Raw genomic sequence first — 144,179 nt, 5'->3', positions numbered from 1 at the left:
TTTACAAGTACAAGATGGTTGCAACACATTTACATACATACAGTATGATACAATGTGCACATTTTTCTCTAGTTCCTAAGGTTTTGGCAGTTATTTACTCCACCTGTTCGTCATACACTGATGAGAACGAGGCGGTGGTGAGGAGAGCCCTGGAGCAAGCCCAGGCCCGCTCCGAGCAGGAGGGGGAGCCAAGGCAAGCAACCTTCAGGTCAGCCTCAGTCTCCGCAGAACCTCAGTGCCCCGCTGCATGCTCTGCATCTGTCTCTGTCCTTGTCTTTCTTGCTTTGTTTACCTCGCTGTCTGTCAGCCTGCTGGGTTGTTTGTCGGTCTCCCTTCAGAGGGGCTTCTGTCAAAGGCTCAGCACACCTTAGGCAGAGACTGAAGGGGATTCGGTGAAAATATAATCAAAGTTGCCATTTTATGTCTCTAAATGCTGTGAAAAGGGCAGATAAAAAGGTTTACAGACAGCTTGCCCTCTCATACACACACTTTATTTTTTTTTTCAATTGTTTGTGTGTGTGTTTGTGTGGTTAAAAGACTTCCTGAAGTTAACAATTCCTCTATACTTGAATATACCAAGACTGGCGCCTCTCTGCAGTGAGCTGCCTTGGTGTGCTGGCAATGCCTCAGGCTAGCATAAATAAAACACAAGCATTATTACTGGTATGGATCTCAGTGGCACGCAAAAGTATATGCATTTACTCACCTACATAATGTGGCTTGTGTTTTGAGCTTCTGCCTCTATGTTTATTTTTGCATACTATGTTTTTATGTTTGTGTGTTTCATCTAGGCTTAGTCCCTCCCCGTTCAGCAATCCTGAGCAAGCCAAGGGTCCAGAGCAAACGGAGCCCTTCTTCATACTAGAGCCCTCAGCACAGAGCAACGGTTGCTTTCTGGCTGTTCTGTGCAGAGAGGTAAAGATCACTCACGCAGAGCAAAGCAGTGGTTAACACAGATTAATTGACAAACAAAGTTGCATTTATTATTGATCACAGCACTAGACTTATCTACCACAGGAAGTCTAGGGTCAATTTAGCAACTTAATATTTTATTAAGTTTAACCAGAAGAAAGTATCAGTGACTGAAAAGCAACCACCATGGCTTAATGTCAAATGTGCTATTTTCTATTGTGCAGACTTTCTAGGCGTGGCCTCCACTGGAGGTTTAGTACTTGCTTCAACTTTTATATTGAAATGCCAAGCTCTCTGACAAGTGGTCTCGGCCTATATCATAATTTTATTTCTTCAAAAGTCTCTGCAGAACCTCCTTCTGGTGGACTGAGCAGGGACTAATTTAGCTCATTTAGCATCTGGCACTGGCACCATGTCTCATCTAAAATGACAGGAAGTACTAACAGTTGTCATGGTCCTGAGCATGGTTCTTCACAGTATCATACCAGAGGGATATGTGGCTGACTGTGCAGTGTTTAATGTGCTGCAAAGAGAAAATATGTCTTGACATATGTTTCTTATACACATGCATACATACAATTATACACACACTCTTCACAAAAACGCTGTAAAACTTACCAGAGTGAGTTTTTGGTTAAGATTGGGTTGCAGGGAAAAAAAACAGCCGGAACAAAAGATGTAGGCGGGGCTTAGCTCAGTCTCTGAGAAGGAAAAAGAGACAATGAAGCAACCAAAATTAAACATGTACTTTGTGTCAGACCCAAGGGGCTGTTTGAGAGACCCAACTCACAAGAAGGTTTAAATCACATTCTTAAGGCCAATAAACAATACATTCACATTCTAAGGTCAAACAACTGCATGAAAGAAAAGGCACAACACATGGCTCTCTCGGGAACCATATTAGATGTGTATATATATATATATATATATATATTATACAAACATATTGTTCAGCATAAAAACGATAAAGGAAGCTCACACACATCTGAAATCGCAAAAGACCGTCTTGGGCTATAAAAGGTCATTCATTCCAATTAGATGAATAGATAATTAAACATTTTAACCCAATTGGTTTGCAGTGGAAAGTGGAGGTAAACTGGGAACCCATTGGAGATCAATAGACAGTGAGCATGACAGGCTGTGGCAGGTGCTTGGTCAAACCCTGAAGGCAGAAAAAAAGCAGAGAAGACGTGAGAAATGAGACTGCTGGGTCACAGGTTCAGGCGTCTAATCAGCAACCAAAAAAGAAAGTTTAAAGTGTCTGTGGAGAAAGTGGTGGGGTGAGTGTGAATGAATGTGAATTTGTGGTCATTAAGTAAGACTGCTACAGCAGGTAAGCCCAGCTGTCATTGGCTACGGTTGTAATTTGTTGGTAAAGGTGCATCAGCGTGTCTTTTACATTCTCTGTGACCGGGTTTCCCCACACCCTCATAATCTCCACCACAGCCACGTTTACGACATACTCCTCACATTATGAAATCTTCTTTACGCTTATGATGCCGGTGCGGAGGTTATTAAGCCATTTTACCCCCACCGGGTGTGACGGAGCTCTCTCTCACCGTAGCTCCTGCTCCTCTCTGATCATCCATCATGTTTTATACCTCCACAGATAGGAATGAAAAGATAATCAAACTGCTGTAATGGTGCCTCAAACAGGATTTTTTTTTCTTCCTAGCTTCAATAAACTCAGCTAATCAAAAGTTATTGTGGCACTCTGAAAAGCGCCGTAAAAATAGCAATTATATAAGTGTTTGAATGCTGTCTGGCTTACATCGAACGTGATAGCAGCCCCTGTAAAGTTCATTTATGAGCCCTCCACACTGAAACAGCTGGGGACAATAAAGACAGTCAAGTGATGTCCTTCTGACCTCATTTCTAGAGGAAGCAGAGCACATTACAGGTGGACTTCCCTCTAAATACCCCAACCTCTGAAGAAGGAATTTAAGCTATATTTAGAGTGGATTCAGAACCCTACACTTTTCACTTTCTCTTTGTTACTGTTTAAGGTGTGAATTTCTTAAGTTTAGCACAAGTATTGAAGAACAATGGGTTCAGCGTTAGGGTATGATGCGGCTGCTTAGTTTGCCAAAGTGTTTAAGGAAGATTAACAGGGTATGGCACAGTTTCTTAGTGAAGATGGAGAAGAAGTGAGATTTACAGAGGTGAGGGGGAAGAAAGAAAGACGAGGGAGAGTGCCTGTTGAATAATTCAGCGCCCCCTGTCTGTATGAGTTAGCGTCAATGAAGTTCAGGGCGTCCACCAAAGACTGCATTACAGCGCAGCTTCTGAAGCATGTTTACCTGTGTGCACAGAGTGTCAACACTTGCAGGTACGGGCACACTCCACGTTTGCCCATGCACACTTTACAGTACATATGCACACACACCTGTGTGAAGAATTACAGATAACGTGCACAAACAGGTATGCATTTGCATTTAAGAGCATGCAAACACTTAAAAACAGAATACACACTTAAAGGCACACAAGCTGGATGTCCCAGTAGTGCACACAGTGCTTGTGAATAATTCAGGCGTTAAAGGGGAGCAGTCGGCTGCTGTGTGGGCTGCTGCTGAGACAGCAGGTGACCCTGCAGCCAGCAGCAAGGACATGGTGGCCCTCTCCTTCTCTCCTAGCCTCGTTTCCTTTACTAACATTACGTATGGCGTACAGCACATAGATTATGACTTGTATTTTGTGTGAGGTCAAACATGTATTTTAGTATACATGATTTAATGTCAGTGTGCTATGGGCTGTTCCTTATTGCTTTAACAATGGATATTAGGTTCGGTACTTTTTAGGGTTGATAAAGTGCTGCATCAGCATAATGTGTTTGACGTCTCATTTAATATAGTCACAAATTTTAGATAATAACCAATGAGTGTGTGATCTGTTAGTTCCTAGGCTCATCTGCTACCTGGAGGCCTGTCTGTAAAGACAATATTTGTGGATGTCAGAGAAACTAAGAGATACTCCTTTGTCTCTTTTCAACAGCCGGAGCCAGTCGTCAAAGAGGCACCACACGAAGTGCTTCTCAGGGCAAATGCCAAAGGCTTACTGGACAGGATCGGCTCCAACCAGCTGCCCAGAAAAGAGCCGCATGGACAAACCAACAGGATGACGAAAACGAACCATGTTCGCAACTCTCAGCCCAACCTGTCCGTCAGCGTTCAATCCAAAAACCAAGAGACCAAGAGCAGCAGCAGTGATACTTTGTGTGGACATCAGGAATTTACTAACAGGCGGCAGTCATCACAAGGTAGGCATGATTGCTTCACCTCCATATCTTAAGTCAGTATGTGTTCCTCATCCAATGCTTTCTGTAAACATCCGGTCCTCTCCCTCTGACCTCTCTCTCTTTGTTTGTGTCCTTAAGGAAGAGCCAAAGCACTGCGCTTGCAGGCCTCAAAGAACACTACATCCAGCCCCTTCTCTTCCTCCAAACAAGAAAGCTCCAGCTGCCCCTCCTTGTCCAAACCACTAAACAGCACACCCAAGAAAAGCTTCACCCCTGTATTTAAAACTACAACTTCCTGCACCACTCTGCATCCTGCCCCTCCTCCTGCTGCTGCCTCCCCTCTGGCCCCAGTCGTCCGTCCCCGTAAAGCTCCTCAGGAGGTGCTGAAGCCTGTCGTGCTCGTCTTTCCTCCTGTTCACTTCCCCAGCTTCTTCCCACCTCAGCACAGCCGAACGGGAAGCATCCCCAGCTTTAGCTACAGCAAGTGGAGGAGCCCAACTCAGACTTCACCCCTCTCCCGCTCCGGTGGAAATACTCCCAAGGATACAATGGTTAAATTCCGGCCTCTGTTTTGAGCTAAAAACACCCACATGAATATAAAAGATGTATTAAGTTTGACTCAAATAAGTCAGCAGCATCTCGATCTATTAGCAGAATGTATACAGTGTTATTGAAGTGCCAAACTACATAGAGCCTGTGATAATGTAAGTCACCCTTTAGGCTTCTAGAGCCATTATTACAATGTCGTTGTGTGCCACAGAGAACAACCTTGCCACAGTCAGAGTCTAATCAAACTGCATATATTCATAGGGCTGGGCCAATGTCGTTTCAGTGTCACTACATGATGAATAGCAATTACATGGGGTTCCACTGACCTGAAAAATGAAAGCGCATATTAAAGAAGCTCACACTTCTTCTTTTGGTAATGCATTTATTGACACATCAGGTTACATTTACATGGTGAAGAGATAAGTGAAGAACACAACTGAAATGGTTTACAGCATCTCTCTCGTTTGCTTCGTGTGTGCGTCTCTTTCGTTCAGATCGGACTGCGTTCAGAGAGTTCATGTCGAGTGCAGGTGCTGGCCCCGAGCCACAGGAGCAGTGTCAAGGTTTTGATAGCAGTGACAGCAAACTTTTACTGCTGTATGTGCGTATTTGTGTGTTTGTGTGTATATATCGTTTGTGAGTGGGAGCAGTCTTTCTGGATTTACTGAGGAAGAGAACATGTAATTAACCCTTTATGTCTGGCACGAATTTTGACTTTTACATGCTGCTGGAGCAAGGCACACACTGCTGTGCACCCCCTGCTCATACAGCCCCGAGAGAGCTTCACATCTGCCAAAGTCAGAGCCTGGATCTGGACTTTCTTGCTACCACATGTATGCAAAAAGATTCCTGAGGAAATTGTAAAGTTTGAACGTAGGCAATGTGACATTCATGAGCTTTGAAGCTCAGTTTTTTTAATCATGTATGCAAAACAACAACAATCTTTAATTGAAATACATTAAAAACAGTAACCGCTCTTTTGCTGATTTCATCCGATCAAGGAATGGAAAGTAAAAATGGTTGAGTCCTTAATTGTAATTCTGTAAAGGTGCAGAGACTAACCTTTTTTTTATTCAGGTATTGGTTGGAAACGGGCCAGATTGTTAGTGCCAGTGTAAATCCAGTCACGGTTAAGTGGAGATGACTTGTGCTGAGAGCATCTATTTCTTGTGTGTTCACCTCTCTTATTACCGACACCCTTATCAACTCATCAAAGAAACATATCCCATCAAGAAAAACATGCAAAATCAAAGCCCACATCCATCTCATTTCCCGTCACCGACACCTCATCTGTCCCTCGTATCTACAAGTCTTGTGCCCTAAATTCTCTCTTCCTACGTACAATCATTTACATCCACTTCATTATTACAATCACATCGTTCCTCTGAGGAGATTTGGTCTGTTCCGAGTCTGTCACACGTTAAAGGAATCAAATCAATTTTACATCATTTGGTGGGATGACAGGATTTGCCCGTCTGGTGTTGGTTTCTTCTCTTCCTCACCTGTCAAAATCCTATGACAGCAAGATGACACTTACTTTCTGTCCTTGAAGGCTCCCGTAGCTTGGCGTCAGGGAGCTCTTACTGATTACTGCTTTTACAGAAGGGGACAGAGCAGGAAATAAAATTGAGTAACCAGTCTGTTACTAGAAGTCTGATCCTTTAAAGTAATCCATCCAGCCCAGAAATCCACATTCAATACAGACCAATGAAGCAAGCAGGTGGTTTCCACTTGGACACAGCAGCGCTCAGAGGTCAAAGTTCAAACAGTGACACCAGCTCTTTCATTCCTCCTCGTCTCTTGAAGCACGTTTCTTGTTATTTTTTTTATCATCAAGCGTACTGGATGATCGCTCCTCTTCCCTTCCTCTGCGGTGGTGTTTGTTAACATATATGTACATCGTTGGTTACCATGGCTGGTACTGATAACGTGTTGTTGTGGCGATAGTGCGTGAGTGGCGTCCAGGCGATGGCCCGAGTGGTGCTGTGATCACTGGTGCCGGTCATTGCTGGGGGAGTTCTGACGGCCCTTTCTTGGTTTTCAGAGTGTCTATGAGAGACTGAACGCCACGTTTCACGCTGGTGGTCACCCGGCGGGTCACCGAGTCCGCTGAGGGCGAAGAGGAGGAGCCGGCGCGTTGGGAGGGCGGCCGTGCCACCAGACACTTCTGATACCGCAGCTGAAGAACAAAAGATCAGGGTTAGATGTGTTTTTATTATTCAGGTTTAATGGAAGAAAACAAAGGATGTGATACAGTTTGCGGCTCATTCATTAAAGTAATTTTTACACGTATTTGCTTTGCTGCTGAGAAGATTGATACCACACACTCATATATAGACGTAATATCAAGCTACTAACAGCAGCTATTTAGCTTAGCATAGTTTAGCTTAGCATATAGACTGGAAACAGAATTATTCTAGCTCAGTCAGAATGTAACAACAGCTCAGTTGACAAATAAAACCAAATGTAACTACAATGTTAAATTTTTACACTTAAGGCTTTCAGTCTTTATGCTAAGCTAGGCTTATTAGCTTCATATTAAATGTACAGACCAGAACAGTGTCAACTACCATTGGCAACAAAACAAAAGTGTGTTTTCCAAAATGTCTTTTAAGTTACAACAAACAAATAAAACACAATCTGATCTTTTTATTACAAATGACACAAATATGAACTTACCACACATGCTGCCTGCACAGCCTCAGACACACTGCCTGCATTGGGGTCGCACCAGAAAATGTGACACTGGAAATGCTGGCTCCCAGTGTCCATTATGAAGGCAAATGTGTGCACATCCCGCCCCACGCCCATGAAGGACAAGAAGCGGACACGACACTCCACCAACACCTCCTCTTCCTCCTCCTGCACAGAAAACCAAGGGGAGGATCAGACATGTGCTAAACTCTGCTCTGTTAGATCTTCCTCTCTAAATGAAAAGCACATTCCCATCATTTATTTATCTGTTACTCCTCAGGACGGAAACACAAAGTCCCTTGCCTTTTCTTTGATGACAGCCAGAGTGGTGTCAGCTATACTCAGTATGACAGGAGTCCAGTCCTCTTTGCCTGTGGAGGTCAGCAGGCTCTCTATGGCCCCATTTATGATGTCCATACCTGAGGACAAAACACAGGAGTGTCTGAGCAGTGAGACAGCGTGTGACAGAAATGATTACAGGATGCAGAATGTATCATGATGTGTGTACAGGTTTCAGCATTAGTTTGGGTTTACCTATGGGACGAGACACAGACGTCATGCCCAGATACAGAACATGAAACTTCTGCACCAGCTCAGTCTTTGGCATGGGAAACTCTGCAGAGAGAAACACACACGCACACACATTAGCTCACAAACACACACGCACAGATTGCCTGCAGGGGATTTTATCACAACAACATCTGATGCAAAGTTTCAAAAGAGAAGTCTACACATGATAATTGGCTTAAAGTAGAGGGATAAACAAACACTGTTGAATATTTGAATATTTTAGGATGCTGTGACATGATTAGGGCATGAAACATATTTTCACATACAGAGCATGCAGGGTTTTCTTCTGCATGAAAACCCAGCTGTGCCTGTTTACGCAACGGCCTGTAGGGAGGAACGACTAGCTGACGCGGTTAATTGTTATGATCACAGGTGTTAGTCACCGGCATTTCAGACGTTGACAGCTATTAACACACCACGCAATTAACTACAGAGGCTAGAGATGAGTTCTGAGAGGGTAAATTTCAAATGGTTTAGTGTTTAATTATACAGTTTAAAGCGTGTTCGAAAAAAGACAAAATAATATGAATTATCTATACTTAAAAGGGCACAAATGAAGAATCCCCCTCATGAATTATTTACTGTGTGCTGCTGGTTCAAGTGCACTCCTGGGAACTTTGTTCTCATTTCTTGTGTCTCAGAACTGTCGACCCTCTAATACATAAAAAAAGCCTGAAAATACTTTGATTTGAATGAAACGTTGAATAATGAAATGCATCACCCAGTTTAATTCCAAATTGCCTCTGTAAAAGTAGCAACTCTTGTCTATTGCGGCTGCCATTGTTGTTATTACTCCTCCTTGTTTTCAGTATAAATTTCCAGAGCATTCGTCCCCCATATTGGCCCTGTTGGGCTACTTGTTCGTCCCCGCATGGTGATCAGTGGTAGATTACTTTTAAACAGAAGAAATGTGTTTCATGTCACAATTTGGTGGATTTAAAGGTCTTGATCATAGACTGTATAAAAAGATCGACGACATGACAGCTCCCTAAAAGTGAAGCCAAAACATTCCGAGCGCCCCCTGCTGACTGGCTGCAGTATAGGTCATAAAGCCCGCCTCCTCCATGTTAACAGATGGGACATGAGTCAAACTATAAAATCTAAATACACATCAAATAAATGTTTCTCAAACATGGTTTCTGTCATCATAGTTAGTTCTTATCATGCTGATTTACAACCAAGTGTTCATTTTTCTTACAAGTTACTTGTTATTTGATGCTGTCAAAAGGATGATTGACAGCTCTGTTCAGTTCCGGATTAGCAGAGTAGAGGAGGATTGGCGAGAGGAAACATAACTAAAACAATCACTACAGTCATTAAAGTTTCCATATCTGTGAATGTCTGCTTCAGACCAACACAAAGAAGCTGTTCTGTGCGGGATCCTTGCTGCTTTTTTCAGTAAGTAAATTAAGTGCCTAAATCCAGAAATGGAAGTGGCCACGGCGGCTCCACCCATCGATCTCTAGTGCACAGCTCTGGCTCCAAATAACGCAACCAGCGCAAGATGGCAGCGCCTATCACAGGGGCTATTTTGGCTTTAAGTTTGACTAATGAGAGTTGATGGAGACGCGTTGTCCATCTTTATATACAGTCATTGGTCTTGACCCAGGCAAGGCTCTATTACAGCTGTAACCCCGCCCACTGTGTGATGTCCTTCAGAACACCTGCACATCTCTCCAGCAAGGTGGGAAGTTAAACCACCGTATGTTAGCAAACACAAGTTTTTTCAGTGGGTGTTAAGTTAAACTATTAGATAAAAAGATAAAGCAGCCCACAGACTTCCTCATTTGAAGTTCAATGCTCATTTTGCACTTTACAAACCCTAATTACTGAATTCCAAAGATTAACAATTCATCATGAGCTCATCTCCATGTGATCGGTATGGACTCAATGAGGGAAATCAATCAGGGATAATGGCTTTTGCCTGGACTCACCTCATCAATGTGCTCCATTAAAACGTCCCTAATATCTCACACATTTAGTGTTGGCTGCTAAATCTCCGAAACAGTGGTTGTGTGAATTACGACTTTGGGTTTTTTTTTTTTTCATTCATTAATTACATATTTAAAGCAGAGCTCAGACAGGCCGTATCCGATGTGCACAGCAGGGCCATTATCCTGCTGCTGGCACTCATCCCAAATCATTTGGTGCTAATCTCCTAAAATGTGTCCCAACACAGGATTGTGCAGCCCCATGTACACTGAAGAGATATAATCCAGACTACAACAGAGACTCTTTTCCACCCAACAACACCTCTCACTGACTGTTCAAATACTACGAGTTCAAGCCTGTTACGGCTCTGAAAGATGTGAAAGATGTTTCACCAATCGACTCTTTGATCCCGGGGTTGGGATGGGGGCTGTGGAGCACCAGGCCTCGCCTCAAAGAAACACTAATTGGGTTTTAATGAGGTCGACTGCCTCTGTAAGTGAAGCACCAATATAGTTCTTTTATATTCTGATGTCGGAGCGTCTTTCCCCCTACGCTCAGCAGATACACACACCAGCTGAGGTTACAGCGGAGGATGAATTGTGCTGGCGCCTTTTCTCTTTCTTCGTTATAATTACTTGGGACTGAGAGGAACAAGCGGTGGGATTTAGCGGAATGGGAAGTGGTGCGCAGAATTGGCGCTGGGAGGATAAAGCTCAGAGATTGTGGAGCGAGGAGTTGTTCTGGAGTCAGCGTTATCTGAGTGTGAGTGAACCAAACACGGCTATCTTTTCTATTAGAGAATGTTCACAGTCACTCCTGGGGCGATAAGGTCATTTAAAAAAATAAAACATACACATGGTTTCAGATGAGCAACGCTGTAATGTGAGACAAGAAATCGCAGCGGGGAAGACGGCACGCTGCTGACACATCCAATTCTCTCATGAGGAAACTACAAAAGAACAAGAATCAAAGAAAATGAAGTGTGTGTGTGAGTGTGTGTACCTTGTAGGGGTACATCGGAGCCGGTCTGGGAGGAGCTGCCAGCTGCAGCCTTGGCACTTTTCCTTTCAGCCATAATCTAGACGAGAACAGATGAAAAAATGAAGGGGAGGGGAGAATAAAACACAAGCAGGATTGGACCAAATAAGAGAAGAAAGGAGGAAGAAATAGAAGACAAGACGGGTGAGAGAAGAAGAGGTAAAGCGAGGTAAAGACACAACAAGTCACAGAAGCGTGCTTCTTTGCAGCCTTATTCAAGTGTAACTCTGCTGCAGAGTCTCACAGTCTGCATGGCCCCTGCACCGAGCTGCTGCACCCTTCCTGCTACAGATACTTGATTAATTGTAGGTGTCATTAATCAAAGTCTGAGGTGAGTCTGCATCTCCGCTCACAGGGGAACATGCGACGTATGCGCGCACACACACACACACACACTCTCACTCACACAAAGGAAGCCCGATCAGCACTCTGCGCAGCTGCAAGACTCGGGTCGCCAAGTTTCTCTGCTGCAGAGAAAAGAAAAAAATACTACTATGTTTAACACAGGTGGTGTGAAGAGTCATGGTCACACACACACACATACACACTCTCCTCCAGTTAGAGGTAGGGGATGTGAAATTAAGAGAAAAACCTTCCTCTCTAAATGGGTCAACGTCCCTCTGAGGGAGAAGATCTGTAGTTTCAGGTAGTTCATCCTTTACAAGGTCACTGCTGACCTGAGGACAAACTGCTTTCTCTTGGTGTACAGAAGCCTGCGCGCGCATGTGTGTGTGTGTGTGTGGCTGTAAATGTCCAGGGTCTTCATATTTTATATATATATCACCGTGATGCTGCAGTGTACATTGGCTGGTGGTAAAATATTTTTTTCATAGCATTGGTTTTCCTGACTGACGTTGACCACTGCACTTTTCATACATATTGAAAAGTGACACAAAAAAATCCCATAAAAAAATCCGACAAACTTCTCTCCTGATTCATAAAACAATATCTGCCCAAAATATCTCCACAATATCTGCACCACCATTAAAAAGAAGCATCTATTATTCAGTAAAGTTTGGTGTCTTTCAGGAAAATTATAAAAGATGTTCTTGGAAGAAACACATCTACTGTATTTTATAAATTCCTCCACAGTCTTCTGGGAATAAGACAACGAGCAGCGACAATTCACCAGGGACCAACTATAGGAGAAATGCAGGCCAGCACACCTACATTTATTTATACAGAGGCCGTGCTGTGCATATATGTATAATGTTTCATTAATGTTACTTTGAGATGATCTTTCATGTCGCTATATGAGGGAAACAAAGAGCCAATAGATTGATGGTAGTGGTCAACCTTCTAAATCCCAGGAGAGAATAAGGAGCAGGCAGGAGACAGGAGAATGAAGGACTGAGATTTGTTTCTGTTTGCAGTCAAAATGTCAAGAATGAAGTCTAACATGTAACATTTTTTAGCCAGGTTTAAGGTTCCTAGATTGAACCATGGTGCAGACGAAGTGGGCCTTCTGTATGGAGTTTGCATGTTCTCCCCGTGCATGCGTGGGTTCCTCCCACAGTCCAAAGACATGCTTTTTAGGTTAATTGGTGACTCTTAGATGCCCGTAGGTGTGAGTGTGAGCGTGAAAGGTTGTCTGTCTGTGTGTGTCAGCCCTGTGATTGACTGGCGAGTACCCCGCCTCTCGCCCAATGACAGCTGGGATCGGCTCCAGCCCTCCTACGACCCTGAACAGGATAAGCAGTATAAATGATGGATGGATGGAGATTGATGGAATCTTCCTATAGATTAATTATTACACTTACTTTGCTTGTGATAGGAAAAAATACACCTGTAACTATGGTAACTGTACACAAAAATATGGAGGTATCACAGTACAACTTTAAAATGACTGATGCACGACAATTAAGAGACAAATATTTCAATACTGTAGACCGGACTGAAATGTCTTCCATGTTTACTAAAACCAGAACAGAACTGAAAAAATACATCACTGATTGAAACTTATAAACACGGACAGCAAAGGAATACAACTTTAAGACCAACCAAAATTAAGTCCAGACTCATGTTTGGCCACAGTTTGGTCCTAACAAGTTACGTGATATGAGAGAATGCAGAACTTAGAGCTAGAATCTTAAATGACTCCAAACTGAACGGTGTCACAATGAGACTGTAAGGAGCAATGCTCAGGCAGAATCAGGTCATTTACCCTCAGAGTAAGAAGCAGAGTGAATCTATGCTGAGCTTGGACAACATAACCCTCAAAGCCCCGGGAGACAACAGCTACACAATGTCAGGTAAACAAGTGTAACATTCTCTCCTGCACGTCTGTTCTCCACCTCATTTTAAATTGAAAAGGGGTGTTTTCAAACTGTCTGAATTTGAAAAAGTCTGAGCTTGTGGCCATCAAGATGCACAAAAAGAGCGAGGATAACATTGTTCTGAAAGAAGCGGTTCTGCTGGAAGCTGTCAGGGCTTTAGACCCTGAGAGGAAAGGAGAAAATTGTAGTTTGAGAAGTGCAGGAGGAATCCCTGTGTGCAGATAATACTAAACACCCAGCCTTAATGAATTCATGGCTGCCGGGCTCCAAGAGTGCGTTTTTCTGTCCCAATTACCATCGCTTTGCTCCCGGACCATTTAACCTTTAGCAAGCAATTGAATTAGAAGTCAAACGAATTTGCCAAATGCTGAAAATTCAACAGTTCCTTATTTTAGTAAGACTTTATTGGCTGCTAATTTTATTCTTACAAATCAATGAAGTCAGTTTATTGTTCCTCTGTGTTTAAATTTATTTCATTTTCATTCAAGCAGAGTGCAAAGACATGAAGCGGAGAGGACAGTTGCTCCTGCTGTCACCTGTGAGTCCTGGAGGTGCATTAGGCTTTCTTGCCATTGAAAGAGTTAAAACACCTCCTCTCTCTCTCTCTCTCTCTCTCTCTCTCTCTCTCTCTCTCTCACACACACACACACACACACACTGGAAACTGTTTTTAAGAAATACTGCATGAGCTCTGTAACCTGAATCTTATCTCCTCCGACTATAAAAGCTCCTAAAACATCCTCTATCTCTCTCCTCGGCTCCCCAGAAAAAGATAAGAGAAACCTTGTCAGGGCACTGCCTCTGTGTTTTTCTGCTGGTTTTTATACAACATGCATGTAGGAGTAGCATCCAAGATTCAACCTTGAAAAGTAGCTCAGGAAAAAACTGCATCAGCCCTTAAACATTTTCTCTCTCTCTTCTCTTCTTCTGATTAAAGCCTGATAGCTCGTTTCAGAGCGGCAGATCAGCTCATCCATGCGGAGGCAGGGGACCGTAATGACACCCACCTTGGAGCAGATTTCGTGGAGACTTGTTGCGATGGCTGCGGCGGGGGTATCACATCGGAACACGTGGCACTTCAGCACCCGCGTGTTTTTGTCTCTCGCCACGTAGGCAAAGTCCCTGAAAGAGAGAAAGAAGGTAACAGTTATCGCACATATCAACAAACAGGTTTCAGCTTCATGCATCTCTGCAGCAGACGTACCATTCTAAAATTGGCTGTGTTTGCTATCTTTCTCTGAACACATTTCCCAGCTGCTCTCGCTTATAGCATGAGGGAAGTGTGTTAGAATATTTTTGGGTCATTGCATTAAATAGGTCCATCACAATGTCCCATCTCTTTGTTGATTAGCAGTTTTTTTTTGCGCCTTAATGCCATTTACTCCATCTATAACACTTTTTAGTTCCATATATCGTATGAGGGCGAGTCCTGATTTATCCACTTAATTTTAATACACAGGATAGTCGCTTGTTTGCCAACAAAAACTGATAATTTTCCTCTCATTGCATCCGGATATTTCTCCTCAGAGAGCCACTTTCGGACATTTTTGCATATTAAGATTAAACAATATTTTAAGGGCTTCAAACACCTCGTCCCAACGGACAACAAGCTTAGGGCCAATATGTGGATGTGATTGCAAATTTGTTTATTACATTCCTTTCAGCACTTCTTTCCACTTTTTATTGGGTTCAATTTTGGCATCATCATAACAGCGAAATATCTTACTTATTACTTTCAACTGCTCCCAGTGATTTTACCCTCCCTCCCCTTGTAGAGATGTTTATCTGAGCTGCTTTTGCATCTTTTCTTCGTTAATCTGTTTGTGTTGTCAGGAGGTGACTCTCTGCCAACATCAAAAAAAGAGTCTGTCCTTGGAGCTGTCGTCTCCCCTGTAACAAAAACTTTCCCACCCCCTCCCAGCTCTGGCCCTGTTTGCGCTGTCAGCTGTTCAGAAGGAAAAAAAAAACATTGATTGGGAGATTTTTCATGCACAAATTAAAAACAGAAAAGACAACAAACTTAATATTACCCTATTTTGCATCATGAAATATTTACCTCTTCTCTTTTTGGAGCTATGCTCTAATTAGCTCACTCATTTATGCTTCATTATTTGTGTCCCTTACAGGCTGCCATACACTGATCTGATGCTGCTGCAGCTCCTTTAACATGTGACACAGTGCTGAGCCATAAACACCTTTCTCAGTCTGCACTCAATCCTGAACTGAAAATAGTGCTTGCCAAATTTGGCTACAATGACACACACAAACACACGCACACACACACACACACACGCACACACACATACATGCACAAAGGAAGGCAGATGTGTGTCAAGATGCCTGAGGAAACAATGTGCCAAAGGCTTCACAGTGGTGCCACACAGCAGAGAGAAATGAGAGTGAGAGAGGGAGCTCCACCGAAAAGGAAACTTTCTGCAGAGAGTGGGAGAGAGATGAAATGCATCTCCATGTGGGAGACACCGCACACACACATACACACACACACACACAAGATGAAAGAGAGTCATTTCTTCCTCATTAACAGGTAAAAGAAGCAGTACAACAAAAGGCAGGAGGGCGTGTTTCCAGCAGGACTGAAATGATTGAACAAATGAGTAAAGAGATAAAGAGTCCAAGAGGGAAGTGAGGACATGCAGGGAAGACGACTGGCAGTGTCACGAGATGCAGATGAAAAGGTTCATGCACACACACAAACACACTCTGCACGCTCCCAAATAACCACAGACACAAACAGAAATATGGCAAACACAGCCGGCGTTTATCACAGCGGGCTCTTTGTGTTTATGAGTCCATTATCCGGCCCGTCTCCTCTGCTTAATTGTGTGCTCACACACTTTGGGTCGATAATGCTCTCCGCCTGTGGCCAGAGAGGAAAGTGCAATGATTCCTGTGTGTGTGTGTGTGTGTGTGTTTGTTCAGGGACATTTGAGCAGTGTGTCACCAAAGCAGCATGAGTGGCCTTGCTTCGCATCCTACAAATGCTTCTTTTATGACTTCTGCACCCTCTCTGGGGGATCAAAACGCCATAAAACAGCATGCAACTCTAAATAGGAAATAGCCTGTGGCCGGCCGGCCTGCCTCGCTGATGATTTAACACCAGTGATTTAGTCCTTCAGTTACTTCTGCTGCACTCCTGCAAAGAGCAACAGTGACTCTGGGCGAAGCAAAGCCACTGATTTGGTGCCCGGTGTGACGGATGTGATTGCACAAGAGGGGGGCGGGCTGAAGGTGGTGGTGGGAGTCTTGACACAACGATTACTGGAAACAATGGAGAAGCACGATCACACTTGAGCACGCCGCGAAGGGCAATTACCTTTCTCTGTGTCCCGGGAAGCAGGAGGAAAGAGAGAGGGTAAGGTGGGGAAATGAGGAAAGGATGGAGGAAAAGGAAGAAATGAGTTAAAGAAAGAAAGTTTAGAGACAAAGTGGGAGAGGGAGGAGAAGGCGGGATAGAAGAAGCAAAGGGGGGAAAAACAAGATCATTGTTAATACACACAAACTGAGTCAGAAACAGATCTTTCACCTCAATCTCGGTCTTCCTGTGAGGTGTGTGTGCGCGTGCGATCTCGATGTGTGCACAGGAGCTCCGTTCTGTGTACTTTTCATTTCACTGGCTTAGTATTCTGCTACATTATGACACAGCACACACACACCTTGTTACTGCAGCTCTCCACCCCCCCCCCCCCCGCTCCCCCATTTCCCTCCACCGTTACCTCCTCTCAATCTCTCTTTCATCCTCCTCCTTGCTTTCTCTCTTTAATCTTCCCGTTCTTCTACTTACTCTGTTTTTTTCCAATCCGGGACAAACCCCACCAAAAAAAGCTGCGACACAGAAGGATTCATATCGACAGTGTAACTTATCACAGCCGCCCTCTGTCACAGTGTGTGTGACGCTGTGTTATCAGGACGACTACAAAGGAGGCTCGGGCTGAATAAAGAACAGAGGGCTGATTCAAACATCCAGCGCCTTTGATTCTTTCATGATCCACTTAGTAACAAGCAGCGAGAGTGTGTGCGTGTGTGTGTGTGTGTGTAGCAGCTGGCAGATTATTTCAAACAGGAATCTTCAGAGTCAGAGCTGCTGCTTCAACTTGCCCTCCAGTCGCCCACGTGCACACACTAACACTCTAATATGGAGAAAATCAACACTCACCACATGTAAATTGGTGGCACGTTTTGTATTAAAATGCCTCTTCTTCCTTCTGTTTGAGTTTCATTCATGATTTCCTTTTGTTACTTCACATCCTGCTCCATTTACGATTCAATTCAGTTTTTCTGTTTGCTGGAATTGGATTTTTTTTGTGTGTCAAAACTCTGAATGTGCCCAAAAGCTGCTGCCCTCATTTAGCTCGACACTACACCCCATTCTTCTCTCGCTACGACTAATTTTCAAGCCGACCTCAGACTGAGAGTGTTGGAAATGTTTTATTTCGGATGGTAGAGCAACATCACATGCTGTTCAAAGCCAGAACAGACTCCCACCTCCCCAGAAACTTCACTCTGCTCAGAATCACGATGACCTTATCTGACTTTGCACAAGACTGAGACTCAGCGAGCTCGTCTGGAATGCATCTATTTCTCTCCGATTAGGGCTTTTAAAAACCCAGACACACCTGAACACTGAACATTTCAAATTCAGGGAAATCAGATTTAATCATACAATAACTGACAACCTTAGTCACTTTTCTGTAGTGTGTACTGTAAGTGTATAGAAACGAGACTAACTGAAGTGTAATGCTTGCATTTATATGGCACTTTACAAGGTTGTTCTACAACAACATTCACCTATCCACTCACACAGGAGGTGAAGACAAAAGGACCTGTCATCAGTGCGCAATAAGCATCTGGGTCACGCCAACTATGAGTTTAGCTGTAGTACAACACAATAAACCACAGTTAGTCCCAACCAAGTACTCTGGTTCCATGAGTGGCGATATAGAGAACAACATCACTGAGACTTTTCACTCCGTGTATCACTCCACCTCAGCCAGGTGATCCGCGGCCTCTTGCCTACGACCGAATCACAGTCGTGCTTATATTCAGTACAACATCACTCCCTCTCATATTGCAGTATTCAGAACATCTGGCTGAGGCGGAGTGATACACAGAGCGAAAAGTCCCAGTGATGTTGTACTATATCAGCACTCATGGAAAGACTCATGTCCAATGAGATTACTTGGTCGGAACTAACTGTTGCTAATACTTTTATTTAACGTGACAACAGACAATGTATGTCTACATTATTCAAACTGGCACCTCTGAATCACACAGCAGACTTCACTGGTTGATGATAAATTAATATTTTGTGATGATAAATTAAAACATAAATGTACATGATAAAAACAGCTGATCTGTGGTAACCTGTAGACAAAGAGTGCAGGAGAATGTTTGTGTTGCTTGGCAACAACAGTCCAGTTTCAGTTAAGCGGTGGAACTAGTTGAGTTGGTGGAGAAAAAAACAATCTGTTGTTTATTGTTACTGTTTACTACTATTTGCCGCTTGTATAACTGTTGTATTAGAGTTATATCACAAGGAGGTTGTGATGTACTGAATATCAGCACGGCTGTGACTATCTACGACCTATTCGCAGCCGTAATGGTATTCAGTGCAACATCACTCCCACTCATGTGACATTGCTTAAGTGTAGTTGATGGAAAGTTGTGAGATAAGATCATTTTGTCCCAGACAGGGGGAATGTGCAGTGCTACAGCAGCTTAAGGTTTCGCACAGCAGTAAAAAGCAGGATATGATAAATAAGTAAACAAGCTAAAAATAAGTAAACAGACTATAACTGGAGCTAAAACCGGATGGAGCGAGAGAGGGGACAGAATGAAAATTTAACCAGCTTATAACCATGACTGTGTGTCTGGGATGTGTCTGTCCAAAACCAGGGATGTTTCAAGGATTTTTGGAAATTCTTTCGTCATAACTAAAGTTGGAAAGTATTCATTCATTTAACTCTTCAAATGTGTATATTCCTCATTGTGCTCTGGTGTCCAGTATGTAATTCTGGTGGGTAATGCCATATTGCTTTTATTCTTTTTTCTTTTGCCTTCAAAAGAGCTTCAGCCTTAAGAAACCCCACCAATGTAATGTTGTTATTATGTCTTTATTACACAGCTGTGTTAAATACTTGATCCTGATTGGTTGATCACAGCATTCCGAGGTCTGTTATTTCTCAATAACAGACTGTTGCTGGGTAGAAGAGATCGTTGCTAGGGTTTAAGCTCTAATCACACAGATTGTGTGGAGGACTAACTGTAATCATATCAATCCGCTGAAAGAAGTCAAGTAAATTTTATGTTGGTCTTTTTATAGAGGAAAAAAAGAAAAGAGACAAAAACAGCGGAAAGCAAGCAATAAAGGTTAAATGATGCAAAAACTGAAGGCTACGACAGAGAGATCGAGACGGTACATGAAGTAAACACTAAACTAAACACAGCATGGGATACGGCGGTGTTTAAAGACGGTGAATGGACGGTTCAACTTGTCTTACTTCACCATCAGTGGAAATGTTTCCATTTAATGTGATTATAAACAGCTGGGTTAGCTTGTTTTAATGTGAGTTACCATTAACCGTTGCTATGGACGCAGCTCTCACTGTGAGTGTTACAGACTATTTTTAAACAGAAAATACGGAAAAGTAACCATTTTTACATGTATAAAATAATTTCCAAATCAATATATTGTGTCAAATAATTGATTTCTTAAGTAAATAGCCCTGTAATAAGCTGGATCATGTAAAGTGAGCAGGTTGTTATCGCGGCAGGGTGAGCAGGACCCCTGAAGGCGTTCCTCCGAACTATACATTATCCCTCAATGTACACTTTGCATATATAAGGTCATTTCCAGAAATATGAAATAAACATGAAATATATGCCCTGCTTGTCTACACCAACCATCCATCCAACCATCCATCCATCCATGGATGGATGAATCAAACAAACTTGATGCAGACCTTTACCCAGGAGACCAATTTTAGCCTCTCAAGAGGCCAATGTTGACATATTAACGTTACATGCATACAGAATGTGCTTCCCTACTTTACATAGTATGTGTCTTAACAGCTTAACATGTCTTAACATGCAGCTGACGTACTCATTTTAACCTGAACCGTGATCTTTTCCAAAACAAGATACTTTTATGCTTTAATCTCACCAAACTGCAACACTAACCACATGTTCCAGGTGTTTGTATATATGTTGTACAGGAGTCTTTGCAATCCTGCCGATTATGTCATTTAGGTTTGAGGTTTGTTGATGCATGTTTGCTTTAATGCAATCTTGTGTAGTTTGTCAAACAAATTGGGAAAAGAACAATTATAGTTTATTCATCATTGATTTTGCATTTTAATGTGTGGCCAGTGATCTGTACGAAAGCAACCTTAGAGAAAGTGTGGACACAATAAGCATTATTTTACTGTGGAGGCAGAGAGGGAGGAGAAAGAGGAGTGAGAGTTTGAGGCTTACTGTGACTTGGAGCTACATTTATCCCTGACCTCAGGTAACAGAGGGGGTTACACGAGGTAGAAACAGACAGGCAGTGAATCAGCCAACATCTTCAGATGAATGACACGTGAACCTCTGAGATGTAGGAAGAGTTTTTTGGCAGGAAAGTGAGGAGACATAGATAAAAATGTCGAGAGAGAGAGAGAAAGAGGAGTGATGGAGGCAGGAAGCCAAGGAGCCAGAATCAAAAGATGGGAGTGAAGCAGAGAGGAATGGGAACGAGGAGCGAGCCTCACTGGGGGTTGGATGGCGGAGGGAGAGGTGGAGAGAGGGAAGGAGAGGTAAAAAGAGGAATAAGATGAAAGAAAGCACCAAAGCAGAGAGACGAGTTAGACTCCCACACTCATGTTGTTCTCTTTCTCTCTCTCCGTGTGTGTGCTCCACATATTTCCAGAGCTGAATAAAGGCTCACTGACTCACTACTACCCATCTCTCTTTGATCCTGATGGCTGTGAGGCCCGGCAGGAGACGCTGCGTGCGACTCGCAGATTAAATTAGGTCACGGCTGAGGATGTATAGTGAACCGGGTCTGAGAGAGAACCGTCAGTGACATCAGACACCTGCTGTAGTAAGAGTAGTAACATTAGCATATGTACGGCTGAATGAAAATCCCACCCTCGCTTACTGAACATGGTTTCAGTTTGTGATCTGAATGCATGATTTTTTAGATCCCCTATACCTGCAATGATTCTCCCATTCATTAAATCACTATACAAGTCTGTCAATAAGCTGTAGAAACATCACATCCTGATAACAAATGTAAAGAGAAAGGAACAATCTATAATGCAGAACGCTGCAGACCATGATGCTGAGGCTGGAGATTGGTATTTCAGCCGTCCTTATACTGGTTTTCTGCATGAAATAAGACTATTGATTGTTAGTGTAGATGAAGGAAAGCTGCAAACATAAGCAGATTTTTCTGACTCATAATTGAGAAATGATTCGTCAGAGTTGATGCAGACTGCAGATGTAATCAGTTGGAGGAAGGGATGGTTTAAAAGCGGTTAGTTGAGCGTTTCAGATTACACAAGGGTAATAAATAATGCTTTATTATTTTACCTACGTAGGTTATACATGGTGCTTTTTTGTACATACTGCGAGTACTTGAACTTACACAAACTTTACTATGTGTGGTGTTAAACCAGTAGAAAACACAGAAAATGGCTTCATAACCATAAACAGTCTCTCACCTAATGATTTATCAACACCATCACAATGTCTTGCATGTTAGCAAAGGTGAGATAGTGTGACAAGGGGGAGGTCAGGCTGGACTGATGGGTGAAACAATTACAGGACACAGGTGGCTGTCTCTGCCCTGTGAGATGGCAAAGGTCAACGGTAACTAGTTCAGATATGCTCTTATTTACGTTACATATGTGATGTAATGCAACCAGGGGTCAACCTCTGCGACTAAAAAACAAAGCCAATGTGGAGGTGTCAAAAACTGCAGGCCACTTGAGGCGTGACTCAATCCCAACACAGCAAAAATCTAATGTATAGCTAAGTTACCCTTTCATGCAACAGAAGCATTTTTTTTTTATAAGACTCTATATCAAGGTTTAAATTATGCATAATCATAATGCGGCCCCTGAGAGTGACAGGTGCCTGCTGATATCTGCTTGGTGTGAGCTAATTGAGTCTCTGAACTTCACAATCTTTAATGGAAATATTTTTAAAAAAGTCAAAGAAGTCATTGCTCAAGTTTTTTGTAAGTGGAATTGTGTTGTTGATTTATCTACAAGCACTAGACAGCAGGTATGCTGCACTTGCCATACCTGTCTTAGTAGCTTGTCTAGTGTTTGTCATTCATTGATTAACTGGCTGTAGTTATTAGTTTTGTGCCCAAACCGATCATTTAAAAATGTAACTCACATGCTTATTGTTAGCACAACAGTGGAGGTCACCTATGACGTTAAAGGTCATCTGACTATTGAGACCATAAGGAAGAAGGTCACCTGAGGACGGTGACCTGACTGTGTCCTATATTGCATGGGCAAAACTGCTGAAATGCAACACAACAAATGACACGCAACAGCTCAGAATGTTTAGACAAAACGTAATAAAGCAAAGTTTGCAAAGTTTCACCGTTCATTCTTACAAAGCCAAAAATAGACACATCGTTGACCCTCGTTGTCTGACATCCTGCGATCAGCTGTGTTTAGGAAGGAGTTCGTTTTTCTTTCACTTGCTTCCAAAGAAATGCAAAACTAAGACAGATCCAGATCTTCATGACAACAGGCGCACTACTTTTGTCCAAAAGGGCCATAACTTTTAGACCCGATAACGTGGGGCAATTACCGCTCTTGAAGATGTTTATTGTTTTGTATGATTTTTGTGTATGAATTATTTCAATAAACATAACAATGTGCAAATGTAATGCTCAGAAACGTAGATGAAACTCTATTTTCACTTATAATTATACAATATTTAACACCAAGTTCAGTGATAAAACACTGTATGTAGATTTACTCCTTCAGGTGTTAAAGTGATGTGATAAAACTTGAGAACCGCTGCAGTAAAAGAGGTTTTTTAAGAGGCAGTGAAAACAACACTAACGTAACTGCTCCCTGGCCGGCTCCTCCGTGCTTTCTCTGCTCGGTAGCTTCCAGTATCACTCAGCAGAGACTCGTGTCCTCTCCTAAACCATCTGTCACGCACACGCACACATACACGGAGCACCGTGGCATCACACACACTTCACACAGACTTCAATTATCAAACAGCTTTACAGAGTGTCTGGGTAGTGCTGGGCGCTATGCTAATGCTCTTACATATGCTAATAGCACAGCCAGATGCTGATTAGAAATGTCTGAGGAGGAAGCTCCTGTGACTCTCCTGTCAGCACAAAGTAGACAAGGAGGCAGCGAGGCCAAGGTGTGTGTGTGTGTGTGTGAATTATGTTACACTTATTGACTGAAACTAAACAGGTAACTGTGTGATTGCTGACAGGGTTGTGCCTTTGGCTTCAGTCCAAGCTGGATGTTGATGTGATCCAGTTTCACAGAGAGATTCAACATTAAAAAGGAAACAACAGCTGGTTGGTGATTTGGAGGAAAGCCCTTTCATCACACTGTAAAGAGAATAACAAAACACCTGGTAGGTATTTTTAGACTAAGCAGCTTTCTCCTTCCAAATTCTTCTTCTTTAAAAAGCAGTGTTTGTGCACCATTGTGAGACTCTTTGTTTAATAAGCTCCCTTAATGCGGCGTAATATCATCTCCACTAAAGCGAAGCAGTAACTTAAAGTAGAATAACATAATCAGCACATAGCAAACTCATAACATTAGCAGCTACGGTAATATTCATCTAAATTATAAGATGCAGTAAATCCAGCTCTCAGTGTAAGTGCTGAAAAATGAAACAGTCCTGTCGTCACAGTTTTTATCCCCGAACTCTGTCGATGCTTTTCTGTAATTCACTTTTTCTGCTGGGAAACTTCATTTGTCCACACTCGATAAACGTTGCCAAACACTGCTGTGAGCGAACCGCTTTTAAAAATGGGACCCCTGGGTGCTGATAATTGTGTTTGCAGGAAACCGCGAATGTAGCTCATGATTAAAGTTAATTGTAGTTTATAGTAATGGAATGTAGAATATGGTGATAAAAGAAAACAGTAAAAGCAGAAAGAAGAGATGCAGAGTGCACACTTACAGAGCCATTAGAGGCTGCGCGGGTCTGCTGACAGGTATCGACTGTGTTTTACACTGCGGCGCTATTGATGATACGTTAGTGTCCACTGTCTGTATTTACAGAGCTGTCTGTAGAGCTCACATGTCCAATATGTTCATTAGAGACGCACCAATACTGGGTTTCTGCGAGTGGGTTTTTAGTGATATTCGATAATCATAAAATCTGATTCTGATACATGGATGAATATTTGCTGAAGGGTTCCTTATATTTGATTTTAAAGCCTTAGATTCCAAAGCCAGAAACGTTTCACCCTCTCAAGGTCACACATGAGCTTCAAATAGGCCCGTATTAAACTTTACCAGAATAACTAAAGACTTGTTTGATCCGAGATAATGTCGAATATTTCTGATTTAACTAAAATAATGAAGTTGAGCAGTAATCCAACTGATCTGTGACATGTGTGAGGTTTGTGGAGATATTGTCTACAAAACTATTTTTATCGGGTCACTTATCTTTCTCATTTCATCTGGGGTCAAAGGTCAACTATAAATTGTGTATTTCCTACAAAAGAATCAGAACCAACAAACAGCACAGTCATCCATTCGTTGATTGATTACAGCCTCTTCTGCCATGAAGAAAATGAGACACAACCAAACTTTATGCTCACCAATCGATTGGTTTGCCAAAACCACTCTGACTTTTTAAACCGCTTTGATGTGCAACTGTTCTGAAGCCTCCAGTTTGGCATTTGGGACATCACAGTCTTGGTTTTGTGGAGCCAGAGGTGACCAAATTTGGACGAGAGGGAGGGCTAGATTGCCACTCCTCTAGGCTGATTGACAGGTTGAGGTGGTAAGTAGACACAACCTAAACTATTGTAACATTACTTCCTGCCTACTTCTGTAAACAACCGCTGTAATATTGTTATTCTATTAGACACATCTCTTGGGTATTAACATATACACTTTATATTTTCACTTATATTTGAGTTGTTTTTTGCATTTCTCTCATTTGTACTGTTTTTTTTTTAGCTATCTGGCACTGTCATTTCCTTTGGGATTATCTTCTCTTATCTTAGTATAACCTGCTTTATAATTTTAGCATTGTCACTGGGGTAATAAATTATAGAAGACGTAGGTTCATTTTCTCATTGACTTCTCAACAATCAAAATTTTTTTTGCAACCAGCTAAGTTCACCCCTGCTTGCTATGAGAAAGAGTGCAGGTTAAAGTCACTTTTTTCTACATCCACTTCTTGGAGGGATCCAGGAGGGATTACCAGCCAGCACGGTGGCTCAGTGAGCTTAAAAGGACCGGAGATATTGATCCGTTGATTGGCAGTAAGATCCACCAATTTATTCAAATCCCTGAAAAGACATACAGTGCAAATCGTCATTTTTATATTAGAGCTTGTGTATTGATCCAAAAACCAGAAGCATGGTGTTTGTTAATGAGCTTAGCTGACTGGTTCCTGTTTCATGCAAAGCCCAAGTATCATCCTCCTGGCTCCAGCTCTGAATCAGAGTAATCTTCAATCTTCTCATGTAATTCCTGGCAGGAGACCAAACTTCCCAAAGCATGCTTCCTTAAATGTTTAACTATTCCTTTAAACAGTGGGGCGGCATAGTGACACAAAAGTGTCTGTGTAGGATTTTGGAGTTAATTTGGATCTCTCTCCTCCGTGCACAGCGGCCCTGCAGTACTTAAAGTCTGTGTGACAACTGAGCGAGGTAAAGCCCTCTGCGACCTGCTGAATTAGTCATGGCCCCCAGCCATTAGGTCTAATGTTGAATGTCTGTGCGTAATTACCTCTCTTCAGCGTAAACGTGTTTACAGCACCAAGATGAGCAGCAAAATGAGCATTCGGGGCCAGAGGGCAGAGCCAAGATGGAGGAGGAGGAGGCCGTCTTTGCACCACATGACACACACTCCCTGTCTCTCTACGCACTCATAGACGAATACAAACACACACATCCTATCACCATATTGCCTAAGGCTGCGAAGAAGTAGGACAAAATCAAGTGGAAATAAAACTAAAACTGTTGTCTGCTGTGTATTAACCAGCACACAACGCTGCCTGTGTGATGTGAGCAGACAGGTGACGTTGTTTACAGCAGAACCTCAGTTTGATTCACCTTCAGCACCTCTGTGTGTCTCTAAGAAAACACACACACGCTCACAGAGTCGATGGTAAAAATGGTGTTTAACTAAAGCAAACCCAGTTTATGTTCACGCAGCTTTGTGACCCAATTCCAAGCGTTCAGAGAGGGAGGGGCAACGGGTGCAGGAATGCACACACACAGCAGCCGTGTGTCAACACTCAGCGCTTTTCATTACATATTTAAGAGCAATGATAGGTGGATGGGTGGGCGAGATGGAGAGACAGGGAGCGTGTGTGTGTGTGTGATGACGGGGGAGAAAGAGGGGTTCTTGGTGGGCGAGAGAGGGAGAAAGATGATGTCCTGCTGTTCCCTCTGCTCTTGATCATTTATACATCACACTGTGTGTGTGTGTGTGTGGAACAGGGGGTTCATGTGTGTGTGACTTCGTACACAAGCGCCAATGTCGACTGAGACAAAGCTTCAGTGAGATGTCACTTCAGCATGACGCCCCCATTCATGTATCTTACTTATGTGTGTGTGTGAGTGTGTGTGTGTGAGATAAAGAGAGTGTGTGGGAGAGATCAGGGATTTGGTGTCGAGTTAACATGGAGTTATGCAGAGCTCTGCTCACAGTGCAGTTGGGATCATACTGTATGCATGTAACCTAATTAGCTGCATGTGCTATAAATCATTATGTTTCAGGCTCTCAGTAATTAGCACTCTCTCCCTCATTCTACCTACCTCTTGAAGTTGGAGGGGAGAGTTTCACATGATATTAAGATCTTTGAGTGCTTGGCTGTGAAAACACCTAATTAAGATTAGGCACAACCAACTGCCTTTAGGTAACCTTGTGCATCCAACACAAGTCTGCTTTTTGGACCGCTCATCAAACGGTGAAACGCCCTAATAAGTCTATTTGAATTCCAGGTTGTAACGCTGTCAGAAGTGGAAAAGTTCAAGGGGGAAGACTTCTTATGCAGGATACTTTGTGTGAAAGTAGATTAATCATTGTTCAGGTTTGGACTGTTGGTCCCATTGCCCTTGGTCCTTTCTTTCACTCCATAGATCCGAAGATTGGACCTCCTTCAACGATTTTCATTGTCTTCACAGTGAACTTCTAAACGGCGGGGTTTAAGTATCATGTAAGCAAGCAGACTCATAAGCCATGGTCCTCCATGTCGCTCACTCTTTCAGATGAGCTTTATTTTGTCCAACCTTTCCGACAAGTCCTTTCTCATTCCTTTTATCTCAGCCAGAACCTCAACTAGCAGGTTGCTAGCTACACCTGCTGCCTCGTTAGCTGCGGCAGAGCTAGCTTCTTAGCAGATTTACTCGGACCTTTGTTTCTGTTGCGCCTACTTTGTTTTTTTTTGTATCAAGACAGACAGAAAAGGCTTATATTCAATTCCTTAACCACTATCAAGAACTTGTTTAATGTGGGTTTACAGTCCACAAGGTCGGCAGCACAGTTGTTAACCTGCCATCGGGTAGGGAGGCAGAACTGGAAGCTGTTCTGGAGCTTTTGATCAGATCACATGATGTGTTAATCAGGTGGGGAGTTTGCCCAGTTGTCAAGGTGATAAAAGTATACTTTTTTTTTTGCCTTAACCGACAGAGAGGACCGTGTTGGAAACAGGGTAAGAGAGAGCGACAAAGGGCTGAGGGTGGGAGCTGAATCTGGGCACCGAGGACGATAGCCTCTGCAGAATGTCGCCAATTACTGCTGAGCCAAACCGGCGCCATAAAAGTATAAATTTGACAGTTAACTTAAATAGTATCTACATGTTAACTAACTCAGATCAATGCACAGACTAAAAACTTTAAAGCATTACGTGCCTTTGCTGATCACTTGATAAAATCTCTCTAAATAAATGAGTTGAAATATGAAGGATCAAACGTTCTTCTGATCACCTTACACCTGCACGATGTGTATAAGCCTTTTTACTCTTTAGGTAGACATTACCCTACGTATCTTCCAATCATCAGGTTTACTTTGTACTCGAGCAGTTCATGTTTAAAGCAATCAGGGTGACTCTTTGATTGTTAGGACTTCTATGTCATTAAGTGACATCTATTTACAATGCACTGATTTGTGAGTTAAAGCTAATCTGACCCTGATCTGCAGACATATATTTAATCATAACCCTGAGAAGTGATAAATGCATGGCTTCAAATCCACTCTGTCAATATGAATTATTAGAATAAAGTGTGATATTGATCCTGAAATAACTAAGAGGTGATTTATTCTGCTGGGCCCGTCGACATTTGAAAACATGATCAGAAACCTCCATCGAGCTCTTCCAGACACGTCGAGTTTTCTAATGTATTCAGCCTGAACGGTCTGCGGCCTCCTCTGTAGTCTGAAGAGATTGACGGGCTACAGGCCGACACCGACAGCGCTGAGTGACCCGCTGCGATCAGCCCTGTACGATCAGCGAACATCAGCATCACCTCGCATCGCTGCCCCGTCGCCACCGGGACCAGTGAGGGTTTTATCGGGGGGAGATTTATCGGCTGGTGGGGCGAGGGAGGGAGGGATCTATAGGGGGAACATGGGGAGTAATCCGTCAGGACGACAGGGATTACAGCAGGTGTGCCTAACAATGCTAATGTAAGAGAGAGAGGAGGAGGAATTGTTTGTGCTTTTTAAGGCCTCTTGTGTACCTGAGTGTCTTTGTTTGTAGTTCTGTGTGCATGTGTGTATCTGACACTGTACACTGAGTGGGGACTCTGCTCCTACCATAAAGACCCTTTAGAGAATGAGGCTATCTGGGCGGCTGGGGTGGACATATCCTGACACGAGCTGCGCGTATGTGTGTGTAGAAGTGGGAGTGATGGATTGTGGGTAGATGTAAGGAGCTGACGTGGAGGAGCGATGACTTGAAGAGAGGAGAGGTTGGCTGTACGGCTCCAAATCGGAGCAGGAGCGGGAAGGAAAAGGCAATCAATCACGTTGGCGTCTATCGAGTGGGTCGAGGTGTTCGGGCTGCGTCCCTGTGGGCCGTCAGAGGGGGCGCGCATGTTAATTACGACGACAAGGGGGGCTTGACATGAGCGGGGAAGCTGGGACGGGCTGGGAGAGCCAAACATGCACATACAAACTCACTGCATGGACATAAACGGAGGTGATCGCTGGAGTGTGTTCAGCGCTAAAATATTAATGATACTGAAGGCTTGCGTGTTCCTTCTTTTCTCTTCACTTCCCTCTTCTTTTCTTCTCCCTTTTCCTCTTCTAAACTCTTTTCTTTTCATTTACTCGCTTATTTTCCCTCCCTCCTCTTCTGCATGCCACAGCTGTCCACAGAAGGTCAACATCGGGGGGAAATAAGTGAGAGCTGTGGGGAATAAGCAAGCAGAGCCCCTCTGCTGCCCGCTAATGAATATGAATGAAATGTGTGTTTGTAGCAGCGTGTTTGCATGTGTTTTCCTGCACTGTGCATTAGTGGGAAAAAAGGATAGTTCAGGTAAAACACACAAGCATCAGCGCTACACAAAGACACTATTAAAGGTGGCACACGCCCAGTGTTGTCACACGCAGAGGGCGAGAAAACAAGCAGCAACTTCCCCCATGATGTTGTAAATCATTGCACACCGGCTTTTTGTTCTTTGCTTAGTGTTTCCACGCTCATCCCTCCTCCTCCTCCTCCTTCTGTTATTGTACACACAAGGAGAGAGAGCGGAGATTTATCACACACACACACCTTCACCCAGGTGTGTATCCTCACATGATGAGTTCAGAATGCAGCGCAAGATGTATGCGTGAAATAGTAATACTTCATCTCTGCAGAATACACACACACACACGCACACACATAAACCGAGTGCACTATCAAACAGCTCCAAACAGCCGTCACACACACACACACTTTGAAAATTCCCTGCAGCACATCCAGACTCTTTAATCCTGTCTTTCTCAATCCCCCTCTTTGCTTACTTCATCCCTCTCTCATTCTTTCACTATCTCTTTTTGCAAACCTGCAGCTGCCAGCCCGCATCCCAAACACCTGACAGCTATCCAGAGAGAGAGAGAGAGAGAGAGAGAAAGCGAAAGAGAGAGAGAAAGTACACAGCTGGAAGTCAGACACAGCAGGAGGCCGGGAAGTAAATGAGTGAAAAAATAAAGGACGAGCTGCGAGGTGCAGTTAGAAATCAGCGGAGGGGAGAGATGGGGGCGACAGAGAGAGAGAGAGGCAGTTATGGATGACTGTAAGTAGATGGATGGATGGATGAGGAGAGCTGGAGCAGAGGATGAATAAGAGATAGAGGTACTCACACAGCCAGACATCCTCGCTCCGATACAGACGACTACTTCCCTGCCTTGTTAGCTCCTCAGCCACGGTGACATTGCTACAGCCGGGGATGAACCTCCTCCCGTCTATTTTTCTTCCTCTTCTTCTTTTTTTTTTTAATCCTCTAGGGCTCCTTTCCCCCTTTTCCTCCCTTCCCCCCCTCTTCTCCCTCTCCTCCTCCTCTTCCTCTTCCCTCTGCTACACCTTTCCCCTCCTTATCTTCCTCTACGGTCGGCTTCCTTTGCACCTCTCTCGCCCGGTCCGGAGAGTCTCCTGCAAAGTCCTGCTGTGTCCTGCTCAGTGCGAGCAGGGAAGCCTGCGCTGCCTCTTCCTCTCCCACCACTCTCTCTCTCCCACTCTTCCCCCCCCTCCACCCCCTCCTGCTCCCTCCTTGTTTGTCTTTGAGAATCCTCTCCTCTTCCTCAGTTGCTGCTATCTTTGTCTCTCCCTCGCTTGTCTAACTGAAGCTGAGAAAAAAAAAAGGGAAGGCTTACATCCCGCTAAAGTCGGGACAAAGAAAGAGAGGCAGAAAGAGGCGAAGCTGTGCAGCCAATGGCACGAGAGAGAGGCAGAAAGAGCGCTGGAGACAAAGAGTAGAAATAGCACAAGAGCGTTACAGACAGAAAGAGGGGACGGAGAAGTGGGGGAAAACACAGACACACCCACTCATTCAGCATCACACACACACACACAAGCAGAGAGCTCCACATATAGACCTATGACTTCATCAATTCAAGCCCACGTGCAGACACACACACACATGCACACACACACACAGGTGTGCACGTAGACGGACTTGCTGAGTGCTCCAGATTTAGCCTCATGACTTCATCGAGCTCGGCCCCCCCCTCTCGCTTGAGAGACAGGGGGACTCATTCATATTGAATCAGGAGAGAGAGAGAGAGAGAGAGAGAGAGAGAGAGAGGGAACATGCAGGACAGGACGGGGAATATTCCTCAGATAGATGGAGAGAGAAAGAGACAGGAGACAGAGAGAGAGATGGATGGAGCAAAGGGAGCTTTACTTGAAGATATCCTCCATGCGTGCTGAAATATCCTTTCTTTAGCTCACTGCTTCTAATTCTGCGCCTCCTTTCATCCCTATCTCTCCCTTTTTCTCTGACACTTTCACTTCCTTTGTATAATCAGACGGATCTTTTTTTCTGTCTTCATGCCAATCACCAGCTCCAGACAACCAGAACCTGTCTGACTTTAAACACACACACACTGTCGAGGCAGCTTTTCTACATGTAAGCCCGCTGCTTCTGTGTTCTCCGAGCCGCTCAAACACTCCGCAGCTTTGAAGGACTCACCTCCACTTTTCTACAAGATTTATGAACCTGACAAATTGACAGCAACATCTCACAAATCCTGAAGTCCGTTATAATATCCCCAGCATGAGGCAGACGTACTAAATCACCAGCCCACTCGGCTCATATACTGAATAATACAAATAATAATGATAAGCCTTTCACATTTGATTCACTGACATACACTGAACCCTGTGGCTAAAGAGAAGCTAAATCCACCTACACATGAGGGGGCAGACACATTATGTCAGCAATATCATGATCGCCTCCTTATACATGATGCAAAGCTCTCTGAGGAACGTAGTCACACTACATGGGTCACTACACTTACTCCAAATAGTCCAGATTGTAAAGGTTTTGTGTGTCTGATACACAGCATGTTTAAGACGGAGGAGATGATAATCAGTCGTTAAAATAATGCAACTTTTTAAAACTCAGGTTAAATGTGATTACTTAAAGGAGCAATTCGCCCCCGGAAAAAGCCGCTGTCAGTCAAAGCTGCTGTTCTCTGTAATCGATAGGAGCAATAATATTTGAACTTGGTGCCAAAGCTGTGGAGAAAGTTGTACAAACAGCTCGTGGTTTCGCCCATTCTACATTCCTACAACACCCAGCGTGCATTGCGCCCCTCCCTCTGAAAGTACCGGCCCAGCGAGAGACGCTGGAGTGAAATACTACCGTTTCGCTGCAGAAAATGGCTCAGAGCGGGACAGAGTCCGAAATACGTCAAGAATATACCGGTGGATCGTGTAAAAAATCTTCAGGCCTGCAGTCTACATTTCAAACCTGACGATTTTAAATGAGACATGACATCAGAGGCGGGCGTCCTAGATTGAGTAAGTGTAATTAAAGAAGCGGATCGCGTCCTCCAAAGGCACAGAGCCAAATTGCATTTTGGCATTAGCTCCCCATAACAGCTTGAGAGGACTGAGGTTGAAAATCGGTGAACTGGCCCTTTAATGGACCTGGCTTTGTGGCCCTGGCTATAATTGATTGCTGTTTGATAAAAATGTTGCCCACACCAATGAAAACAGCTCCTGACATAAAGCAAAGATGGATGGAGGTATCAGCATGCTTTAGTGTACCAAGTTGCTCTATAGCAGCTGCATGCACTGACTTTGATTATAGTGCACTCTAGTGGCAGGACTAAGCTACTCCAACCTCTGGAAAAAACATGTTCTCATCTCAAATGCACACAGGCAAACACACCTGGACCATCCCTCTAAAAATGCAGAACACAATAAAACTGTTGCTGCATATAAAGGAAGTGCATTGTGTTCTCGCAGCATCTAATATCGTCTAAATCATACTTGCAGCCGTGGCACAGGCACAGTGTGTCCAAAGTCTTGAGATGACTGCAGACTTTAGTGCGGATTTTAAAGTGCTGCTGTGAGGAGAGGATGACAAGAGTGGAAGATGTAATGCTCTAAGAGAGAGAGGGAGAGAGAGAGAGATATTAAGAGAGAAAAAAAAGGATAAGAGGGGGAGCCAGCCTGGGCTGACCCTCCCTTCTTCTCTCCACTACACGCTTTATCCATTACCGCTGAGAGAGACAGACACTGAAAAGTTTCTCAATCCTCTGAGACGGGAGAGGGTGGAGGGACGCTCTTTCTTTCTCTCCCTCTTTTTATCCATCACAAACACACACACACAGAAAGAGAGAGAGAGCTAATGTTGCTGTTGAGGGAGAAACAAAAGAGGAAGAGAAGAAGAATGCATCCAACAGCATCCCTCCATGTGTGATGGAGAATATAGCAACACTCAGAAGACAAAGAGAAACGTAGAGACAGCCAAGAAAGAGATACAAGGAAAAAAACAAGGTAACAAGACTGCGAGCGACGTGAGATCAAGCCTTTTTACACAACGCTATTTTAAACTCCATTTTCACCCAATCCCTTAACAGCTGATTACACATGTCAGGAGCAGACAGCTTCCTGGACTGCGAAGCTTCAGCGCTCCTCTCATTTGTGTGACACACATCTCCAAAGTGGATCTCCCAGAGTCTCTGAGCTCTGAACGTTAACATTTAGCACTGAGAGAAGATTTTCACAAGACTTCAGGATGCTGTGCGTGTAAATGCACACGCACAAATAAGCCTGCATGTCTCATACATACTAAACATATGCATGCCTGTGTGTTATATTTGCCCTCATGTTTCCAGATGTGTGTAGGCTCTCTGTGTGAGTGTTTGCTGCATGTGTTAATGGAAACCCAGAGGGGACCATATCAATGAGGGCTTTACTTCCCCCCCTCTGATAAGCAGCCGTGCTAACCTCAGCACACTGTCAGCTCAATAGTGAAAGGTTAAGAGCATGGGACATTTCCAAATGACTGAAGGCCCCAAAGGTCCTCGGCCTGTAGTGGAAACATGCAGCAATGAGCATAATTACGGGGCTTTGAATGCACTTTGTGCAAATATGCATCGCATAATAACGAGGCTGATTCCTTCCTCTGATGATTATTAAAAGCCCTGAATCAGCCAGAATGTGCCACACGTGCATTTTACAGGGTTTAATGTGTTTGCATGCTGACTGTGAGCATGCATGAAGCTTCTTTACTGTCTGTGTTTTCTTCTTTGTGTGCATCTCACTAGTGAAAGGCCCAGAAAAACATAACATTCAGAATAACTCTGGCATGAAAAATGCTTAACATGCAGCAAAAACAACAAAAAGGTTTAATAAAAGGAAAAGGACATTTTTCATCTCCACCTACCTGTCGTGGTCTCGGCCGACGCCCCAGACACGGATGCTACTGATTGGCTGAGAGTGGAGCAGGCTGTGATCATCGGGGTCGACCAGGGTCAACATGCGGTCCTGCAGCACCAACAGCATCCCTTTACCCTGCAACACCACAAACCAGGATACTTATAGCTCACAGTAAGCAGACTTCTGTTATACAAATTATATTCCTTATTTTAAGACGTTAAAGACTTTAATCTTTGCTTTTTACCTGACGTGATTTAGCTGAAAAAAGACCGCAATAAAAGGCAGGATAAATGTCTTTCGGGTGCTACCAGCCAGGCACAGACGTCATTCATATATAATATAAATTCAAGTATAGTCTAACAAGCACAGGAGCCAGAAACTGCTATACAACAGTATGCATACTGCATACATCGTGTGTTACTGACCTCTCCCCAGACCCCCGCTGAGTCTCGTATGTCCCTCCTGCAGTAAGACAGCTGTCTGATGCAGTGGTGGACGGCCACACTGCTCCTCCCCTCACACAGGTCCTGCTCTGCCATCTCCACCCAGCCCAGGGAGCGCACCGGGAATGACTGCAAGGAACAAAACACAAACATTTACTCTGTTAAACTTCTTAGGACTCAAATGTTCCTTTGACTGCAGATCCTGAAAGGATAATTAGCAGAACAAAGTGTTCAGATGATTACAGAGATTATAGGGAAGCCAGAGTTTCGCCAGATTATCCAAAACCACTTTGAAATAAATCACAAACTTCAATAACAAACAAGTTTAGTTTGAAGGCAACATTTTCACCAAAATGTTGGAGTCATCCCTCACTGCACGGGTAAACTGTGTGTGTATACACAGGGCTGTAGGTCAAAGTTGAACCAAGGTGTCACTCAGTACAAACCGCTGTAATAGAGTAACAGAATGATACTGTTGTTTCCTTTCCAGCTTCAGTAATGCTGTTCGTTTTTATAACTCTGTTTTAAACAGGTTTGGCTAATGTGGTTTGTTTTCTTCACAACAATGTGGCCGACGTCCCAGATTTCACTGATTCAAAGCACGTTATGTAATCTCTGCAGCTGAAGGTCTCACAATAACAAAGGACTAGTTGGATGACGTTGTGGAGTAGAGTGGGATTATGGGAGTTGTAGCCTTCATTGATAACCACACATGCTGTTGGAAATCTATCTGACGTCACTGCGGCAGAAATTATGTTTATGGACAAGGTTATGTTATAAAGTTAAATTAAGTTTAGTCACATTTACTCATGTGATGTCATTTTATTCTAATGATAGCTAGTAAAGTTAGCATTAAAAGTGTGCTAACTTCCCTCCTCAATCTATCACCTCATGTTTCCCGTGTTTCAGAATATTTAATTTTAAGACATTTTAAAGCACAACATTATATTATTTATACCTTTAATGATACATTATTTTGGCCATCATTGTAAGAAACCATATGAACCAAATGAACAAGACCAAAGTGTCCTTTTCCATTTAAACCTCCTTCATATTCTTAAGTTTTTTTTAACATAAAATTTATTCTGATCTTTAACTTTTAACATTTTCATGTAAATAAATGTCTGTTAAGTCTCTATCTATCGCAGAATGAGGTAACACAATGGTGACTGAGCCTATGGCCCGCTGATGAAAGCCTTTGCATTTGCAGTATGTCGTATTTTTATGGACTGGCTGTTAAACTTTATTTCTGATTTTTAACTTAATGCAAAACCCACACATACTTACACAGTACATACACAGATACTACACTGTATACAGTATAGTAGTACAGTATAGTCGTCAAACTGTTAAAGTGGAGTACAGTATGCAGAGGCATCTAATGTACCGACACACGCCAGCCGTCAGAACTATAACTGAGAGAGGTTTGATTGGGGAGGACAGCACATGAAATATGAAAGAGTGTGCGCGCGTGCGTGTGTGTGTGTGTAGACTGCCTCAGGCCAGCAGCTATTACAATGCTCTCCTCTCTCTCCCTTTATCTCTCTCTCTCTGTCTTTCTCTGCCACAGCGGGGAGCTCTCCTCTGCTGGGGAAAACCTCAGGATACATTTCTGATGCCAAGCCCGAACAGCAGGCACACACACACACACACACACACACACACACACATCATCTCTGTCTCTCTGCTCCTGACCGAGTTATTCTCTCTTGGTTTTATTCTCATTAAACTTTCACACACGCCTGAGATCATATCTGAATTCTTACACTCCTCCCCTGTGTTTCTGGATCCTCTGAGATATCAGAATATCTCCAGCTTGTCGTTCACTTGAATCTGAATAAGTAAAGTTGTAGAAGTATCAAAAAAAGAAAGATTCTGACCAAGCAAGAAAAGATACGTGGCACTTTTGGTCTTAGAAAAGTAAAATATGATGCAACATTTGGCTTTGTGTCTGCACAGAAGTCGGCATGCAACATTTGAATTAGAATTTTAACGCTGTATTTAAGTTTCCTTTGCAATAAAAAGTAACATTTTCACGATCAAAAAGGTCTAAAAATGGCAGGTTGACCGCTTCCATCCAAAATCTAATGTTTCCATGTTGTTATGATTCCACCGTGCCATATATCTTTCTATCTGCATTCCTTACACTAAAAACTAGTCTGGCTGCAAACATTTACCACAGCTCAGTTCTCAGAGTAACCACTGAGTGTCACTGCAGCAAAAAGAGAGAGAAGGAGGACATGCTGCCAGCGAGCGGTCTCATTACATCATGCAAAACACAACCTGGTGACTTCTCTTTGATAACAGACATATGAATTCAGAAACGAGGATATTTTGTTGTGCAAATGTTAAGATTGTTGCCAAACAGTCATTTATAAGTGGTATAATGATAGTACTAATAGTATTTCTCTTACTTGACTTAATGAAGAGTCTAGAATAACACCTACAAGGAGCTGAAAGTCTGCTGGAAGCTTGTAAGGTTTTGAAGAAGGGATCTTAGGGTCTTTGCCCTTAATTTGCAACAGCCTCTAAATTTCTCCTGCCTGGTCACCACTATATTCTTGTGAGCAAAACAAATCATCAGAGGGAAAAAGTGACATGGGCTTCTGCCTGCTTCAGTATTGTACATAAATCTGACACAGTCCAGCCTTAAACGAAGAATAATGTGATTTTGTTTGAGAAATAATCTCCAAAGATGATCGTTCTTGATTGTGGCTGTAGAAGTATTCGGATCCTAAATTTGGGTAAAATTACCACCTTGGAAAAATACTCGGTTACAAGTAAAAGTACTATATACAGAATGTACTGTACTGCATTGAATATGTAAGTCATGTGTAAATATGTAGTTATATTTTATCTGTAAAATACGAGAATTAGGGCCACACCGGAAAAAAAATCTTTAAGATTCTGAGTTTTTTTTTACGAGAAAAAAGTCATAATATTATGAGAATAATGTCGTAATTTTAGGCTATGGTTATCCTGTATCTTATTTTGAAGAGTAATATCTGAAGAGCAGCCAGCTGCCTGCACTAAAATGACTAAAATCACGAGTCATTTTCAAATAAAATCACTTTTCAGAGTCCTGATAGTTATGACAAAGTGGTGCTGGTGTTCCCAAAGATTAAGTATTTCGTATTTGTGAAACCCATACTATCATATTGATATATAGCTGTTTAGTGTGCTTGCGCATTACTAGGCAGGAGATCTCGCATGTTCTCGTGAGGTACATGAATGCAATGCCTCCATGCTCCTACAGCTCCAGCTCAAGTTGTTCACTGTGAAGTTATACTTCACACTTTCCTCATTTTAGTGGAGGCAGCTGCTCTTCTGATATTTATAATATTTAGGCTAACAATAGTCTAAAATTACCACTTTATTCTAATAAAATAACGACTTTATTCTAGTAATATTACAACTTTATTCTCATATTTTTACGACTTTATTCTCTTAATATTAAGACTTTTTCTTGTAATCTCTATTTTTTTCCTTTATGTGGCCCTCCATCGTAATAAAAGGTGCTTGAGGTATCAGAAGGAAAAGTGCTCTATTCTGAGAAATAATAAGGTTAAGGTCAAGCTAATGTTTACATATTTTATAAGATTTATTGACTTAAAGCTCCTGTGAGGAACTTTCTGTTTGTGTTGATTTTGGCGCCCCCCTGTGGACAAAGTGTTCCCTCTTATCTCTTTGCTGATCTTGTCCTGCACATGTGTAAGCAGTGTTTTTGACAGAAATACTCCTCCTGCTTTCTTTTAACATTCAGAAGTATCACTCGCTGTGAATCTTTGCTGTGGAAAATATAGAAAAAAGGCTGATTTGACAGCACAAAGTTAACCGCCTCATCTGACACCTACCCCCCGGCAGTGCATTAAAAATAACTATAAAGAGAAAATCAATCTTGTCACTGATGGTCTTGTTTGCTTTTGTAGCTCATACAGAGGCATCAGTATCAATTTCAGTCCGTTTAATAACCAGCTAAAAACTCCTCACATGAGCTTTAACCTTTCATCTCAGATTTTAAGATCAGTTCTTCATGTTTTGAGTGTAAAATCTTGAGTAACTAAAGCTGTCAGATAATCGCAGTGCACTACAAGGTTTAGAATTACATGCAAAGTAAATACTCAAATAACAGCAGTAGAGTAAATGGAATTAGACACGTTTCACCTCTGATTCTCTGTTATTTTACACATTAATGTTTAATATGTTGTTAATATGATCTCACCATTTCCTCTGAATCAGAGAAGGTGTTGTTGAGGTCCACTGTCTCCAGCTGAGCTGGGGGGCTGCAAGGAGACACAAGATGTAACACACAGTCACAGTGAAGTCGTGTTTCATAAACTAGTGCAGTAATATCATGGCACAGGCCTCGTTACACAAATCTAGTATGAAAAGACAGTACAACTAGAAATGATAGACATTTCTCTGCTGTGCAGTTTGGGTTTTGTTATTACTTGAGTTTAAGCGACGCATAGCGGAGGGTCGCTCCTTCAAACGCCTTCAGACTGGGATCTGGGTAGACTGGATAGTCCTTCAGATCCTGGAGCCAGACAGACAGATGTTCAGAAGGAGAGACAGACATAGACATAGTGGTGGATGAAGAAGAAGAAGAGGATACAAAAAACAGGCAGATTCTTCAATTGATTATTAACTAATTTGATGTATTTGCTTTGTAATAACTTAAGAGGGTTATACTCATTTTAACTGAATATGAAAGATACTCATCTTCCTTGAATGAGCACTTAAGTGTGGCCTTGAAAGACATCACCATGTGACCCTTACGTGTTAATGAAAGCAGCAGTGATAGCAGAGATAACACCATCAAGCTTTCAGGGGAAAGACGCTTCACAAAGACAGCTATGCCAGGTGATACTAAAGCGAACAAGCCGACTGTGATGTGAGATTATGTAGCTAAAATTAAAAAGATGTTAAAAGCATACTCGTAGCGTTACCAGTGAGACCAAAATAACAGTAACAAGCTAATAAAAACATCAAACATGTCATGAATGTCAAGGTTTAAACAAGCACACAACAACATCAATGTGGCTCTGTGGCTCACGTTGGCGGTGCAGGTGGTGATGTTGAGATTTGGTCCAGAAGAGGTGACATCATTGGAGGGGGTGGAGGAGGAGGAGGAGGGGGAGGAGCCAGAGGGCGAGGGGACCGGCTCCACCGAGCTGTCAGATATCAGACTGCTGGGGCGCTGTGGGAGAGAGAGTCAGAGAGAGAGAGAGAGAGAGAGAGAAAATAGAGTAACAGAGAGATGCAGAATGAGAGAAACATAGAGGGACAGACTGAGGATGGTGGGTACATCATTCATCACTAACAGCTTTGCAATATATTGGCCTGAAACAGTTTATAAGGCAATGTTAAATTAGTTTTTACATGTCATGTCTTTAATTTTTTACGCTTTTTTTCATCTTTGATAAGAACCTAGTGTTTTTCCAGAATGACATTTTTAAAAAGGTCGCCTCTGAAATGGGCCGTTCAGAACAGCTGCAGGTTTCTACGTAGAACCTTGCTTTCGCTGAAATCGACCAATCGTCATTCACCTCAGGCTGCCTTCTCGCACTAGCTTGTCAAGTCAAGGTTTCAACGTACCATTCTGATACCTCCCAGTGATTCTGGTTCGTACATATCAGGCAGAATAACTGATCCTAGAGCAGCCATGTTTTCTACAACTTTGGAGTGACAGTGCAGTGCGGGGGGCTACGTGGTCACTCCAAATACTGTCAGCCAATTGTGGCTAAGGTCTGACCTTTGAATGGCAAAACGGCTTGTTTGTTTCAGGAGGAAGGAGAGGCTCATTAGAATAATAGAAAATTGATTGCACAGCTAAAATATGTCCCCTTCAAAAACAAGCGGACCTTAGGTTGAGATTGTTCTGTCCATATACAATTTATAGAATCAACATTTATATTTAAAATTTTTAACAATTCATTTTATAAATAAATGTAGGGGTTTAGGTGAGGAGCCCCTTGTTTGAAATGCATGTATGTCACTACCATCCAGCGTGTGAGGATAGCAGAGCTTCAGCATCTGACACTTGATCCACATCTGAGGATGTAATCGCCTCAACTTAAAATTGTTTTATCATCAATAATGTGCTTTGTTTTACAGTTTCTAATTTCACTCTCAAGTATATCTTAAAATATTAAAGTATGTTTGCTTTCCATCAGACATGGTGTACATATTTACTTTGGGGAAAGGTGTTCCTGCTCACAGACACCTGTGGGGATGTGCAGGTACTCGAACAACACTGAACACTAAGCCGTGCATAATTAATAAACTCCTGATTAAAAACAGATGTTCACTTGTTCTTAAAGCATTCAGCTGTTATTAGTTTGTTTTCTGACCAATGAACCTTTAAACACATGTTACTACAGTCAGATATTAAGCAGAATAAAATGTTTCCTGTATTCTCTAAAGGATTGAGTCTTTGTGGACATGTAACAATCTGCAAAATAAACAAATAGTAGGTGTGTGTGTCCTCTCACCTCGTTGGGCGGCTTCAGGCAGTCCTCTGTTTCCTGCTGTGTGTCTGGCTCGGCGTTGGGAGAGGTGTGCTGGCTGCCAGGAGCAACAGGTCGGTGGTACTGCGTGGTGCCGGTCGGGATGTGCCAGAAATAGACCTCTGATGAGTCTGAGATCTCCCGCCAGCCCGGGGGCAGGTCCCCCTCACCCCACACATCTGCTGATCGGTGACAGAGACACACAAACATATGTTGTGTATGAGAAAACCACTCACACACACACATGCAAGCACAAGCAAAAACACAGAGAATGATGACATGCTCGCTCATACACAGGGATGGACACAGGGTACTTTGTCTAACTATTGCTTTGTCATACATCTTCGACAATCACTGCTAACTAAACCTAACTAAGCTCTGACTATCACTCTCTTCTCTTTCCTTCCTTTTGAACGCCCTTTTCTCTGCAGTATCCCCTCCCTCTGTCCATCCTAATCACTCTCTGCGCCATAAGGAGCCTCACAGGGGCCTTAAAGGTTACAGCAGTGCTGCTGGAGCGACTTGCTTGCTTAAGAAGAGGCTTTGTGGTGATTTTCCAGATCAGATTGTCAGAGGGAGGTACAGGGAGGGGGAGAGGAAGAGAGGGAATGAAAGGAGGGGGAGACATTTTTTATGATGATGGAAAGTAAAACACATATTGAACCTGCTTCTCGTGGAGTCTGAGGAGAGGGTGTCTCCTGGGATAAGGTGGTCCAGCTGGAGTCTTCATCCTCAGATGGGGTCTCAGGAGTCAGGTCCATTCTGAGGCCCACTTTAGGGAGCCCGGTCTCTTGTTCAGCATCTGGCATTGCAGGAGGTGCCCGGTTCCTGGTCGGGGTGCTCTTCTCTGCAGCACGGGCCTGTTTAGGAGAAGAAGGTGGGTACTGTTGCAGGAACTGGTTCTCATTGTTGGGGTGCAGCTCCACTTTGATCACCCTCGGCTGGGAGCTGCGAGGAGGCTTTGCAGGACTGCGTGGACTCGCCTGGACCGTGACGCAGAGCTCCTCTTTGGCCTGCGCTGGAGCCACGTTCTGGTTGTCTGAGACCCACTCTGGGCTGTTTGCGGAGGAGGAGGAGGTGGAGGTGGCGGAAAGAGGAGCTTCAACAACCACAGGTAGCAGGGGCTGTCTTGGTGTTGGCGTGGGTTCATCTTCTTCTTCCTCCTCCTCCACCACTGGCTCCACCTCCTCCTTCTCCTCCTCGCAGGTCTGCTTGCTGCTGGGCTTCTCCTCCTTATGGCTCTCCTTGTCCTTATCAGGACTGGCTTGCTCCTTCTCTGGGGAGGAGGGCTGCTGCTTCTTCTCCTCCTTTTCCTCCTTCTTGCCCCAGCTGAGGTCCAGATCCCAGCCCTTCTCGTGGCACCCCAGGAAGCTCTTGGTCCTTCTCCTGAACGGGGGCAGCTGCGAGTTGTCCAGCCAATCAGAGCCGGGGTTGTTGATGAGGTCATTGTGGATTTTGCCCTCTGTGGTGGCTCTGCTCAGCTCCAGCTGCTGGCTCTCGGCTCGTCTCTGCATGTTGGCCCCGTTCTTGGCTAGTTTGGGGTTGGTTGTGTTAAACAGCGAGGACGAGGAAGAGGAGGAGTAGAGGGCGGAGCTGGAGGAGGACTTGGTGGGGAGACCCCTCCCTCTGGTCACAGGCTGGTTTTTAGAGAGGTTGTCACTGATCCCCATGACGCTGCGCACGCTGGTCATTGTGTACCTCTGACGGCTTTTTGGCAAGGTGGCCGAACTTCCGGTTTCCATGGACTCCCTGATGACATCACGCCCGAGTAGCTGGTTGTACGATGAGCGAAGGCTGAGGGAGGTGGGAGGGGTGGCGGAGGGGCCACTGCGATTGGCCAGACCCACGTTAGAAGGGGAGGAGCCAGAGCGGGAGAGGGGAGGAGTTTGTACTGACATCATGACTGACTGGAATTGAACTTCGACGATGGAGCTGATGGAAGAAGAGGCACACAAGCATCATTTATAAACATAACTTTTTACATTAACACATAACATTAAACATTAAGTACAGAGAGTCACGAGAGTAACAATGTGGGTACGATGAACATCATATGTAACCAGGTTAAATTGTCCTTTAACTTTATTCATAACAGTAACATTGCTTAACTCTGTGTGTGTTAGTGAACCAGAGACTACTGCTATGCAAGTGCTGATGTTCTTTAGCTGACTTGGGGGGAATCACAGTGAGAAGTAGTTGCATTGGTAAGCTACGACAGCTCAACATTAATGTGTTTGTAAAGCTTTTTGCTTTCAACATACAATTCTATATAACTTAATGCAAGAGGAATAGGAGGACACTGATGTCACACATGTATCAGCCAATTTATCAGCCAGGTAACTTTATCTGTCACTTTAATGCTTTTAATAAAGCTCATCTAGAATCATTGACCATCATTGGCATGACATGTAGATTAATTAATTTGAATTGAAATTAATTACATACCTATACCTCCTCATCCTTCTCATCACCAACAAGGCCCTCCACAACCTAGCCCCCTCCTACATCACTGAGCTCCTTCACCAACACACTCCCACCAGCAACCTCAGATACGCCAACGCCAACCTCCTCACCCCTTTTACCCAATCCAAGCAGACCTGGGGGGACAGAGACCCCAATACCTCAGACACTTGCCCTCAACCCCCTCTTTCAAAAATGCACTCAAAACCACCGATTTAAATCTGATTTTAATCTGTGATCCCTCATTATGTTATTGTTGTAATTGTTTTCTTTTATGTACATACAGTATATTTAACTGTGATTTCTTTACAATATTTATTTGCTTTTACTGTCTTTGTTATTCTTTTTTTTTTATCACGTATAGTGCCTTTGAGTATCTTTAAAAGCGCTATGCAAATAAAATGTATTCTTATTATCTTATTATCATTTTTTATTATTTTTATATACATAAACCTCTTATGACCTCTTTATGCCTACTTGTCTCTATGTCTGACTCATGGTTGCTCACTGGAATAGAGTATTTTTTAAAGCTTTGTTTCTCTGGCCTATTTGCTATTTGTAGTATTTATATTAAACTACAAATAAAATACTACTCAAATATAATATAATATATCGTATATAATGTAATATGATATAATATAGTATAACATAATATAATGTAATATAATATAATGTAATATGATACAATGTAATATAATATAATATAATGTAATATAATGTAATGTAATATAATATAATATAGTATAATATAATGTAATGTAATATAATATAGTACAATGTAATATAATATAATATAATATAATATAATATAATATAATGTAATGTAATGCAATATATTATCTCTCTCAAGTACTCTCTGGTTGTTTTCCTCTCCGTGCAGATGACATCATCCCTAAAGGATGACATCATCAACCTGAGACGTTCAGTCCTGTTCCTCTCTTCTGCATTTCTCTGATGTTAAAATACAACAAAGACGATGACACATTTTCCTCTTTGCTCTGTATTCAATTGATACACTATTGTACTGATTATTCTCCAGCCTCACATCATTTTTACACATAAGGTGTCACTGAGGTCGTGTTAAAAACACTGCATCAAAGTCACGAACATGGATTTAATTTGCATTATATTGGGGGTGAGTCAGACCCTCGATGCTCTCATCCAGGACTGACATTCAAAGCCGAGTCTGAGCGGTGAGCCAGCAGCCTGATACTGCTAACTAGCTAGCCGTGTCTCTTTTATCTCTGGGTAGATCAGCCCTGTGATGCTGAAAACAGACGGATGAATGGAGACAAAGACGGTGGCAGAGAATCATGAGGATCTTAAGACACGACACATGTATGGGCTGCTTCACTGTCACTCTCTGTTTCTGAATCCCTGGAAGAAAGGAAGCTGGTGAACACAGATCCAGGCATGCAAGCATAATGTATAAATATCCTGTCACCCAATCATAAACACACACACACACATTGCAAACAATGCTGCAGTCATCACCGGCGCCTTTTCTCAGAAACACGGAAAATACAAACGCAGCAGATCTCACAGCTCGACAAGATCTTGGGAAAAACACAGAGGCGGGATTTTGGAGGAAATAAAATCCCTGGGCAGTGCACTTTGTTCATGCGGGTCCCCTATCCCCCCCCCCCCCCCCCCCTCTCTCCCTGGGTGGCTGTCTTGTTGTCCCCTCTGTCACTGAGCCAGACAACCACAACAACCTGTTTGTGCTGATGCTGCACTCACACTCCAGCCCTGTGACTCAGACACCAAACACTGTCAACAGGTACAAACTACCTGCACAGAGCCGTGCGGCCTCATCAGCTGTTCTCAATCAGCAGCGATGATCACTATTGCCAAACAGACGCCTCACAATAACTCCCCTTTCTTTTAGCTTACTGATGGGATTATTTTGTTGTCTGTATCCACAAATTGATTTTCAAAATAAGATGCCTGAAGAGCTGGAGATACAAGCTTTCGATCAGGCAGCTACAAATTGGGCCTCGAGCCACTGAAGCTGAAAATCACAGCAAATAAGATGCATGACTCAGAGGACGAATTACACATCCCGAAACAACCCCAAACACACACGGAGTAATAAGCAAACAGCATTTCACTTCCCTATTCTTCCTCTCTTTCATTTTTCCAATGATACCAGAGTTGCAGGCTAACTGGATCATCTTAACACAGCTTTCACTTTCTTCCCCCCCTCCCTGAAAATGCAGCCACATCTCCATTAGTTAAACACACAGGGCCGAGGAGAGGACGCGAGGGGGGGCTGGGGAGGAGGAAAGATGGTTATTAGAAGGAGAAAGCAGGGAGAATGACACAGCAGTTTGCAGGACAGTGGGGGCTCAGTCGACACACAGAGGTAGTTAAAGTGTTTGTCCTCAATAAATCTGTTGTGCTCTCCAACAGCAGAGGTCATTCATGAGATGCACGAGATACAGCAGCTGGTCACAGGACGGCAGGAAGGGAACTTGTACACTAATTAATGTCTTTTTTTCTTTGCCTATTTGTCCTGATGCTGATTTATGTGGCTTGCATTGGAGTAACGTTTACAGTTAATCTACAACATAAACTTATCTCTTAAATCATGTCCCCTCAGGCAGACAGAAAACACAATGTCCCCCTTTATTTCTGGAGCAAGGTGTCAAAATAGGATCCTCGTCTGCTCTGGTTGTTTAAACTGTCAGCTCACCTTGTAAACAGATTAACAGACAGGCTTGTTTTCACCTGAAGGTCACCATAAAGAGGAAGATCAAATGTCATGAAATCAATAACATGCTCTGGAGATTCATCATCAGGTCTCATTTCTAGATTTTTCTTGGCCTGTCAGAGAAAACCACCCTTTATTAACTTCCTCCCTGTAATGTCTAGGCCCCTTTCCCCAACTCTGAGCTGCACCCACTGCCTCAGAAAGGAAATGCAACAGATGAAAGCACAAGCAGGGGAGAAAATGAACTTGAAAAAGTCGATGATGTCATGGGTGGAGTATCCTAGCCCCTCGTTTCTCGCTGCCACCTGAATAAACTCCCTCTCTGTAATGTCAGAAAAAGCGTAAGAGCATTTTTAAATCGAGCATTTCTCCGAGGAAGCAGAGGTGCAGTTGCCAATATTGCAGAAGCGAAGCTGTCGATATGTGAGACGCAGTAAATCTTCAGCATCCAGCCCCATCACCAGCGCCGCACTGGGAGGGGAGCGCATCCCATCGAGGGCATCTATTTACATCCACTCACCGCTTCGGTCAGCCGCCGGGCTTCTGCGCCTCGCCTCCCACGACGACACGCTCACAAACAGGCAGAGTGAAGAGCAGGGCCCGCGTCGACAGCCGCTTTTTAAGTGCCAGTCCGCCCGTAGCTGCAGCCGGCCGCCCGTATTGGATCACATCACATCATCTGTAACCCTCCCAGCCCGGCGCGGTGCTCGCTGGCGGCCAAGCTGCGCTTTCTCTCTGCGCCAGAGGATCCCGGAGCGGCGCGGCGCTGTGGAGCGCTCAGCACAGACGACCAATCAGAGGCGAGGACGCAGGACGCTCCGCGCGAGGAGGAGACGCAACCATAATAAATCTACCGGTGTTATTTTTCCAACTCAGGTAATGAAATCACACATCATCGAGACTTACGTCATGCTGTAGTCTGGAGAAATATGAATGGTATAAAGTGCTACAGTGGCCTGATCACAGCTTACCCTCAATACAGTCTGTTTATTTACATCACACTGTATTAGGACTCCAAGTGGTCCTAAAACTACAAATGTTAAACCATCTGTTACACAGAGTAGAATATATTCTCTAGAATATACTTTAGCACTGCCTGATTAAATAAAAGTTAATGTTAAAAGCATTATAATACTCTGTGCTGCTTGATACTGGTTAATCAGTTAGTTGTAATGATGATTACAAAGTAAGCAGACACCATCAGGATTAGTCTTTTTATTTCTGACTGAACATGTGCGTATAACAGCAGAACATCTTCCTCACAGTGCATCATAATTCACTTTGGTTACATTACATGTTGGACTGTCACAAACATACGAGTTTCCTTATTTCTCCTCTGCAGTTGTGTTACAATGATTGATAGATGTGAAACATTTGACCCAATAAGATACTGTGTTACTGAAGTTTGAATATGACACTAATGTAAAACACTTTGTCAGAGGTGTTAAATACATTTTGCAGGGGGACAAAAGTATGAAACACCTTCCTCTTCTTTTATGTCATTAATCCCTCATTAGTACAGGGAGAGAAACGAGTAGCCACCTGAGATTGTCGCCACATTTAAAAGGCACCTCATCATATTTTTACCATCAGAAAAAAGCAGGGTAGTGTATAAAAACAATAATAGTAGGACCAACCGCTTTTACAATCTTAAGACAAGAAGCTTATTAACAACACTCACAAACACTCCGAGTATAAAAGCTATTCACTCTAATCCAGACTTCACATTATGTACACACCTAACACACTTTGACCTTTCACCTCATACATTCCTCGGTTTGACCTGCGCTGGCTCAGTATAACTATCCAATCCCTACAGTCCACTGGCAGGTTCCCCCCTCCCCGCTGTGGGGAAGGAGGTGAAGAGGCGTGGGGGACAGCGCCGGGGGTACACACAGACTCCCGGTGCTCCAGGAGTGAGGCAGGACAGGATAGGTGACTGGGTGACGTGTGGAGGGAGGGACCCCACCTGCCAGAGAGGAGAGCGGCTGCTGGAGCCGAGGGTCCGCTACAGAGAAACAGGGAGCAGAACGGATGGAGCGCAGCGCCGCATCTTCAGCTGAAGAGGAGGAGAGAGGGACACAGAGGAGAAATAAATGGCTCATTCTTGCAGATATTATCATCACTGCTGTCTTGGCTCATTAAATGCTCATCACATGCAGTGCCATCTCGAACAAATGCACCAAAAAGCATGACTAATACAAATGTGAGACTTTCCAACAGAGCATGTGTGCTTACCCTTACTGTCTGTGTCATTAGGAGGCGTCAGTAAGCTCTTAGCCTGCTTGTTTCCCGCTCGGGCGGCTCGTTTATAGTATGTAATCGCCGTCCTCAGATTCTGCTGAACCCCAAAGCCGCTTTCAAAACACTGACCCAGGAACAGCAGGGCGGTGTCGTCCTGCACACATCAACAACAATAGGCTTGTTATTTTGGCTGCTTAATCTGTAAAAGCAATCTTCTATATGAACAGGCAACGTGATGTTATAAATCAAAAACCAACACCTGGGACTAACTATAACTGAGAATAACTATTTAAAGCATTAAAAAAACTTCAGAAAGGCTGAAGCTTTGTGGCAAGTGCAAATTATTTTAAGCTGGAAGTTGCAGAAACGTCTAAGTAAGGATGGTGGGGACGCTCTGTTTCCTGATGCTGTGAGATGGTACACTGGGAGGGGAGGTGAAAGCAAAGCGATGAAGCTGTGGATAAAACCCTCGAAGCATCTAGAAGGGCACTCACTCCGCTCTCTGCTGCCATCTTCAGGTACTGGACGGACTTGCTCCCGTCTCTCACCGGCTCCCGACAGTAGGCTGAGGCGAGGCAGACCTGAGCCTGCAGAGAAACAGAGAGTTGGTTTATTTCTGTGAAGAGACAACAGCATCAAGTGATGACAGTAGATTCTTTAAACAATCACACAGAGTCAGCAGGGCAAACAGCAGCTGGAGGATTCTTTATTTAAGCACAGCTCCGGTTTAGTTTGAAGCTTCACAATTCTTCGAGATTTGAGATCAAATCAAAGTTTTAAGGTTAATTCACTCCAAATAAATGAGAATAATAGAGTTACACAACTTTTACTAACAATCTTAACTGCTGCAATCTAGCCATGGTTCCAAGAAAACCGTGGCAGAAAACCAGCATGGACAGCAGGAGCCTGAATCTGAAGCAGCTAGATTTTATTCAATAGTCAATTTTTTAAATATTTTCAGCTTTACTTTTCCAAGATAGATTGGAAAGAGAAGAGTTTATAAGTTAGTGTCATGATTTCTACCTTGGTGAGTCCAGCTGCTGCAGCCTGCTCCAGTAAGTTGATGGCCTGGTTGAGCTCATCTACACTCTGATGCCCCCTGCTGGTCAGGAGCAGCTTTGCACAGCGGTACTGAGCCTGTCTGTGACCCCCAGCTGCTGCCAGCTGGTAGTAATACAGAGCCTTGAAGAGAAGACACAGGAGGGTTAGTTAAAGACTGATGACAGATGTTTCAGACAAGTAAGTGTGATCATTTTCAGAATGATAAAGAGTGCTGCTCAATTTCTCACCTTCTCTTTGTTCTTGGTGACTCCTCTGCCTTTCTCGTAGCACACACCGGTGTTAAACTGGGCCTTGCTGTAACCGTGCCGAGCTGCAGCTACAAAACATATAAAAGCTTCTTCGTAGTTCTTACTTTTGGCGCTCTCTAGACCTGCAATAAACAGAGAGATGAAGAAATGAGTGAGAGGAAAACAAATATGGTTATTTTGGGCAAAAAGGAGGATATATGACGTCTAGTTTGGATCGATTTAATTTTTGGAGAATGAATAGACGTGTGGACATTAGTTGATGTCAATAAATCCTTACCCATGATGTTGAGGATAACAGGAATGCTGGTGTCTTCTGTATGTCTGAGGTTCAGAGCTGCTCCTGCCAGCCTCTCCTCATCAGAGAACATGTCCTGAAAACACACGAGAGGATAAAAGACAGCAATCGAGATCAGATGACAAGTCAGGCAAACCTTTGTAAGTATAAAATGCTGCTTTGTTTAAGAAAAAAAAAACACAAACTAAAGGAAGTAGATGTTCACCTTGTCATTAGCATCTTGTGTTTCTATGTTGTCTCTCTGGGCATCATTCTGCAGCAGACGGGATGCTGACAGAAGAGATTCCTCTGTGAGTAAAGAAAGAAAATTGTTTACTTCCCCACATCTAAAAACACTTTGTTGACAAAACTGTGAGAAAAAAAATGTTTTTAAATCTATCAACTATGTGAAGCACATAGCACAGAACAAACCAGGTAAAGGAGAATCGTGGTTCAGGAGCGCCCTCTGTTGGTCAGAAATGGAACAGTCAGCAGTCTGACGGTCCTGCTCACTGCTGCTGTGAAGACTGGTGTCACCTGAGCTGCTGTTGCTCTGAGCCGCAGACTGATCCTGGTTCTGTTTCTCTGGCAGACACAACACACTCCTTCCTCTGGGCAGGACATCCCGCCGAGACACTGGAGAACCCAAACAGATGCAAAACAACGCAAAGTTAGGAAGAAAATGTCTGTGTACAACTTCCAAAAGGATTTTGTGAGATAAACCATCAGTGGGCCTGTTGTTTAGTTACACTGAGGAGATAAGCACTCACAGATCTCCAGCAGGATGCGGTAGCCACACTTGTGCAGGGTGGAGGGTGTTGACAGGGCTCCAGGGCTGGGACTCAGCTCAGAGCCTGAAGAGAGCTGGGAGTGGATCCTCCTGCAGATCTGCATGAACAGAGCTGCTGCAGCACCCTGTGGACAAACAGGAAACATCAGCTCCACTGTTATGGGAACACGTCACTCTTAGTATACAGGTACTGCATATCAGGAGTGTGCATGAAGAGCTGTTGTGTTTATCTGTGTATCCCAAAGCACAAGATTAGTCTAATCAGTACGTGCAGCTTTCTTTTAACAGATTGTGATGAACTGAAGTAATCGGAAAAACACAAGAACGTACCCATCCCACAGCATCCAGAGCTGTGTAACGTGGAAGCCCAGAGTAGTTGAACTGAAAGGTTCTTTGTTTCTTCTTCCTCTCTCCATCCTCCTCTTTCTGAGAGCTAATGATAGAAAAAACAGCCACAGACAAAATGTTGTTTCTACTGACAGTCTCTTGAATTAAGTCTTCACAGAAATATTCTCTTTAAGGCAGATGGCTCTGTTTCTGTTCCCTCGACTAACTGGTTCGTGCTCACAGCAGCTGGATGATGAAACCAGCTGAAAGGGAGACAGAAAGTGTGCCAAGAGAAAGGACGGGTTCAAAGAAGGGGTAAAGAAAGGGTAAAGATAGGATGGTCTCTGAGGTGTGACCTATAATAAAGGGTTCTCTTTTCGTCAGCAGACAATATGGCCAGAGGTTTGAGGGCAAAGAAGTCATGAGATCAAAGAATGTTGCTTTTCTATTTCTTTCCTTTGTAAGCTTCGGTCATCAGGCCAGGACAAAGTGTCAACGAGAAAAAAAGAAAGGCTGGAGGTGTGGAGAGTACCTGCTGTCAGAGGAGTGTCGAGAGGTGGAGAGGACAGTCGAGCTGTTGACGACCTCGTCCTCCACATGGTGGTTCTGGGACAGTCGCAGGGGGACGCTGCCATGGCAACGATGCAGAACTGAGAAGCAGATGGAAGGAAAGGGAAAATACAGAAAGCAGACATGAAGGTCCAGCTTTTTAATCTCATGGAGAGACAGAAGGTTAGGCCTCCTGCCACTTAGCATACAGCTACTTAACATACAAAATACGCTCTTTAATTTCTTGATTTCCTTACGCTGTGAAATATGAATCTAATATATCCAATATGCAAACCCATGCCATGAATCTAAAAGTTAATAAAATACAAAGGTTTTAAATTATTAATACAAAGACAACTAAAGTTCAGAGAAAAGGCAGACGGATGCATTTGCAGATATAAAATACATATTATGTTTCTATGCACGCAGGTGTTTCATGCAGGTCACATCGTGTGTGTGTAAGTGGACAATTGCCACTATAATGTGTGTTTGCGTTTACAGCAGTGTTGCAGTTCAGCGACACATAGCATCTCGACTGATTTATACCATGAGGAGGTCAGTAACAGGAGCTGTCTCCAATGACTTGGACCAAAATAAACTGGTTGACGGACTCTAGTTGCATCGACAACGTACTTTACGTAAGGTTTGTTTCTTTACGTTATTTACATGAATTGACTTAACTATCTCCGCTAAAATAAACAACTGATATCTGTTAATGAAAGCGACATTTAGTCATAATAAACAGCAGAAACTGCATGTAATGGAAACAACATGGCACTGTCCAGTGTCAATGACATCTCTCTCACCTCTTCCAACAAAACCTTGAACTCTCCACATCATGGTTCCTCTTTATAGCAGATTTAACGGAACAGTTTTCTCCGAAAAGGCATGTTTTGGTTCTTCACGGGGTCGCCAGGTCCCATGAATAACGACAGCAGCCGGCTCTTGTCGTTAAATTTGGCTGGTGGTAAATAAAAACTATCACGAGTTGTGTCGGCAGAGCACCAACCCGGAAGTGCGAAGTGACGCAACTGAGGAAGTCTTAGATGGTGCTTTACTGCTTCACAGCGCCCCCGTGCGGTGTGATGAGGAATGACAGCTTGACAGAAGACTACTTACTGGACCAATGTGAGGATTGTTGGATATATTTCTGCTCATGATGTACGTTATGTAGGGTTTTTGTATGACGACAACACATATGATGCTTTTAAATACTATGTGCATACATAATGGATTTGTAGTCATTAAACATACAGTGTGTATAATTAGGGTTTTTCAAGTAGATAGACTATATATGTTTTATGATTATTAATAGCCAACCAACATATTTAACAAACACATTTTCCCTGGTGCGGACTTGTCCATGACTTGGCTTAAAACATGTTGGGTTTATGCTTGTATGGGTTTCATTAAACACTTTTAAGTTAACAGAGCATAATAAGTAAGTTATTTATAGAGGCCTCTTTGTTATTCATACAACTGTGATATCTCTCTCTCTTTGTGAATGTGTGCTCCAAGAGCACACTTGCTGATCAGTTGCATAGGTGTCATAAGGGACATTGATTAAGGCCTTGTTATATTCAAGTGCCCCAGTGAGACAGGACAGCACATATGAAACACCTGTGCATTTCCTGCTGCAACATGTCACCATTTCAAATGTTTAATTCAAACATAACATCACATTTATAGAACAAGACGCATGTCTGAAAAGGCATTAATTAAGGTAATAAAATGGAAATGATAAGAGACTTAATTATTGTCATCAGTTTCATAGAGGTGGTATTTGTTAGTATATCTAGGGGTCTTTGCAATAGTTCCGTTTATAACTGAGTTTAAATTACACCAAAATGTGAGGAAATCATCTTTTCAGTATTACATAACAAAGACTAATAAAGGTCATAGTATTAACAAATGGAGACAGTTTTCATTCTGTACTTTAACACTATACACTATACTATACTCATTCTGTACTTTAACACTATACTTCTATCAAATATTGACTATAAGCGGTACAGGCTGCATTAATAGGGAACTGTATTGTTTGTGCACACCTCAATTTGATAGTTTTACATTGTAGCAAAGCTAGACTTACCTGAAGCAATATCGACCCTAAAATCGATCATCTGTAAACATTTGGCTAACAGAGGGGAAAGAATTATAAGTTTCTGCACGAATAAAGCAAAACAAACTTTAGGCAAACAAAGGCTTTATGAATCGAAAATGAACATTTTCCCCCTCTAGTTGTTTCTGTAGCACCACTATGAACTTGTTGTTCGTAGTATGAAAGTGCCGCTCAGGTCTTAGTTTAAATGTAAAGTGAGCGCATTGAGGAGGTGTAGTGAATAAGAACACTGTGCTTGTACCAGGAAAGGGTAGCACAGTCATATCTGTCTATCAATGTGAACAAAGGACGGGCTCTGGATTCAGGAGTTGATTTAGTGAAGTCCAGAGCTCATCAGTCACTCTGCAGGACGGTTTGGCTTTTCTTTCCTCTGACCGACAATCAAACAGTGACGCACGCCTCCACTCTTACTGGAAACACTCCTCCTGTGAGACGGGGGCTTAATGGGGTGCTGGAGGAAGGAGATCTGCAGTTGTGTATTCAGATTAAAGTCGAAATTATTCACTCCTTGACCAGTTTCCATGGTGACACAATCATCATGTCTTTCACTGACAATCCTCCCCGGGCGAATAAGCCTCGCCTGCAGTGGTTTGTAATGTTAGCAAGATCTCTGCACTGCCAAATAACGTTTGCTGATTCGCCGGGGGCCAAATTTGTCTGGCCAATATGGAAAACACCGAGCTGAGCTGGAAGCAGAGTCCCACCAGAGCGGACTAATTGAGCAGTTTGTTTTTCCCCGTGTTTCAGTCTGCGATCAGGAGCTCAAGTTTGAGAAATGTTAATGTTAAGCAGGGAGGGGAGTTTATATCAAATCTTCAGCATTTTATGTTGCTCTTTTTTTGTAACTTTAAAATAATTTCTCCCCTGTCACTGGACTTTATGGCTCTCTAACTGCCTGAACACATTTCAGTTTCCAGGCAGTTTCTGCAAACATGGAGCTGACAGGTATTGGTGAAGTTACTCGTAGCATTTTTTCTTGAGATGGCACACAACACTTTTACTACACATCTATCTGACGCCTACCCTTTTATAAAGAAGACTTTATATTAATTATATGGTATTAAAAAAACAACACAAATAAATATCAAACTATTGGTTAGAAACCATTTTAGCATGTGACCCCTGACTTCAGAGCGGTCTTGTCACAATGTGATGTCTATGAGTTTAAAAATGTGGAACAAAAACGTATACAAAATATAAATACATTTTAAAAAACTCACACAAACCTTCTGGCTTCTTTTTCAATTTAAGCAGTAATACAGAGTGTGGGAGTGTTTACACCTGAGCAATTTCTTTTCAGACGGTTTAATGAGAAAGGCCGAAGCCTAAAGTAGAATTATGTAATATTTCACAGAAAGCAAAGATAAGACAAAAAAAGCTAAAATAAAAACTTTTTTCTTGTTTTCTCCTCATAATTCCTCCCGCAGTAAAAATCAGCTTTAGATTTATCTTGAGGCCCCAGGGCCGGCTCTAGCCGAGTTTAGAATTCAGCGCCACCACTGCAAATGGTAAAATATTATTCTTTTTCTGCCACACAATATTATTTTTTGTTTTGCATGCCAGTGTGCAACACAGTTATCCAGAAGAGACCTGATTATTAGATTTGATATTGTGATAAAGATCGATCAAGCTTAGTACAATGTGTTTGGATATGAGGACAATGTGGGGCCTTAGACCAGGTAGGAGGGTCTGGGGGGATTCTCCCCCATGGATTTTCTTTGTAAAAAGCTCTATTTTGATGCAGTTTTATCCACTCTTTATTTACAATATTACAAGCAATCACTGAAAACGTATGTGTACCTCAACTGCTATCATTTAACATTGACTTGGAAAAATGTAAGATTCATGAGTTACCATCAGTTTACTGTGATATTATAAGGGTCTTTCTTCATTCATAGACACTCACAATAAACCTTTTGGCTGACCCACTGGGATCGGCCCTACACATGGGTCTGTGTGTGACTGACTGAGTAACTCAGTGACGCACTGAGTGAGTGAGTAACGGTACTTTCACAGCCGTAGAGAGAGAGAGTTGCGACATCACAATGGCAGATCATGGAGCATATTGACACGACTCTCTGTCTTTGTTCGAAATGCCGTACTATATACTACATACTACATACTATATACTGCATATATATATATATATATATATATATATATATATATATATATATATATACTGTCTGTACGCCTCTGGATATTTTGTGTGCGGAGTAGGTGGGGATGCTTTCAAAGATGTTGTCATCGTCCTTGTAACATACTGCCCACAAAAGTGCAGATTGACCTGATGCGGTCAGCCACATACTAGGTTTTGACCTGGTCTTGTTAAGACAGCTTGTCTCTTTCCTCTCTCTCTCTTTCATCACACGCTGCTGTCTCTCTTCCCCTCCCTTTATATTATATGCTGTCTGTCTGTCTGTATCACATGAGGGGTTAGACGAGTAGGATGAGCTAATTAAACAACAGAACGTACATTACATGTACATCAAAGGAACACATCTTACCCTCCCCTCTATTAAAAGATCGAGTTTGAGTTTTTCCAACTGGACCTGAACGCATCTCTCCTCTCCTCTCAGAGTAACTTGTGTCAGGAAGTCGGAGGTCAAGAAAGTAAGAGAAAGAAAGTAGCAGAGTGACAGCAGGCTTGAATGTAACATCAGGGCTTCATTAAAACTGTTTGAGGCTCAAGCCAGCGCTTATATCGCCTCTGCCTTGAGCCGGCCCTGTGTGGCCCTATGGAGGGGTTCTGACTCCAGGAGACACCGGACTGAATAAAAACAGAAAATGGAGATATTAGCATAAATAAAACATCCCTTTCCTGCAGAATAAGTACTTTTACTTTAGCTACTTTACATACATTGTGCTGATATGTGTAGGATTATGGATGGTGGACTTCTTACATCTTCTACCAGAGCATTGTTGCACTCTCCCCCCTTCACACAAACACCACAGACTCTGCTGCGTTCACCCCGCCGCCCCCCTCACCTCGACCTCTGGAATCTCAAGCCCTCGTTCTCCTCATTCAGGGGGAGAGGAGGGAGGGAGGGGGACAGACGTCGACGGCCGTGCAGTGTAACCCAACTGGATGACCCGTTTGTTTTGTTAGCTGTGTGCGCTGGATGGTTTCCAGGAAGTGTGTGTGTGTGTGTGTGTGTGGGTGAGATGTGTATCTTGTCTTATCACAGGCCTCGACTATCTCTCCATGTAATCTGTGGAGGTTGTTGAGGATTACAAAGGATTTGTTCACATCAGAGTGAACCTCAGCTGAAGTTTTGGATGTTGTTTGTCTGCTTTGAGGCCCTCAGATAAAGAAACATGATTTTTTTTTAGTGAAGAAGTGACTACACACTATCTACACTTGTAGATATTTGTAATTGAAGGCAGTAACAGAAGATCCTTTAAGGCTCAAACTGTTTGAAAGAGGGAGAAAGAGTCAGATTTGTGTACTAAATTAAGAGAAGGGGGCGGGGGTTTAAAGAAAAGGCACAGGGGGGGTGTTTCTCGCCCCTCTCTCCCCTTTTCTCTCTCCCTGCTGGTCTCCTTAGTCACACACACTCACACACACTTCCTCGCACACACACAAACACTGACGAAGGGCTCAGTCCTGCTATGGCCACTACCACCACCGCCGCCGAGGAGAGCTCCCCGGCTCCGGCCCCAACGGCACCCCAGCAGCCCGACTTGGAAACTAGCGTAGAACCCGGCTCAGCTGAGCCCAGCAAGGCCCGACGTGACGGAGAGGAGAGAGAGGATGAGGAAGAGGAGGAAGGTGGAGGGAGCCCCGTGCATGAGGAGAGTGGAAGAGGGCAGAGTTTGGACCCGGAGTGGGTGGAGGAGAGGTTCAGGATTGACAGGAAGAAGCTGGAGAACATGCTGTATGGTGAGTGCCGACACTAAATTCTTCAACATAAGCTGAAGTCCCTGCGCGCTCTTCCTCGCTGCCTCTGTTATCTACTTGACCCAGTGTGTCTGTCACAGCCTCCAGCTGGCTGCACCTTTGTTGATTCCATCAGTATAACCTCCATCCTCTAAACTCCTGTTGCTGTGTCACAGTGATTTATGACCTGCAGTGACTCATGCATTCAGAAGTCATTTCTGCTATTATCACTCCTATCTGTGAAGCAGAGGTAGCTGCCTCTGTAACTTATTGCTGCTTGGCAGGTTTATGACAAATACCCCCGTCCCCTCCTCCTCCTCCATGTGTTAGGGGGGAAACTCTTCCTGACAGAGCGACTGATGCAGATAGAGGCGGATGTTTGTCCTCACGCAGACTCCTGATGGGAGAGTTGGAGTGTTTCTGCGCCGATACCTGAGGGTTGTTTTAATGTGTGTGTCAGGTGGGTGTGTGTGTGTTTGAGCAGAATCAGACAGGAAGTAAATATCGCATCTGCTCCCTTCTGGTGATAATCTGTCAGACTTCAGGAGCGCTCTGTCTTTCTTGATTTTGCAGTTTAATTTTTCAGTCCAGTGGGAGGTCTTCACGTCACCAAATGCCACAATGTGGTTAGCTGTCTCCAGGCTAATTTGTGGCCGTCCCCCACGACCACCACCTTCCCTTTCCACCCTGCACTGTTCTCCTCCCATTCCTCAGCTCCGGCCAGCGTAACCCATAGCAATGGAGGGGGGGTTGAGGGCGTTCCTGGGTCCCCCCCGTACCCTGTAAATGTCACCGTGGAGCGATGGCCTTTTAAAATTGTTTATGTTCCCGGCAGCCTCTTGTTCAGGTTGCTCGGCAAATTTGAACCAAGTCAACATTTGCATGTTGACTCTACACACACGCTTGTAAACAGAGGAATATTGTGCTGCAGACCAACAGGACATGACGAATCACACTGCAGGAATTATGAAATGTATCTGTTTGTTCTTTCAGCTCCGAAGCAGGGAGAGGGCGAGACAGGGGAGCAGTTTTTTGAGAGGGTGAGTACACCTCCACAGGAAACACTTCATTCACTCTAAAAGATAAAACAATAAAGAAAATGTAGCCGCTCTCCTCAATGAAAAAAGCCACCTATAATCACCGGTGCATAAAGCCTTCTGGTTAAATGTAGCTTAAAGATAATTGGGATCATCCCTGCATCCTCTGCATCCAGTGATCACTGGTTTTATGGAGGTGGTAATTGCAGGCTTTGAAATGCAAATGAGGCATTGTATTCTCACATCGAACAGTGTGTGGATGTGTTTATGGATGTGTAGGAATCAGTGACTCTCTCGTCTTTGTTTCCCACTCCCACCTATTGTGCGTGCTCCCACAGGTGATGAGAGAAACCGACACTCAGGTGAAATGGCCGTCCAAGCTGAAGATCGGAGCCAAGTCAAAGAAAGGTGACACACGCCCTTTAGCTGTAACAAAATCAAGTGTATACAACTTCAACTGAACTTATATTTCCATCCAGATCCACATGTGAAAGTGGAAGGGAAGAGAGCCAATGTTTTGGAAGCCAAAAAGAAGATCCTGGCCGTGCTGGAAACCAGGGTGAGGCTCTGGCTCTGGTTACTTGATTCTCAGTTACATCAGACAAAGACCTTTAAACACTTTTTCCTGTATGCTATCCAGGTGAACAAGGTGACTCTAAAGATGGACGTGGCTTACACAGAGCACTCCCATGTGATCGGGAAAGGTGGTGGAAACATCAAAAAGGTGATGGAGGTCACATCTTGTCACATCCATTTCCCCGACTCAAACCGCCACAACGCTACAGGAGAGAAAAGCAACCAGGTGACAAAGCAACCGTTGAGTTAGCCAATGACAATTAAGGGACAGATAACACTGATTTAAAAGTAATTTATCTTTTAAATTTCTACCAGGTCTCCATTGCTGGGCCCATAGACGGAGTGGAGGAGGCCAGGAGGAGGATTAGAGTGAGTGGTCAATGTGTGATCTGAGCTGAGACTGCCCAGGAGAGACTTTTGTTTGTGTCATAGCTCAATTTCTTCACTCCTGTCAAAACACAGAGATCAATAAAATGATTAATAGAACGTCTGACACACAGAGGACAGGTATATTTGTCAAAAAGCTGCTGTCTGTCCATCCCACATCTCTTTATTCCGTCTCCTCTCACACACATTCCCTTGTTTTCCATTCAATCTTCCTCGTCCTATAGGACCTGCAACCATTGTCCCTGACCTTTGACCTCCCTGTCAGCCTGGTGCCCCAGGCCCTGCCAGATGCAGGCTCCCCGCTCATCCAACAGGTAGCGCAGACTCTGGGGGTCAGTGTGAGCTTCAGGGCTGTGCCATCACATCCTCAGTCGCAACCTGCCTTCTATGAAAGCTGCTGCACCGTGTGGGGCCTGCAGGGCAACGCAGCTGCTGTCAAGGTCAGAGTCAAACATTTCACCCAGACTTTGTAACACATCGGCCAGGGACTACAGATGACAAATAACCTTTAGCAAATTCTGGCATGTTTTTTTAACCATGTGTATTCATTAATTTGCATTGACTCTTCTCAAATGTAACTAAACATGAGGTAAGGGATAATTCCTGAGGAGCAGCTTCTCTGCACTCCATTATGGACACCTTGATATAGCAATATCCCGCTTATACCATCGTCTCTTGCTAAAGAAAGAAATATGTGACCTTTAAGTTATGTTTTCATGCTTTTTGCAATTTGCAACTATAACGTTTTTAACCAGCCTTAACCCCGTTAACTTGGTACTGCGTGAGGGCCTGACTACCACCTGAAAAAGTCATTGTCATCCCATAAGGTTCTAATGCAATGCAAACGTTGCTCACTAGTCTATTTAGGGCTTTAGCTACGACTACAACTCAGCTCATAGGGTGCTTTGGCTAAGCTATTAGCCAGGAAGCTAACAGTATGCTAGCAAGATTAAAAGTCAATAACATTGCGTACAGCTGACATACAGAAAATATAATTAGATAGTATGTTTAACAACAAGACCGGCTAGCTAACCAGCCAGGTCAATGTCCCCAAATCAACATAAAGATTTTCAAGAACAACAAGGTCATGTTTACTATCGCGCACAGTCTTAGTGAGCAGGATGTTAGATGATCCTTTATTTGATCAACAGTATCAGTAAGTTCAGAGGGGCAGTGTACGTCCTGCAGCTTGTTTGTGACAGGTGCCATCCTGTGGTGTTCAAAGGGGAGGCAATAAAGGAATATGTTGTAAATAACCAAAAGTTTCTACCCTTTCTTTTAATTTCACTCTCTTTAGATGTCAGTGACCCAAATCACATATTCTCCACATAAAGAAATGTAAAAGTCGTTTACAGCTATAATTAGATGTTGGCTTGTTGAGTTGCATAAATAGACAGTTTCATCTGAACCACTCCGTAGGTGTCCACTTCTCAGGAGTTAATCAACACCCTGCAGCCAATCAGAATTGAAATTTATGCAGACTATGGTATGGAGTATAATTCATATAACATATGATATCGTGTATCTATACATCATCATTGTGCAGAAGGCGACCTGCATCCTTATGGACCTGCTGCTGGGGTCAGAGGTCACAGGCAGTATAGTGAACAGCCAGCTGGACGTCACCTCCCAGCAGCATGTCTTCCTGTTGGGGCAGAACGGAGCCCACTTCCTGAGCGTCATGCACCAGACCCAGACCCAGATCATCCTCCCGGACCTCAGTGCCCCTCAAAGCCCCCCCTCGCTGCTCATCCAGGGCAGCCCAGATGGAGTGTGCCTGGCCCGGCAGCAGCTCATGGTACAGTACAGTGTTTTTCTTTATATCTTGTTTTACTGCTGTGATAACAAAACTCTCGACATGTTTTCTGTGTTACGTTACATCTTTGGGATTTATCGTGTGCACATCTAGGACTGCCTGCCTGTGTGTTTGATGTTTGACATGCGTGAAGACGGGGAGGCAGATCCTTGTAAGCTGACTCAGATGATGCAGAACCTGGGAGTCTTCATTAGCGTCAAGCCCAAAGTGAAACAGACCAGCAAGGTACAACTTTATACATGTAGCGTCTCTGCTTTGTTATTGTTGGAATCACAGCAATCTCCAAAGAAAAGGTACTAAAGTTTTGTTTGCTCCCTGTCTCATCTTTATAAAGTCACTTTAAATCTCAGCCTTCACAGTGGAGCTTGTGATTGTGTATTTCATATGCAGAGGATTAAATAAGGAATGTCTATTGAAATATTTCTTGAATGTTCACTCTGATATTGAATGCAAATCCTCTGCCCTGAAGTCTCATCCGCTGTGGTGTGTTGAATACTGATGTTGTGTTGGTGTATATTTGCCAGTCGGTGGTGGTGAAAGGTCTGGAGAGGAACATCTCCTGTCTTTATGAGGCCCGCCGCCTGCTCCTGGGGTTGGATTCCTGTGAGACGTCCAAGGTAACCGAGATGACCCCTGACCCCGCGTTGGCCGGCAACGGGCTGACCAGCTATTGGCTCAACATGTTGCTGCAGCAGCTTCGTCTCTCTGAGCAGGGTGAGCAAACACACATTTATGTATATTTGTAAGTGCGTTTTTTTTGTCTTTTTTTACAAATGTCAGGGAAATTGTGAAGCCTCTATGTTCAGTAATTTCCAACCACACAGGACATACACAGGAGTGTAAGCTGTAACTCTGCCCCTCCCCCAGCAGACTCAACCTGTGTGGGAAGAATTTGCACAGGCAAATATCAGCGATAGAAAATAAACTATTGATCTTTTGATATTCAGGTTTATTATTTCATCATGGCATGTTATTGTGCTTCACAACTAATGCTACTGTTTTGTTAAAGTCATGTCATGCTTTGATTCTTTTGTCACACACTATCTGAGGTTTTAATCGGCACCACACTGTTTCTGGGTATTTTTGTGTGAAGGACACAGCTGTACTCAGATGTGTTGAAACCAAAATACAAAAGGAAGCCACACATGCCAAATTAATTTGTTCTGACTATTTATTTTTATCTTTATCAAGAACCAAACTTTTCTACATCAGGTATTCCTTTGAACTGAAAGCTGTCTTCAGGGCAGGCTTTCAAAATATTCAAAGTATGGATTGGTGGATTTTTTTGTGTTTCACCTTATGTCTGAACTGTTTTATTCAGTCGTACAAACTAATGTGAATCATCATTTCCCCAGGCTCTGTGCCTGCTCTCACTCCAGATGTTCTATCTGTTATGAAGCCCCGCCCCTCACCTCCACCTGGACTCACCCCTCCTGCTGACGAGGGGAGGCCAGGCCTGAAGGGAACAGAGAGCCGGCCGCTGGAAAAGGTCAGTTTAGAGTCAAACTGTGACTCAAACAAAACGAATCCTTCTTTATAGACAAACCTCAATAAACTAAGAACTATATTCTCTTCTTCAGATCCTAGAGAACGAAGACCTGTCCGGCCAATCAGAGGATGAGAACCCTCAGGTGAATGCGATGTTATCATCTGAGGTGTCAGTCAGCAGCATCAGCAGGTTGGGACTGATGGGACGGAGGGGGAGTCTCCAGGGTCCTGAGGTTACCAAGGTCTTTGTCCCAGGGAGACGCCATTCAACAGGGCAGGCGCTGACGTACAGGTGTGAAGAGACACACACAAACATGTTTGTCCCGATTGTGCTGGTTTACATTACTTCCATGGTTAATTTCCCGAATGTTAATCTGTATGTAAGAACAACATTACAAAGTCTGACCTTGTCGGGACCAGAGTTTTTTCCTTGGAGAGAAGATGAGTCCTCACAATTGTGAATGTGGCCTTTGCAGTCTGTGCAGTTTTAATGGAGCAGCTCTCCTTTCATACACTACATAATAATAGTCTCATTACACTGCCTTTGAAATCCTTTGATAGCAATGTTGCACAGAGCCATTACAGTTTAACCTCACCTTGTCTTTCCATCTGCGTGCGTGTGTGTGTGTGTGTGTGTGTGTGTGTGTGTGTGTCCTGAACGAGCCAGATTGCTGAACGCAGAGATGGAGGGAGGGAGGAGCGAGCGCAGGAGCAGCCTGAGGAGAGATGTGACGCTGGCTCAGGATGTAACCGCTGACTCATCCAAGGCTGAGGTGAGGAAAAACAGGAATCGCAGGTCTGTTTTTATTGCCTCCACAAAATGATGCACTACATCTGCGGACAGCTTTATTTGGCTACACATAACTCTCAGAGGAAAGACAATCAAGTCTCTCTGAGCCCTGAAAGCCTTCTGACACCAAAGGTGAGAAGTGTTTGAGAGATACGGGTGTGAGAGAGGCAGAAAAGTTAGAGCCTGAAACTTCTCTACATCACACTGAAGTTAAACTGAAACCAGCAGCGACATTTTATTTCTGCTGTTATGTAACCTTTCGATTTGCACGTCCCTGACCCTGGTGCAATCTGATTTAGAGAATCAGTTTGTTTGCTTCCCGTCTTACTGTATTTGTCATCTCTCACTCTCAAAGGTTATAGCACGGAGGATTAACAGGTTTACCGCCACAGCTGCAGAAAGCATGAGGTTCCCTGTTCTCAGTAACCAGGGGGAAAAAAACAATTCAATTTCATGCATTATTTACTCACCCTATTTCCTGTTTGTGCTTTGTAGGATTATGACTATGAGAAGAAGAAACTGCTGGCAACCAGAGGTTAGTGCTTCTAAATGTTTACTTACTGAGGTTTAAGAAGGTTTGCACAGGCTTCCGCTGCAACTGTTTCTTTTGCACTCATCCTTAGGTGTACTATACTGAAAATAAATATAAACGCATCTGCAGGGGAATTTGGTCCATAATAAGTACTGTGCTTGTTTTGCTCTTCATATGGCCACCTACTGCATATACAACCAAGCTGTTGTTCTGGAGCTGAAGAGGGCACATATCGTTTAAAGTACGTCAACTCAGCTGCTCAAACAACATAAAATCAAGAGAATTAGTGCGTTTTGGATAAGTTACTAAATATGATTTAATGTAATATGATCATCCATGATAAAGTCGCCTTTTTAGTTTATGTAAGCAAGTTATGGAAGCAACACATTAATATACCGAGCAGAGGCAGCCACTTGATAGAGGGGACCCATTTCTGCGCCGCTCACTGCCAACACAACTGATGAAGGGGACCTGTTTATGTGCTGCACTGTGCCAGAGTTATAATAGAGCAGCACTGGCACTCCCACTTAATTCACAAGGGGCAGATTCACAATGCAGACAACACACACACACACACACACACACACACACACACACGTGCATACAGACACATGCATGGACACACACACACACACACACACACACACACACACACACACGGGAGACTCTACCTCATCCATCTTGCAGAATGAGAGATACTGAAAAGATCTGCAGCCAAATGCTACTAAATTCCCTCAGTGTTGCTTTATGGGATTATGAATTAGCAGTTTGAATGGGCCATCTGCCTCACAGTCATTAAGACACCCATATGCCAGCATATGAATGGGACGTTTACTCACATAAACACACACACATACGCACACAAATAACAACCCACCAGTTATAATCCTGTTGATATCACACTCTTTGGAGTGCTGTTACAGTTTTTATCACATTGACACATGGAGTCTCATTCAGTGCTAAAAGTGGCCCGGGACCAGTTGTTTGTCATTTGAGAGTGTGTATCTGCCGGAGTCTCTGCAATAACAGTTGTATTAAGTATCTAACACCAGAACCCAGCTTGTCTGATTCAGTGTATCAGAGAGGAAGTAGACTTGTAATGCATGGACAGACTGTTGGACGTTACAGTGTGAATTAGAGCAGCTTGTAAAATAAATCAGTGAAGCCACTGAAAATTAACTCTCCACTCTGTGGTTTCTCTATATGTTGCATGTTAGCATCTTTTAGCTAACTGTTTTGGTTTTATGTAACTTTTATGTTTTAATGAACTCTCACTTCTCTCATCAGTTTTGTTTTCAGAGACAATACAGACTATGATAGTCTATGATAATCTCACTGCCCACTACTAAACTTCCCCACATTAAACTACAGAGAGAGAAAGTTAGCAGCTGGTTAGCTAACTTTTAGCTAAAGCTCAGATATTTATCGCAGAAGTAGGGAGCAAAACACGGGGAAAAAAGGAGAAAAGTTGGCTGTATATTCATCAAGTATTCATACACACAACTTAAAAATAAAATATCACTCTGTATCTGCTTAATATCTAAGTTAGCAAATGTTAGCTAACGTGAGCCGGTATATGTCAGTGTTGTGGTTGCTAGCTTGTGCTCCCTGCTCCCAAGTGGCCAAAACTATTGGTTAAAGCAGGTTTAAAGTCTGTGTGTTTGTATGTGTCATGTCAGCCATGCAGAGGAAGCCTGTGGTCACAGAGGTCCGAACGCCCACGGACACCTGGAGCGGTCTTGGCTTCTCCAAGTCCATGCCAGCCGAGGCCGTCAAAGAGCTACGCAACATTAGCCGCCGCAGCTACAAACCCTACCTGAGCACCATCAACAGCCAGCAACAGGTACGAATGAGCGTCAAATTAATGTCTGCTTTAACAAACTAAATGAAGATAGACTTCAAGCTGAGCATTGGTAATTTAAGCTTGAGGCAGCTTGACTTGAATACTTTCACTGAACTTGAATCCTTTTAGCTGCCAAAGCAGTTTTTTGTTGCACTGCAGTGAAACAAGCACCCCCACTGCGGCCCACCAACATGGTCTCATTTAATGGTCTCACCCTGTAACACTTTAAAGCATTTATCTCCCCGTGTGTTAAGCACTGCCAATTTGTACGCTCAATTACTTGGGTCTGATACCATCGCCTCAGTCAACACAGCCACTCCTCAGCAACCTGTTTACCTGCTTCAGCTCTTTAAAAGCCTCCTGAACGGACACTCTCTGGATGTGAGCAGCCAGTGATGGAGATGCAGACTCACTTAGCTTAATATGGGCGAGAGGTATTCCTCAGATGAGTTCAATTTTCCTCTGAGACGCAGGCTGCTGGGAGGCGGCATGAGCTATGCCGAATGCATTAATAATTTCCAGCTAAAGTGCCATCACAGGTCAGCCAACAGGAGCAAACGAGCGAGTTTAGAAACACGATAAATCGCCTTTCTTGTTAAATCTGTGGATCGATTATTATCCTGTCCTCTGAATCCTTTTCCACTCTAAACAGTTTGAGATCACTTGTAGTTGTTTGTCTCTTGACCTCTCACACCAACAAAGAGTGGAGAGATAAGTGTGAAGCGTTAGCAGAAGAAAGAAACGCTTGTTAATATTTAATGGCATCAAATCTTCTCTCTGTTTTCTTCCAGACGTGGGCGTCTCAGGCGGGGAAGGTGTGTAACGGCAGCGACTCTAACAACTGGAGGGACAGACGTGGATCCACACCTTCATCCCTTCCTGTGTCCTCTTCCTCCTCTTCCTCCTCTACGTCATCTTCCCCCTCCTCACCCCCGTCTACTTTCTCCTCATCCTCCTTCCCTGCGTTTGCATCCTCCATGAATAGAAGCAGAAACGACAAAGCCTGTAAGTCGCACACATGTCAAAACAAAGTGTGGCTCTGCTACTTTTAACAAATTCCTCTAAACTCTGACCTTTGTGACCTTAGTGGAGAGCTTCTCGAGCAGCTACTTTGAAGGTGGGTGCTCATCGAGGAGGGCGTCGACCTGCAGTCAGCGGAGCCCCTCCCCCGTAATGACGGACGACCTGCCTGAGCTGCTCAGCCAAATTGGCCTCATCAAATACATCGATGTGTTTGAACAACAAGAGGTACATATATAGACGCTTTCAATGTGTGCACACTTAATCAATGTGTTAAAGTATATTTTAATTACACATGAAACACACTGGTTTTTGTTGGATGGGCTGAGGGGGGATTTCTGCAGAGCCTGATACACGATTCACACAAACAAACGAGCACACACACTCTTGTCCCTCAGCCAAAGACGTTATGCATTGTTAATGAGCATCATGATGCAACTGCTGTCTGTTCTCATCCAGATTGACTACCAGACATTCCTCACTCTGTCTGATGACGACCTGAAGGAAGTGGGCGTGTCCACCTTCGGAGCCAGACGCAAGATGCTACTGGCTATCTCAGGTGAGAATCTAATGTCGACTCAGATCTGCTTCTCCATCTTTTACCAGCTAATAAAGTTATTTCTCCTCCTTTTCAGACCTGACCAGGAGCAAGAGGCGGCTCTCGGACACACCCGCAGTGAAGCCTGGCTACCTGGAAGGCGGTGCTAGTGGTCGCCTGCCACGAATCGTGGATCTAGAAGTTGCTGCTCAGAGTAATCGCTGGTGAGAAGAGATGCCACACAGCTCTGAGCTCCTTCTGACTGACGTGGAGCCGTTCAGCCTCTAAGAAAATACACTGCTGGGAGAGCAGAGGTCTAATCTGCTTGTTGTTTAACGTAAATGCGTGAGCAGAATTTGCCCTGAAGAGCAGCAAAGATAACGTAAACATTTGAATACAGTGCCTTTAACTTACAGCCATACCCCAAAGGTTTTTATATGAAATCAAGACAAGGAGGTCTTTTTCTTCCACACCTCTGATTCCACAAGAAACAAACAAAACTCGACCACATTGATCCTTTGTGGTGTCTTTTATCATCATACAGTGCCTTTCTGTAGGAAACCATCGCTCCCTTGCTTTGACTTTGTGTTTAAGTTACTTTAACCACTACATTTATGCAATTGTACATAGATATTTACACAAAGAAATGTGATTGTGCTCCTATTCTAAGATAAATAAAGCGTTATCCTCAATGTTTATCCAAGTAGAAGGTTTCGTTCTTTCATGACAGGGAATTAAAGACATTATTAGGCCATCCCTTAGAGCACAATTTTCCATATAAATCCTTGTGTAACCAGCAGCAGTATGCGCTTATCCTCTAGTCAAAGCGAGGGACCAGCAGAGGGCACTGGTGTCACACACTGATTTGAGAAATCCAAATCACATTTGTGTTGCATGAAATAAAAATGTATTTGTTTTAGGAATTAAAAGTGAAAACAGCATTAAAGCGCCTGGTGGACATGTGCAGTTGGCTTTGAAATATACAGCAGCAACAATCAGATAAGGGAGAAAGCAAATCCACCGTTTAAAGGTAATGTGATGCTCTTTTTCATGTGCTTTTCTCTCGCCTGAGTGCTCACCTGAAAGTTCTAATTAAATTTATCACCATTGCCAGGAGTGAAGCCACTGGAACGGCTTATGAGTTGTTACTTGTTTAATTTATTTAACAGAGGGCTTCAACCAGCAATTTAATGCTTTCAGAGGGACCTCACGGGCAGGGCTTTAACGAGAACAGGATAATCTCTCTGTAAATGTGCAACTTTGGAAGAGTGTTGTTGGTTACCACATTGATGCGAGCGATCCAAGAAAACCTCCGCCGGGGGGCCACGACATGAGGGGGTCTGATCCGTTCAGATGCTCCACAAGCTGGCTGCTGCAGCGGAAGCCAAGCATGAAAGAGAGTGTGAGTGGAAGTGGTGGGCTGTGACAGATTAGGGAGAGATGATCCCTGCTTATTACAATGTCTCTGCCAATTACATAGGCAGGCTTTAGACCAGTGATCCTCAAATCTGGTCCTCGGGCTCCGGAGCACTGCTGGATTTCTCTTCTGTCAGGTACTTAATTGCTCTCTCCTGTGGCTCCGGCTTTAAATCGGTGCTTGATCACACAGCTAGAGTGAAAACTACCTGGAAGGACCAGCAGCACTCTGGACCCTGAGGACTTTGGAGAGCCGCTTGGACTTTTCACCAGCTGAAGTGGCAATCGTTGCACGTGGCCCAGTTACATGGTAAAAACACCCTGTGAGCAGACTGTTTGCAGCCAATGTAAATGATTTAAACTTCAAGTTTAAGCTCTATTTTAGTTTTAATCATTAGTTTCATATTAATAATAGATCAAATGATGCACCCTGTAGTTCCTCTCAGCTTTTCAGAGTGTTCCAGTATCCTACCTTCATTGTTTTGGGTTTTATGGCCCGTTTCGCATCACTCTCTCTGCTCTGATGAGTGATGTTTTCAGCCACAGCAGCCCTAAAAACCAGCTGTACGCTATTATCCAGCTCAAACAACAAGTGGACAAGTTAGCAACTAGCGTAGAGGAGCATTTAGCAGCTAAAGAGCCATCTAATGTGTGTAGAGAAACTGGAAACAACCCAAGGCACCACCTCAATGAAGGACACGCAGCTGAGAAAAGCGTTTTGGCACACCAATAAATAAGAGCAAACAACATCTCACATTAAACGGCAAACTTCATCAACACACCTCATTTTGTTCCGAAAAATGACCACCTATGGTGTTATTCCCCCCCTGCTTGTTGCCAATCACCGGTTTCCATAGAGACGCCGGGCTCCTGGGAGGATGCACCTGACAGGAAAACCATCAGTGGGTAATAAAAAAGCAGCGAATGGAGAAATGAAACAGAGGAACGGAGTGCCCCGAGGATAAAACACAACAACGCATCTCCCTGACTGAGATGAAGATGGAAGTCACTCCAGGAGAGTGAGTGGGAGATTGGAGGGAAATAGGAACAGTAATGAGTGTGCGTGCGTGTTCGTGTATATGTGTGAGGACAATGAGGGCTGTGATGCTCATCTTGGTGTCTGATGTTACAAGTTATGAGGAAAACACAGCCTGTCAAACCTCTGCATCTGAAAGCGCAGAATATGGCTTAACAGTAGCAAGTAGTTAGAAAGTATGGTATGTTTCAGTGAAGTGCTCAGGAAAAAGTCCATCACCCAGCAGTGGTTGGTCTGCCATAGAGGCTAGAGGTTAGCTGTGAACTGTGGTCTCTGGTCTATGCTTCGCTGTGAGTAAACAGTTGGCTGAACAAACAAAGAAAAGATGGACGACTACCGATGATAAAACTTCAAAAACAAGTGCAATCTGAGAAAAAGAGAAAAGTCTGACATTCTGAAGAAGACAAATAAACCAAAAGCAAGGATGATGTTTGGATCTCTGCTAAAGAGAGGCTCAATTTCCCGCTTGACGTCTAGGAGAACAAAACGAAAAGGCTCCTTTAAAGGGGGTGAAACCTTGCCCATTTCACAGATCACAAAATGCCAAGCCAGCGTTTAAAACCCCACAACACCACATTACTTTACAGCGGACATAGGTCCTGTGTCCACTAACAGCGGTTTTTGCGCTGGCAGCACCTCTGACATCAGAGCATTTCTCACTGCCGCTTACTGTTGCTAGGTTACGAACGTTGTCTGGTGGCACTTCTGCTTCCCCCAGTAGTGACCGTTAAATCTGTTTGGAACTTCTATAGCTGCTTAAATTTGCTTTTATTCACAAACATTTTACAAAGAAAACATAAAAACAATGTTAATGAATTGTGTCCTGGTTCAGCTCAAGACAAGGAAATTGTACCTTCGAAAAGGAATTACAAACAATTTCCTTCAATCAAAAGGATCACTTCCACCATTGTTGTTGACAAAGTTGATATCTGCATTAGATTTTTTATAGAAAATAGGCGGTGCCAGTGCAAGAAACGCTGTTAGTGGACACAGGCCCTTATATCTACATACAGAGCTACTGGACAACCTAGCTAACACAAGGACTGAAAACAGGGGACAAAGGTAGCTTGGCTAAATGAGGCATACCATGCTAATGAGGGCTTTAAGGAATCTGGTAGGTTGAAGTAGGTTGACCTTTTCACAGAGCCTGTTTCCCATCTTTGTGCTAAGCTAAGTAAGGGGGTTGCAGGTAGTGGTTGTGTATACACTGAACAGACAGAGTGGAATCAATATTCTTATCTGGCTCTTGTGTATTTACAATTTTTTTTTTGCTGTATAGAGTGATCTACAATTTATTTTCAGGATAAGAGAGGGGAAATTGAAGCTCCATTAAAAGGAATAACTGGAACTTGCATCCAGTAGGGAATAACTGCTTGTTTAACATGTATACAATGCAAAAGAGCAGCACAAACGGCACGTGATGTTTTAACTTTTTGTCATGAAAACTGATAAATGAAGAAGGCTGCACTAGCCAGTGATAAACTGTCCACAGCTTCTGGCTCGATGTGATGCACATAGTTAAGCCCATTGTCTATTGTATCGGACAGAGTGTGTTGTGAACTGCTTAGTAGGCTGTTTCAAGCCAGAAGATTCGGTTGTCCTTTTAGCCTCGGATTGTTGGTACAATGTGTTCTCAAAGTGCTGAGTGGGCTGTTTCGAGCCAGTGGGGTCAGCTGTCCCATTAGCCAGTGATATTACAAAAACACTCATTAAGCTTTTATGTTCTTCAGGGCCCTGCTGGCTTTGTGATTCTGCTCACTTCAAGGCAAGTGATAAGAGTATTTTCTGCTGCTTCCATTTATGTCTTCGTCTAACAGGGGAGGCTGCTCTCTCAAGGTTGGAAAAGGTCAGACTTGATGGAGGGCTTTGATTGTTCCACTACAGAGAAATGTGAGCTTCAGAGAAAAATAAAACCAAAAAGCATGAGCAAGTCTCATCAGTGTGTTTGTGGTTTCACAGCGGGGGAAAGAGATGTGTTTTTATTTCATCATGATTTGGTGAAATAGGATGAAATGTGAGGCTTGTGCCGGCAATCACACGTCAGGAGATCAACACACACATGGACGCAGACCTGTAAGGTTCAAAAGACACCCAAAGTGCCACTTTACTTAAATTTTCAAAGTTACAAATAAAAGTTCACTTAGTTGACATGGTGAAGATTTCAATTTTTAACTTTTTCACTGAACAATTCCAATATTGGGAGGCAGAACAGAGCCTCCTCTCTGCTCACCTTCATGTGTCCTCCCAGCTCAGGAGCAGCTTCTTCCTCTAGTGTCCTTGCACAGTCAGTCAAACAGCCTCAGCAGACCTACTTCTCTTAAGCAAAAGCACAGCAGACTGAGACGCCGCAGATTTGGACTGTAGGCATTGCAGTTCACTTTCCTACACTGCTATAGCTCCGCAATGCAACTTCCTACCTCCTGAGATTGGGAGAAGAACCAAAAAAAGACACTAGACAGCATCAACATAGCAACAAAGTATTGTAGCAGCCAAATAGGCATCACTTTCTGTTTGAGATGCATAGAGCTAGACCTTACCAGGTAAATCTCTCTTTTACAGAAACACGATGAGAAACATGCAACAACAACGACAATACATCATTAATCTCATTGCTTCCTGGGCTTTCTGGGACATTCAAGATCAACGGTTAAATAATTTACAATCCTCCATGGGGTAACAGAGAGAGGGGGAGCATCTCAGAGCCTGGGAACGTGGTGTGGAAACATCTTTGAACACTGGAAGGAGCCCGACGGAGGGACACAGAACATGAGAATGAACCGCTGATGGAAGTACAGGGAAGGTAATCCACAATCTGGCCTTCCTGCGGGAAACATATTTACATCCAGCTAATGTATCTGGGCTCACGGACTGACCAGAGACTCTGACATGGACACACAGGGAGAGGAGAGAGGGAAAGGAGATAGAGGGAGCAATAGAGACTAGAGAGAAGTGAGTCCATGTTAGAAGAGGTTAAAGGTCGCAGGAGTGGGGAAAAGTAGAAGGAGAAAGTGGATAGCTTGAGCAGAGTTCTGACAGGGTCTTGACAGTTGTTGAAATCTAATAGGCCCTCTGTCTTCTGTCTGAGGAAAGAGCAAAACACTTGAAAATAAGAGGTCAGATGAGGATCACTGAAGATATGGATAAGGGACAGGAGTTCAAAAGTCAAAAGATGGACTGCAGCCAAGGAGGAGGAGGAGACATTGGAATGGCTTCAGATCTGTGCTGAGTTAACGGAGTTTCCTGGTCGGCTGATGGCAGAATTAAATGGGGCAGAGCTACCAAACGTAGCCCATCTCGTCATCCTTGTCGTCTTCCTCGTCCTCGTCGTCCTCGATGGCTCCTCGGGGGTGAATCCGGCCCCGTCTCTTCTTCTGCCGGCTCCTCCCGCTCTGCGATGGCTCCTCCTCCTGGTCGTCCAGGAGAATGACTGCTCCGCCGCTGCCAAAGTCCCCCGATGTCTCCTGGTCCTCGTCTGCCGGGAGATGTACAAACAGAGGTTAGAAGCATGGAAATATCTCTGTGGAGCAGAGTCTGTATAGTGTGAGATATCTAGTGTTGTAGGTTCATTGGCTCATGGTCACCCTCTCTCTGTAGGTCAATGCTGCAGTCCACTGGGTGATGTCGCCATGTCATGACAGTTATGGATTAAGTAGCTTGAGCTAGCTCAGTTCTTTGCACAAATGTTGTGATGATGCCAGCATGGTGACTTAAAAGGATCTGAGACGTGTAACTAGTGATGTGATGACTTATTGCCGAGCTAAATTGGCCATATAATGTGAAATAGTGCAAACAAGCTAGCTCCTCTGCTAATATTTGCAGTCTTGCTAGCAGTATGGCTTTAGGCATGGCAACGTAGGTCTGTCCTTCTTACGATCATCCCATTACTGTGGTCTAGTCTGGAATCTCTCAAAAACTACTGGATGAATAAAGATTACATTTGGTACAGATGTTTATGTTCCTCAGAGGATGAATCCTCGACTTCGTTTATCCCCTGACTTTTAGTCAAGCGCTACCATGAGGCTAACATTTGTAGTTCGAAATTACACGACTCAACAGGGTTTGATGGATTACCATCAAATTTGCATGAATTGTAATAACTGGTGATTTTGGTGGTATTGTTGTATTGCAGCTAATAAAATTAGATATATTAGCATTAAGCTCCTTAACAGTCGGTTACAGTCACATTGCAAATATTCTGATGTCAAACAAATGTTTTATGCGTCTCTAACTTTAAATAGTTCTTAGTTTGAACAGAAGTTATAATCTAAACTGCTGCCTCCAGCACTTTGTGAAATTTGGACCTAAAAATCCTTGTGAGCTCAGTTCAAAACAGCCTCTTTACACTTGAGTACAAGTGTTCTCTGGTTGAATAGCTCTTCCAGAGTTAAAATCAGTTTGGTGTCCTTGTGTTTAGGCGGTGAAGCGGAAAGCTGCTGCATTGCTACCTGTTTGTTATATGCGAGGCCGAAAGGGAGAACTCCAGGCTGCTGCTGCCTGAGGCCACTCAGCCAGAGTTAGATGAGCTTGTTAGACCGGAGACAAAGGACTGCTGCTGTCAGTGTGTGTGTGTGTGTGTGTGTGTTTGGTGGCCAGAGAGACTCCTCATCAATATTTGAAGCTGCAATTACTGGCTTTGGACTGGACTGGCATTGGAGTGAGCTGTAATCTGTGACTGTGAGTTGGCTGTTTGATTGATAATCAGTATGTCTGCCTGGATTCTTTCTGCTAATTATTGCTCTCTTTTTCCTGCACTGAAATGCCTTGAACATTGATCATCAGCAAAGTGCTTCTATTGGATATTTGACCATTTACGCTGCTGGTTCTTTAACTATAACTTTGACATATCAAAGCTCTTAATAATACATATATGTAGTATTTGTCTAAGTGCATCTCTAAATGCAGCTCAACTGTTTAATCTTTCAGTTGCTGCTAGTTATTCATGTATTCACAATTTTTTTGGCGTTCCTCTCTGCAGACAAGTGTGATGGATTTTCCTACTTGACTTGCAAGACGCTTGTGTTTCATCAAAGGTACATGAGCAGAATATCAGAGGCAGATAGAATCAGGTATATGACTGATGGCTGATAAAGCAGCCAGACTGGCTCCAGAGAAACGCCTAACGTTATCTGTTTCCTAAATGATCGCTGGTGCGTAGATGCTGGTATAGATGAAGAGAGACACTAAGCAAAGAAATAGAACAAAGTTGAAATAGAGATGCTCTCATGCTCAGTGGTACGTTATGTGTTTAAGAGCCGCTCCGCAGTCTCTCTTGTCTGCAGAAGCACAAAGATTAAAGCAGGGAGAGAGAACAGACGCACAGCAGTCCACCTGGATCAAAGCCCAAACTCTGCGAGGCAGCGAGACAATAAGGGCAAACAAAACACAACAAAAACTGTTGTTAGGCTATAAGTGAACATGTTTGTATGTGCATGTACTGTGTGTGTGTGTGTGTGTGTGTGTTTTGGTCTTACCGCAGTTTGGGTTGCCTTGTTTTCTGGAGCCAGCAATCTCATTGCCATATTTGTCCACACACCAACACTGGCCGGTGCTGCCGTGGCACTGAGTCGGTTTGAAGTAGCCCTCCTCAGTACAGCGAGGAATATAAGAGCCTGAGGATGAAAAAAGGAGAGAATATCATGAAAGATGTGAAGGAAGGTCAAAGGAAGAAAGGAGGGGGGTAAAAAGGTGATCTGATACCTCAGCAGAGGTTTTATGTCCTGTAGTTGTGACTGAAGTTCTTGCGTATTCACACAGGGAGATCAACAATCAATTACTGCTGTCAAGGTTGCAAGACAACAACCATACATCCTGCTTAAAGTGAAGCAGTCACTTTCAATAACACACACACACACACCTAGCTCCGTTACCTTCATTTGACCCCGTCCCAGCTCATTTTTCATGCTGTTTTGTTGTGAGCTGAGCTGAGCGATCTGCCCAGCGGGGACAGTCGACACGAGTACAAAATGTCAGGATGTGCTCTATAGTGTGTGCACGGTATGTTAACCGCTTCTGATTCTTTTGTCGGCTTCAAACTATTGAGAAGAAAGTTAAATGTTTCCTGCTAGTGTCTGTGTGTTTGCATTAAAGGTGGCCGAGAAGCAGTGACGAGCAGCTGTCAATCATCCAGACTGACCTATGAGGCCCTTTCTTCGACTCTGAGTCTGGATCCTGATCTTCTCACTTTGGCAGGGCAGTCCTGAAACCAGAGAACACAAAGTAGTTTAATAAACAGAGCTTCTCTAGTCTATCGACTGTACAGTTACCACAACATCTTAAAAATACAATAATATCTTAGCAATTTTGTACATTGGTCCCCCCTTCTAACCATTACTTTATGCATCCTCCTAAATAGCCTCTGGCCTTACATCTTCTACTGATCTTCCTGCAGCCACCACCTATATGAAGTACAACTGTCTCACTTGTTTTAACACACTAGCAAACCATGCAGACTTTACTGGTAAAGAGACAACTTGTACCAGCATTCGTATTTGGAATTATGTACGAAAGGTGTTACACAAACAAAACAAATTCAAATAAAGCTTTATTGGTGTGCAGCAGCAAGACGAAAACTTTGGACATGGTGGCTGCTTGCTTTAGAAGACCCTCAGACATAGATTATTGTATTATATTAATTAATGAATTAATTGAAAATAAATGCAAAAAAAAATGTCTACAATAATTTTATGTAGCTTTGTTGCTTGTTCGGTGTTGAAAGCCATCTGCAAAACCAATTCTGCACTCTCTCCAAAAAGACGCAAGAGACAAGTTTTAATGTTAGCTTTTTTCATTTAATCTAAATTGAATTGAATGAGTGGTTTATTTATACCTGGTCTGTAAAGAGGTCACCAGGTCTTTAGAAAATAAGTTTGTCAGACAAATTCTAATCATAAATGATTGAAAATATGGCCAAAATTACAAAATTAAAACGCAGGTTGTGGGAAAAACTGATTTCCTGGTTTTCATAAATCTAGTGGTTTCTATTCAGAGGAGAACCTTTTATTACCTATATTCTTTAAGGGGGGTATTATGCTAATTTCAAGCTTCATATTTCACTCTGTGATACCTGTGGAGTAGCTTAGCATAATTTACAGTTTAAAAAACTAAAAAATTTATCTCACACTGGTGCTCTGTGCAGGCCCTCATACAGCCTCGGCCTGAAACGACTCAGTCAGCTCTGTCCCTTCAAGAAACCCCGCCCCTTCTAGCCCCCTTTCTTCTGACTGGCCAGCGCTCTGAAGCCTGCTGAGGCTGCACTTTGTGACATCACAAAACTGAGTGAAAGCTGGCGTTCACAGCAGCCTGCAGACTGAGCTGAGAAGCCTGGGGATTACTCCAACATACTTTCACCTACAGTTTTGAAACTTCACCCACGTTTAGTCAGGACATCCAACATTGTAACATTATATATATGTCTTAAAATGTGAAACAGCTTAACACCCCCTCTTTAAGGTACATTATGAATATGTGGTAACTCGTATACTGTAAATATAAGTCACCACATAGTACGACTTGTTCTTAAAAACATCTTTTTCTCCTTTGTCCTTCTGATTTCACAGTCAGTCTTCAGCAAGCTGTTTCTCATCCCTCCTCCTCCTCCTCCTCCTCCTCACCATCAGGCTTCTGGAAGCAGTAGCACCACTCGTTGTTCGACAGCTTGCCATCCTTGAACGAGTCGCAGGAGTTGAAGAGAGGCTTCATGCACAGCTCATACTTGTCCAGGTAAATGGCACTCAGCTCTGATTGGTCCAGCAGGAGGTCAAAGTTCATGTCTAGTTTGTTGAACATCCATCCCAGCGAGTCCTTACAGATGGGCAGGATGCTGGTGTCGAAGTCTGGAGGAGAAGAGAGACGAGGAGGATGGAGAAATTGTTGAAGTGAGAATGTTTGAAACTGCAGAGCATGTCCAGGTCGCCTAGATTTTATCTTCTTCAAAAAGCTAGCTGAGATTTGTGTGTGTGTGTGTGTGTGTGTGTGGCAGAGCTGAGATGTGTTGACATTACAGAGAACAGAGCAGGGTCGCTGTCAACATCACCGCCAGCTCTCATGAGGACGGAGAAGCGTGGCTGTTCAACAGAAAAAGGGCTGCGCGCTCACACACACATATGCACACATTGTGGTGGGATGTACTCACGTCCAGCAGCAGTGTCAGAGCTGTCAGAGGATTTGAGGTCTCTGTTGGCATCAAGGTGGAGAACTCCGAACCAGTCCTTCAATCTGGCAGCCAGGCTGTGGAGCTCTGTGTCGGTGCACGCTACACACACACACACACACACACAAACACAGACAAACAAAAGATAATGAGGAGAGGGGAAGTTGTCGATCTGCTGCTGTCATCAAAGAGGAAATAAATTATTTTCTTGGTCGTTATCAAATGTTGATTTCATTTCTGCTGTTTACTTTTCTTTCCTTATTCTAGTCAGACTTTTCTCCTTGAGTTAACACACTGGAGTGATAACACACACACTGAACTGTGGCTATGTCTTGACAGTTACCATAGGAACCCCATCTGACATGCATATATTCACACACACCTATAAAAATACAGTACACACACACATACACACACACAGGGGAGGTTCCTCGTCTGCTGTCATCTCTATTGATTCACTATTTAATGCTCTGGTTCAAATGACTCACTCACAGTCACACACACACACTCACAGTCACAGTCACGCACATACACTAACAAACACACAACCAATTGACAAATGTCTGTTTGAAAACCCGAATGTCATCTTGCCCTCGGATGAAGAATAAACTGTTATCTCGCAGTGAGAGGCTACTTGTTATCTACTGTGGAGATAAATCTGTGTGTTTGTGTTGTTATGCGAGATCACACTCCTACTAAACTAAACAGACAGCTTATCAAGCAAGTCCACGCCACTCTCCGTGCCACCACCCAAAGAAAGCACAAAGTGAACAATATGAACCCACTAATTAAAAGTAGAAACCAGCCTCTGTCGCTGCCTTTCATCCGCTCCCTCGTTCCCCCGGCCCCCGTGGGACTGACAGGGTCTGCATACAATCCAAGCAAAAACCTCTGCCTCAGCCTGTCTCCCTCCGCGCCTCTGTCTGTCAATCTCAGTCTTCCTTTCTCTTCCTCTCCCGGAGTGATTGACATATTTTTTTCCTCATTCTGTTTCTTTTGAGAGCTTGATAAATGTGCCTGAAGGACAAGAGCCGTTCTCCTACTCGCGCCGAGGCCTCCAACACAAACTCTCCGGCTTTGTCTCGGCAGATAGAAAATGCAAGAGGAGGCTGTTAACATTCCTGTGGCGCCCTTATTTCAGAATTGAGGCAGTTTGCTGCAAACGTGCAAAGGTTTCGAGTAGTCAAAGATACACGTCTTCATACAGCTCAGAGAGATTTGATCTCCTTTTTCTTGGGTGTAGTGTTTGAAATCACAAAAGAAGGAAGAACCTGTTGTTCACATGCAAATAAATTGAATCCTGGAGACACATCAGGGAAGGGGAACGATAATCTTACCCAACATCTCTCTCTCACACACACGCACACACACACACACACACACACACACACTGGTGTTTACTCTAATAGCAAGAACAGAGATTTGTCCCTGTGTGAAGACTTGGATCACACTTTGCTGTCAGCGGATAAAGATGTCTGCAGCATGACATCAAAAGGGGTTGCATGCTTTATGCACTCACACATCACACGAGCGACATTACACACTCACACACACACAAATATAAGTATTTCCTGCTATGTTCTGCCGAGTAATACTCCTCATTCTGTTGCCGAACCCTGTCCTGCAACCTAGCATAGATGCAACATGCGCACACACACACACACACACATGCAGACACACACGTACATATTTTATAGCTATAGTTCAGGATGGTGTCATTATTGCAGCTGCTATAAAACAGGAGGCTGCCCCAGGTAACAGACAGGAGCTGAGGAGAGGACAAATAACATTTATCTGGCTGGCTATCCGTGTGACATTACCTCTGCCATCCCAAGGTGCTCCGTGTGTGTGTGTGTGTGTGTGTGTGTGTGTGTGTGTGTGTGATATAACCCTTCAGGACCAGACAGATAACATTTCAGAGTGCTCTTCATTTCCACGGTCTGCAGCAGAGAAAGGGGGAGCAAAATACCAACAGATAAACAATATATGTCTTCAATTAAAATTCCTCCTCTGGCAGAAGTGAAGTCCAACACGCACCGCTCTTTCTTTATACCCCCTCCTCTTTTTCTTCTTCATCCCCACACCTAAGTTTTTTCTCATCGTCTTCCTCTCAGTTACCAATCATCGCCTCTCTCGCCTTTGCGATTCTTTTGTTGCCTTTGAGGACTTCTTGCTCATTTCCCTCCATGCCTGTTCATTTCCAACCTCTCTCTCTCTCCTCTTCTTAAGATTCAATAGAAGCCTCTTATCACACCTTGCTCTTCCTAACTCTGTCACTTAGAAGACCACTTTGATATACATCAGTCCTCTATTTCTTTTCTCTCCTAAATTGCTTTGAGTGCTGCGTTTCCCATCCCTCTCCTCACACATCCACCTATAGACTCCAAAGCTTTAAGTGTTTGTTTTCCCCTTTGATATCAACTCCCTCCGTCCCTCTCCTCCACTTTTTCCACTTTTGACTCCACTACTCTCTCCATCTCGGACTTGGCACTGCGGCCCACAATGAGTCCCGATGGACCTCTCTTATCTCCCTCCCTCAGTGTGACCCAAATTGTCCGGGACAGGCTCGACACTGCTGCCTGTGTTCGGAGTCCCTTTGTTGGGCAATGAGTCAGAAAAGTGGAGCTGAACACATTCACGAGCCGAAGGACACAACGCGCTGAGATAGAATGGCCTGTTGACCATTCGTTTCTCTCTCTCACTCGTTTTCAGAGCCAAAGCAGAGCAGGGTCGGGCTGGCTGAAAGATGTCTGACACACATCAAAGCCTTTCCACGGGCAGTTAGAAAGATTGCTCTGTGAGGGCAGAACTGGATTTGATGTGGGAGTCAACAAGTGATGTTGCTTCTGTCAGTAAAGCAACTGATCAAGTTTTTAAGAAGTACCTTACATAACAACACTCAGAATTTGACATAAAGAATAAAATGGGACACTCAGACACCTCTTAAAAGCAGAAGTCATGGTATATATTCAAACTAAATGTAGGCCAATGGTTTACAGATATTTTAAGAAGACTACATGGCCCCACTACTGGCTGTGCGAGGCAGCTGCTTTGAGCTAAATGCTCACAATGATAGTGCAGTTTAGCATGCAAGCTAACATTTGCTAATTTGCACTAAATGACAGTTGAAGCTAATTGGAACGTCGTCAGTTTAGCAGGTGTTTGTTCATAAGGGAAAATTAGTTTGACCTGATGACGGCGATACATTAAAAGTCAGAGGATAACCAGTGTTATGGATGACTTCTCTTGGGAACATGGATATATGGGGGACATTTCTTGGCAATCCATCCAATAGTTTTGGAATTATTTCGGCCCGCAGGCTGCACGGTAGGGCAGTGGTTAGCGCTGTTGCCTCACAGCTAGAAGGGTTGGAATCTTGGTTCAGACATAGGAGGCCTTTCTGTGTGGAGTTTGCATGTTCTCCCCGTGCATTTGGGGTTCCTCTGGGTACTCCGGTTTCCTCCCACAGTCCAGACACTTGTTAGGTTCATTGGTGACTCTAAATTGTCCATAGCTCTGATTGTGAGCCTGAAAGGTTGTCTGTCTATGCATCGGCCCTGTGATCAGTCCAGGGTGTACCCCACCAGGGGTGGATCCAGAGGGGTAGCCAGGGGTGGCCTGGGCCCCCCTTGAAATCTGATTGGCCACCCCAAGTGCCACATTTTCTTTAGTACTTTAAATTGTTACTCTGACCACACAGTTTGAGTCCTTCAAGAATTAAGTGTTAAGGAAGGGTTAATTAAATGCTGGATGATGGATGGATGAAAGAAAGTGGGTGACCAACCAACTAATCCACTTGCAGTGCCATTTCTAGAGACAAACAGTCATCATCAATCCATCCATCCATAATCTATACCGCTTTTCCTGTAGCTTTAAGTGGATCCCAGCAGCCATTGGGCGGATCCCAGTGAAGTGGATCCCAGCAGCCATTGGGCGGATCCCAGTGGAGTGGATCCCAGCAGCCATTGGGCGAGAGGCAGGGTACACCCTGTCCAAATCTGCTTTTTAAATGCGGTACACTAAAATAAGTTGTTCCAAGCTTCGGTGTTGGTGTTCTTGCAAGCAGTCCCAGCACAAATGTAAGGGGTCTTTAGAGGAGGCTCAACATGCAGTGGGGACACTACTGAGAGTATCCTGACTGGCTGAATCACTGCCTGCTAGGGCAACTGCAGCAACCTTAAGTGTCTATAGAGGGTGGTGAAAGCTGCAGAGCATATCACCAGGACAGAGCCGCCATCCATGGAGGACCTCTACACCCAGCGGTGCAGCCAAGAAGGCCAACAGGATCATCAAAAAGCTCATTCAGTCCAGCCACAAACTGTGTGCCAGCTGCCGTAGGGCACCGGTCCTGCACCACCAGACTCAGGGACACTTCGTCCCTCAGGCCCTAACACTCCAAAGCATGTCACTGTCTCTTTAGTGTTATATTGTCATTTCAATATATATATAGGCCTGTTGTCACGTACCACATAATTTAAAATCATATTACATTTAATTTTTAGGACTTGTATTCCTTTATTCTAAAATAAATTGGCTCTGTTTTATGTCTTTAACTCCGTTCTCATTTTCATCTTCGTATTTAACTGACTTTCTTTTCATTCGTACTGTTTGGGCAAACTAATGGACACATTAATGATGGGGACATTTTGGTAAATGAATGGGGAAGGGCATAACATAACCAGCCAGACAAGCTGTTCAGTTGGTGACCTGGTTTGCAATCATTTCTTTGCAATGATTTTGAATAAACCTGTCTATTCTTCAGTTGAAAGCTTTTTTTCAAAGGTTTTGTGATTCTTAAAAGGCTTTGTAATTCCTCACGAACGATGTACCAAGATCTGGTATGAAAGAGACCCTTTGAAATCTTAACTGGTACGAGTGGTGTATAAAATAAATAATCGAGTAAACCCACCTGTAACTACTTCCTGTTTCAGAGTAAAATCAATAGAAACAAGAGGGACAAACAAAGTGACAAGGGCCCCACCACCACCTTGTTAGCTTTAATAAAGTGGAGGGGCTCTCCTTTTTTAATACAATGAGTTTTATGTCTTTGGCAGCAGATATAAGCCATACAATGTGGGTACAAAATTGGCAACAGTCTTAACAGCAAGAAACCTTTGACAAAGAAGTTGTCTCTTCAAAGCTGCTGCTTCTTACACCAAACAGTGACTTCCTGATTGCTCCAGTTTTATGCTGCCGCGCACTGAGACAGACATACAGTCCCAGATGTGATATTATTGGCTCCACTTCTAACCCCTCACGCATTGTTTGACAGTGAACTTTTACCCGGGTTGAAGCTGTAGTAGACAGTCAGCCAGACACACCGGCTGCTTTTCCCCAGGAGAAGAAGAATTGATCAGCACTGCGTCAAATATCAAACGCTGAATCATGGCTGGGAATTACCTTCTTATCCTTCTGCTTTCCTCCCACCTGCCCCTTCACCCAACACTTCCTCTGCTTCTGCTGTCTTTCATGTCTTCCAACTCAGATCAGCAGAATCTGGCAGCCAAAAAAACCCACAAGCTATCATTTTTTCACTGACTGAGGAGCACATAAACCACAAGCTGAGTGTGGAAAAGTAAGACTAAATTGCACCCAAGCACACCACATAAAACGTAGAAACAAGTTCCCTCTCTATCTATATAAAAATCCTTCACTTTGTTAATACCATCCAGAATAACACTAACAAAGACCAGCCTGCTCAGACAGGAGTGCTTCTTTGCTGAGTCTATTACAAAAGGAGATGTGCAGATGTGTATGAAGAAGCAGCTTCTGCAGGTTGGATACAGAGTCAACATAATGATCACTTCTCACTGACATGAACTGGCATCTGAACGTCTTCACACAGTAACTCTTTCCCTTACAAAACACATTTGTAGACTGCTGTTTGACTTCACCCAATGAGGAAATGTAATGCTGCGTGGATACCATTCAGTGGTAACACCCAGGATATAAGGAAGCCTGACATCTTCTTCCATATACTGCATGGAGAGTGGAGGTCAGAGAATGAAGTAATGTCACCATGGATTTAATGAGTTGCTCTATGGGCTACAACCTGAGCACCATATGGGCTCTTTATATTATATCTTAATATATTAACTTTTTGTATGTTTAAGTGGTGCTTAAGCAGTCTTTAACAGTCATATGTGTCACTCAGTTTAAATGTTTGCCCTGGAAAATATAAACAAGCCGCGTGCAGTTAATTGCTTCATCTGACACCTACCCCCCGTCATCAGTTTCAGGCATTAAAAATAACTACATAGAAATCATCAGTGTTGTCGCTGATAGTCTGGTTTGCTTTTTTAGGTCATAAAGAGTAATCAGGATTAATTTCAGTCTGTTTCATAACCACTGAAAAACTCCTCACAGGAGCTTTAATGTTCTTAATACTCTGTTTTTAACTGTGTAAAGCACTTTGAATTGCTGTATGTATGAACAGTGCTCTATTAATAAACTTTCCTTATGCCCATTTTTGCATATTTCTTTGCGTAATGTTACCATTGACAGTACGGCCATGTACAGAAAACTTTCACTGGATTATTCTGACACTATAAAATAATTCTGTCCACGTTCTGAAGTAAAAAGTTTCCATTTCAAAGCACATAAGTGGTTCTGCGTTAGCAGTAACTTAATTTTTGGGAGGTGACTCACACTGAAAATATAGTGTTCCTATAATGTAAGTTTGTGTTTAGATTTCATGAAGTTATGACGCTGGGAAAAGATCCATTTAAACGTCTCTTCCTCCAAGCGTACCCTCAACTCTCCCCTGGGAAGGCGAGCCCAGGAGATGAAATACCTATGGGACTTTATTATGGGTTTTGTTTAAATGTTGGAAAACTAATGAGTTTCATCTCATTGCTCAAGTTGGCATTGATGTGTTTTATTAGGAACCATGAAGAGGTAATGCGTAGCTTGTCTGAAAAATTCTCCTAATATGACAATCGTGTTTTAAAATTCCCCAAAGTAACTTAATGACTAATTAACTAATTTTACCAACAAGATGCATCTTCTCTGTTTGATTTAAGTCTGGCACAAATACAGCCCTGTTCATATTTGGTATTATGCATGTGTGCTGGGTGATCCAATCACAAGTGGACAGCTCCAGTGCGTCTCCATTGACCTCCTGTGATTGGATCTCACTTCCCCGCTCTGTATGCAAATGAACAAGGAGCCTCATTCACCTTCATTAGACTATGTAAAAGTCTTGTACCATCAGTTGTGGTGTTCCTGACTGCCATTAGGAAGTGATTGAGTGCAACTTTCCCAAACTACATTTGGTGACAGTCCCTCCAGGCCAGTTTAGGAAGTGAGATAAATGCTTCCTCCAAACGTCCTGATATATATCTGAAACCACCAGGGGAGGTCAGGCTTTGAATCTCGTCCCAGGCCTCCTTTATCACTTTTAAATGATTAACTAAGTTTGTCATATAAAAGAGAAGGAGTGCCTCTTAATCCAGACGGAGGAGAGGTGGGTGGTGGTCACCTTGAGACATCAGGAACGAGTTCTGATCAGATCAAGATGAAAGGCAGACGGAGGGAAAGAAAGGAGAAATGGGGGGTGGCGGAGTGGGGTGACACTTCTTAACAAGGTAACAGAGGGAGAGGGGAATGTAGTGAGACAGTCCGGCGAAGAGATATGAGGAAGATAGAAGGTCAGATTCATTAAAGAGATACAAGGGTATGTTTGATTCTCTTTGCCCCAAGCTATCAGCTCTCCAGAACAAACTCTCTGGCAGTGGGCTGGTGTTAGCCCAGATAATGATCAGTAATACACTGTCTGAGCGGACCTGGAGACAGGTGGGGATAGAAGTGAGACAGGTACAAAGAGAGAGCCAGTTTAAGAAAAGAGGGAGACTATTTCTACTTCTTTAAGCTCACTAAGTGTTGATCAACCAGCAGACTGTCTTCAAACTAAACCACAAAAAGGGATTTCTCAGTGCCTTCCAAAATAGTAACAATTCTTGTAACTTGTGCTGTGGAGGCTTTTTTCATGGCAAATATTTTGACATTTCATTGTAGAGAAAAGTAATATGGCTGCTCTACTGTTTAGGCCTTGGTCTTGCAAGAACACAACTAGTGTCTTTGTCTCCCTTTGAAAGTTCAAAAAAAGCTTTGTTTCTGGAAGGTGGAATTTGGGATTCACAAGTGGATTTTGTATTATCTGTCTGTTGTTCTTTGTCTGTTGTTTTTATGCGCTCCATTTATTTTTTTGAATGTCCATTGTCTGTTTTTGGAGAGGTGTGCCAACTTGGCCTGCACGCCCTCGAAAAGGGATTCTAATCTCAAGGGATGTAATAAAAGAGAACACATTAAAAAGAATTGCTTCTTCTACTGGGTGTCCATGTTAACCGTTACACTGTTACACTGTGCCAACACGTCAATGCTTTTAACACCTTTGCTTTTCCAACATTGACAAGTCTCTTGTGAGAAAAGGCTCTTTGTGAGATCATATCTATTGTAGTCAGGGCATTCTTTACACATCCAACAGTGCGGAGAAGGAAAAGTAGCCTAAATTAGCTGGGCTATAACATTATTCTAAGCAGTTTGCTAACAAGTGAAACCAGATAAAACAGTGAACAGCTCCTCCTCCGTGAGTTTGAGTCTGTCACTGCAGGTGTTATGAGGTGTTATCACCTGTTTCACCGCGATCTGTTTCTTTGCTCTTCTTTGAGCAGTAATTGTGGTTGGCAACACAGTTTTCTGGTTCCTTGCCGTCACTCGCTGGACTGGAGTGTAAAGCTCTTCTGCCATCTCTTCTCAGCAGTGCGCCGATTTAACAGGTCTGATGGCGATGGGAACCCAGAGTGCTCCAGTTTGCGTTTATGTAAGTTGAAATGTTTGATCCTTTCTTCATAGAGTTTACTTTTTTCCATCAGAATTCTTTTTTTCTCAGTTTTGACTCACCAACAATAGCTGAGCTGGTTGCATTGGTGTTATATTGTATTTATAATCAGAGGTAACTCCTTGCAGAGGTAGCTTTGAAGCCATTTAACCAACAGTTTGTTTACATCTGCGATTGTTTTTTTCGCAGGAGATATAACAACGAGAAATTTAAGATTTCTCCAACTTAGAACAACTTGACATTTACAGGAGCAGTTCTTCTGACTCAGCTGGTCATTATTATGCTCAGCATTACTTGGTTTGAATGTGCATGATTAAAAAACATGAGCGAAGGGATGCAAACAGTAGTCACTGGTGCCAAAGTGGTTTGCCAAAGCCTCCACATGACACTCTCTCTCGGAGGTTTGCATCACCATAACAACATCTTGGCCACATGAGGAACCTTGCAGGGAAACTGTGCGCACAGTTCGTATTAAGTATTTTTCTAGTACTTTTCTAGTGAGGACAGCCTCACCACGAGATACTGAAAATCCTCTACAGGCACTCTTCACACTGGTCAGCACGGCGGAGAGAATCCTTGAGCAATTGGCATGTGTTTGGAGAGGATAGGAAGTGTGGAGGCAGAAGAGAGGACGGCACAATCTGTCCTCCTGTGAGCTCTCTGTAGAGCCGCGAGACACAACTGCCAGGAAGTGTTTAATTTAGCGAGGGGGATTTAGCCCATTCAGCCTCTAACTGTTCTCTTTGTTTTGACAATGTCTTTGTTCAACAGTAGCTGACGGAAAATTAAATATGATTATTAAAAAAATAACTAGTACCGTCTTACGCCACTACCCATGGTCACCTGCAGGATCACTGTGTGGCAGCTCAAGTCTTTGTTTTCTATGAGAGAGTGATGATGCAGCGCTGCCTCGGGGGGGGATGACAGATCAAATTATATCTGTGTCGATTAACCAGCGATGGATTTTCTAAGCAAATCAGGTTTATGGCTCATTAAGGGAGATCTTAATTTGTCATCAGAATACAGATTACACCAAATTTAGCAATTAGCATATACAATTAACCTGTGCTTATGGCCTCATCTTGGACGATTTCCCTGGTTTCTCTCAGCTCCAGACACTTTCTGCTTTGTGTCTTTGCATTACAACACTGCAGAGACTTTGCAGGATCCATTTGTGCCAGTGTGACCCAGTGTCAAAAGCTAAGGAAAGGGTTCAACTCTATTTGTCATATTGAATGCATGCCTCGCTTTTTTTTTTATTTGCAATGACTGTAGAGGATAGACAAATGTAGGAAATAGCAAAAGTAGAGGTGGAACTTTAACCCAACACTCTGCAGAATGATTGATTGGATGCTTGAGATGGAAAATAAATGAGCAGCAGATACAGAAGGGAGCGCGAGGAGACAAGAGGGAGAGATGTGACTGACAAACACACACACTGACATGCTGCCCATACACCCACTAACACAGTGAAAAATAAAGGTTATTAGTGTGGTCGAGGCAAAGGTACTCATATTTGAAGCCTTCCTCTCTGCCTTGTCTAATAAAAAACAACATTTGCCCTGCACTCCAAATAAACAGTGTACTTCAGCACACACTCACCGTATCATCTACAACTTTCCATCAAAATCGATCGAGGCAGTGAGAGAGAGAGAGAGAGGACGGGAAGAGAAACACAACCATAAAAACTATAGTTTTTCCTCTGTCCCACTTCTTAGAGGAGGATCAGCTCTGTCCAAGGACACAAACTGTTCTCCACTGTTTGTTGGATCGGGGGGGTCGCTGCTTTCTCTGACACATGGACCATGTTACACCAACTATTTCCACATGCGATTTTGCACTTGTGAATAAGATGCACTAGATATATTTTCAAAGAAATAAAAATGTTGCTGCAGGTTTGCCCAATTTTTAAAAAGAAAATATCATTATATTTTCTGACCAATCTCCATCTATTATCTACACTGCTTATCCTGTTCAGGGTCACAAAGAGGCTGGAGCCTATCCCAGCTTTCATTGGATGAGAGGCGGGGTCACACCCTGGACTGATTGCCAGTCAATCACAGGGCTGACACATAAAGACAGAGACCATTCACGCTCACACTCACACCTACAGGCAATTTTAGAGTCACCAATGAACCTAACGAGGATGGCTTTGGACTGTGGGAGGAAGCCGGAGAACCCTGAGAGAACTCACACATGCACAGGGAGAACATGCAAACGTCGCTCGAACGGGGATCTGAACCGGGAACCTTCTAGCTATGGGGCAACAGCCAACGTCCAATCTCAAAAGAATAAAAAAACAACTCAGATGTGAATGAAAATACTAGATTTTCAAAATAAAACTGAATAAAATGAAATTTCTTCCAGTTTATAAAATATCTTAAACCACTTCTTTGAAGCATGTTGTCCAAAATACCTTCCTACTTGCTACATCTACCATTTGCCATTTTTTTAAGTGTCCAAATTATTAATATAAAACGTATGCACAAAAAAGTGTGATATAGTGCCGTCAGAAGTGTCCTAAATTTTAATACATATTGCCTCAGTTCACAAACAATATCTCACAACACTTAACCGTACTCTTTGTAACATACAAACATTAGTAACACTTTATATTGAGGTCCTTGTAGTAAGCGTTAGTTAATAGGTAATAATACTCTTATAAGTCCTTATAAGATGCTTATTAAGATTAAATATATGTTTATAAATATAAGACCAAAAGTTTTAGGCAGTTGTGAAAAAATGCTGTAAACTAAGAATGCTTTCAAAAATATAAATAATAATTGTTTATTTTTATCAATTTACAAAATGATAAGTGAGCGAACAAAAGAAAAATTGAAATCAAATCAATATTTGATGTTACTACCCTTTGCTTTCAAACCAGCATCAATTCTTATAGGTACACTTGCACAAAGTCAGGGATTTTGTAGGATTATAGTCAGGTGTATGATCAACCAATTATACCAAACAGGCATGATCATCAATTTCATGTAGGTTGAAACACAGACATTAACTGAAACACAAACAGCTGTGTAGGAGGCTTAAAACTGGTTCAGGAACAGCCAAACTCTGCTACCAAGGTCAGGTTGTGGAAGACAGTTTCATGTCACAGGTCATACACCATGGCAAGACTGAGCACAGCAAAAAGACACAAGGTAGTGATACTGCATCAGCAAGGTCTCTCCCAGACAAAGATTTAAAAGCAGACTGGGGTTTCAAGATGTGCTGTTCAGGCTCTTTTGAAGAAGCACAAAGAAACGGGCAACATTGAGGATCGGAGACGCAGTGGTTGGCCAAGGAAACTTAGTGCAGCAGACGAAAAACACATCAAGCTTATTTCCCTTCGAAATCGTATGATGTCCAGCAGCGCCACCAGCTCAGACCATGCAGAAACCAGTGGGACCCAGGTACACCCATCATACACCTGACTGTAATCCTACAAAATCCCTGACTTTGTGCAGGTGTACCTGTAAGAATTGATGCTGGTTTGAAAGCAAAGGGTAGTAACACCAAATATTGATTTGATTTAGATTTTTCTTTTGTTCGCTCACTTATCATTTTGTAAATAATTTTAATAAATAAAATAAATAAAACATTTTGAAAGCATTCTTAGTTTACAGCACTTTTTTTACACCTGCCTAAAACTTTTGGACAGTACTGTTTGTGTGTGTAACATGTATGTAATGTATATGTGTGTAATATGTATGTAATACATTAAATCAGAAGACTTGTAAAGATGATCTGAAGTAATTAAACTCACCCGAATAGACTGACAAGACGAGCAATAGAGAAAATAACTATATTATACAGTGTTATATATGAAGGCTTAGTGGCCTCTGCAAAGCAATTACCTCTGCTGCTGCTGAGGATAAGACAGTATGCTCAGTATATACTGATGTCTAACAAAGCTTCTTCTATATTACTTTCAGTTTATTCAAAGTGTTATATAAAGCTCACTGCTACATAATTATGTTAGTTCTGCCTGTCCGGCTCATTTCTCCTGATGTCACCTCGCCATGACACTTACCTCATGTGCCCTCCTACACACAGATGAGCTCTCTCACACACACACACACACACACACACACATCTTGATATCTGTTTGCTTTTCTAACTTTTCACATGGTAATAAAAACTAAATCTTTTGATCTTTTTTTATTTTTTTGCTTTTGCATCTACAGGTATTGTGTGATACACAGATATTTACCAGTCGGGTGTGAACGCACAGGCGTAGCTTGAACCCGTGGCTATCAGTAAACACAGAGGAGCGATCACACGTATCAAACTGCTGCAATCTTTTTACCGTTACCACCGGAGCTCAATCTGACACATACACTGTGTTTTCCTCACCTACTGCCACATCCATCTGTTTACCATTTTGTGCTGCTGATCTAATGACAGATTGTATCAAACACTCTCCTCACTCATCCCTGCTACCTCTGAATGCACAAACGTTCGGACGTGATATCTCTCAGGCTGTGCTGGAAAGTACAGTGGCATTCACGACGAGATGAAGAGAGTTCGAAAGTTTTAAAGAACAAACTTAGAGCCAGAAAATAAGAGCAATGCTGCCCAGGATCTTTCTGTTCACACAACCTTTCAATCAGCTCCATCCCGCCGCCACGCTCTCAGCAAACCAAACACAGTCATACTTCATTATTGAGCAAAGATGGAGGGAATTAATTAGACAGCAGTCAACACTTCTCTGTTACAGCGTCACTCCCTATTCCCTCCATCATTCAGCCACTAACTAATGGAGGAGAGAGTCAGATAAAGAGAGAGCTGCTGTTAATTAGCAGACACTTTTCCTTTGTGTTAAATGTGCCTGATGAACCTCGGGATTCTTCTAAATGCTTCCTAATCACAGAGTGATTAGAGACGACCTGTGGGGGCAGAATGTGTCTGTGAATTGTGAATAAAGGAAATAGTATTTAATATTCCAAATAGATAGATCGACTCACAAGAAATAACACACACGCACACTCCAAGTTAAACATTCCCATCACTCCCCCGCCTAAAGAGAAAAAGTCTGTAACCATAACAATCCATCCTTTTTTGTGCCGCTCTCCTGTAGATTGCATTTCTCCTCCGAAATCTCTCCATCCATCTACTGAAATCCTATTTTCATGACAAACAATCAGACACACACACTCACTCCGTCTCTGCTCCCTGTAGCTGTCAGAAAACGTGCGGGGAGGGCGTGATGGGAGAGGAGGAGAAGGAAATAACTTGAGTAAGGGGGGAAGTGACAGGAAAAGGAATGGAAAGACTGTGAATCACCGGAGAATTTGAGGGATTACCTGTGAAGAGTTGTGTGTGTGTGTGTGTGTGTGTGTGTGTGTGTGGGTAGTAATAACAGTGTGTTTCTGAGGCATTCCTGTGAACCTGAAAATGGCTGAAATACAGATAACCTTCTCTCTGCCCGCACATTCATCCTGCTGTAATGCTATCCCAGCTTTCCACCTGTGTTTATCCTTTCAAGCATCGACATGTACACATCCACACATCGTCAGAAAACGATGGATGAGAGGTTGGATTTGAAATTGACAAATAATACTATGCAACCGCCTAAATGACTGCTAATTGGACCTTAATCCAAACATGTAGTTGTGTGTGTAATCAGAGGGATCGATAGTGAAAGAGCTAGCTGTCTATCTAAACAGAAAGGTGTCTGTAAATATGAACAGAGAGCCAGAGTACTCACCAGCCTTATCAGTCTTGTGTGATGGTTTGCTGAGCTCCTGACCAGGCAAACAGGGACACAACCCGTCACATCTCTCTGAGATCGTCTTCCCAGACAGGCAGTTCTGGAACTCCAACTTACACTGTAAAGAAACACAGACAAACACGAGTAATGGAGACGTTTTGTACTGGCCTCAGTTGGAGAGGAAAAAAAGTAAACAACCCATTCGATGTCATCGGGGTTATCTCTGCTCGGGCTTGGAGGCTATAAATTTATGGAGAAAAATGCAGTGTATGCAAAACATAATTGGAGTTAAAAGGGTTAATGTTTTGACCCCATCAGGCGCTACAGGTCGAGATCTTACCTTTTAAACTTGAATTAACTGTTTTATTATTATTAACTTTCACCTGACCTCACTCGAAGATCTGGTATGTCAACAACCAGGGCCAGGTGTTGAAGCTTGAAGAACTGACTCTGCAGCCGTTTTATGCAAATCTTTTTTACCAAGACATAATCTGTATTTACAGATTCTACTAGATTCTAGTTTCTGTTTGAACTACGATTGTAGTCCGAGCAATATTGACCAATCACATATCAGCAGGCTGCAGAGTATGCAGGAAAAACAGTCTATGTGGAGAGCAAAAGCAGGCGGAGCGAAATCCGCCGTAATGACAGCCCGACTCCCATCAGCGCCATCTGACAACGATTGAGTTTCTTATTAATCTCTATAAACAGACATCTGCAGTACGTTCAATCCGCTCCAGGTCTAAAATTCAAATCTGCTTGTCGTTGTGTCACCAAAGCCGTTCAACGTTTAGATTTCCTGACTTCCTCGAATGCACCAGACATTATCAATCCAACCTCCGTTCAACAAACAAGCATTTTGAAAGTAGTTTTGTTCTCCTCTTGAGGACAGACCTGACAAAGCTTCATTCTTTTATGAAGTTTATTTTGCTGACATACCTGGAGGGGCGAAATTCACTTCTCTTTTGATCTGAACACACGGTTGCTTTTCAAGTTGCTAACTGGACTGTAAACAATGCAGCGCACTGAACAGGAAGTCTTGGCTGGAAGTCCTTATTACTAAACGCTGACTAAACCGGACATGCCAGACATGTTCACCGTTGCTCCAAGAGGCTATATCGTCGTCAGACTATAGCTTATGGGTTCTGAGACTGACCCAGACCAAGATGGAGCCGTGCAGTAGTGCAGCAGCAGCTCTAGCCTCTTGTTCAAAGGTTTTTTTATTGTCTTTTTCTATTATTACTTTTTTTTTTTTACCCGGAATTTTGATTTACTCCCCTTTAACATGCTCTCAAACTGAATCCTTCTACTACTAAAAGTACAGTACTTAATCACTGTGATGCCCCTTTAAATAAGGGAGCATACATTTTGGACATGAAACTGTATGTTTAAACTTTAACAACCACCAAAAAATTTAAACATGAGTTTTCTCTGTGGAGGTGATTAAGAGAGAGATTTGCTGAAAGAGCATGAATGATTTATCTTAGATGAACAGACATGTCCATTAGGCAGCCGTGTAGACACAGAGATGCCCAATGACATTGTACTATTCCTGCAGCACAAACCCTAATGCAAGATGGACTACTTCAAAATGTAATTTAACAGTATAAATCTGATTTCAGGTAAGTGAGGGCTAAGAAATGCTTTGGACTAGTTTAGGGGGAAAAATCCAATTACAAGATCCTTCCGAGAGGAATAATGAAAACTGAAATGAGTTATGTAAATTCAGCGTGCGAGACGATGCCGACGTTTTGTCACGGCGAGACCATGACTGTGCATAAACATCTTTACACGTATCATACACCGTACACAGGCTCAGCTGTATCCCACCAGCACTTTCATTTCCCATGCTCAAATCCATCATTTCCTCCCTGTCAGCTCGGTGATACTGCTGCTAATGTTGCTTAATGAAATTTGTTGACAAAGGAACAGCGCTCCGTCCTGTTCTCAACATATTGAATTAGCTGTCTGGGGAGGGAGACAGAGGGAGAGGGAGAGACAGACCGAGGGAGAGAGGGACAGCCCAGGAAATGGATGACCTCCCCCAGTCACTGTCAGCACACTGAGAGGCTCCATGAATCTTTATGTTTGTCTCTCTCCAGGGGTTAATGTGGTTTTGATGAAACAGTGTTTTAACACCTGACTTGGTGGAGTAAAAATAGAGAGGAGGGGGGAGTAGAGGAGTGGAGGAGTGGAGCGGAGCGGAGAAGAGATGAGAGGAGAGGGGAGAAAGGATGATTTAAGAGAAGGAAAGTAATGGACTTAACTTGGAGGGCTGAGGCCTCTCTGGAGATAAGAGCTCTGTCCTCTTAATAGGATATCGAGTGTGTGTGTGGTTACGATGAGGGAGGCATGTAATGTAATAATAAAACATGAATGAGCTCGAGACCAGCAGCTCACTGGTGAGCAGAGTTTAAGTTGGGCCACAGGGACCCATCACTCCACCAGCTAACTGAACCCCTCCAACTAAATTACCGGAGAGAGCAGCGGGACTCCCGAGCCCTCCCCTCCTTTTGTTCCTCCTCCAACACTTTTCCCTCCTCAGCCCGGCTTCAGGCAGCTGGGTTATTAGAAAAACCTATGTCCTCTGATTTTCTCCGACCCAAGGAGTTCAAACTGCCAATCTCAGGTTATTTCATACTCCTGGGTTTGAAGGCTTGAACCTGCATTTTAACGGAATCACCACCAAATGTCTGGAAGCGCATTAATTTCCAGCAGAGCTGAGATAAAAAACCCAGTAAAGAGCTCCTAGTAAAGAAAACATGACCGCAGTTGAACTCCTCCTCTCCTTATACACTTGCTTTTATTGATTCTGACTCCTCAGACACTACTAAGTGTCCAAGGGTCAGTATAAGGAACATCCCTGACTGTAACACTAACAAACACCACTGAGCAAGGGACAACGGTGTGCAGGTGTCCTAGCGCTTGTAGCTCCCTGTGCTTTGCCAATATTCCCGTCACAAAGACTTTGATTCAGCTGTGGATGACCCACTTATTTCCTGCGAATTAGATTGGGCTTCACCCCGGCAACCAAAAATTCAATATGAATGTGGACGTCAATAAGCACCTTAAGTCCCCTCAATTATTCCAAAGGTTAAATCCTGCTTTTCTTTTGCTCTGTATCACCACATTGTGACTTTGTGTCTGTGTGTGATTTAATGTAGCTGAGAATGAGATTGTGAGCAGAGGTCAGTAGCCAGAAAGCAGGACACAGCACGATGGGAAGGTGGGAGTTGGGGTGCTTGTGTAGAGATTATTTTCAGCTGCTGGAAAGACCCCTGATTGGTAACCCCTGCCATTTGCAAAACAGTAGCCCTACTGCTGAAACTCATTTTAAATACAAGCAACACAGAATTGTATAACACAGCGGCTCTTCAAGTGCTGTTGTTTGTCTAGCAGCAATTCTGCCCCTGTTTTTAAAGTTGCAAACAAACTGAATTATTAATAAATGTCGCCAAGAAACAGAGAAAAATAAGTCAGAGAAAGTATAGAGAGAAGGGAGGAAGAGGAATAAACGGAAAAGGGATGTCTCACCTTGGAGGAGTAGGTGTGTCCATCAGATCCACACACAGGACTTGACTGGAGCGCTGAGCAGAGCCTGCATTTCCCATGAGCACCGGCTTCAACCCTGAGCCTATGGCCTGCACTGCCTTTCCTGGGTTTCACACTGAAAGAGACAGATAAAGGGGTAAAATGTAGTCATGCATCTGAATTAGCATTACTCAGTAAAGCAAATGTAGACATTGCATTCTCACAAACATCACTATGATGCATTTATGTATGAGGGAAAATTGAAGTGTAGTAAAAACTCTCCAGGCGGGAACATTATCCAAAGTAGCAGAATCCTTTTACCAAGAAGAAGTCTGTTAAGTGTTTCTGGTTGCAGGGTCAGATGAAGAAGAGTAAGTCCTGATTGGTCCTTCGAGGCCTTTTCAATAACGAGTGTAATTATGTTTGATCCAAATCTCGCTGCAATTTTCTATCCAAGTGCTCCTACTGAACACCCTGCCACCTCCTGATCCATGGAGCACAGATGGAGTTACAGCCCGACAGGCTCGATACAGAGAAACCGTGACGACGCAAAGTGAGCATCATCTTGTTAAGTGAACCAGGAGTCTCAACAAACTGCCTTCATATACAGTGTATGCCTCTAAAGTCTCGCAACTGCGTAACTGCTTGGAAATGTCTTTATGTGCAGCATTTTTGTCTCCTTGATTGGTGAGTAACACACACACACATAAACATACACACACATTTCTGTCTACATGACCAACAGTGGACTATATTTCTACACCAACCAAGTGAGGACCACAGCTTCTGGTCATTAAAAAACAGAAGGTCTTTTTCATTATATAAATAATGTTTTTTTTTGTTTTGTTTTCAGGGGTTCATAAACTTTCACCCCTGTTTTTCTATCAAAGACGGGACCTCTATGTGAAAATACGTTCATTGGTGAGTCATTAAAATCCCTGCACCATCCTACAGAGGCAGCACTGAGTGTAACCTATAACACTTACACTTCAACAGGTCCCCTCAAAGCTAAAATTAAAGTTTTAAAGTTTTAGACAAGATTCAGCTAAATTAAAGCATGCCCGATAGTGGACCTCCAAAAGGTCCCCTGTTGGCTCAGTGGTCCACTTTTAGGAAACGTGTAATGACGGCAAGGGCCACTGTTGAAAAACAAACCATATTTAAAACACACTATCCACTGAATACGAGATTCAAAACCATGCTCATTATAATACAGGCGTACCAAAACAACAACAAACAACAGAGTGCCAAACCTGGAGGCCGTGTCAAACAATCATATATGATATAATTTCTGTGTCCAGTCTCACAAAGACAAACTTACTCTGTCATTTAAATCTGAATGACAGTCACATTTCAGATAAACGTCTACATTCATCTGTTGCTGTTCTTGACTATCTTAAGTTGCACCATTTGCTTTGAATTCTGGGTAAATCAATGCTTACGTTAATCTCCACCAAAACATGGCTGACCAAGAAACTGCATTAAGCTGCTCAGCTCCAGCAGCCTTCAAGAGACACGACAGTTACAAAGACTTTACAGAGTGAAGAATGTAACAAAACAAAAAACTTCCTGACACATAACATTGTAAGTAAGTACAGACCTGTAGCAGAGCTTAGACACTCTGGCTTCTTAATGTGGCAGGGCTCAGCAGTTCTTCCAACCTGTCAGTCAGGCTCAGGAAAGTTTCTTTGCATAAACTAAAACGACTGAAGATCCTCGTTACTGTGAATTTGTAATGTGTTGCTGTGGTCTCTAAAAACTTTGTCCCTTCTTACTGACTTATTTAACAACAATGGTTAAAAGCCACAAATTATTTTCTAGTTAACCTGTTACTATGGAAACATGCATCTATTTTGACTTAGCCTTGAAGTGGGTAGGTTAAGTTCAAAGCTTTAAAATAAGCTTGTGAAACTATCTAAGTTACAAGAGAGAAGTACAGGGGCGGCTGTGGCTCAGTGGTAGAGTGGGTCGTCTCTCAATCGGAAGGTTGGGGGTTCGATCACTGACTTGGAGATGGGCACTCAGGCCTTTGCCATCAGTGTGTGAATGAGTGTGTGAATGGGTGAATGTGACATGTAGTGTAAAAGCTATATAAGTACAGTCCATTTACCATTTACAACTAAGACTTACTTAACATTACAGAACAAGCTATGCTATATCTCAGAGACCAGCCCCTGAATGATCCCCTAAAGCTTACAAATTAGACAAAAGTCAGATAGTTAATAACATCACATAAAATAAGAAATCACTATTCAGTCCGTAATGGGACATCTACATTATTGTAACTTCAAGACTCACATCGCAAGATGTGTATCAGTTGCTTTCTTGTTTTTTTAGAGTGTCCCACTCGCCTACCAAGTCCCAGTCACTGCCCTGGCCGATTAGATCTACATACTGTACTGATAAATAAAACAGTGCTGGCAGACAAGACATGATGGTGTCACAATGAAACCTGTGGGCTGATATTTCAGATGTTTCCCCTCATCCACCTCCCCATCAAATCCAATGCTTCTCCTCCACTCCTGTCAAGTAGTATGCTTTGCCAGGGAATTTAGTGCATGTGCGATAATTATCAAGTGATCTCTCTCTTTTGCACATATACCAATGTACTTCAAGGCCCTGTTGAGAGTTTCCACGTTGTTGTAATGTGTAAAGGCACTGATTTGACAAAGTAAGAAAGAGTTGCACACAAATTAACGCTGCAAGCCTTCATAATGTTTATTGCTGCTTATGTAGTCCTCAAATAAAGGACTACATCATTTCAAGAAGTAGAAGAAGAAGAAGAAGGATTTATGCTCGGGACTTTTGTGTTGACAGCGTTTAAGTAGAGAATAAAATCAGTTTGCTTGTGGATTTTAGTAAACAACAGTATTACCAAAGTGTAAAGCCTACAGGGATTGTAATTTTACACGCTCCAACATAGTGTATCTTTCAAATAGCGTTGGCAAATATCTAGAGAGCTACAAAGTCTGGATTTGCCCTCTAAAGGACACTTAATCTCTGTTATGCAAATGACTAACTGATTTAACTTGCAGATAAAATAATATCATGGTCCATAGCTTCAGCGAGTGATGCTGTTGGGCAAATACAGATTTCAAGTGAATAGTTTGACATATTAAGCAGCAAATAGGACTGTGAATTACTAAAATACAAAGAAAAGCATTCAAACCCAGTAGGAGCTAATGACTTGAGGAAATCAATTAAACAGACAAAATACACTCAGATGTCTTTTGGGGGGAAATGCTTCTTCAACTGAAAAATTGAAAAACCTTAAAATTGGCAACATAACAAGGTTGACAACACAAACAAATTGGGTGCTGACAAAATCAAAAGAGCAAACGGATCGTTTTATTAAAATGAACTGGCGTTGAGAATGTGTGTCTGCATGTCTGTCACTGAAGCAGACTGGATTCTTACACACCGCTGACACACAACACAGTCCTGTAATGCATTTTTCTGCAGGGTGTAATTTGTCTAAAGAGAGAGGATGTCGTACAGTGAAGCAGCTTCAGCTACATTGTTCTTTTAGAGATAACACTGATTCTGCTATAACCATAATGTTATAATGTTGGAGGCTCCTCCCCTCCTATCTATTATCTTAATACTTGATGACCTTTCCTCATTTTGGACAGCTTCTGATGGACATGATTTTGAACTGCTGCTGAAGAACATAAGACATTACTTGTGTTTGCACTGTATAACATGGTATAATACAATAGATTAACAAACAGTAAGCGCTAAATCTGTGATTGGCGTTGACAAGATTTATCATGCAGTGCTGCAACTTCCATATAAATCTCTTTGGATTACTGTTATTGGAGTAGCATTTCATTTGAGGTCTCAAAGGGATTTAGAGCTTTTTAGGAGCTAAAAGACATGTGTCATATCACTTTGTATGATAATGCATAGCACAATTCTTTGTTTATGCATGTCTGTGTTTATGCATGACTTTTTGGCAAACAAAAGGAATATTACCCATATTTCTTTGTGGATGGCCAATTTATCATACACAACACCAAATACTTCCCTATTTAGATAGATAGATATACATACAGCAATGATTTATAGTGTATTGTTGTATTTTGTCATCTTCATCAACTGTGCAAGCTGAGCTTGTGTCAAAGAGAAGACTCCCTTATGCAGTTTTTTCCATATGGTCTGTGACACACAATGGATACAGCAGTGGCAGCGCGCACAACTCCAAAAATAAGTTACAAAGTATCGTTTCGGGTGTACGGCAAAAAATGAAAACCAGAAAAAACCGAAAGCTCTGGCACTCACACGATCAAGTAGAACGTGTTTCGGCTCTTATGCCGTCTTCAGCATCCTTGAAGACATACCAGCATATGCTGAAGACGGCATAAGAGCCGAAACACGTTCATCTGTGACCCACATTAAAGTCAGTTCTACTTGATCCTGTGAGTGCTGGAGCTTTCTGGTTTGTCTGTGACACCTAAAACAATAGGGGTGGGAATTGCAGGGTAACTCACGATACGTGATGCTTGGCCCACGATAACACACGATAATTGTCATCATCATGATATCTGATTCTTCTTCGGGCGATTAATTTCCATTCACATTACACTCATTCATGTCATAAGCACCACCACGAGGAGTCATGAAGTAGTGATGCAGTGAGTCAAAATCGCAGGGAAATCTGTTCAGAGCGCCATTTATTTGTGAATTAAAATATCGATATTTGGCACCAGTCAGGACGACCATATACTAATGTATCAATACTTTGTACCACCCCTACAAAACAATGAGGAAGTAAAATTGTAAGTGGTTACATTTATATGGCACTTGAATCCAAATCACTTTACACTTACAAAACATTTCGTTGCAAGCTACCACGTCTGACCATAAGGATCAATTTGGGGTTCAGTGTTGTGCATGTTGACAGGGGGTCAAATCGCAAACCCAGTAATAGGCTGACAGCTGACACTACATGCTGAGCCTCAGCTGCCTCTCAGTAAAGCCAACATGAACAAAATGAAGGTTAATAAAATGTCACATTCTTACCTGTGAGATGGCTGTTTGTGATTGGTGCAGATGGCTGTCTGGTAGTCATGGCTAACACACACCTTGTGAGGAGGACATCGCACTTTCAGACAGGGGTCCTTGGTGGCATCTGGACCTACGGGGAGAGATCAGGGATAAACTTTAGCTGCAAAAAGTGGAAACATGCAGGCAAGAGAACAATGCGGTGCTCAAGTTGAAAGTTGACGCAACCAAATATCAAGCTGTTCATTTGGTTTCCCAGCTGGCAGATTCTTACGTTCGACTAACTGAAGCAGACAGAAAAATAATGAGTTGGAGCAGAGACCGAGAAGAAGAATGGTAAAAGGTATGAAGTAAACGTTGAGTTTTCCGCAGTGTGAGCTGCTTAATGAGGACTATTCTCTCTGAGCGCCGACCTCATCTTCTTCCAAATCAATCTCCACAGTGACATTATCGCTGTGGCAGCCAGGCACAGCTGGCTGGTGTCCAGGGTGACAAAAGATCAAAGCAGCTCATTGACTCTGAGCATTGTGTCATTTCACACTAGGCTAACAGCACAAACCCACTTTCATTTGACAGACAGAGGAAAGGAAAAAAAGGAGATGAAAAAAAAGCTACAGTAGCAGCAAAAGAGAGACAATAGGTTTTCACCAGCAAGGACCGTGCCCCAACAATGTTTAATGTAGGTTTAATGAAATGTGGAGGTACTGGATGTTACGGATGATGAAAAGATATAAAGAAGGGGATTAATGTGGAGGAGGAAGTACCCGTTCAGGGCAATTTAAGATGGACCTACTGGGGGAAGAGAGGACTCAGTGTGGGGGGGATCTGTCTCAGGAGTTTAGTAGCCCAAGCAGATTTTGGGTCGCCAAAAGGGTCAAAAGATTTAAATGGAGCCGAGGTTAGAATGATTGTGAAGATTGTGCTAAGGGAGGAGCGATATGCGTGAGAGGGCTGAAATGGCTTCTATGTAAGTATCACAGTATCCTCCCTGATTAAACTGCCTCTGCACTCAACTGCCTCAGTAGGGCAAAGAACCTGGTGGCTGTGAAAACCTGTCAGCAAGAACATAAAGCCACAGAGAGTCGGATTGAGCATAATCATCTGGCTCTGATCTTTATTCCAGGAAGGCAGAGCATGAAGTATAATGGTAAAGGGAGGATCTTAAAACAATTTATGTGGAAGGGAGAACCTTTGACCGCTTAGATGCCTGACTAGACCTTGGTTAGTTCCTGGGTTGGCTGGCTGAAAGAGCTAGCAAGGCCCTGCTGGGAGCGGGGGCTGATGACGCTAGTTTTGGCCTTGAAGGGGTTAGAGCAGCTGGGATGTCACATGTGACTACCCTGGAAGTTATGGCGATGATGCTGGAAGAGACTGTGTGTTTGTTTTTGCTGGAGCACTGACTTGGTTGAACGGAGATTTCCTTTAGCCTTTTACAGTCTGTTGGAGTAGAGCTATAGTCCAAACTCTGCTGTTATGTGAGTCATGCTCCTGAATAGGGCTGGGTATCAAGAAGGATTCTGATTCACAGGGTCCCAATTTGATTTCCCATCCGATTCGATATCGTTTTTTGTTAGGGGTATTTCAGTTATAATATCAATGCACCTCTAACCTGGTGCACTTTATCAACATTTTTAATGTTTACAATAAGAATTAACCCCAAAGAAGTTACACCATGTGCTTATTATTTAGCATGACAAACACACAGCAGTCAACACAATGTTAACAATTTTATGAATTAGGTGGCTTATGAGCTTTTTCTCCAGTTTCAGATTTTTGGTTCATGGTTTCGATTAAACGAACTGAGCTTCAACTTGCGCGAGATTTGGCCACGAGATCTCACAGCGCGAAGAACAAAATCACATGAGAGTTATGGGGAAAGGCATATTGTATGACAACAATGTCAAACCCAACGCTAACAGAGAGTAACATAAACATCAGTGAAACTAACTTACATATTCATGGACACACACACACATAAAAAGAGTCCGTCGGCGATCGCTGATGTCTCCGTAGTAGGTGCAGTAAACAAGTCCGTGCATGTCTCCCTCACTGCCGTGTTTTGGTGGAAACTCTGAGTCGTGCTGCATTCAGGAGCGTTTTTATACATATTTGTAAAGATCGATCTCGGGATTTATGAGTCGATATTGGGTCATTCAAATGAAAAATCGATTTGAATCAGAAAAATTGGTTTTTTAAACCCAGCCCTGCTGCTGAACCTAAGTTGACTTGCTACCTTCATTAGGATTAGTGCACTTGTGGTCATGTGGAATATATCACAAAAACTCTACCAGATATGGATGGCAGAAAGATAAAAGCCCCTATAATGAATAAAACCAACAGAAAAGACAAAGCTTCCAAATCATGATCAAAGACAATGTTTTTTTTAAACCACAAAGACCGCATGTTTTTACCATGCTGATCAAACTAAGTTTCATATAAAATCCCCAGTTAATTAGGACGGAGAACAGAGTGTATAGATCAAAGCGTTATGTACAAGACATTAGCATTTGGCTGCTAACATCATAAAACGAGAGTGGCCTTGTCTCCATTAGAGGCCTAATGGGATGTGTTTGAGCCACAGCTGGTGTCTGCTGCGAACATCAACTACTCTGACCTGATCAAACAGTGTTCGCATGCTGCTTTATCAGCGTTAAATCAGCCGGAGAGTCAGACGTAAGGGCAGTTTTCTCTCCTCCCCGCGCAGTAATCTAAACAACCATCTATAAAATGAATGGACAGTTACACATATCGACTCCTGATATGAATAACGTTGAAAATACTCTATCAGGAGCAGACAAAGAATAAGGGAGATATTAGCCCAGCACACACAATGAAGATGGTGAAGCTCAGATAGTCTCAAAGGGAACAGATTCACACACATTTGCTTCCTTACAATCTGTGAAACACAACAGCTGGTGTGCCCTCTCATATTCTCCTGAATGCAGAGAGATGAAATGTCAACCTTCGCTCATGATAGCCGCCTGCTCTGCTGTGTGTTGTGTGTTTCTGTCGCCTGCTTATTTGGGCCCGTCCTCACCTCCATCTATCAGCGCTGGAGGAAACCCATCTTATTTCACTTTACCGCAAAATGACTTTATCGCTGCGAGGAAATGAGAGATGAAGGGATCGAGGAGAGAGCCAGAAAGGAAGGATCGGTCTGTATCTGGTTGACAGAGGATTGGAGGACAATTTAGGATTAGTGCGTGACCTCCACTTCCAGACAAATGGGAAACCAGCAGCACACCTTCAGCACACAAATACACACAGCATCACATGTAAATGATTACAGATAAAACTTTCTCATAAACAGTAAAGCAGTTAATTTGGAGAGACAATGACGCCCTGGACGTGGAATCGTTTTCAGCGGATGTGATGTGAATATTTATGGTGTGTATAGGAGGAGAAGGCAGGAGAAGGAGGAGAGGAAAGCAGGGAGCAATGGAGAGGAGAGAAATCACAAAGGAGAAGAGGAAAGGAACGGAAAAGAGAGGAGAAAGTGACAGGATGAAGAGGGGGCAGGGAAGAGGAGCGAATGGAAGAGTGTAGGCTAAAAGAGAGTTTTATCCGTCTATTTAAAGCTTGAGTGAGCAGCATTGGCGGTTAAACCAGCCAATCAATTGTAATGCAGGCGCACTGCAGCACACTCCTGCCACCTCTCTTTCACTTTCCTCAATACGACTCTCTCATCTCCTTTTATTCCCCCTCTCTTCTCTCTAATCTTAAGCGTGACTTTATCCCCGTTTGTGTGTGTCTTTGAATCATATGCACGAGCAATATAACTTGACGTGCCTTACTGCATATCCATTCTTTCCAAAGTGCCAAGTAAAACTCCTTTCCACACTCACACCTTGAAAATGTTATTGATTTTATGTAAATGAACAAGGTTGTCTGCTGCTGATAAGACAGTGCCAAATGAACAAGTGTAAAAGATTCAAGTTTGTGTGTGTGCGTGAAGAAAGTATGATATTTTATGAGACACTGCCTAAAGTGTAACTCGCTGATAAAGGAAGGAAAAACAGGAAGAAGTCATGTGTGTGTTCTGCATGATGTTGGGGTTACGGTTTGGGATCAGTTTTGCACACCATCACCAATTTGTCAAGCTTTGTCCTTGGACATATGTAGCGTTGACTGATGACCCCTGGGTGCTGGGTTACCAGTCTGGAGGGGTGAGACAGATGGGAGAGTTGGCAGAGCTGCGGCTGAAGGCAGTGAGTGCACAAGACAACAGCAGATCATTTACACATGAACACAACCGTCCTCAGTTTGAGGTTAAGTTGGGACTATTTACACTTCTCTCTGAGAAGTCCGAGACAGACAAAACTCACTATAAACTTATATACATTAATGAGATTCAGAGACCATTAAGAGCAAATGATCATATAGCTACACTCAGAGACCTAACACATACATGAACTTCAGACTAAGCTTGATAGGATTCTGCAATTACAACAGTCGTATACGTTAATTGCATGTCTAACTATGTCTGACTCTATTCAGGCCCATCTCCTAGAAATTACGTTCACAAGTGATTTGCCACAGCAAATGCGTTTTGGAGGGAAAGTAATACTAACATAAATAAGGGATCATGCACAGTGAGCAGGTTGTTATGGCAGAATGGAACTCTTGTCTCACATTATCCTGCTCATTACACAGCTTTTATCTTACAACATCAATTATTTGACACAATATATTGATTTGGAAATTATTTTTTTAATTTAAAAATGATTCTCTTTCTGTTCTCAGTTTTTTTTTTTATATTACTGGACTTCTTTCGGCGGATTGATATGATTATAGTTAGTCCTCAGGATTGTGGGATTAGACCCGCATCCCTAGCAACGGTCTGTTCTTCGGAACAACGGTCTGTTATCGAGAAATAACAGACCTCAAAATGTAAAGTATTTAACACAGCCGTATAATGATCAAGAAATAACTTGTGCCTGACTAGTCCCAGAAATAAAATGAATAATAACAGTGTATTTTTTTCTTGACGATGTATTCCTCCGCTAAAATACACGATCTTGCAATACAGTATCCACTCCTAGTGCATTTTGCATGGTTATTTTTCATACGCAGTGACATGAGACGTTAGATTTGGATTAAAATCCAAGCAACAAGAAGAATCTTTTCCTAACTACATGGTTTTATTGCCCAAACTTCACAACAAACAACCCACGAACTTGTGTGGACAAGAGTCGAGGCTCTAGTGTGACAGTCATGCGCTTTGTACGGCTAATACCCAACACAGTGATCCACTTGCGAACCCATTATTGTAGAGTTTCATTAAGTCTAAAAACATTGTCTGAACATGATCCAGGCAGTGGTTTCATTGTCTCAACAAGTTATCATATTAATGTTATTTCTAGGAGACGACGTTGCTTCATTAGATTGTAACTGACACCAGCAGAGACATGAAACATCGTGTCAAGTTGGGTCCTACATTTCTGCCACTGTCAGAAATCTGATGCAGCCGTTGTGATCTCGGACCACCGACTTTGATTGACTACCAGTGATTTCATCACGTTTCTCTCACGGTTGTCAGATTTCGTTCGCACAGTGTAAAGCGGTCATTAGAGGGAGGCTGGGGCAGGGGGACTGCGGCAGCAAGTGTTCACAGAGTGTGAGTGAATGAACATGATTGGACGGTACCAGTCAGATGAATGAAGCAGCTGATGCCAAAGCTTCAGTATAAAGCATATGATCTCATGGGTTCTCTTTACATACAGTAAATACATGTGTAATATGCTAACATTAGGAAGGTTAAGCTGTCACCATTAGACAGTGTTTTTAATGGGCTGGAAGACCCCTCTACAGGGCAAAATCTGTAAACATTAACACCTTGTGGCTGTTGTACATTTCACTGCTGTGTGGCTGCAAAGCCAGCATCAACCCAGCTACCATCTGGTCAGACCTGCTTTTATATACTGAGGGGGGGAATCAATATACTCCTTGGTTGGTAGCTCATGCTCAGCAGCACAGCAAGCACATAAAAGAAAATATATTCCCTGCTGAAATCAAAAGTTTTGCTGCATCTTAGAAAAAAAATCCTCTGACATAAAAGCTTCAGCTGGCCGAACATGAAGATCAAAGTCAGCTTCATCAAGCTCATGAGACAGAGAGCTTGTATATACAGTATAGATGTCTTCATATATTATCTATAAGAGACCCAAACCTACAAACCTTCTGCTCTTGCTATTACCGCAAGCGCAGTTCTCTCACATTGTAGGTTTAATATTGACTTCCACAGCCTTCCCCACCGCCTCCCCTCCTCCCTCTTCCCTCCATCCACAGCTTAGGGCCCGCAGGGAGTCCCAGTGCAAACACAGCCAGTCAGAGGAGAGCTAGACACATACTGGCGGCATCAGAAAATTAAGAGAGCCATTAATATTCAGCTTTGTGCTTCTGTGTGTAATAAAGCTTCAATAGGAAAATATGAAAATGTCCTTTTTTATGACATTCAACAAAAGATGTTGATTTATTTCTAGAGCAGCGGTAATTTTATTTGTGTAAATGTCAAGGTTTCATATTAGATTTTGGAATGAAAATTCTTCTTTATGACATTTAAACCGATTTATACACTTTACCTGCAAGTCGCCCAAAATACGGATGTGAGGTTTTTGAAACAAATGTTCAACTAAGTGTCCAACAATGTTGTTTTCTCATCCCTTTCACGACCGAGGCAGTGAGGTTTTAAAGTAACATTACATGTACACTTGTTTCCAGAGGTGGAATCAACGAATTACAAATACTCAAGTTACTGTCATTGAGTAGCTTTTTCATGTAGGGAAACACCACCTTTGACACAGGCTGAAGAAAGTTTTTTGTTTAACCAGAAACAGCCGTTACATCGCTCTCTGCCAAGCCACCAGACTCCATTAACAAAACAGTCGTTTTACCTCGCAGAACACAGGACTTGCTGATGGTCTACCGCTGCCTCGTTACCTTAGTAACCTTTTAAAACACCACACAATAACAGTAACAAACTAACCAATCGAGGGCAGCGGTGGTAGACCATCAGCAGCTCCCGTGTTCTGTGAGGTAAAATGATTTTGTCAATGGAGTCTGGTGGCTATGAAGAGAGCTGTAACTGCTGTTTCTGGTTCAACAAAGGATCTTACTCTTCGACAGAAGGTCCATCTCTCGTCATTTTGACACCAACACATGTAAACATAGGGCCCAGGTTTGAAAATAACATAGTTTAATTTAATTTAATTTGCATAGGATGCATCAAGTACTTTTACTTGAGTAATATTTCAGTACCCTTTACACCTCTGCTTGTTTCCTGCAAGAACATTATTTGTCGTAATTGTAGGCGCAGTAGGCAGTCATTAAATCCTAATCAGTGCTTTACACAACCCCTTTGATTTAATGCACACTCTCAATGGGATACTGAAGTGGAGTTTCCGTGTGCGATACTTTGCAATAAACACGTTTGAGGTTTTAATCCTGCTGTAACTGAATCACTGTTAACTGCATTAGTGTCAGTGTTACTGTGTTTGCACTGTGATTCATTAAGACAAGTGTGCGTGCGAGTTCCTGGATCATCCGACCTCGAACATATCTACCCGCTATTTAATTGCCGCAACACTTCCAAGTGCAGTCCTGGCAGAAAGCACATTACACTGGAAGCTGTGAAATTTTATTACAATTAAAGCTGACAGTAAATTGCCCTTCACGTCCACTTTTTGTCTCCTCAAGTTTTTCTCCCTCTTTTTGTCACCCTTAATGTTCCTTAAGAGACGGGGAGGAGGAGGGTGAGATAAAGCACTCTCCTCTTGTCCTCTAATGCTGGACGGGGGCCAGAATGGAGTGCAGTGATTGGATAATAAAGATAGTCAGAGTCCAATAGAAGAGGCCATGTCGCCAACAAGCCCTGTCAGACAGCAGAGGGTGACCTTAAATTAATTGCCGCTGCTGAGCCGGACGCGGGTCAGCGGGGTGTTTCTGTAATCTGTGAGTATGGGTGTGTGTGTGTGTGCGCGCTCCTTATTGACATCGTGCTCCATTGCTCCCCATTGTTTGCTCTTCCCTGCTAGTGTTTCTAATAGCAAACAAACAAGTTTGATATAAGTAAACAAGAGCTTCAACAACCGTTCCCAAAGGACAAATTCTCCACTGTTATTTGAAAAATGAGCATCACTTTCATGCTTTGATAAACTAATTAAAAAGGTGTTTCTTCTCTTTTACCTGGGGGGGGGGGCTACAGAGGAAAACAAGAGATGGAGAGAGAGAGAGAGAGAGAGAGAGAGAGAGAGAAGAAAAGCAAACAGATCAGGAGGAGATACAATCTCCTTGTCTCTCCGCTTTGTGAACGCTCCTCGGGATCTGACTGTTTGGCCTGTGAGAGGCACTGGAGGATGACAGAGAGGAATGATGGAGGGATGAACACATGGAGAGGGCCTCTGGGAGGATGAAGAGATAGACTGGATTCACCATCCATAAAATTAATTATTGAAAACATGGGCAATCATATTATTGTGGATGTAACTGAGGAATGGAGAAGATAAACAGGCGGCTTCAGTTTGAATGTCAGAGAAGAAAGCGGCGGTGGCTTACGGGGGAGAAATATCTGGAGAGAGGACGGCTATTGACTATCGCTTACAAACTGAATATTCATCACTGCCACACGACCATTACACACACACAAAATGCACGCACACACTTTATTGTGAAAAGGCCTGAAAGAGGATGTTTTGTGAAGCGGTTGCTGGCAGCAAAGTATTTTTTAGGGAACGCTGTGAAAGCAAATAATCACACAGTCTTTGAAGACAGCTTCAAAGCGGAGGAGCGTTTAAGGACATGTGCACACAAAAGGACATTTATTCCAGGTGGAAGATGCTAATTGTCACAGTCTAAATAAAGTTGTATGTAACCTTTTGTGCTTGAGGTGTGTTTACAATTCTTATCATTGTCACGGAGAACAGAGGGAGTGGAAATAAAAGCATAAAATGCATGACAACGCACACATAAATACACACTATAGCTGTAGATAATGAACAGTTTTTTGGGTCATACAGACCAACAAGTTTCCCTTTAGTAACTCAGTCTTTTTACTAACTCTGGTGTCAAACCATCCTTATCAATATGAGATGCTCAGGGCAGCTGTTCAGGCGGCCCTGCTCTTGCGAAGTGAGGTAATGTTGTAGAAAGAGCTTGAAAGTCTGCTTGGGGTGGTACTTGGGGGTGATGGATGGGACAAACATTGTTCTGGTCTCCTGAGTCGAAGTCGAAGTCCTGCACTGAGTCACTTTTTAACCCATATTTTTTTATGTTTTTCCAGTTTAGGAAAAACAGGTTTAACCATGCGTTAGGAAGGGAGAAAAATGGCACCAAAGAGCACCCTCTAACAGACGTGACAACAGGTTATAAAGGAGGAAATCAGAGCTTTAAACAGGTGCTGCAGAGTATCTTGTTAGTCTGTATGAGACAGCAAACAGCTGCAAAGCAGATGTGTGGGATGAACACGTGGTCAGGGTATGTACAGTAGTACAAAGGGTTATCTGAATGTTACTCGGAAGCAGTTTTAGTTTTGTTAACAAAAATTCTGACGATAAATGTTCAACAAGTTTTTATCCGTGATGAAGATGAGACGTTGACGAGCTAAAAATAGCTCATTGATAATTAAAACTGATGGCACGTATGAACTGTCAGACATCTGAAACCCATGTTTTCCCCCACTGTGCGTCTATTCAAAATACAGGCAACGCATTCCTGTCACTGATAGAATTGGATGAGGGGCGTGTGCAGATCCCCCTGAATCCGACCCAGCCATACAGGTAATGATGTCCCAAAGCCTTTCTATCATCGGCGGTCTGCTTCCCACTTATTACGGTAAAAACCAACACTGCTGCTGCAAAGAGAGGAACGTGCAGCATGTGCTGCTGTAACTGCACGGCTTTGTTCTGCGGCTTTACATGCCTATCATTACGGTTCCAAAAGTTTCCAATTGTGCACATAACCTCAGCTGAGGATCTTTATTACAATGGAGAACATTGTCAGGAAATAATTATTGAAGGGACTTAAGGACTTCATCTTCAGACGGAATCAGAAATAGCTGCCAAAATGAACACTGCTGAGAAGAGGAGGAGTCATTAGGATTCATCCTCTGGACAGCACGCATGTTTGTAGAAAACTTTACAAATCTTTACACTGTTTTTTATGATGTTTCAGTTTGGACCAAAGCAATTTTAAAATGTAACATGTGTCTGCTTGTGGATGTTTTAATACAGACTAAACTTATTCTACTTGCGTATTTGAGTTGAGCTGGTCCTACAAGGATTAAAAGTGAATGATTTCAGCTTGAAGGAAGCAGAAGGGGAAGGTTTATTTTATTCATTCAAGATTTTCTTTACACTTGTACAATGTCAAGTGCTCGTTCTCCTGCTTTAAGAAAAGCTTCCCCTTCCTCTTACCTGACCATGTGCTGCTGCCAAACAAGGAGTTTGTGTCAGTCTGACCTTTTGGTCATTTTCAGCAGAGGTCACAGAGAAAGAGCACACGCTCCACTCACAGCCTTAGTCTTCTGGCTTCTGTCTCATTGACACGCGGTGATCTCTTACGACTTTTTCCACACACAGGTGGATGACAGATCCGGCCTCTTGCCTCACCTTCAGTGTCAGAGATAATTAAATGTTTTTGCACCATCCTAGACTGAGGCATTCATTAATCTGAAGCTGAAGGGTGCGTGTGCGTGCGTCTGTGTGTGTGAAGAGGATCAGAACCCCGTATCTGCTCTACCTTTATCTCTCCTCCCCTGTCATTACCCACTCATATTCACTATATTGTGTTCCTCACACAAAGCTCACAAAGAGTGTCCATCCGATATTTTAGCTAAAGCAGGCAGTTAAATGACAAATAAGAGAAAGAAGACCACATTCTGTTCACTAATCTCCTCCTCCATTACACTGTTTCGAGAAGATAAAGCCTGGGTGCAGAAATGAACACATTATACCCCCGGCAAGACCCCCACACTACACAGTGACTCACGCCACAGAGCGGTGAAACAAGGGAAGAATGCAGAGCTACATGACAAGGTGTGTAATGTAGTCATAACCACTCATTTTGCTCCATTTAGATGGAGACGGAGTGTTTGCCCATACAGAACATCAGGGGTCAGAACCAGTGACTCACTCACATTTCTACGTGAGTTACTGAGACATCTGGCTTTCACAACCAAGGTGGGGACCCATCGGCTACAGTCCGACGACAGTATAGCCTCTGGGGACAACGCTGAACATGTCGGGTATTCCGCTTTAGGATGACAGATACTAAGCAAGTCTGGCTTACTAAACCTGAAAAATAAACCATCTTTCTTGTGATTTACATGAATCAATCTGAAGTTTGCTGGAATTACAACATCATGATGCAGATTAATAAAGAGCAAAAATGAAGCTGTGTCAGGTCTGTCCTCAAGAGGAGAAGAAAACTACTTTTAAAATGCTCCTTTGTTGAACGGAGGTCGGATCGATCATTTCTGGTGCATTCGAGGAAGTCGGGAAATCTGAACGCTGAATGGCTTTTGTGTCAGCGTCAAGGGAATTTATCTCAAGTTAAATTTCTGATCTAGAACTGATTGTTAGCTGAACTTGCTGCAGATGCCTGTTTATAAAGAAAGATCGGGATGTCATTACAGAGCTTTTGCTCTCCACACGGACTGTTCTCCTGCATGTGCCGCAGCCTGCTGATACGTGATTGGTCAAATAGAAACCAGAACACTTCCCGTGTTATTACAGTTTTATGTAGAATCTGTAAATAGAGATTACTTTTACAACGAATGTTCACTGTTTTTCAGTTCAGAACAGAAACACCAAACACAAAGTGTTTTAATTTAAATCTCTGATTTGCAGCTTTCTACAAGAGAGAAACACTCCCTGAAAACAGACACAGGCTTCATCCAGATGACATCAAAAACAAGAAAGAGGGTGGTTATACGCACATCACGTACGTGCAGGGTCTTCTTTTCCTCGCCAGAAACAAGAAAACCACAATCTTACTAAAAATAACCAAACCTTCACCACAAACCCAGCGTCTGAGTTTGAGATGACTCAGCTTCATTATTCAGGCTGAATCTGAAAGCAGCACAATGGCTGTGGCTCATTTTGTAGATTCTTCAGGCTTTGATGCTGTGAATTACTGAATGTTACCATGCAGCTTATCTCCCATTGAACGACATCAAAACATGTGTAATTGGTTTGGTAATTACATAACAAACAGAATACAATGTGCGCATTTCAAATTGCATTTGATTTACCGATTGGTTCCTCAATTAGTTTTCCATTTGGCAAATCTGTTATCATTTTAGCAGCAATCAGGAGCCGTGCAGTGGAACAAGAACGCTCAATGGCTGTCACTCTAACATGTTCATGCATCCATGTGCATGCTCTAAATAATAACTCAGGCGTTATGTGTGTGCAATATCAACAGGTTCACAAGGTATATAAGCATCCTGTTTTTCACCATGAAGATCCCCCACTGAGAACATAGTGAAAGGGTTTACTTATCCACTATATTTTACTTATTTTCCACTTGTTTTATTTGGATATTTATCAAAAGTTTATTAATTATTTTCATGTGCTTGTTAATTTGTCTTTTTTACAGTAGGATCAAAAACATTTGAAGCCCAGAAACTGCCTTGGCTAGACAGTAAATAAGGGACACTACTTCCAAACACATTGTAAACATTGATTAATATATGCTGAGTTGTAAAATATTCTATTACATGATGAATAAATGTTTTACACCCTATTTCCTATTAATCAAGCTAAGTGCTAAATGAGCAGATTTAAGAGCCTGATGCCCACATGAGTGACTGTCTGTATTCTTAAGTCTGATAGTTTTGGAATTAACCGAATATATTTTCCATATACTGAAAAAAAGAATCTATTAAATCCATTGTGTCTGTTTGGAAACAGAGAAGAAGCCTTTTGAATGTATTTGATGATACCTTTAATCTGAAACAAACAACATTACGGAGGATTACGCCCACGTTAGCTTGTTAAACTCTGCTAAGCTGCGAGCACAAACACCAGAATGACAGGTATGCTGTTCTGAAGAGGAACATCTTTACTCCAGTGCAACACTGCCAATGTGCTGAAATTACAGTTATCATGTCAGCCTGCTCTAACACACCATGATGTAGGTGTCGAGGCTAACCATGAAAATAGTTGTGTGTTTCGGGCTCCTGTCCTGTTCAGACATCACGCTGTGAGTTTGGTTCTCTCTCTCTGCCATGCTGACATCGCAGCACACAACCTGAGACAGGGTGGAGGACTATTTGTGTTAAACACGGCTATATTATACCCACTGTGTTATAGCATCGCTGCTGAGGCGGCAATTTAAACTCAGTGTAAAGTGAAGCTTCAATCTGTTGTGAAACATCAATGAGTGGCTATCAAAGCATTTATTTCTCATTAAACCTGGCAATCTGGAGGGACCTGACTGTGAGTCTCACTATTAAAGGACGGATTTATCTGCCAAACAGCAAATAAAGTACATCAGAGCTAAACTGGATTAGCAAAGTCAGCTGTAACAACAGGAACAGTTTGTTTAGAGTCAACCAACTTTGGCGACATGTTGGCTGAAGATATTTCTTCCAGTCCGTACAAAAACCTCCCGACCCTGATGGAAGTTAAGCCGAACTCACCGTCCTGTACCGTCTTCTTGGCCGAGCTGGAGTGAACTTTGATTCCTGGGTCTCCGTGTCTGCCTGGTTCAGCATCTCGCTCTGAACAAAAAAACATGGAAAAAAAGTCAATCATTTCTAGATCCCACATTTTCAGCATTTAGGGAAGTATATTTATTTGCGTCAATAGTCACTTAGCGTAGCTTTGCATCAGGGCTCAACACTGGAAGAAACCTGACTCTGTCCAAAGTGTCCGTTGTTAAATCCCCAGATACGTAATGTCTCTGGCACTGCTGAGCAAGGACGTTGTTCACTGAGCTAAGACATGTATCTATACAGCTGTTTAGGTTGGAGCCTATCCCAGCTGACATCCCAGCTAGCAGGGAACGTTCCCATAACATTGGCTAACATTTCCTACAAGTTCTAATTACGTTTGAAAGAAAACGTTTTAACCTAATATTCAAAGAACGTTTTAAGGATGTTCTATCATTTCAAATAAAATTCTTGTAATGTTAAAACTTAAACTAAGACAAAAAGTTTTAACTGCAACATTGTGAAGATTTGTTCAAAATGTTATTGAGGCCTGAACTATCAGAAAGTAATTTATAAAACGTTGCTGAAATGTGATTTGAACATTCTCAATGCAGCTTTCTGAAAATGTTTTCAGAGAACGTTCTCCTACTATTAAAAACATTGCACGTAACATTCGCAGAACGTTTTCAGAACAAAAAAATTCTAGCTGCGATTGAGCAAGAGCACCCTGCGTACACTCTACAATGAGAGCGAGCATGTCTTTGGACTGTGGAAGGAAGCCTGATGCACGGGGAGAACATGCAAACTCCACCCAGAAAGCACCCCTGAGATGCACCTGGGATTCTAACCAGGAACTTTCTAGCTGTAAGTGCTAACAGCACTAACCACTGCACCACTGTGCAGCCTGGCTTGTAACCAATACACACAGGTGGTTGAGCAGGTAGTTTATTTTCAAACTTTGGAGAGAACTTTGATTGCTCTTGAACCACGCATCCTGTCTTATGCTTAGCTAAGCTAATCACCCCCCGCCTCCAGGCCCATATCTGAGTGGTATCATTGTCTCATTTGGCTCCTGGAAAGTAAGCACATAACATTTTCCTAAATTGCTTAGTCGTTCTGTTAAATGTTAGAACATCTGTTTCGTGTCTGTAACTAAACAACACAAAACATCTCGTCAAATAAACTCTTTTGTTCTCCTGAATGAATCCCAGGCCAGACTTGGTCCTGCTGCAAAGCCACACACACATAATTTTTCGCATCTGAAAGGAATAATCACGCCAGCGTCATTACCACACCAACACAAGTCGACTCAGCCAAGGGGGAGCAAAGTAATGCGCCTATCCATCTAGATACAAAAACAATAATCCATCCTGCCTCTAACAAACACAGCGCCGAACAACATCCTGCATGGAAGCAGGCCAGTGGTGGCACAGCCTCGGGGAGCGAGCGGAGCCAAACGCTGAGGTACAGGAAGTTTGTCATGTCTGTCTGTAGGCTGTGACATTAACACCCTGAGATGATTAACCTCCCGACTCATCCATCGCCTCTATTTATTAGCCAGTAAGGCTTTCGAGTGAGGACTGACCATGAAAGAAAGAAGTGTTTGTGTGTGGAGGTAAAAGAAAGTTTGTGTTTGTCAACATGTCCTCTATTCATTTTCATCCACTCTTTTCTTCCTCTCCTCATTAATGGAGCACTTTCTTATCTTTAAGTTATCCTCTCTGCAGGCGATCCCTCTAACGCTCCCGGCAGGCCTCGTGTCTCTACATCTTTGTATCTCCCTCTGCCTCCCTGGAGTCCCTCTGATGCCACTCTCCCATGCTGGCATTTACCCCGAGGCCTCCTGCTATGATCACGATCTGTCGCTTCACGTCCTCTGAAGTTTATTTATCCTAAATGAAGATGATATTTGGAGGTTTTATTTGCCACGAGGCACAAAGGGCAGGATCGAAACACACAAAGCACTCGGTCCTCTCTCTTTGTGATCTACTGGTTTGTGCATCTCCCCTTGAAAACAGCGTGTTCAGCACTGTTTGCACACTGCAGTCCATTGATTCACAGCTTCATTTCGCTTTGAGTCTGCTGTTGGTTTTGGCTCTGCCTTTCCAAACTTGAGGTGTAGGGCAGTAACAATTCACTCTGCTCGCTGTGGCAAACATTAACCCTTTCCTCTTCCTCCATACCATTCCTTCTAATCCATCCTAAACAGAAACGTAACCACTTAGCAGATACGATTAGCTTCATCTGCTCATTAAATTAACAATACCCTGTGTGTGACTGTATGTATTTGCTTCCTCTGTGTCTCAGCAGGCTCCAGGTATCATTGATTACCGCCTCTGTGTGTGGTTGTGTGTGTGTGTGTGTCTGCTTAATTTACTGGAATCACTGTAGCATGTGCGTGTGTGTTTCAGCTGATAGTCCCATTCGTGTGTTAAGACTCCGACGCTGCGAGCGCTCACCCCTCTGAAAGAGCGAGATAAGAGCCGAGCCGAGGGGTCGTGGATATTGAGTCACTTTTTATGATGTGGCCAACAAGCCATTAAAATCAGAGCGGTAAACAATGTTTAAAGAACGCCTGGAGAGGCAGCTACACGGCCTGAGCGCATTACAGCGAAATGAGATATTTGTTCCTGCTCCAGCTCACACTCCATTTAATGCACAGACCTGAGGTGCTCGCTGTTGTTTGTCGTCCTATCTGTCTCTTTTCTTATCAGTTTCTCTCTCTCAGATTCCTTTAGCTCCTCCAGGCGCAGATCAAAGATGGTTATATGAGAATGTATTAAGGAGCAGCGACAGAGTTAGGGGAGATTAAAGATGGAGCGATGAGAAATGGGAGCAGACAGACAGCATATCTTCAGAGAGGCCGAGGCTCAGTGAGATGGAGAAATAGCTGATGAAATATATAACAACGACGAGCACTCTGCTGGGAAAACACAATGTCACGTCTAATCAGTCTGATTGGCAATTTGGAAGCTCCAGATTTTTGAGGCTTTGTTTGTGGCTGCTGCTGCCAAAACCGGAGTGCATCACAAATGACTTTCAGCAGCCAAAACTGTTCCTATAGCAACCACTTATTCACTGTGTAATCTAATTAGACAGACGGACAGGAGAGGTAAACACCTGGAATGGAAATTATGAACTTAACTTGTATTTTCTTCTGTCTTTGTCTGCATTGTGTCCTCTGCTTGTGCCAGCTTGACTCTCCTGTGCTCCTCTGGACTGGCAGTGATAACCGGGCACTGGCGGCCATTTGTAATCCTCCCTTTGACTTCGCTCTCTGGATAATGCATTGCAATCACAGCCGCACAAATCTGTTGGGCATGCCCGTATACAAGAACCCAGAGTGAAACAGCCAGAATACTGATTCTAACATTGGTCTTGCTGACGGTACAAATGTTATCTGCTGCCAAGGACTGTTTCTCAGGCTTAAAGGCCCTTTCAGGGAAACTTTCCAGCCGTTACAGACGGGACCAAGCAGACGAACAACAATACAGATGTATGAAACCAGTCGATGCGAAGGAAGCATGTGCATAAAGTGTGTTTACATGGCAAGAGAAGCAGCCGGTTCTTCTCCTAATACAGCTCGGGTAAAGAAGTACACACTGATTTTAAAGTCATGTGAATGTAACCAAAAGTGTGGCCAAACTATTCAAGTCTGCAACAGACTTCGGCTGGTGTGAGCGAGTGTTTGGGACTGTTCATTTTAAATGGGAAAAGCAAATGTAAAAGTCAGGACATGGTCAATATTTTAATGACTACCAGGCAGCCGTTCTCACACCAGATTGCTGCAGTCAGTCACAGGTGGGTGGAGAGCCAGAAAAACGGTGTGTGAGCTCACAAACAGACTAACGTGGGTACGTGGGTGGGTGTGCTTATATTCCTCTGGTTATGATGGACGAAAATATCGACATATTGGATTTTAAAACTAAATTTGAATGCTTCATGAGGCTCAACTCTTCCTGAATTAGATAAAAGTAGTTTGACAAATTAATCTGAACTCAAGCTTTCTGGTCTACTAATCTTTGCAAGTTAAAAACATCAAGCCTTGAGACATAACTTCACTCCATACTGTATGTTTAGATAATGATGATAGTTATTCAATAAAACACCTCCCGTCTGAACAAACACCATCTCCCATAAGCCCTATACACTACCATAGATTAAACATGAAGTCACACTCCAAGGCAGAGATATACTGGTGCCACGAATGGCTGACTTAAACTGATCAGCCATAACACCATGACATTATGTGTATTTTGCCATCCAAACAGCCCAGACCCGTCGAGGCATGGACTCCACTAGACCTCTGAAGGTGTGCTGAGGTATCTCGCACCAAGACGTCAGCAGCAAGTCCTGTAAGTTGTGAGGTGGGGCCTCCATGGATCGGACTTGTCCAGCACATCCCACAGATGCTCCATTGGATTGAGATCTGGGGAATTTGGAGGCCAGGTCAACACCTTGAACTCGTCGTGTTCCTCAAACATTCCTGAACCATGTTTGCAGTGTGGCAGGGCGCATTATCCTGCTGAAAGAGGCCACTGCCATTAGGGAATATGTTTCCATGATGTACTTGGTCTGCAACAATGTTCAGGTAGGTGGTATATGTCAAAGTAACATCCACATGAATGGCAGGACCCAAGGTGTTCCAGCAGAACATTGCCCAAAGCATCACACTGCCTCTGACGGCTTGCCTTCTTCCCATAGTGCATCCTGGTGTCATGTCTTCCCCAGGTAAGCAACACACACGCAACTGGCCATCCACATGATGTAAAAGAAAACATGATTCATCAGACCAGGCCACCTTCTTCCATTGCTCTGTAGTGCAGTTCTGATGCTCACATGCCCATTGTAGGCGCTGGACAAGGGTCAGCATGGGCACCCTGATGGGTCTGCAGCTATGAAACAACCTGCGATGCTCTGTGTGTTCTGACACCTTTCTATCAGAACCAGCTTCAACTTTTTCAGCAATTTGAGCATCAATGATCCTTGGCTGCCCATGACCCTGTCGCCGGGTCACTGGTTTTTCCTTCCTTGGACCACTTTCGGTAGTTACAGACCACTGCAGCCCGGGAACACACCAAGAGCTGCAGTTCTGGAGATGCTCTGACCCAGCCGTCTAACTATCACAATTTGGCCCATTTTTCCTGTCTCCAACGCATCAACTTCGAAGACAAATTGTTCACTTACTCTCTTACATATCCAACCCACTTACAAATGCCACTGTAACAAGATAAGCAATGTTATTGACTTTACCTGTCAGTGGTCGTAATGTTATGGCGGATCGGTGAAGAGTCACAGAGTACATCGTCTATCTTGTTATTGTATTAAAGAGCTTACTTTTTTTTTTTACCTTATTTATTATTTCAGACATGTTTGTAACAAGAGTTCACCAGAGAGGACCTAATGAGTTTTTTAAACAGCAGGGATTACAAGTTGAAAACAGCATGTTCAGCACTGTTTGCACACTGCAGTCCATTGATTCACAGCTTCATTTCGCTTTGAGTCTGCTGTTGGTTTTGGCTTTCTAAACTCGAGGTGTAGGGCAGTAACAATTCACTCTGCTCACTGTGGCTCGTCTGATAACATTAACCCTTTCCTTAACACTAGTTCTCCTCAGTTCCTCTCCTTCCACACCATTTCCTCTATTCCATCCCAAAGAGAAATGATATGATGAGCTTCATCTGCTCATTCAATTAACTATACCCTTGGTGTGGCTGTGTGTATTTGCTTCCTCTGCGTCTCAGCAGGCTCCAGGTATCATTGATTACCGCCTCTGTGTGTGGTTGTGTGTGTCTGACTGGTTCATTTAAACAAGTCTGACAGCTCTCTCTGCCATGCCCTGGTTACTGCTATCCACCAAAAACAAAAAACCTTGCTAATAAACCTGATTCTGACTCAAAGGTCAGTAGTTTGTTTAGACATGCTTGTATAAGACTTCAACAGACAGGACTGGATAAGTTGACTTTAGGGCTTAAGAGCGACAGAGGGAATAAAATAATATTGACAATAAAGCCCTGAAACGTATTTTTAATAAGACGAGAGAAAGAGGTGCAGAATAAAAGATCGCCTTAGGCCACAGTTGTTGAAACTGAGACTGACGTTGGAACTTCAGCTCTCGATGTTCTAGCTTCCCTCATGACATAACTCCTCTCTCATTAGTACTAGGTCAGTTCAGGCCAGTTTGTGCCATGAACACATGAGCCTGAGCACAGCAGATGTCTGTTCAATGACACCCACAGGGAGAGCTAGGCTCTCTGGGACACAGGCCAGTGTCACCCACCCACACGCACGCACGCACACACACACACACACACACACACACACACACACCTCACTCAGAATTCAGCATTAGGCACAACATGTACAGAGGCCTAACAGGTTAACCATCCATAACCAGCACATAGACAGGTCAATACGCTGACACCATTCTCTGCCTGTCAACAACTATTGAAAAAAGGTGTGGATTTCTGGGACGGCAAGTGTTCTGGTTTCCGTAAGTATTGACCAATCACGTATCAGCAGGCAGCGGCGTATGCAGGAAAAACAGTCCATGAGGAGAGCAAAAGCAGGCGGAACGTAGTGTGCCGTAATGACATCGCGGTTCCATCAGCGGCTATCTGACGATGATTTACCAGTGTCCGCAGAGGCTATATCTTTGCCAGACTATAGCCGATGGGATCCGAGATTGATCGGGGGCATACCGGGGTCTCCCTAACCTGATGGTGAAGCTGCAGGGTGCACAGTGTTTCACCTTCAGCTGGGTCTGCACCACTGTTGTCTGACTTGTCCGTCTCCATCTTCCTTGTGATTAAGCGGCGGTATGTTTTCCTGCCCATCGTTCACTGCAGGTCTACGGGGCGTGATTTTTTTCCTTTCGTTTTTTTTAAGGCCTAAATTTTTTTTTTTACTCAGTAACGGATGTGATCTAAAATGTAACGAAGTATAATACCTAAAAAAAAGTAAAATTACAGATTTTAAAAACTACACAAAAAAACGACTCAATTACAGAACGCGAGTTAATGTAACGTTACTTTCCACCTCTGCCAGTAGGTAAGGATACGAACTTAGTGGTCGACAAACTCAAGTTTCACCGCTCATGCTGTTGTCTCTCATATCGATGATGTTTAACCGTCTCTTGGACGCGCTGTAGTGAAATAAACAAAACATTCTCCATTGGCTGTGAAAAATATACTTTCCAATGGCGGCCGCCGTTTTCTTACGCTCAGATGGCGTCTGCGCATATATCCTGTTACCGCTCACTAAGTACAAGTAATCACTGGCAAAAGCTATAGACTCGACTTACATTAAGGCTGCTCACAATGCACCCCAAACATATCTGCATCATTTGATTTTTATCAGCAGACTTTCCAATGTGTATCAAACATAAGTTCAACTCAAGAACCAAACATTTTATTGGGGACCCATTCAGTTTCCCAGGGACCCACTCAAATCACCACCCGTGGGCTCAGGGACTCAAAACCTTTCGACATCACTGAGTATGAACTATAAATACTTCCACTGTGCCACTGTGATATAGTTTGATTCTACTCTGACCCAGAAAAGATCACAAACATAGAAAGCACATGCATGTGTCAAAAAAAAGCATGTCTAAGGGAAGCTGAAAGGGACATTATTGGTGCATCTTTCTGCTAAAGATTTCCTGCAGGGCAAAAGAAGCCGATGAAAGCAAAGAGAGAAGAGACGTGACTACGGCTCCACAGGGGGGGATGTGATAATAATAACCAAACTTCTTAAAATATTAATCAAATACGTATGAAAAACAACTAACAACTGATCCTCACAGGCTTTCGGTCGGCGTGTGCGTATGTGTGTGTGTATTTACGTCACTGTGCAGTGTTGATCACAGTCAGCGATTGTTCTTCATTATGTAACTTCCATCTGATGAACTCAATCCATCAGAAACAATAAACTCTGCAGAGACAATGAAGAGACACACAGGCGTGAGGAGCGAGAGGAGGGGTGGGAGATGGATGGCCTGGAAGTTTGAAGCAGAATAAGTGAAACAGATGAGAGAGTTTAGAGGAAGTGAGAGGAAGGCAGAGAGAGGAAAAAGCAGGGGTGCAGGGTATACCGTGTAATATATTTAATGGAAAGCAGCACTTTATATGAGATTCTGTTGGTTTAGTAAATTGCCTGTCAGCGAAAAGTGGCGTGAAACGTTACCGCCACAGGATGCAAATGTGTGACTTCTTTGGTCTTCCAAAAATTGTTTTTTTAACGCTCAGAATGGCCTTCAATGTTTCAACCACCCACATATAAAGCGGAACAAAGGGATCCATTAATATTAACAAACCTAAATCGATCCACGCATGTTGGACTGAAAGCAATTCTACTAAAGCAATAACACACCACTATAAAGCTCTGTGACTATTAGAGTCACACAGTTATTGCTCTGCATCCTGCTCTGGTTTTATTGGTATAAATTACATTATTATCATACAAACAGCTTCTACAGTAGTGTATGGTTGTAGAGTTTAGTGCACAAACTTAGTCCAAATTGCTGCCTCTTTTCCGAGCTAAAAACAAAAGCAGCTTCATAATCCCGAGGCAATTATCACAGCTACTGTCAAATGCAAATGACAGAACTTCCAGTGGTTTAAAACACACAAACAAACTACTTACTGCACACTCTCAGCATCTAATATGCATAAGCCCAGTGTAAAATGTAGCTCTACTGTTCATACTAGCCTGACACAGGCTGATTTAACTGTACAAGCAACAAATAAAAGACAGTTATTTTTTTTAAATGTGGGAAAAAATCTCTGTTATCCGTCCTGCTGTCCCCAAACACACATAGAAACCATCGGCGACATGCAAAACTAAATCAACAGCACAATCCTGACACGTTTATAATATCAGCGTACTGATGAGCTGGAGCAGAGGTTCATTTCACTGAAGCAAAGTAGCCAACTGTCCTCGCAGACTGTATCTGATTCTTCAATTCAGTAGGATTAAATTGGATTTAAATACATGTTTACCACAGCACCACAACAACTGCTGGACCTCATTAAGCCACAAGGAGTCAGGAAAACACATTAACCACCGGTGGATTTGACCGCATGCTGTTCGGTATCACCAACAAGTAATTTGCGATCCCGCTGATTTCATTCATTAGAAGCTACGAAGGAGGACGAAGGGGGAGAATTACAAAGTGATTCATCAGGGGACTAGATTTCCCTCCTTCAACCTTCCTGCTGATTAGTCTCCAAGGGCGAACATCGATTCATTAGTCAAACCGAGATCAGCAAGTGGTGACGGATGACACTTTGCATTGAGCTGTATTGACCCCCAATCTGACCCACACATCACATATTACGAGATTACAACACTGAATGCACGCTTTGTTGCGCAATTTCTTCCAATTCTCTCTGACGTTGCTAAAAATCTTCAGTGATTTTCTTCCATCAAAAGCAAAAGACACATCAATGTTCCAATATTGCACTCTTTCAGCCGTGGCAGATGGCGCTTCACCAATGAGTCTGGTTCTGCTCGAGGTTTCTGCCTGTTAGAAGGAAATTTCCTGTTGCTACTGTTGCCAAGCGTTTGCTCATGCTGAATTAATGTGTCTCTCCAAATAATATAACAAAGAGTACAACCTGTTCTTTTTGTAAAGTGTTCTGAGCAGTGTTGGGGTAACGCATCCCTTAGAGTACACTGATATCGTTTTTGTCGTAACAAGTAACTTGGCGCGTTAGTTCTGCAATTGATCCTTCACTAAGTCCCGCCCCCCTTGGTTACTGTTGGTACACCTGTCAATCTTTCACACCGTCTTGTAAATATAACGGCGTTTTCAACTATAACAGTGAGAGATGGTCCAAGGGAAATAATTGCACATTTCTGGAAAAATAGTTCCCAAATATCAGAGAGAAGTGGACAGATAGGATTACAATATGCATTTGAGAATGTTAAGTGTTGAGAATGTAGAGGACATAAAGCTCACAAGGACGATTCATGTTAAGGACATGCAATGATGGTAGAGTCAACACATCAAAGGTAGATATACAGTAGGCTACACGCCGTCCTGACAATACAACCGACATGTGTAAAGAGTCGCAAAGGGGGTCACATTTTTGGTAACGCAACGTAATGTAACGAGTTACTTTTAAAAGTAGCGTTACCCAACACTAGTCCTGAGGCGTTTGTTAGAGTTTAGTTCTATTTTAATAAAAATTGACTGATTGAAGTTGGTATCTTAGATTTGTTAAGGGAACAGGACAGGAACAGGCTCTGTATTAGATGACTCCTATAAGCTTGACATGTTGACATTGATTTGAATCAGAAGGTGAAGCCAACATTTACAGGTATGATACCTGGAGTACCAGCTGGTTGAAAGTGAGACCCAAAAGGAGCAACTGAGACTCACAAAAAACAGCAAATGTTCCCAAAGCGCTCCAGATTGTCTGATTGATTTTATTTATTCGCCATGTAATTGTTATGCCGCCCGACGCTCCACAGTGTGCTGTTTGCGTAGGAGTAACTGCATTGTGCATAGTGATGTTAGCAGCTCTGCAGCAGGGGAGCCGTCACATTGCAGCTGAAGAGCGTCGCTGCAGCAGAACAGCCGAGGCTAAAAAAAAGATTGAGGAAAATGTGTTGATGCTCTCACATAAAGAGTTTAATTGGCACAAAGCTGCACTTTGCTTCAACAGCACTGAATGTCTCTCCGGAGACACGCACAGATGTCACTTCCTCAGGAGGACAGAGTCACCTCATTATGTCCTGGTGAAACGTTGCAGTGACTCACATGTGTGGAAGGAACCGTGGGGAGTGGGCAGTGGAAGAGCATGGGGGAGCATAAGAAGGAAAGAGCTTTCAGGAAGAATCTAAACATTTTTTCTTCATGTAGAGAATGTTGAAAGAATTATACTTTAATGTGAGCACCAACAGGTTGGTTTATGTCAAAAATATCAAATATGCTTTGGGATAGTTGCTGAAACAACTGATGCTGTTATCCTTATTGGGAGTATGGGGAGCATTATTAAAGCTTATTATGAAAACGCACATAATTAACATAACCTCCTGTGCTTGCTGGAGCTGTTGCATTCGGGGTTTGTGGGAATATTGACGGCGTAAGGGGTGCACTAACTTTTTACTTTACCTCAAAATGAAGCAGATTATACAGTCAGCTTGTTTACAACCTGTATGATTGTTTTAATGCTTGTTTTTTTTTAACCCCTCCGTAATAGACCGGGGAGAATTAAGCAGTATCCACTGATGTCAGTAACTTTCCAAAATCAACAGTTTGCCGAAAGCAAACAGTGTAAAAAACAGCCTTCTGTAAAGAGCTACAGCTGGACTACGTCTGCTGTATGTGGTCCCCGGTTAGGACAATGCAGCTCTGTTTACTTTGTGGTCTTCAGCTCTCTCTGACAATTTACTGAGTAACTGTAGAATTGGCTACAGCGAGCCGAGGCTGTTCTCATTAGGGCTCAGTATCCAGGAGGAGGTGGCCCAGATAAACCTGCTCTGCTCGTCTCTCCCTGCAGAGTTACAGTTACTGTGCTAGATATGCAAAATGCAGCCGGCACACAGCAGAACTACTCTGTTAGGAAGATTTAAAGTCTGTGGGCTGCTCAGAGAGCTGCAGTCCAATCATGCCCCCCAAACTTTGTGTGTGTGTGTGTGTGTGTGTGTGACTGAGCGAGTGTGCATGTGTGTGCGCATGTCAGTGAGTGAAAGTAAGCCAGTGTTTGTAATAATTGGGTTTAGTCAAGAGTTACCACGGTTCTACGAGCATTACGCACTTGAGCGTGATTGATAAAATGGACTTGGCGTTGTTGCCGTAGTAAGCCCATAAGTAGTACCTAACTGTGAAAAGGTACAGAAGTCGGGACTTGGATAGACACACACACACAAACACACACGTTTGCAGAGATGATTGGATTTTTGGCCCACTGAGCGGCACGATTAGTTCATTTGGAGTCCTTCTAATTTCCAGGCTGTAAACTGTACCGTGCAATCTGAAAGCAGCAGAGTCACACATGCAAAGGCAGAACATGCAAACCGAAAGATTCAGTCACAAACATTTCTGTGAGGCCACACTGCCAACCACTGCACCACCATGCCACATCAACTCAACTACAACTTCAAATCACTGTACAGATGATGCTTTTGCAACACTTCTATCACGTCATGAGATTGAGATGTATACATTTCTATATTAGTTATACCGCCTGCATTTGTTTTTTTCCCACTTAATCAGAAGGCTACAATTTCAACATGTAACTGTGAATAACAATGTTTTGTGTTAGATTCTTGTCTGTTGCTTTAACATGGTTGTGACAGGACACAGGTGTTGTGAAGGATAAAGAGTCAATTTTTCAAACTTGCCACTTTGAAAAAGAAAAACTTAATTGCTTTCTCCTGGTGCATTTAAGTGTATATATACTATAAATTGGGTTCAAAACAGACTTAATGGTCACTACCAGGGGAAGTGGAAGTGCTGCCAGACAACTTGCATAACCTAGCAACAGTAAGCGCCGGTGAGAAGCGCTCTGAAACTGATGTTGTGGGCACTGCCAGTGCAAAAAAAACGCTGTTAGTGGACACAGGTACTTATTCTCAAGCTGCGATTTGCCGGAGGGAATGGGGGGGATTTCCCCCCCCCCCTGGTTATTATATCCCTACTTCTGCTCAATTATTTTCAGTAAATGGATCAGGGGTTTCCTCTCGCCCTGCCTGGAGATATGCAGAGGTTTGGGTAAAAGAGGGTCGACACGCTGCAGTTGACCCCGCCACAGGAAAGGAGAAAAAGAAGCCATCAGAAAAGACTGTTTTCTTAGCCTGATAAGTCGGCACACACTTCAGCCTTTTTCATTGTGTGCTGACTGCACGTTGTGCGAGCCTATTTCAGTTTGGTTTAATTCTATTCAATATTAAATAAGTGTTTTGACACTGCTGACCAAGAGGCGCTTTCCATGGTGCTGAAAGGGGGATTCAATTCTTGCAGGTTTGCCCTATTTGTCCGCAACTCTGCATAAGGACAGGCCATGATGGTGAAAATATCTTGTTAGGCTCCCTGATGTCCTAATTTGCACCCTGCTTATTCACTTATTTAGGATATGTGCATTACTGAGTCTTTTAGGATTAATAAAGGATCCTGCAAAAAACATCCTTTGGTACCAAAACTATCCTCCTATAAGTACGTTTGTTTGAGGGGTATTCTCTTTTCTGTAAATCGCTTTTTTAATTCAGGAAAATATGACAAACCTCTCATTGTTCAAGTTTTTCATGTTGTTGTTTAGTCCGATGTCACAGATAAACCATTTAGGTCACATGAAACAAGGGTTAGTATGTGATGTGTGACTGTCAGTTCACGACATGTTTCAAATCTGGATGCTACAGACACATTCACACTCAGTGCTCAGAGAGTATTGACGTTTCATATCTGCTCTGCATAGATAACACACAAGCAGCAGGACTCACCTTGGTCGAGAGACTTGGCAGGAGCCCAGCTTTTGAAGTAGTCATCCTGAGTGGAAACACATCACAAGAAAGTGGGTTATGAAAAAATAACTCCACACTGAGAATCTCATTGAATTATTTTGTAGAGCACAGAGAGAACGGGCCAAACACTAAGCCACACTGCTTATAGCACATGTCCTTATTCTCCTCTATTTTTGTTCTCGCTTTTATACATGCGTTTTTTAAGAATGAATGATTGCAGCAGAAAAGGAAGATGATAGGAAGTGGTGGGAGGATGTTTGGATGTTTAAAAATGAAGCCTGAAGAAGAATCAAGCAATGCTCAAGCAGGCTACAAGCTCGAGTAAAAAGAATAGGACAACAACGTTTCATATCAAAGTTAAGACGAACTTTTTCTCTGAAAAACATTTTACGAAAAATGTTTGGAGAAATTGTCAGAAGTGGCAGAAGTACCTTGAGGAGAGATCGTGTGCTGTCACATTTCAGCTGTTTCCAAATTCAAATTTAAAGAGCACATTATTCTTATTGTTCACACAGAGACAGCTTCGGCAAAGACAATATGACAACAGAAAATAATTGGCTTGTCTCAGCTGAGCTTAACCGAGAAGAGGTTTGGATTTATTAAACCAAATACATCATTCAGAGCGGATTCCCTGCCCAGCTCAAGACGCCTCCCATTCTGTAGAGCAATTAAAATCCCCATTAGATAAAGAGCCACGGCTTAAACATCATGGTTTAGTGTTACATCCATATAACACATTGAAATATTGGTTAACAGCTGTTGAAATTATACGACCACCGCGTAGGTGTAGTTGTGTTTGCAGTGTGCAGCACACACTGAATAAGAATAGCAGCAGAACAGGCAGGAGTGAATTTCAATTGACCACCTTGTATGTGAACAGGTTGATGCTCAGGATGATCAGATGATCTGCCCGAACCTTCAATGGGAGCCGCGGATTGGCCCGTTTGTGTCAGCTGACTCAAATGAGACTGTAGTCCGAACTGTTTTCTTTAAACATGAGCTACACCGGCACAACACGCACACACGCACACAGACACACAAGAACACACACAGTGGTGGTGTCTGCATTTAAAGCAGTGCCCGCAGTGAACCATATGTGTGTCAGCGGGGAGTGAGCCTGTGTCAGTGACACTATGTGAACTAGGCAGGGAAATCCTGCTGGGTCCGAAAGCAAGATCTCTGCCTCCTCTATTATTAAATAAGAGAGAGGGGAAAGAGGGAGAGAGAGAAAGACAGAAAGAAAGAGAGAGAGAGAGGGGGGAGTTCTAAATTGAGCAGTCGTAGGAAGGGGTCCAGAAAATGGACAGTTGACCTACTCATTCAGTCCTTGTTCTATAAATGACGACTGCCAACTAAAAAGTTTGAAATGAGGAGATGAAACCTAATTAGCGTCTCCCTGAGGTCCACACTTCTATTTTTTCTCTTATTTTATGTCCATCTCTCGCTCTGTGCCTATTATACAATTATCCTTTATGGCTGTAAAAGTGTAAAGTAGGAACTGACTGTGGCAAAAGTAAGTTCTAACTGAGGCTTCACCATCGGAAATGTGAGACCATTAAAATATATTCTGTGCTTATATAGTGACAGTGACTTCCTGTTCTTTAAACACCCCCTTCTCTCCCTCTTCTGTCATTGTAACTATGATAGTTTAAACATGTTAAAAATGTAACAAATCCAATAAAGTGTACTGTACATGCAGCCCTAACAGGTCATTAAATATTAAAGATCAGAAGATGTGTTTTGGTCCTTAATATTCACACTGAAGTGATGCACCTAAAAGGTTGTTTTTATGAAGTTTCAACATTATGACTTCTTTAGGTTAGTTTTAAGCATGTGACCAGAAGGTACATACAATATATAGACAATTCAAAGTTCTTTACAGGGACAGAAATATGGTTAAAACAGGACCTTAAACTACATCAAAAAACAAAAGTAAAACAAAAACAAACAACAAAAAACAAAAACAAATATAAAATGAATAAGAAGAAGGCCATAACCGATGCAGATATAACATCCAAATGTCTTAAATAAGTAAATAAGTAAATAAATAAATAAATAGTCTCTTCAGGAGCATCAATCCAGTATTCAGACTTTTCCTCTTAAAGGGATACTTCAGATTTTTTTGAAGTGGGGTTGTATGACATCCTCACTGTGACCTGTTAGGAGAAGCCGGCTGGAGTTCCTACATGGAAGCTAAGCAAAGCACCAGTGCAGATGGGTTTAGGAGTACCACGTACTTTAGCCACTTAAAACAGTCACACCTATAAATACATATACTACAGTCCTACATATAAACAAACGGTTTGAAGCGGTTCCTGTACTTTAGTAAAAATAAAAAAGTTCTATAGATATGAGCCTGTCACTTCCAACTCATCGTGTCATTCCATCACTTGAACTGGATCTATTTGTTGTGTGATAAATTAAGCTTCGACAGGTCTCAGGGTAAAACTACGTGTTGAGACAGTGTTCATCTTCTAAACGCTGACCTAAACGGCTGTTGTGATACCGTGCGCCGCATGCGTGGGTATACAGGGCCTTTGTGCGGAGTAAGACATAGTGCAGAGGGAAATGGCCGTCTGACGTCAATGTGAAGCGAAAAATACAGCGTACTTAAACTGAAATGTTTTGTATGTAGGACTCTTTTTAGTGACTAAAGTATGTGGTACTGCTGACCCCGTCTGTAGCGGTGCTAACAGGGGCCGTGCTGACTGTACGTAGTACACTTACTATTCATAGGTACATCATACCCCACTTCAAAAAATCTGACCTTTCCCTTTAAGATTGTTTTCACTCTTTATGCTGCGCTACATACCACATATCAGAAACATAGTGTAGACAACTAACTTAAATTCACTATTTGACTAAAAATTTCTCTTTGTCTTTAGCTTTTTGTGGTTGGGACGAGGCACCTAGTTCTAAATGCTTCAGCAATATTACATAGCTGCTCTGCTCAAAGGAAATTAATAAAGGCCTGATAGTAGAAGATGTTTCACCTCCTCAAAGCTCTTGTGGCTTAATGTGGGCAATTAAAGAGTTGGAAATCTTGTACAAAGTCTTAAGAAAGGAGAAATAATGATGATGTAATATGCAGGTGTCTACATACTTTTGGCCATGTTATGAAAAGCTTCCCTGAATCCTGTTGCATCAGTATGACAGAGAGAAAATGTGGTGGAAATTTTAACATTTGCTTGAGGGTATGAAACCTATCAAATAACTACAGCAACATTTGAATAAGGAATATGATACCAAATTATAGAAACCAAACATGCTGCATTTAAATCAGCAGCAGCTCTGATACAATGCCTTAAAGCAAGCGATCTACAATGTCTGAATGCGTGCACGATGGTACTGCAGTAGCCTATGTCTTAATATTTATAATATAAATATTATGAAATTAGAAACACAATGGATTTACTTACCTCCGCTTCCTTTAAATGATTGCAGAGCAGAGAGGCAGAGGGGAGAGAGGAGAGAGAGAAAGAAAGGTCAGTGATAACGGCACACAGCATGCTATGTCTGTCAGATCTATTACAACCCCGTGTTACTCGTTCTGAATACTGAGCTCAACTCCAGATACACCTTTAATAGCAATCTGATTCTGAGCGTGCTGGAATACCAAAGGACTCACACAAACACACACTCGCACATGCAGCCCTTATAAGAAAGCCTTATTTGATGAGGCATGTAATTTGAAACACATCTAGGACAAATTGTATGGGCTTAGAGAGGAGGCACGGGGTAAAGGGAAAAGAGAGAATGGGGAGAGAAAGAGGGTGAGGCAGGAAGGTTGTGCTAAAGTAAAGGCAAGGTATGAATTAATTGCCTTTTAATGTGGTTTAAAGGAGAGGAGAGGAGGTTTTCCTTATCTGAACGAGGGTCAAGGATTGAAGGTGTTCCGCCCTTGGAAAGCTAACGCATGCTAACTACATTTTTCAAATGTCAGAGAGGCTACTACAGCTGGTGCTGCTTTTGTAGCATCTGTTTTATGTAATATGACTAAGACATGTATTATTTGTGTGAAAACAAAACAGCATGTGGAATGGTTAAAGAAATGGTGGTCAAAGAATGACGGACTGTACAGGAGAGATACGACAAGGAAGCTAGCTGGGGTGATAGCAGCTAGCCAGGGTAGGGCCAAAGCTTAATTTAGCTAATCACTCAAGATACTGGATAAGTTCAAACGATTTAGATGTAGGCTTTTGATAAGTAATTTATTGATGATATTCTAGAAAATAAAATAAGTGGAGTAATAAATGGAGTAAAAAATCTCAAGTGAACTCTAACTGAAGCTAACTAGCTTAAGTGCAACCTTAGCTTTTGACTGTGACAGAGTTCATGCAACATGTTGCGTTAGCTGCTCTTGCTCAGTCTAGATTCATTTATTTGAATCAAAGCCTATGAGACAGTTTAATGGACGAGATTAGGTGTATTATTTTTCTTTACCCAGTCTAACGACTTCTGTATTTACTGTAGAGCCATGGCGTACAGCCTGTAAAGCCTTCGGAGCCTTCTTAGGCTTTGTACATGATACACTTTAGTTGACGTGATACTAAAAATATATAAATACAAGATATATCTATCTAAACCCACAGTGTTGTAGCCTTTCTACATATTTTTTCAACACCCACAGTAACTTTCAGTAACACCTGATGCATTCCAGCTGATCTGAGTCTAACAGTAAATAGATGTGTGTGTGTGTGTGTGTGTGTGTGTGTAAACCAGCTCCTGTGAAATAAACTTGTTTTCTTGTTGATTTCTGCACCATCTGGACAATGTGCGACATGTTGGTGTTTTCAGCTGAGCTCATTTTGACCTGCAGCTACAAACATGTTGTGTGTACAAGAGGAAGTGTTTCATCTGTTATCATCAGATAACAGCTTTTTCCATCATTTTCTCAGTCCAGCAGAGCACTGCAGCTGAGGTGCTGCTGCCTCCGATTTACTCTCACTGCTTTTTACCAGCTGGTTTTACTGTACGATCACACCGGTTGCTACTAGACCTCTTATTATTCAATCTAAGTCTCAGGGATGACCTTTCCTTGCCTGGGACCTCCATTAATATTTTAGTGCGCTCATCTCAAAAGCATTAACTTGCTGTTTAGCTCCCTGCGACACTGCCCCAATGTCATTCAAACCTTTTAAAGTGATTACAAGGAGATAAAACTCTGCCGTTATAATCATAGCGTCTTTGGTGGAGGTAGTGCAGGAATTTTTTAGTAGGCAGGAGACTTTCACGGTGAGGGAGGTCTTTCAGCCGTGTCCATTTAAAGTTACAAAACACTCTGGTAGGCAACCCGATATTTTCAAACATTTAATTAAGTTGTTTTAAGGGTTTAATTAGAATCTGTTTAAAATGTAGCACAACATCTGCCTGTGAAAATGTGATTCCTTTATTATAAAACTACATGTTGCAGTTTATTCAGCAGCGCCTCCATTTTAATTATGGTTAATTGACTGCATGTTTGTGCTCAAACACCTCCATGTCGCAGTGATTAGTTCCATTACGTGTTGCTGTTTAGCAGCTGAATGATTAAGTGAAACAAGGCTGCAGCGTTCAGACAGTCTCCACAGGGGAAGGAAAGGGGCAGATGGATAAGAGGAAAAGAGTGAAAACAACTTTGTGAAAACTACAAATCAGCATATCCAGCTGAGTGGTGCTCTATGTGAACCCCTGTTTCTGGTGTCAAGGTCGCACTTTCAGTCGGAAATCTGAGGTTTCTTTTGTTTGGAACAAGTTTGAGAGAAAACTTCTTTGTGATATAACACAAGAATGGGTAGTTTTATAAGTGTATGACTAAAGCTCTCAATTATGTGTAAGCACATGAAAACATCAAACCTGGATAAGAAAGTTAATAATTTCTTTAATGAAAAATGTTCGTCAACAAGCTTTTTTCCATGACAAAGAAGAGATGTTGACGAGCTACAAATAAATCATTCATAATAAAAACTGTGACGACATGAATGTTTTGTTTTGTTACTGGTGGGCTGTGGCACATTCAAAATCCATAATCTTTCCACCACTGTGCGTCTGGTCTGTCAAAATACAAGCCATGATTCCTGTGACTGGTTGAAGCGGTTGAGGGGCGTGTACATCTCCCTGAATCCGACCCAGCCATACAGGTAATGATGTCCCAAAGCGGCAGCTTGACAACAACACACACAAAACAAACAGGTATCACGAAGGTGGTTACTTTCTCTGTAAACCCAGGCTTTCTGCTTCAGGCTCTGTGCATGCTCACAGAAAAAGACACCAACACCATCTGACACCAGTGTGCGCCGATAGTTAGAGTTGGTTGGACGGAGTTGTTTGAGTTTGACATGTCCAGTTGGGTTTGGTGGAGTCATGGAAAGTTGGACCAATGTGCGCCTTTTCCCAACAAACCTTAACATTCTGAGAGTGCGTTCTCTTGACAACTAGCCTATACTTGCGTGCGGAAAATCAGTACGCACGACCATGTAAAATAAAGCAAAAACTTCTGTAATAGTAGGCAACAAAAGCCTGTCCTGTCAGCTGACGTCTGGGCAGTGTGGAGCTAGCAGTTGGTTTCCGGAACATTCTAAAGACTGAAACCAGCAACTGCCGACTTTAGAATGTTGAGGTGAGCTGGGCGCTGACTGGACAGTGTTCAGCCACCTTTACATGCGTAATGTTATGGTTCAAAAAGGGTCCACTTACACATATAACCTCAGCCGGGGTTTACCAATGGAGGACATTATCAGGAAATAATTAAAGAGTAACTGCACACTTAAACTTTGAGCTGTAATCTAAAGTATATTGCCGTAGTGTGATGAAACACATCAATGCTGGTGTTAATACGGACAATTCTTACCACATTTATACAAATCGGCATTTCATGGGTTGGAAACGGCTCAACACGCCACCAACTGTTTTAAATCAGCCCTGGACCTTTCCAGCCGATGGTGACGTAGAGGCGACCGTTTGGGACAGAATGACATCATGAAATTTACCACTCAGAGACTGCGCCCATTCTCCATTTAGAATCAGAAATAACTGGCTGCACACGCAGCCGGCACATGGGCACTTGCGTTGCCTCGGCTCCGAAAGCTCCGGCTTCAGGCATTAGTGGGGCTGGAGCCAACAGCTCGAACTGACAGGGCTCAGGAGCACCACTGAGAAAACGCTTTGACTGAAATAATGACTAAAAGACTTTTTTTGGACTAAATCTGGGCAAAAAAATGTTGAGTTGTCGTCAACTTAAACTAGACTAAAATTATGAAGTGTAAAAATGAACTAATAAGCATTTCTATCTTAAGACTAAGACTGAATATAAAATAGTTGCCAAATGTAACACTGAAAGTTAGAAGAATTGTATGTCAACACTTGATTCGCAGATCAAATATTGATCTTATTGAAAAGGTTGGCTATGATTGTGGCCGAGGTGAGGTGTACAGGTAACCAGACGACAAGAGAGAGAAGAGGCATCTGATCTGTATTCTGTATTGATACCCTGAGTATTACAACTGGTAGAGGAGTTGGCTTGATGCATCCCTGGAGGTAATGCAGATAATACAGTTGTCACTCCCATGCACCGTTACTGATGACCAGTTGAAAAAGTTAAATCCACCAAAAGAAGTGCAGAAGAATCAAGGCAGCCAGACACCAAACTGTGTCCATCTCCATCTCTTACTTAGTCTGCACAGAAATGACACATTTGCTGGATATGAAACAGTAAAAGCCAAATAACAGTGCTTCCGTTTTACTCGTTAGGACAGCCTCAGTTTCTGCGATGACCTCTCCGGTCTGTCGGTCTCCCGGGTCTCCAGCAGGTCAGCTCATCTTTTCTCCCCCTCCAGTTTAAAGTGAAGGGCTCCAGATCTCATCTGATAGCTGATCCCTGAGGAAGTGTGTGACAGGAAAACCTATAGAAGGATTGGAATTGATTCAGAGAGGAACCAGAGTGAGACGGCTACAGCGCCGATTAGCTCCTCTCAGCAGAAGTTACCTCTGGATGTGTGTGTGTGTGTGTGTGTGTGTGTGTGTGTGTGTGTGCACACGCTGCTACTCGCAACTTGGTATGCACAAATAGGCCTGCTTGCATTAGCGTTAAAATAGGCAGAGCAGAGCCCGGAGTGCTGACTGAGGATGTCATAATCAGGGGATGAGGATGCAAATCTGGCTTCTCTGTGGAAACTAAACAGCATTAAAAATTTACTCTGTACTTTCTGCATTATATTCATCAGTCTGGAAACTTGCCCAATTCATCCCTCCCTCCCTCTTCTTTTCCCCACAGTCTCTAATTCATCCCCCTCTCCTCCTCCTCCTCCTCCTCCTCCTCTCTGCTCTCCTCCTTAGGCTGCAGCCTACTTATAGACAAGCACTGGTCTGGGATGTGATCAGCATCATCCTATGAAGCTGATATACGAGCTTTAGATAACAGAGCAAAGAAGAGAGTGGATTTTAGAGACAGACTGCATCAGATGACTCGACTGTAGAGGGAGGATTGCTGAGTAGGAGCAGTTTTTTTTTACTTTAGATCAACACTTAAGTGGACAAGCAATCACAACAAACCCCGGACAGACTTGACTTATAGAGTTATTAGCATTTTATATAGAAATATTATGTCGACAAATTACTCGGATCAGTAGTTGGCTAATGAGTTTGGGGGCATTTCACGCTTTTAACGTCATGACAGCAACTCAAGCGCACATTACTGTGAGGTCATGTGGGTTAGCTTTAACCGCCTGAGTATAAACTGGTCTGTCAGTGGTGCTATTAATGCAGCTGCAGAGACAAACCGAGCACATTTACATAGACAGTGAGAGCAGGGTTTATCACGGTCAGACGGCATATTCACAAACAGATGGTATGTGTGAGTGTGGAAGTCAGTAAGGCTAAAAACTCTGGATTATAACACGTTTTGGAACAAAAATAACGTGTTGTTTTTGTGCAGAGTCTGGATGTGAAACTTAAGGCTGCACAATGATGGCCAAAATGATAATTAATTATCCCGATTATTTATTATAGGACATTTTTTTTACATTTTTTTTTGTACTTTAACATTTAAATTTATGGAGCAGTGTTTTCAGTTCCATTTTGTGCTACATTCTGGCTCATGTACAAATGTTGCATCAAACTAAGGCTGAAGTGGCTTCTTTACCTGAATCTGGTGCATCTTGTAGAGGCAAGATGCAAATGCATTGCTAATTTCAGTTTTTCTTTGGGAGCTGGGTGGACAGAGTGACACTGTCATGGATGTCTGACTTGATACTGGACAAGCAACGTTATTCCACTTGGCCTTCATACACTCATCAGGCTGCTCTTTGTTTTCAGCTGGTTGAACAAGTTAGTTGTGTTGTGGCGCACACACAGATTTCATGCACTCTTTCCATATTATTTTTTCTTGCCCTAAACCTAAAATACCTCCAAACGACCAATGACGAGCCGTTTTGGGGGACCGGTGTTTCAGTTTAACGAGTGACTCGCTCTCTTCCTGTTTTAGCCTAACAACAAGCAGCGTTCAAAACGCGACTGAGCATCAGTAGCGCGTTTGCACAAACAGCATGTCAAAGGCAGAACACATTTGAGCTTGTACTGGAAAAAACAACAAAGAGGCATTCACGAGGACAGTTACGTTTCCTCTTCCCGTTTCCAACAGCTGCTGTAACGACGACAACCACAGACGCATTTAGCTGAAAGTCACCAGTTAACACGGCAACACGTTATACCAAAACACCGGTCTCTGTTGTTTACTCTTCCACTCTAAACTGCCGCTATAATGCAGAGAATTGATTTTTCTGCTTTATAAGCTCCATTTAAACAGCATTAGATGGCTCTGTTCTCTACCTTTACTATAACATGTTCTACCCGACATCCCGTCTTATTTCTCACTTCTTTGCAAGTGAGATTCACCGCCTTCAACTCTTATCTATAGCTGAGATATGAAGTAGGCAGGAGCATGCATGATAATGGAGATATACAGTGAAGCGCAGGGCGAGAGAGGCAGAGGATTTTACAACCTGACATGAAGACAAAGAGAGATGTTGGACGGAAAAAAGGAGGAAAGATGGCAAAGATACACGAACAGAGAGAGGGGAGAAGAGGAGAGGAGGGGATGCAGAGGGAGGAGAGAGGAAGAACAGAGATGGGAGTCTCTCCAGTATTCATGTCTACAGCCTCAGATGGATAGGCAGCGTCTCATTAATATGAACGTACAGGTAACACTGAATATTACATGTGGCACTGAGCACGTGAAGCAGCATGCTACCACACACACACACACAAACGTGTAAAGTTTGCACCTTCAGTTCGAGCTACACAAATTAATAGTTCATTGGAGTTCAGTAGCTTTATCGCCTGCTCTTTCTTTCACACGCAGAATTAAACTAATGCGATGTTATCGTTTTATAACACTGTATTCCTTCCACCAAGTAAGAATCTGACTTATCAATGACAACATTTGTATTCGCAGCCAATCCAGCATCTCTAAACTGAGATAAACGACTTCTTTTCCTTCTGCTCACCCCCCCCTCCTCTCGGCTTTCTATTTTTACAGTCTCCCTCATTCATCAACTCTCTTCCCCTCTCCTCGACTCCTTTTTTTTCCACCGCTGAAAACATCCCTCAAATGAACAATCTGGCTCAAAGCCAACCATCAAAAATGTGCTTCCTCTTCATTCTGTCCTTTCTCTTCACGTTAATGAGGGAAAAACCTTCACTGAGCAGGCTGTTATTCTGAATATCTTCACACTCTTTACATTTCTTTCTTCTTTCCAATAAACCTCTCCGAGCTGGCTTCCTTTGCTTTGTCTCCCGTTCCTCTCGGTGTCAGGATATCGAACGAGAAAATCAATCGATTAGAGAGTGGAGGAAAAAGGAGAGATGCTTAGAGAGGGAGAAGTTGGAAGAAAGAAAGGGGAATAAAAGGAGGGGCTGATGATGGACAGAAAACGGGGTTTCGAGCAGTTAATAAAAGCAACAGAGAAACACAGGTAGACAAAGTGACAGAAACAAATGGTGCAGAAAGACGCACAGTCGGTGTAGATGAGTGACACTTTGGCTGCCACGGCGTCCGCAGCTGTATTTCCATCCGAACGTCGAGTGAGTTTTAGCCAAACGTTTGAAAGGAGGCATAAAGAGGTAGACGAATAAAGGGAATAAAATGCATGAGGAGAGTTTCCATTAGTAAGTGAAGGAAGGCACTCTTAAAGGTGTATTGAATAGTGCTGTGTGAGCCACAAAATGTGACTCACTGGAATTTGACAACAGAATCTTTTCCAGCTAAAGTAAGTGTAAGCTTTTTTTTTTTTAATCTCAAATAAGTGATTTATAGTCTTTTATATCAATAGTCACATTTTATATACAGTGTGCACAGAAGCCAACTTATAAAAGACATGGTTACATGATTATAAAAAAGACTCCCATCTTTTTCTATGTTGGACTAAACCAAATAGGAGGCTGAGTATACACAACTAGTTTTTACCTGTGTTAAACAGCCACACTACAAACTGAAAGAGTAACAATACACATGGCAATAAAGTCGCCTCTGGAGGGCATTCATCGTGTGTTTAAAGAGATTAAATGGGATAAAGAAGAAGCAGAATGGGGCTAGTGGCTCAGTGGTAGATTGGGCTTTAAATTGGAAGGTTAGCGGTTCGATCCCAGACTCCTGCAGTATGCATGTCCAAGTGTCCTTGGGTAAGACACTGAACCCAAAAGGTATAGCCATCAATACCTAAAAAGGAAAGCGACCATCAGCGGGGAAAATCAAGCGTTACACCCGGAGCCAACCGTGGACGTCACACACGCGACACTCCCGCAATTACCATTTATCGCCATATTTCTGCCAAAGAGAACGAAACTGAGATCTTCAAGATTATAACTTGAAAGATTGTTTAATTGGCTTTTGACTTTATTTTGACAGGACAACTGAAGAGAGACAGAAAATGTGGGGAGCAGAGAGTAGGGGACACGCACCAACGTTGCAGACCTACGTTGCTGTGGACTGTGGCCTCTGAACATGGTGCGCCTGCTCTACCAACTGACCCCTAACCCCGTGTAAAAGCACTTTGAGTGGTGTGAAGACTAAAACAACGCTACATAAGTACAGTCCATTTGACATTTACTTGGGTCTTTAACCCTCCCTGTTTAACCCTGTAAGAATCAAATTGTCATTTGAAATCAAAACGTTTTTAAGCTGTGTAGAAGGAATTATTTCATCGCTCTGATACAACTAATCAAATTACTTCATGTTTTTGTTTTTTATTTGTCTGATTTTTATTAGATTTTTTAATTAGCTTTTCTGTTATGATCGTTTAGTCTTCAATATGTCAGATTGATGTAAAAAAAAAAATAAATGGCACAATTTCCCAGGCATTGATGTCTGCAAATTGCTTGTTCAAAACCCAAAACATATTGAATTTCTGTCATCAAAAATATTAGAAGAAAAAGCACCATATTCTCATATTTCAGAAACTGGGGCGATGATAGCGATTCATTTTTATCAATTATCTCCTTTCTATTTCAGCACTAGCTAAAAAAAGAGTGATAAGGAATCTGGATGTTTGTGCGCTTTCACCGAGTCCGTTAATGGCTGAACAACTGACTGACAGACTGTCCGGAACAGTGGCCCAGTCAGTAAGTGACAGGATAAAAGGAACGGAAGAAGAAGAACATCTGAGCCACATTTTGGAGTTAAACACAGTGACAGAGAGAGAACAGAGCAGAGTGAGATGAAAGTGGCGGCAGAAAGAAACTGACAGGGAAGAAATAGAAAGTCTGAAACAGTTTGCTTGTTATTCACACATTTTCTCACACACCTCGCTACATCTCATGTTTGTTACTGACAGATCTGCTCCTCCTCAACATGTACGCCTCACAGCGGCTCATAGGCATGTCGAGGTCAACCTATAGTTCTAAGGCTGGAGGAAAAGACAGGCTGCTGGACACTGGGATAAATAATAGATAAGAAAGCATGTCACTAGATTAGCTTGACACGGCTACAGGTCTGCTGCCTGCTGCCTCCGGCTGTTTGACTGGGTCAAGACACACGGTGCAAAGAAAAATAATAGGACGTGCTGTTCCTTGTCTTTCTGTCTACTTGACTGCTGCTCTGTCAAACTAGTGTACTGCCAGTACTGGTGCTTGATTTTCTTATCCGTGCGGTTGGCTCCAGCAGCCAGTGTGCAGCCATGAGCTCCATGATGATGATGATGAATAGAGCGCCGCTGCTGCTGCTGGCTTCTAACAGCCTCAGCTCTCACACGGTGCCTTCCTGTGGCTGCCATGCTTCTACAACCTGTGTCGGGTGTGAAAAACAAACCTGGAAAATACTCAACAGCTTGTTCTGAACATTTCACTTTCCTTCATATTGTCTCTTTTCAAGCTGACAGATGATGCCACGTTGTCACTGTTGAGCAGCATCTTTATAGAGACAATTATGCACTGTTAACAGCCCACCTGCTGCGCTCTGCTTGTGTAGTCTACACCACTTCTACAATCTGAATAATCTATGTGAAAGTGGTGCAGAAAAGGACGTCAAACAGAAACACAGAGGAAGAAAACAGTGTCGAGCATTTCTCCTTCTCCTTCTGCTCTCTAACTGGTGGCTAGATCTTCAATTTGCTGCATTAGAGGAAACCTAGGCTGATAAAAAAAGACACATCGGCTGTAATTGAATCCATATATTTGCATTGATGAGCTGTGAAAAAAAAAGGCTCCAGAATGGAGATAAATGGAAACACAGATGAGTAAAGCACCAAAAATGAGGGCACGGGATTCACAACAGACGTAATGTATTCATACGGTTGCTATTTTCTCTCTCTGCAAGAGAGGAAGTCCACTAAACAGAGATCTATTGAGTTTCACAGTGAATGTGTAAAAAAAGGGAAGGAAATTATGCAAAGGAGCGGGATGGACGGTGTGTATTTCAGGCAGTTATTTTTCACACACTGAATTCATAAACACCGATTTAAATTCAGTCCGCTAACTTCCTGTACAAAACTATCCTATCTTTCTTTTAATACCATCCTATCTGACACAATCCCTCAGCTCCCGTCGGTATCCCACGGTGATAGTGCAGCTGTGGCGTCGGGCCAAGTGTTAAGCCAATCATACACAGGCTCTCTTATCTGTCTGCTCCACCGGGGAAACAAGGGAAGAGCTCAGGAGGATGCAGAGATAAATGTCCTTTCTTTACTCCGAGTGCATTACAGTGCGCTGTTTAATCCTTTTGTCCTCCTCCTCGCTCTCCTCCACCTCAGTTCCCCTCAGTAAGTTTGCAGTCTCCTCCTTTTCTGCGTGTTGGAGCTGTCCTGAGCCCAGCTTTTCCTCACGTCCGTTTTTCCTCGTCGCTTTCCTTCATTCTGCACTTTTTGTCTTTTTTCTTGTTGTCTGTTTGCAGAGTAAATGCTGGTAGAAAGTTCAAAGGAAGCCTGTGGGAGAAAGCTTTCACATCCTTCTCTGTGTGTGTTAATGTGTGTGTGTCTCTGCGCTGATACACACCTGTCTCTGAGGCTTTGTCAAACTAAATGCAAGTCAAATGAATGCAGACGAAACATCCACACCGGGCCTCAGACGAGCTCTCACTCTAAACTTTTCACAAAGTGTTTTTGTGTTGGCTCGATGTGAACGGGAATAAACATTTCTCTCTGTTTCACTTTGTTATGGAAAATTTGCTGTTTTTCTCTGTGTGGGTTTTTCTGGAGGTCACCACAACTATATTTACTGTAAAAGTTGAGCTAAGCTGAAACCTAAACCGCTGAATATTATCCTCCACTTACTGGTGTATTTATGCACAGAAGCAGTGATGTAGTTTCATTGTGTGCTTCATCAGCAGAAAGTCTGATAACATTGTATATCAATGCATGAACACAGTCTGATATTTGTGTTACATCTAAAAATATAAACATCTGACACTACATCAACTACATACATTTGTCTTTGCTAGATGTTGGAATTTCCTCTACATTCAAGAATCTGTATCAAATATTAAGCAATTTGCTC

At 42.9% G+C, this 144,179-nt stretch overlaps 5 protein-coding genes across 7 annotated transcripts in view; 2 read left to right on the top strand and 3 right to left on the bottom strand.

Moving 5' to 3' along the window:
• Nucleotides 1-4,722, top strand: part of LOC138598765 (putative methyltransferase NSUN7) — an 18,894-nt gene extending 14,172 nt beyond the window's left edge. Inside the window, exons 10-13 of the mRNA XM_069670615.1 lie at nucleotides 73-208; nucleotides 792-915; nucleotides 3,904-4,168; nucleotides 4,286-4,722. Of these exons, the coding sequence (XP_069526716.1) occupies nucleotides 73-208; nucleotides 792-915; nucleotides 3,904-4,168; nucleotides 4,286-4,722 (962 nt within the window). The remainder of the gene's footprint in view (nucleotides 1-72; nucleotides 209-791; nucleotides 916-3,903; nucleotides 4,169-4,285) is intronic.
• A 348-nt stretch (nucleotides 4,723-5,070) lies between these two features.
• Nucleotides 5,071-47,468, bottom strand: LOC138597967 (amyloid beta precursor protein binding family B member 2). Of its 3 annotated transcripts, none has more exons than XM_069669582.1 (14): nucleotides 47,416-47,468; nucleotides 42,387-43,654; nucleotides 41,708-41,904; nucleotides 40,270-40,413; nucleotides 39,665-39,750; nucleotides 39,436-39,496; nucleotides 35,196-35,342; nucleotides 34,778-34,905; nucleotides 14,214-14,328; nucleotides 10,895-10,970; nucleotides 7,925-8,005; nucleotides 7,694-7,809; nucleotides 7,376-7,558; nucleotides 5,071-6,875 (listed from the first exon to the last, which is right to left on the bottom strand). In XM_069669582.1, exons 2-14 carry the CDS (start codon nucleotides 43,621-43,623, stop codon nucleotides 6,699-6,701), a joined length of 2,748 nt encoding a protein of 915 aa, XP_069525683.1. In that variant the 5' UTR covers nucleotides 43,624-43,654; nucleotides 47,416-47,468; the 3' UTR covers nucleotides 5,071-6,698. The 3 variants fall into 3 exon arrangements, with proteins under 3 accessions (XP_069525683.1, XP_069525684.1, XP_069525685.1); XM_069669583.1 differs by having other exon boundaries at nucleotides 41,708-41,901; XM_069669584.1 differs by lacking the exons at nucleotides 34,778-34,905; nucleotides 35,196-35,342; nucleotides 39,436-39,496; ... (3 more) ...; nucleotides 42,387-43,654; nucleotides 47,416-47,468 and adding an exon at nucleotides 30,741-30,901.
• A 633-nt stretch (nucleotides 47,469-48,101) lies between these two features.
• On the bottom strand, nucleotides 48,102-53,389 carry dele1 (DAP3 binding cell death enhancer 1). The gene is made up of 12 exons (XM_069670044.1): nucleotides 53,196-53,389; nucleotides 52,373-52,490; nucleotides 51,844-51,946; nucleotides 51,494-51,638; nucleotides 51,156-51,359; nucleotides 50,950-51,032; nucleotides 50,727-50,820; nucleotides 50,429-50,571; nucleotides 50,163-50,321; nucleotides 49,634-49,726; nucleotides 49,134-49,293; nucleotides 48,102-48,954 (listed from the first exon to the last, which is right to left on the bottom strand). Exons 1-12 carry the CDS (start codon nucleotides 53,227-53,229, stop codon nucleotides 48,698-48,700), a joined length of 1,593 nt encoding a protein of 530 aa, XP_069526145.1. The 5' UTR covers nucleotides 53,230-53,389; the 3' UTR covers nucleotides 48,102-48,697.
• A 4,734-nt stretch (nucleotides 53,390-58,123) lies between these two features.
• bicc2 (bicaudal C homolog 2) lies at nucleotides 58,124-69,105 on the top strand. Its single transcript, XM_069670059.1, has 19 exons — nucleotides 58,124-58,394; nucleotides 59,385-59,431; nucleotides 59,767-59,836; nucleotides 59,908-59,987; nucleotides 60,069-60,230; nucleotides 60,320-60,373; nucleotides 60,616-60,831; nucleotides 61,938-62,189; nucleotides 62,301-62,432; nucleotides 62,732-62,921; nucleotides 63,563-63,696; nucleotides 63,788-63,987; nucleotides 64,363-64,468; nucleotides 64,981-65,020; nucleotides 66,697-66,860; nucleotides 67,652-67,865; nucleotides 67,948-68,108; nucleotides 68,340-68,439; nucleotides 68,516-69,105. The coding sequence occupies exons 1-19, from the start codon at nucleotides 58,124-58,126 to the stop codon at nucleotides 68,644-68,646; spliced, it is 2,724 nt and encodes a 907-aa protein (XP_069526160.1). The 3' UTR covers nucleotides 68,647-69,105.
• A 3,839-nt stretch (nucleotides 69,106-72,944) lies between these two features.
• On the bottom strand, nucleotides 72,945-142,462 carry spock1 (SPARC (osteonectin), cwcv and kazal like domains proteoglycan 1). The gene is made up of 11 exons (XM_069669345.1): nucleotides 142,250-142,462; nucleotides 129,198-129,243; nucleotides 115,740-115,820; nucleotides 102,119-102,233; nucleotides 97,100-97,232; nucleotides 93,563-93,683; nucleotides 79,002-79,121; nucleotides 78,481-78,702; nucleotides 77,004-77,066; nucleotides 76,342-76,479; nucleotides 72,945-74,342 (listed from the first exon to the last, which is right to left on the bottom strand). The coding sequence occupies exons 1-11, from the start codon at nucleotides 142,460-142,462 to the stop codon at nucleotides 74,146-74,148; spliced, it is 1,449 nt and encodes a 482-aa protein (XP_069525446.1). The 3' UTR covers nucleotides 72,945-74,145.
• Nucleotides 142,463-144,179: the final 1,717 nt, after the last annotated feature.

The sequence above is a fragment of the Semicossyphus pulcher genome, unplaced genomic scaffold (assembly GCF_022749685.1).
Source record: "Semicossyphus pulcher isolate SPU_LCO1_2020_fin unplaced genomic scaffold, fSemPul1.0.p SCAF_2, whole genome shotgun sequence".
NCBI classification, from domain to species: domain Eukaryota; kingdom Metazoa; phylum Chordata; class Actinopteri; order Labriformes; family Labridae; genus Semicossyphus; species Semicossyphus pulcher.
The sequence above is the reverse complement of the archived record's forward strand: the minus strand, read 5'-3'. Positions and strand labels throughout refer to the sequence as shown.

Excerpts from the sequence above, each read along its gene's own strand:
- bicc2 (XM_069670059.1), top strand. The coding sequence starts at position 58,124 with ATGGCCACTACCACCACCGCCGCCGAGGAGAGCTCCCCGGCTCCGGCC. Across the intron at positions 59,837-59,907 it reads CGGAGCCAAGTCAAAGAAAG|ATCCACATGTGAAAGTGGAA; the intron begins GTGACACACGCC and ends ATTTCCATCCAG. Across the intron at positions 63,988-64,362 it reads GGGCAGGCGCTGACGTACAG|ATTGCTGAACGCAGAGATGG; the intron begins GTGTGAAGAGAC and ends TGAACGAGCCAG.
- LOC138597967 (XM_069669582.1), bottom strand. The coding sequence starts at position 43,623 with ATGATGTCAGTACAAACTCCTCCCCTCTCCCGCTCTGGCTCCTCCCCT. Across the intron at positions 8,006-10,894 it reads CTCCGATGTACCCCTACAAG|AGTTTCCCATGCCAAAGACT; the intron begins GTACACACACTC and ends TTCTCTCTGCAG. Across the intron at positions 6,876-7,375 it reads CTGTGCAGGCAGCATGTGTG|CTGCGGTATCAGAAGTGTCT; the intron begins GTAAGTTCATAT and ends TTTGTTCTTCAG.
- dele1 (XM_069670044.1), bottom strand. The coding sequence starts at position 53,229 with ATGATGTGGAGAGTTCAAGGTTTTGTTGGAAGAG. Across the intron at positions 51,360-51,493 it reads CCGCATCCTGCTGGAGATCT|TGTCTCGGCGGGATGTCCTG; the intron begins GTGAGTGCTTAT and ends TGGGTTCTCCAG. Across the intron at positions 49,294-49,633 it reads AGATGGCAGCAGAGAGCGGA|GACGACACCGCCCTGCTGTT; the intron begins GTGAGTGCCCTT and ends TGATGTGTGCAG.
- spock1 (XM_069669345.1), bottom strand. The coding sequence starts at position 142,462 with ATGGCAGCCACAGGAAGGCACCGTGTGAGAGCTGAGGCTGTTAGAAGC. Across the intron at positions 129,244-142,249 it reads AGAAAGACAAGGAACAGCAC|GATGACTACTTCAAAAGCTG; the intron begins GTCCTATTATTT and ends GTTTCCACTCAG. Across the intron at positions 97,233-102,118 it reads CACAAACAGCCATCTCACAG|TGTGAAACCCAGGAAAGGCA; the intron begins GTAAGAATGTGA and ends TGTCTCTTTCAG.